General features: G+C 40.7%; 7 protein-coding genes and 1 pseudogene across 10 annotated transcripts; 5 read left to right on the top strand and 3 right to left on the bottom strand.

Annotated features, from left to right (window-relative positions):
• Positions 1-1,578: 1,578 nt before the first annotated feature.
• LOC144053402 (D(2) dopamine receptor A-like) lies at positions 1,579-15,153 on the bottom strand. The gene is made up of 5 exons (XM_077567817.1): positions 15,046-15,153; positions 10,442-10,854; positions 8,354-8,841; positions 7,132-7,660; positions 1,579-4,123 (listed from the first exon to the last, which is right to left on the bottom strand). The coding sequence occupies exons 2-5, from the start codon at positions 10,817-10,819 to the stop codon at positions 3,968-3,970; spliced, it is 1,551 nt and encodes a 516-aa protein (XP_077423943.1). The 5' UTR covers positions 10,820-10,854; positions 15,046-15,153; the 3' UTR covers positions 1,579-3,967.
• parietopsin lies at positions 13,980-20,372 on the bottom strand. The gene is made up of 4 exons (XM_077567827.1): positions 20,051-20,372; positions 17,243-17,571; positions 16,918-17,163; positions 13,980-15,372 (listed from the first exon to the last, which is right to left on the bottom strand). Exons 1-4 carry the CDS (start codon positions 20,370-20,372, stop codon positions 15,217-15,219), a joined length of 1,053 nt encoding a protein of 350 aa, XP_077423953.1. The 3' UTR covers positions 13,980-15,216.
• Positions 20,373-21,791: 1,419 nt separating this feature from the next.
• Positions 21,792-39,095, bottom strand: nt5dc3 (5'-nucleotidase domain containing 3). Of its 3 annotated transcripts, XM_077567815.1 has the most exons (15): positions 37,733-38,051; positions 37,188-37,372; positions 36,473-36,547; positions 36,330-36,385; positions 34,729-34,819; positions 34,508-34,645; positions 30,484-30,544; positions 30,283-30,385; positions 27,870-27,971; positions 27,687-27,768; positions 27,529-27,615; positions 24,875-25,015; positions 24,723-24,787; positions 23,687-23,970; positions 21,792-23,610 (listed from the first exon to the last, which is right to left on the bottom strand). In XM_077567815.1, exons 1-14 carry the CDS (start codon positions 37,962-37,964, stop codon positions 23,733-23,735), a joined length of 1,656 nt encoding a protein of 551 aa, XP_077423941.1. In that variant the 5' UTR covers positions 37,965-38,051; the 3' UTR covers positions 21,792-23,610; positions 23,687-23,732. The 3 variants fall into 3 exon arrangements, with proteins under 3 accessions (XP_077423941.1, XP_077423942.1, XP_077423940.1); XM_077567816.1 differs by lacking the exon at positions 37,733-38,051 and adding an exon at positions 38,909-39,095 and having other exon boundaries at positions 21,792-23,970; XM_077567814.1 differs by having other exon boundaries at positions 21,792-23,970.
• On the top strand, positions 38,328-39,135 carry LOC144053407 (signal peptidase complex subunit 3 pseudogene; annotated as a pseudogene).
• Positions 39,136-39,960: 825 nt separating this feature from the next.
• On the top strand, positions 39,961-51,105 carry hsp90b1 (heat shock protein 90, beta (grp94), member 1). Its single transcript, XM_077567809.1, has 18 exons — positions 39,961-40,129; positions 40,602-40,704; positions 41,211-41,352; positions 41,429-41,545; positions 42,695-43,026; positions 43,094-43,205; positions 44,231-44,362; positions 44,445-44,561; positions 44,714-44,851; positions 45,019-45,096; positions 45,184-45,249; positions 46,478-46,747; positions 48,624-48,869; positions 49,339-49,475; positions 49,548-49,626; positions 50,426-50,581; positions 50,670-50,783; positions 50,856-51,105. The coding sequence occupies exons 1-18, from the start codon at positions 40,081-40,083 to the stop codon at positions 50,880-50,882; spliced, it is 2,415 nt and encodes an 804-aa protein (XP_077423935.1). The 5' UTR covers positions 39,961-40,080; the 3' UTR covers positions 50,883-51,105.
• Positions 51,106-52,833: 1,728 nt separating this feature from the next.
• Positions 52,834-61,670, top strand: prkar2b (protein kinase cAMP-dependent type II regulatory subunit beta). Its single transcript, XM_077567826.1, has 11 exons — positions 52,834-53,340; positions 54,724-54,759; positions 55,371-55,423; positions 56,093-56,176; positions 56,290-56,396; positions 56,476-56,629; positions 57,708-57,809; positions 57,920-57,994; positions 58,451-58,519; positions 59,234-59,369; positions 60,748-61,670. Exons 1-11 carry the CDS (start codon positions 53,016-53,018, stop codon positions 60,879-60,881), a joined length of 1,275 nt encoding a protein of 424 aa, XP_077423952.1. The 5' UTR covers positions 52,834-53,015; the 3' UTR covers positions 60,882-61,670.
• A 1,104-nt stretch (positions 61,671-62,774) lies between these two features.
• On the top strand, positions 62,775-71,722 carry hbp1 (HMG-box transcription factor 1). Of its 2 annotated transcripts, none has more exons than XM_077569311.1 (11): positions 62,775-62,826; positions 63,925-64,088; positions 65,227-65,407; positions 66,083-66,203; positions 66,278-66,392; positions 67,496-67,617; positions 68,326-68,482; positions 68,566-68,710; positions 69,212-69,508; positions 70,285-70,426; positions 70,970-71,722. In XM_077569311.1, the coding sequence occupies exons 2-11, from the start codon at positions 64,016-64,018 to the stop codon at positions 70,985-70,987; spliced, it is 1,371 nt and encodes a 456-aa protein (XP_077425437.1). In that variant the 5' UTR covers positions 62,775-62,826; positions 63,925-64,015; the 3' UTR covers positions 70,988-71,722. The 2 variants fall into 2 exon arrangements, with proteins under 2 accessions (XP_077425437.1, XP_077425438.1); XM_077569312.1 differs by having other exon boundaries at positions 62,782-62,826; positions 63,928-64,088.
• A 2,011-nt stretch (positions 71,723-73,733) lies between these two features.
• On the top strand, positions 73,734-102,327 carry LOC144053206 (uncharacterized). The gene is made up of 5 exons (XM_077567367.1): positions 73,734-73,932; positions 82,007-82,084; positions 97,434-97,540; positions 101,337-101,488; positions 101,944-102,327. Exons 1-5 carry the CDS (start codon positions 73,734-73,736, stop codon positions 102,056-102,058), a joined length of 651 nt encoding a protein of 216 aa, XP_077423493.1. The 3' UTR covers positions 102,059-102,327.
• Positions 102,328-112,876: the final 10,549 nt, after the last annotated feature.

Here is a 112,876-nt window from a genome sequence, read left to right as displayed (position 1 = left end):
CAGCGGTTTTTGAAGATTTTTTTTCCTCCCATGCATTTCAATTAACGTCAATTATATGTGGGCCAGTCCTTATGCCTCGCAAATGGCAGCAGTCGACTGTCGAGTAAATATAAAACTTTTTAAATAGATATATTGCTCCATCATTATTATTATTATTTTTTCAAATTCATTGATCGCTGATCGGCTGAAAAATCCAGATTGTGCAAACCCTATTAATAATAATATTTATAAAAACAACAATAACAATAAGAAGAAGAAGAAGAATTTGTTAGCCTAATGTCATAATTGCCAAAGTCACTTTTGAATGTTTTTGGGGGGGAAGCAAAAATGAAACAACCAATAGAGTCAAGCTGCCTGTATTCAACCTTTTGTGGACAACTAACATCTACATAAAACGAAAACAAAATCTTACGCAACTACATTAGTTTATTGAAATTGTAAGGTTAAAAATGGCCACGTCAATTTTGCTTTTGCGCCAACACGAACTGAAGAACCTTTAGCATCAAGTTGGTCCAATTTTCACTAACATACTCCACTTGGCATCCTCAGGAAAATGAAACTTCCATGAATTTCAACTAATATCAATTCATTCTGGAGCAATCGCTTAATAGCTGGAACGCCCATTTTTCATCACCAACACAAAGACACCGCCAGGTCTTGGTGTGCGCCAGAACTGGACAACAAAATATCTTAGCATAGCATAGCATAGCATAGCATAGCATAGCATAGCATAGCATAGCATAGCATAGCATAGCATGTCCGGTGTGATTCAAATTACTATACTTGAGTATTTACTCATTATTTCTATCCTGTATTGCAACTGTTCAGAGAGAGAAAAAAAAAAACGTTTTGATCAAGTTGGTGTTATGAAGCTAATCCGAGTTAGCCACGAGTGATACTGATACAATATTCACAACTGACAACTCTGCATACAAACGGAAATGAATCTGCAGCAGGCACTCACCTGGCTCATGATGTCTGAGAAGCTTTTCTTCCTGCATCAGAGATCGATTTGAACAAAGCAGTACCGCCATTTTCACTCAATATTGCCTAATAAAAACACACACACACACACGTAAATCCAGGTAGGACAACCAATACTCCCCACGTAAAATGAGGAAGTAGGCGGAGCTTCTCACTCGTCAGACATTTTAAGCATTCAAGAGCATTTGTGGATTTCAGCACTTGAAATTGTTTGATGTTGAGTACATTAGTACAGTTAACTAAGTGGGGACCGAAAAACTTAATATAATGTGGAAATAAGCTCGTCTATATGTTGAAGTCAAACATTAAACTTGGCTTGTTCATACACCTTGACAAAATATGAGTGAAAATTGGATATTCGATTGTTTATTTAAAAAAAAAAAAAAAAAAAAGTTCATGAATTAGGCACAGTTACAATCATTCATTGATTATTGAATAAAATAATACAAAGTACATCAACTGACTGTGTCTAACTAATGAGAATGTAACTTATTCTGATTCTGACATTTACCAGACTATTCCAAAATGATTCCAGTCAGACTGGGAAAAAAAAGAAGCCTAAATGCATTTACGTATAATTCCATTTATTTCACCAGGAGTACAACATCATAGATGCCATCTTGCCACATTATTATTATTATTTTTTTTTTTTTGTGGGGACACCTTGTACAAAGGGAGGTGAGGAGAGGGAGAGGCGGAGAATCACATATTGTGCATTTAGTTTGCTAAGGCGGCAAGAATAAATACTGCTGCTCTACCGAAGCATCCACCAAATGAGCCATGTTTTTCTTCGTTGAGGGTTTAAAAAAAGGCTTTTGGTCTGAAATGTATGCTGACCATTATTTATTATATTGATTTATCGTAACCATTTTAGCTGTGTTCATGCAAATGTAATGAATCTTCCCAAAGGTGTGTTTTTTTTGTCTGATTTTGTCATTTAATATAAATATGCCACTTTTAATCCCTTTTTATTTACTGCATTGAATTTGAGTGCAACGGGTTTCATACACGCTCAGGTCTTGAGAATTTGGGAGGTTTTTTTTGTTTTGTTTTCTACCAGATTGCATCATTTATGAATTTTTGAACAAGTGAGCAATTCCATGTAATGATCTTATTTTTCCAAGAGAGTGTTTAATGGCTTACGGCACTTCAGTGAAGCAAATGAGTCACGCAATTTCGATTTTAAGTAGTGATCGCCTCTGCTGAATTACGTTATAATTTAAGACGTGGAAGCTCCCTCTGCTGGCTGACTGTACAACTAGCAGTACTGTAAAATAAATGAGAACATAGAATATTCATTTGAGGCTGTTCCACATTGTGCAAACAAAAATAGAATCGTAAGGGTTCAAAAGTTCCACCAATGACAAGAACTGAGTAAGTAAAAACATTTTATGCAGTAAAAGTGACGCCAGTGTAGCACAGTGAGGATTTTTGAAATGCCAGAAACAAAAATTGTCACAAAAAATTATTTATTCAGCAATGCAATTTTGGAACTTGAGAATGACCTGACTGGGAGCAGAGGTGGCAAATCCAGGTCCAGAAAGTAAAAACCCTGCCACAGTTTGGCTTTAGCCTCAGGTGCTAGTTAGCAAGCTCCTATGATGCTCATTTACCGACCAGTGAGCTAGCAAGCTAGCTAGCACTAAGGGCTAAAGCCAAGCTAGATAGTGTTGTCAGAAGGATTCTTTGTTTTCTCGTGTTCATGATGTTGATTATCAAAACATGCAATGAGATCTGTGAAATCAGATATTTCCTCAAGGATTTATTATCACAAATTTGTACAGAGAGAAAATGCAGTTGAACCCACGCCATGCTCTTCTCATCTGTGTCGCCCCTTCCTCTGCTCGTCACTGATATCCTTTGTCCTTGAAAATCCCTCCCAGATAGTCACATGGTACACAGAAAGTCAGATAAGAGAGCTGAGTTGTTTTTCAGAAGAGACAGACCTAGTGGGGCCGGTAGTAAAAACAAAGGGATCTAATTAACACATTCGCATGCCCCCACCAAATGGTTTCAGAAATGTGTGAAAAGAGAAAATCACCCCCTGACATCATTTGAATTCTCACACAGAACTATACTAAGTAAATCAAAGCAATTATGTCCAATTCTAAATAGTTACAACTAAATCAAAACAGAAGATGGACTTCAGTAGCTAGCTAGCACCCGTGGTTTTTACCTGCTAGCTAGCAAGCTAGCACTAGGGGCTAAAGCTAACTGTGGCATGGTTTTTACGTTTTGGACCTGGATTTGACGCCTCTGACTGGGAGCCAGTCACAAGAAGGAGTCATGCCATATCACCTACATATAAACAATAAATAAAAATAAACTTCTTCCAACTGCCTTTCTGCACATGTCAATTTCAGCACACGGTGACAGTTTTATGGGCAAAAATTTGAAAACCATGTTCCACAGGATGAGCGCTAATATATCCAATTGCGGCACACTTGGGACAAGCTGAATCAAACAAAACAATGATTTGATGAACTTGATTTTGTGCTTTTAGCTCTCTCCCAAGTTGTGAAAGCCATAAGAGCTACCTCAAGTGCAAAACTCTCTTTTTATGATGGTCTCTCCCACTTTTACAACATTTTCCAACAGTCCATGCAATCGGCAAGAGCGAGCGAACATGCAATTTAGGATTGCATTAAATCAGGGCCGTTATCAATACATGGCCAAAAACGGGCACTAACGAGCTGAAAGGTTGCTCAAATCGAACAAGGCCTGAGGGTTAAATACACGAGAGCAGGTTATGTTCTAAAAATAATGACGAGGTGCTGCTGGAGAACATGTTTGGACCCGAGCAGCCCAGCGGGTGGTTCGGGCCACCGGGTCTCCGGAGGCGCGCTCCTGCAGAGCTGCTTACGTCCATCTCGGCTCCTTTTTTTTTCCGAGCGCCGAGTAAGAAATCATATTCGATAGGCCTCCCGCTCCGGGATGCTGCGGGACTAATTGAGCCGGCGCTTGACGGACGGAAAGACAAACGTCAGCGGCGGAGCACGGAGGACGCCAGCTTGCTTTTCAGCCGACAAAACTCGGCGCGGAAGTGCGGGTTGACTGCGGCGTACGTTATCGGGTTACTCAGTGATGTGATGCAGGCGATGGACACCGACAGGATCTCCACTTCCTGCGCGGTCGCGTTCTGGAACGCAGAAGAAGAACAACGTGGCTTCAAAGTCGTTTGTGGGATATGCGTTTTGATTTCAAATGTGTCTCAAGCGGACGTTTGATGATGGATCGTCAAGGGACGGCGCAAGAACAAAACTGCACACGCGCAAGCGGGAGATCAAATAAATGACATTACATTCGTTTTGCTGCGAGCGTATTTTATCGGAAATGATGTGAAAATACACCATTTAAATGAAGTCCTATAAGCTTCTGCAGGTGTTCCTAATGAAGTGTCTTGGATGTGCAAATGTACAAAAGCCAATTCCACAAAAGTTGGGACACGATACAAATTGTGAATAAAAACTGAATGCAATTATGCGGAAGTGCCAAATTTCAATATTTTGACAGGTGAGAACTGAGAAATGGTATCATCGGAAGAGAAAAATATGTTGAATGTAAATTTCATGCTGCCAACAAATCTCCAAAAAGTTGCGACAGACAGCAATAAGAGGCTGGAAAAATCAATTGTCACCACTAATGAATTGGCAACTTGATTGGCGTATAAAAAGAGCTTCTCGTAGTGGCCGTGTCTCCCAGAAGCCAAGATGGTTCGAGAATCACTCATTCCTCCAATGTTGCGCAGAAAGAAATATCAGAAAGGCGTTTAGCAGCCAAAAATCGCAAAAAGCTTGAAGTCATCATCCAAAGATTCTGAGAATCTGCAACCATCTGCGTGTGTCAGGGTCAAGGTGGACAAGTCCTACTGGATTGCATGGGCAGCTGCCACATCTGGAAAGGCCTGGTCAATGCACAAAGGTATATTCAGATTGGAGGGCAACATCTGCTCCCAACCAGGCGTCATCACTTTTAGAAAAGATCTTGCATTTCTCAACATGACCAGCGGCACCAATTGCATCATCACGGCTGCGTAGGAAAAAGGATATCGTCCGGGTATTGAAAATGCCAGCCTGCAAGTCCACTTCTTTCACTTCCAGAGCACATCTGGCGCATCATAAAGGCGAAGGTGCAACCAAGAAAGTTGAATGGTTGGAGAGACGCGTGTTGGACAAGAATGGGACAGCATTCCTATTTGCAAACGTGTCTCCTCCATCCCCAGACGTTTGCGGACTGTTGTAAGAAGAAGAGGGGATAATATATATATATATATATGTGTGTATATGTATATATATGTATATGTATTAAAAAAAAAAATACATTTATTTAAAAAAAATTTAACTCTTTGACTGCCAGACGTTTTCAGAAAAGGGATGCCGTGGGTGCCAGCCGATTTAAGCATTTTGACTGATCTTTCAAGGTCCATAGAAAATTATGTGTTTGGACTATGGAAACACACATCCTACCAAATGAAAGATTGGACTCTCATCTTTCATCAGAAAAAAAAGTTTGTTTCTACCTTATTCCGTTTTTCAGTCATCAACAATAGAAAATGGTTAGTTTCACCTCTGTTTTGAGACAAACGTCTTTTAACGTCTTTGGCACTCCTCCCTAGGATTTTACTAAACGTAATTTAACGTTTTTGGCAGTCAAAGAGTTAATTGATTTGTTGTTGTTGTTTTTAAAAAAAAAAAAAAAAAGGAGAGCAATGATGATGTCAAATCGAATGAACAATACTGAGCTCTCCTGTAAGAAAAAAAAAAAAAGAAGAAGAGGGGATGCCTCACATTGCTGAAAATGGCCTTGTCACAACTTTTTGCAGATTTGTTGACACCATGGAATTTAAAATCAACATCGTTTCCCCTTCAAATCATGCATTTTCTCACTTTAAACTTTTCGACCTGTTCTCTATGTTCTATTCTGAATGAAATATGAAAATTTGGCACTTCCGCATCATTGCATTTGTTTTTTTTATTCAACAATTTGTATCGTGTCCCAACTTTTTGGGAATTGGCTTTGTGCATTTGCACATCCAAGACACTTCATTAGGAACACCTGCAGAAGCTTATAATACTTCATTGAAATGGATGGATGGATGGATAAACAGAAAGATGGATGGATGGAGTAACAGAATGATGATAGATGGACGGATGGAAGAAGAAACAGAAGGATGATGGATGGATAAACAGAAAGATGGATGGACGGATGGAAGAAGAAGCAGAAAGATGATGAATGGATGGATGATGAAGTAACAGAAGGATGGATGAACAGAAAGATGGATGGATGCAGTAAGAGAATGATGATAGATGGACGGATGGAAGAAGAAACAGAAGGATGATGGATGGATAAACAGAAAGATGGATGGATGGATGGATGGATGAAGAAGCAGAAAGATGATGAATGGATGGATGATGAAGTAACAGAAGGATGGATAATGGATGGATGGATGGATGAAGTAACAGAAGGATGGATAATGGATGGATGAATGGATGAAGTAACAGAAAGATGGATGGATGGATGGATGAATGGATGAACAGAAAGATGGATGGATGGATGAAGAAGCAGAAAGATGATGAATGGATGGATGATGAAGTAACAGAAGGATGGATAATGGATGGATGAATGGATGAACAGAAAGATGGATGGATGAAGTAACAGAATGATGATAGATGGACGGATGGAAGAAGAAACAGAAGGATGATGGATGGATAAACAGAAAGATGGATGGATGGATGGATGAAGAAGCAGAAAGATGATGAATGGATGGATGATGAAGTAACAGAAGGATGGATAATGGATGGATGAATGGATGAACAGAAAGATGGATGATGGATGGATGAAGGAACAGAAGGATGGATGAACAGAAAGATAGATGGCTGGATGAAGTAACAGAAAGATGGATGGATGGACGGAAGGATGGCTAGCTGGGTGGATGAACAAATGAGCGAAGAGAAGAACAAAATTATGCGTGACACATGAATGGGTGAAAGGCTGAACAGACGGATGGATGAATGGATGGATGGACAGATCGAAGGATGTACGATTGACGGACCGGTGCATAGATTGAATATACGGAAGGATAAAGACATCGACGGATGGCTGAACTAACAAAAGGACAGATGGATAGAAAAAACGAAGGCGGATGACCTGCGTGTTCCTGTTCCTGTGCACAATCCAGTTGACGAGCACGGTGATGACGAGCGGCGTCCAGAAGACGAGGAAGGTGAGGATGATGTAACCCGCCCGTTTGGCCGTCCTGCTCTCCTTACTCTTGCTGCATCGCTCCCGGCTGGCGGCGGCCGGCATCATGCAAACGGCGCCTTGGATGTCGGGCGCCTCCAGAGGGCCGCCGCCCGACGCCGGCAGCGCCACTGCCACCGGCGAGGCGGCGGCGCTCCCTGTCGACCCGGCGGGATCGGTCACAAAGGTGCAAACGTGAAGGCTTGTTGCTTTCACTTGGTCAAAGGTCAGCTGCCGGCCCGATCGCTTCTCTGCGCCGCGATCGCCCGGCGGCTGGCGCCCATTTGTGATGGCGCTCTTAACGGCGGAGACAGCAAGAGATGGTTGTGCGACGGTCCGCTCAAGGCGCTCGGATTGGACGGCTTCCTGGGCTGCCGGCAACTCGGTGAATCGAGCTTCTGCGCCGGGTTCGTTGCCGTTTGAACAAATCTCGTTTCTGGTGGAACATTTAGACCATCACAGATTAAATTCTGTACATTCTTAGAATACGGATCATGATTTCATCCATTTTGACTAGGGGTGTCAAAATGAGTGTGTTCATTTTGAGTTAAAGTTCCTTCAATACAACCTCATTTTTTAACGTGTGATTAATGACCGCCGCTTATTTGGAAAGTCGGTACTGGGGGAATTCCAGTCGCAACGCAGCAGACACGTCAAAATTTAGCAGTAATAAATGCCATAAAAATGCATGTATTTGTGGAGACGAAGGTCAAGTTGTATTTTGTACTTTTATTTACTTAGTATTTCGGTTAATATTGACATAAATATAATTAAAAGCACATTTAAATTCATCCCCAAAGGCTCATGTATTCAACTAATAAGAGGCCGGAAAAATCAATTGCTCATGTATTAAACAAATTCCCAAAGACTAAAGCAAAGGACATTTTCGCTATCGTTTTAGTTATTTTTGAAAACATAAAATGTAGTTTCAGTTAGTTTTTCGATTTTTTAAAAAGCATTTTCGTTTTCACTTTATTTTGTTAACGAAATTGTCTTTTGAATTTTCGTTGTTTTTTCGTTAACTAAACTAACCTAACAATCGCCTAAATGTCATACCCTGAATGTTGTTGGCTTTTCCTGAACTTTTTTGGAACAATGCTTGAAACGGTCAACAAATGCCAGGACGCACCTTTGTGTTTTTGTCGGCGCCAAATTGGAATCTTCCTCGGTTGAATCGGCCTCCGTTTGGTGTACCTGGACGACGCACGGGTCCTTGCGTCCGCCCTCCATTTTGTCATTGTTGGACACGGGGAAGATTCCTTTGTCAAATATCTTCCGATTGTGCGCACGGACAAGGACGAAGATCCGAGCGTAGAAGCCGACGGTGACGCCGAAGCAAGCCGCCCACAGCGGGAACAGGACGTAAATCCCAAACGTGTCGTAGGAGGACGACTGCGGCGAACCCGTGCACCTGGCGTGCACGGGCGAGTCCTTGGCGTAGGTCAGGCACAAGAAAGCCACCAGGACGGCCCACAGCCACGTGAGCGGGATGGACGCTAGGATTCGCCGCCGTCTCTCGCCGCTTTCGAAGGGCCGCGCGACGGCCCGGTACCGCTCGGCGCCGATGCAGGCCAGCGTGGAGAGCTGCGAGCAGCAGACGAAGGAGAAGGAGGCCACCTGGGCTCGGCCCAAAAAAAGGACGGATCATGGGCGGATGGGCAGAAAGATGAATATGCGCATGGAGGCTGATGAACGAATGAATGGATGAAAGGACAAAAGGAAAGAGATAGACAGACATGGGAGGAAGGATTTATGTGTGTAAACTAAAAATAGTTGGGGGTAAAAAAATTTAAATAGGGCGAAAAATGGACCAACACACCACTTGGGTCAATTTGACCCAAAGAACGGGTTGGTCCATTTTTTTTTGAATGGGTGAATGTATGAACAGAAGGAATGACATATGAATGGATGATGGATGGAAGGATGAATAATTGGATAATGGCAAGAAAAACAAAGACAGATGGATGGATGGATGACAGTAATGACAAAGTATGGATGAATGAATAAATGAATGAATGAATGCATGAACGAACAAAGGAATTAATTAAAGTATGTCAACACTAATGAGTGGATTATGAGCAGAAGGGTAGATGGAGTGATGCATGGATGAATGGAAAGAGGAATGGAGAAAAGCAAGATGAGTTGATAGATGAATGAGTGGATGTACGGACAGGAATGTCATATGAATGATGGATGGATAAATGGATGGGTGGATAGATGGATGGATGGATAATGGACAGAACAAATAAATAGATGGATAACATAAGTATTGACAAATAAATTATGAATGAATGGGGCATGTGAAGACTAATGAATGATGGATGAAGAGAAGCATAGAGGAGGGATGGATGGATGTATAGAGGAATGGAGAACAACAAGAGTGCTGGATGAATGGGTGAATGTATTGGCAGAAGGAATGGCATAATGAATGGATGATGGATAGAAAGGTGAATGGATGATGGCCAGAAGAGCACATAATAGATGGATGGATGACATAAGCATTGACAAATAAATTATGAATGAATGAATGGGGCATGTGAAGACTAATGAATGATGGATGAAGAGAAGCATAGAGGAGGGATGGATGGATGTATAGAGGAATGGAGAAAAACAAGAGTGCTGGATGAATGGGTGAATGTATTGGCAGAAGGAATGGCATAATGAATGGATGATGGATAGAAAGGTGAATGGATGATGGCCAGAAGAGCACATAATAGATGGATGGATGACATAAGCATTGACAAATAAATTATGAATGAATGAATGAATGGCGCATGTAGAGACCAATGAATGAATGGATTAACTGGATAGCTGGATGGAAGAATGGATGGATTCATCGATAGAGGATTGGAGGAAAAACATGAAGGGTTGATGAATGGGTGGAAGTATGGACAGAAGGAATGGGATAATGAAAGGATGATGGATAGAAGGATAAATGGAAAATGGACAGAAGAACAAATGAATAGATAGATGGATGGATGACATAAATATTGACAAATAAATTGTGAATTAATTCATTAAGATACCAATGAAAGGATGGATTAACAGAAGGATAACTGGAGGGATTGATGGACGGATGAATGGATGGATAATGGCCAGAAGAACAAATGGATGACAGAAGTACTGATGACTAAAGTATGGATGAACAGATAGACATGCTAGGAAGCTCGGTAAAGTGGACAGACGGACAACCACAAGGAGAACAAAAGTATTCCACCTGGACGTCGCACAAGACCCGGCGAGCGTCGCGACCTCGCCCGTCACGCAGCAGCAGGACGGCAAGAAGCACGGGACAGTCGCCGACGCAGCGCAGGATGTCGACGGCCGCCAGGTTGACCAGCAGCCCGTTGGTCCACGTGCGCAGGCTCCTCTGCCGGCACACGGCCAGGATGACGAAGGCGTTGGCCGCCAGCCCCGCCACGGACGTGGAGGTCAGGATGAAGCAGTTGGCCGCCAGGAAGGCGGCTCGGACGCGCTCGCCGCTCGCCGTGCCGTTTCCGTCGGGGGTTGGCATGGCTCCAACATGTTGAGTTGCCGTGCACGGCGTCCTCTCTTGACAGGCAGGATGCTTGCGAACGCATCCGCCCCTTTTCATCAGCACTCCCGACAGCGCCGCCAGGCCACGCGGGACTTCTCGCCGTTCACATCAATTAAATTCACGGCAGGGGGGGGGGAAACAAAAATGGCTGCTAATTGAAGGGCAGTTGCGTTGCTTTTTAATCTTCTCGCCTTTTTTCCTACTACCTCCATAAAAAGAGGATTACAACACAATAAAATAATGTAGTGGTGCAGGGGGATGTATACTGTACATATAAATCAAGTATATGGCCTCTACTTTAACACAAGCGCACTGTACTTAACCCACGCTGAGAGCAATCTGGGCGGATATTTGGCTTCTCGATGATTTGCAGTAGCCAATTCAATTTTATACATATTGCCACTAAAGCTTTTACGTGCAATCTTATTGACTAATAATTCCAGCTTTAAGTAGTAATATGTGGAAAAAGCAGTACTGTGCTTTATACCACAGATGCCAAATTGAGGTCCAGAAAGTAGAAACCCTGCCAGTTTGGCTTTAGCCTCGGGTGCTCGTTAGCTAGCTAGCTCCCATGGTGCTCGTTTACCTGCTAGGGAGCTAGGTAGCACTAGGGGCTAAAGCCAAACTAGCCAAGCTAGCTAGCTAGCACCGATGGCGCTCGTTTACCTGCCATAGAGCTAGTTAACTAGCTAGCACTAGGGGCTAAAGCCAAACGAGCCAAGCCAGAACCGTATATAGAGTTTGGCCAACTCGGTTTCAGCGGGGTAACAAGATGGTGTCCAATCACCAATCACAGGATGATTGGTCAACTGCTGGACAAATGACATATGGACGCCATCTTATTACCCTGCTGAAACCGAGTTGGCCAAACTCTATATACAGCTCTGAGCCACGCTAGCTAGCTAGCTAGCACCGATGGCGCTCGTTTACCTGCCATAGAGCTAGTTAACTAGCTAGCACTAGGGGCTAAAGCCAAACTAGCCAAGCCAGAACCGTATATAGAGTTTGGCCAACTCGGTTTCAGCGGGGTAACAAGATGGTGTCCAATCACCAATCACAGGATGATTGGTCAACTGCTGGACAAATGACATATGGACGCCATCTTATTACCCTGCTGAAACCGAGTTGGCCAAACTCTATATACAGCTCTGAGCCACGCTAGCTAGCTAGCTAGCACCGATGGCGCTCGTTTACCTGCCATAGAGCTAGTTAACTAGCTAGCACTAGGGGCTAAAGCCAAACTAGCCAAGCCAGAACCGTATATAGAGTTTGGCCAACTCGGTTTCAGCGGGGTAACAAGATGGTGTCCAATCACCAATCACAGGATGATTGGTCAACTGCTGGACAAATGACATATGGACGCCATCTTATTACCCTGCTGAAACCGAGTTGGCCAAACTCTATATACAGCTCTTAGCCAAGCTAGCTAGCTAGCTAGCACCGATGGCGCTCGTTTACCTGCCATAGAGCTAGTTAACTAGCTAGCACTAGGGGCTAAAGCCAAACTAGCCAAGCCAGAACCGTATATAGAGTTTGGCCAACTCGGTTTCAGCGGGGTAACAAGATGGTGTCCAATCACCAATCACAGGATGATTGGTCAACTGCTGGACAAATGACATATGGACGCCATCTTATTACCCTGCTGAAACCGAGTTGGCCAAACTCTATATACAGCTCTTAGCCAAGCTAGCTAGCTAGCTAGCACCGATGGCGCTCGTTTACCTGCCATAGAGCTAGTTAACTAGCTAGCACTAGGGGCTAAAGCCAAACTAGCCAAGCCAGAACCGTATATAGAGTTTGGCCAACTCGGTTTCAGCGGGGTAACAAGATGGTGTCCAATCACCAATCACAGGATGATTGGTCAACTGCTGGACAAATGACATATGGACGCCATCTTATTACCCTGCTGAAACCGAGTTGGCCAAACTCTATATACAGCTCTTAGCCAAGCTAGCTAGCTAGCTAGCACCGATGGCGCTCGTTTACCTGCCATAGAGCTAGTTAACTAGCTAGCACTAGGGGCTAAAGCCAAACTAGCCAAGCCAGAACCGTATATAGAGTTTGGCCAACTCGGTTTCAGCGGGGTAACAAGATGGTGTCCAATCACCAATCACAGGATGATTGGTCAACTGCTGGACAAATGACATATGGACGCCATCTTATTACCCTGCTGAAACCGAGTTGGCCAAACTCTATATACAGCTCTGAGCCACGCTAGCTAGCTAGCTAGCACCCATGGCGCTCGTTTACCTGCTAGGGAGCTAGCTCGCTAGCACTAGGGGCTAAAACCAAATTGTGGCAGGGTTCTTACTTTCTGGACCCGGATTTTCTCCCTCTGCTTTATACAATATGTATGAATCAGGAAGTCGAATCAAAAGTTTTGGGACAATTTCGGTTTCCTGTTAGTATTTCAGATAAAAAAATAACATATCTTCTCAAAAAAACCAGAACCTTCAAATAAATAAAGGCACTTTTACAGTTCATCTCGCTTTCTTCCAATGTTTTTGTGCAATTTTAATCGCGTGGCCGGCGACCAGCTGCCCATCCCATTTGGCCATCCAAAGGTGAGAAGCTGGGCCAGATGGGACTTGTTGAGCGGTCCGAGGTAATGAAGGCGAGCCGGGCCGGAGGATTACCGCCTGACATTGCATAATCCTGTTTGCCGATAAAGTGTGAAATGCTCTTTGCTTCCGATGCGAAGCTTACCGACTCGACGGAAAATCTGGGATTAGATCAACACAATGTATTATTTCCTTTCGCCCCCGTCTGGAATATTACGCGTTTGTCGCAAAAGTCAGCTCGTGTGACATTCGCACAATCGGAACTCAAAGACGGGTACTTGTTAGTTTTGAATAATATGACAAATTAAAATACGTGTAACACGTTATGCAGGCTCAATCAACGCATGCTTAATTCAACTGTTAATATTCCCCTTTTTTAATTATTATTATTAATAAATAATCACCCGTTGTCTGGGTTTGGTCATGTGACGTTAGCAAACGGAGCCATGATTGTCCGTTTCCCGTTTCCTGAGCGTGCGTAATGCCATCTTCGAGAGTGGCAAAATGTGTTTTTAAATATATCAAATTGTACATAAAAAAATAATGACGCTATCACTTTAATTATATACAAAATATTATTTTCTTACTGCTGAAAATGGTTAAATGAGTCAAGCATCTGTTTTAAGTACCGTAATGCCACTTTGAAGAGGGCAAGGTGAGGCAAAAGCAATTTATTTAATGGGACAAGCGGTCAAACAACAAATACAAAATGAGAGCACTTGTAAACGGAGCCGCTGCATGCCACATTGCAAAGCCAGATGCTCGCATCAGCGAGATAGCGCGACGATACTCACTAGGCCACGCCCCTTAAAGGCAGGCAAGCAACATGATTATTACAGTATTTAAAAAATTCATTACAGTGTCTTGTTATGATATACTATGAATATAGGGCTATTTTTCTTTCTTTCTTTTACAAATTCTTTATCACAAGAGATTGTTGTGATTTTTTATTTTTTTTTGGGGGGGGGGGGGGGACTCATTTAACTCATTCACTGCCATAAATTAATTAAAATATATAAAAAATTAGGAGCGACAGGCAATTAAATGTTTTATTGTAATTAATTGTATGGCTTCACTAGTTAACTCACGATTAATCGCAAATTTTATATCTGTTCTAAATGTACCATAAAAAAATCCTAGGTTTTCATACTCTACTATAAAGTGGAAAAAATGTTAAACTAATAGAAATAGTTCAAATTAATTTTCGACGTTTTTAGCCGTCAATGGCAGTGAATTAATTTTTTTTTTAAAAGAAGGAAAGATAAAAAAAATTGGGCGTCAGGTGATTAAAATGTTAATCGTAATTAATTGCATGACTTTACTAGTTAATTCACGATTAATCACAAATTGTATATCTGTTCTAAATGTACAGTAACAAAATTCTAGCTTTTCATGTTCTTGTTAATAAAAGAGGGAAAAAAATGTTCAACTAATAGAAATAGTTCAAATGAATTTTTGACGTTTTTTAGCCGTCAATGGCAGTGAATGAGTTAATTTCAACGGCAAAATAATTGATTTGAGTCAATTTTGTTACGAGCTAGGTAACAGAACAAATACAACGTGATCAAGGTAACACTGTATCATTATTATACTTTACCGACCATTATTACCGTAGTCAAATTTGGTGTCAGTGTACCTAATGAAATGGCCGACGAGAGCCTTGCGGTGTCTATAGCGACGGTCACGGACAAGACAAAGTGAGAAGAACAACACTACGCCTGCCTTGGATTGCTTGAGTGTGCAGCAGAAGGAGTCCTCTTGCTTCCTTTGTCCTCCTTCTGCTCCTCAGCTGTCAATCCCCCTGTCCAGACCGCCGCGGCGTTGATGGCGTCCGTCGCGGACTCTCTGTGAGTTTGTCGTGGGGGGGATGGGGATGGGGGGGGGGTCTGGTTTTCACAAAGGTAGCACCTTGCTGTGCCTGTTGATCCTGCTGGAGCAGCTGGGCTGGCACTTCCTGCTCATGGGCCGCATGCCGACGCTAACCACGGTGGCGGTCCCGCGGGGGATGTAGCGGCCGCAGGAGAGGATCTCCAGGGCGGCGTCTCGAAACTGACGGGACAAAAACAATGTTATGTGCATGCCGGGCCAGTTGGTGGCGCTGTGACATGGTGAAGAAACAGCACGCAGGTGAAAACACAAACTGCTTCTCCGCCAAAAGGGAATTTTGACATTGATAAACATTACTTGCAAAGAGTAGAAGACTTTGGGCTAAAATGCACTTTAACCTTTACAGGTGAACTTAATTTGACCTGCTGGATACTTTTGACTATCCAACTGTTTCAATAGTTTTTCTCTACGGCAAAATTCACTTTCACATTGACTTCAATTTTCTCCAGTCTCAGCTCAGTGGCCACTTCCTGTTTGATGGCGATGTACTGTTAGTTTGTCTTGACCTTTTCATGTCAAAATATAAACAAGATGACTTTTTGAAAAGCATTTTTTTTAATTGAACCAATACATTTATAGGTACATCCATGGATCAAATAGCTGTTGTGAATTCTGCCATATTTGTATGAAAACATTGTTAGGCCAGACGGATTTAGGTGAGGTGCGGTGGCTTGAGAAAAATAAAGAATTGATGAAAGCAGTTGAATCGTAATTACTGTAATGCAATTTCTTCCATTACACAAAATGTCACTTTCTACCATCAGAAAATTGTCTTTTAGGGGAAAAGTGGTGGCAGAGTTTCTTTAAAATATCATTTTGCATGATCAAAATAGTCAAATCCTAATTTTATTTATTGAGAAAAAACATTTGCATTTGGCTGAAATGGTGCCCCGTGTGGGGCCAGATTTTGAAGCAACACTTCCAAGAACGTATAGCGCCATTTTGTAAAGTCTCGTTAGAAATCATGTGCTTATTGTTAACTTTGTTGTTGTTTTTCTCCATAGATGTCGTTCTGTGTCTTGTACATACTTGTTATGTGTCATACTATGATTTTGTTGGTCTCATGATGATCAGAGTTGCCCTGCACGGCCGCCGCACATGCTGCTCATACCAACCAGAATCCAGAATAATTTTTTTATTAACTCTTTGACTGCCAGACGTTTTCAGAAAAAAGATGCCGTGGGTGCCAGCCGATTTTAAGCATTTTGACTGATCTTTCAAGGTCCATAGAAAATTATGTGTTTGGACTATGGAAACACACATACTACCAAAAAAAGATTGGACTCTCATCTTTCATCAGAAAAAAAAAGTTTGTTTCTACCTTATTCCGTTTTTCAGTAATCCACAATAGAAAATGGTTAGTTTCACCTCTGTTTTGAAACAAACGTCTTCTAACGTCTTTGGCACTCCTCCATAGGATTTTACTAAACGTTATTTAACGTTTTTGGCAGTCAAAGAGTTAACAAAAGTGGAAAAAATGTTCAACTAATAGAAATACTTAAAATTAATTTTTGACGTCTATAGCCGTCAATGGCAGTGAATGAGTTAATGTTGTGTAAATCATTAATTTTTTTTTTCTTCTTTTTTTTCTGTTGTGTAAATTCTTACAGTGGGAATAATAATTCCGTTTCATACGAGCTAACTTCTGCTATGGCAAAGGAGGACTCGGATTGAATTTTAGATCCTTTTGGGAGTCTGGACTTTTACCTGCTTGTTGGAGAGGAAGTAGATGACGGGGTTGTACACGGGGCTGGTTTTGGCAAAGTACATGGGCATGGTGGCCAGCAACGGGGGGATGTGGAGCTGCGGGTGCAGGACCACCACCACAGACAGAGCCGTGTAGGGCAGCCAGCACACAAAAAATGCTACGATCATAGCCAGGACCATCTTGACGGCGTGGTCCGTCTCCTTCTGCAAAGAACGCCCGACCTGCTGCTCCACACTCTTGTTCAACTGAAAAGAAAAAAAACTCCGGTCCATCATTTAGGTTAGGCATTTTTTTGTTGTGGAGCGTGCCGTCGTGCCGTCGTACCTTCCGCATGGACGCCAGCACTTTGGAGTAGCAGTAGATGATGACGACCACGGGGAAGAGGAAGCACATGAGCGTGTATAGGATGAGGTAGCTGTAGTTGCTCCACGAGCGCTCCTCCCAGGACAGCGAGCAGGACGTCTGCACGCCCTCGGGGCTGTACCCGCTCCATCCCAACAGCGGCGCCACGGCCCAGAACAGGCAGAAGAGCCAGACGGCCAGGAGTCCCGTCACGCTGCGTCTCATGCTCAGCTCGCGGCTGGCGCAGGGTTCGCACACCACCTTGTAGCGCTCGTACGACAGCAGGGTCAGCGTGCACAGCGACACCAGGCCTGTGGGGGGGAGACACATGCTGGCTCTTGTAATGTAATAGAGTACAAATACTTTTGTTTGATTACAATATAAAATGTCAAGAAAATGTTTGTTGACGTAAGCCTGAATAGCGCATCACAACAAGGGAAACATTTCTTTTGCTTTAAAGGTCCTATTAACCCTGGAGAACCCACGGGGTCAAATTTGGCCCCTATAAATTCTCCTACTCAAATAACAAAGACCTTTTTTTTTTTCCCCCAGCAGTGATTTTGTCCCTGTGTTCTTCTTTCCATTGGCCAAAGTGTGCTTGTGCATTCAAAATCCAGTTCTAAAATGCAACAAATAAAACAAAAAAATATATATTGTTCAATGTAGCGGTGTATTTGATTGATTATTTTCTTAAATTCTAAATACAGGAATGTGATTTGACCAAAGTGAAATGATCTGAAAATTTAGCCGGGGGTCTGGGGGCCGCTGGCACCCAGCTAGGTCCAGGGCAGTGCCCTGGTGGGGGGACAAGGGGGCCCCGGAGCTCATGGGTTTTCCGTGTTTTTAAGTACTTTCAATGCACTCACATGACAAAGAAATAGACAAAACAACAGCATCAATTTTCAATGTATATTGAACTATCCCATATAAAATGGCAGTTTTAGTCAACTCAAAATCAGTCACATTCAAAAACATTGGACTGCCTTTGCTTTTAAAAACTATCACTGAGAATATCATCATATCTAACTAATGTGATTACTAAGTTAACACATAAATAATGTTGAAGAGTTCAAATTTCATGAACAAATAATTGTAATCATGACCAAATGAAAAGTAACTCATATTAGAGCATACCACAAATGTCTTTGTTATAGCAGAAGATGTTATCTGTCGGAGTCATGTGCATACACAATGAACTACTAAAAAAAAAAAAAAAAAAAAAAAAAAATCGGAATTTTTTTTTTTTGAGGGGGGGAGATAAAAAAAAGCGGAATTCCGCGAATTAGCGGAAAAATCACATCCCTGTAAATAGTTTACTGACAGTTTTTGTTATTCTGATTTTTCGAAATGATACCCCTAAATCTCAAAGGGTCAAATTTCGCCCTAATCCTAAATTAGGGAATAAAGGGTTAAAATTGAAAAAACATATATTTTGGTGTTCAGTGAACTTATAGCAGTCATTTAATGTATAATTCATAATTTTCCAAAGAAGAAAAGGGTTCTTGGGTTCTCCAGGGTTAAGCACAATGTGCCCCATCAACCATGACTGGAAAAACTCGGCAACCGCCAGGACCGTTCGTAGGTTGGCCAATCAAGAACTCTTGTCAGAGCTCCAATGTTTCTCTGAAGAAAGACGAGAACCTACCAGAAGGACAACCAACTCTTCAGAAGTCTACCGATCAGGCCTGCATGCTAATGTGGCCAGATGGAAAGCCAGACCTTCCAAAAAGATACATGACAGTCTATCTAGAGTTGGCTCAAAAGGCGCCTGTAGGATGGTAGGAACTAGGACACGGTTCGGGATTGAGGTGGGAATGTACAGAGACATTGTGGGTGAAAAAAACTTCTCCAGAGATGGCGCAATGGTTGTTGCCCCTCTATTTATCATCATAAGTCAATTTGGATCATTCAGAAATCATTAGGGAACTTCTAGATTCAGGTGGCGACAAGGAATTTTATTCGAGCATTTATGGCTTAAGCAGATTGGCGTTATAAAATAAATGTTAGAAAATATTTGACGAGTTACAAAATAAATGATGAGATTGACGGCGGCGCGGGACGATTTCAAATCAGTGAAACCAGTCGACAGTGGCTATTGTTAAGAAATGTGTTTGTAGACAATTAGGATGCGGAAAAATTTCAACGGCTTCGTAACGGAATGGACGACGAATTATCCATTAATCCAAGTATGCGCGTAAACATACCCGAAGATACGATATTTATTTGTTGATTTAAAAAAACAAAAAAACGTTTGTGTGAACGCCACAGGTGTAAGCTCTGAAATGTTTTGGGAATTATGTTTCTATCTGCTTCAGGAGCTGAGATATCTTTTATTTTTTTTAAATCGTTGGAATTTCCAGGAAAACTTCCGGTTTTTGGGGTGGACTCTAAAGTCACCCATTGCTTTAAGACGGTGGTCCTCAACCCTGATCCTCAGGGACCGGCATCCAGCCTGTTTTCCATGTCTCCCACAGCCAACACAGGTGGAGATCGTTATCAGCCTTCTCCAGAGATTGCTGATTAGCTGATGATATGAATCACCTGTGTTGGCTGTGGGAGGCATGGAAAACAGGCTGGATACCGGTCCCTGAGGACCAGGGTTGGGGACCTCTGCTTTAAGAGACATGTTTTGCCAGGCCTTAATGGGTTAATGGAGCATATATCCACATCACATTTCATGTTCTATACACTTCAAATGTACAAAATGTTCATGTTCAATGGCTATACAATGACGATCCACATATTTCGAGGCATATTTGCAAGCCGGTGCCGATATCGGCACACGCTTACCAAAGTAGTTGACGGCAAAGCCCTGGAAGACGCAGGCGGCGCGTCCCATGAAGAAGGAGCCGTGGTAGTTTGTGACGGTGACCACCAGGGAGCCGCACAGGCCGATCATGAGGTCCGACACGGCCAGGCTGAGGATGAACACGTTCATGGGGTGCAGCAGGCCGGTGTTCCTCAGGGACACGGTGATCACCAGGCCGTTGTTGAAGACGGTCAGCGCCGTGTTGATGAACATGAGGAAGGCCAGGATGCTGTAGCCCACGCGGGGGAAGACGGTGGGCGCCTCGGCGGCTTCTGAGCTCCACGCCGTGCTGTTGCCGTCCATGGTGGGAGCGGCAAACGCCCGATGAGTGCGCTCAGCTCCTCGGCCTGCTTGATTTTATCGTTTCTGATCAGTCGTGCATCTGCCTGCTCTGCGCAATATAGCAAATTGGATCCTAACAGGATTTGGAGGGAGATCCATTCCCATGAAATCTGTAGCTATAATGCTAATTGGAAAGTTGAGTCATTACAGCAATAGGGTCCCTAAAACTGATTTTTGCTGACGTGATATGCATTGTGGGAATATCGGGCAGAAAATGTTTCACTACCTGGGAAGTACATTGGAAGAAGCTGCAGGCTTCAAACGGGCCCCGTGCCAGACCTGAATAAACCCAAAATGCGCCACAACCTTTACAGTTGAAATGAATGCAGTCCTTCTCAAATGGCGGGACGCGCTGCGTTGCCAGGAGGACCTCAGAGAACATGATTAGGTTTCGCCCTACTAAAATTTGACCAATTAGTTTACTGATGACATCACTTTGACTTTTGTACTTCAAAGGGAAGTCAAGTCAAAATTTGTCTTTACAATATGTTCTATGCGCAGCCACTAGACTACACTCGGTATTCTGATTAATATTACGCCTGGGGATTCTGTATTATGAAGAAAAATCCAGCCGTTTTTATTCCTCTGTGGGCAGCCATCTTGCCTTGTACTGCCACTTGCTATCAACTGAAAATGACATCACAGTGCCTAAGGGCTCAGGTGCTAGGTTTAGTCATGTGACATTTGCAAGCTAAGCCCGCTCGGTACTTTGATGTCCTTTTCAGTCGACAGCCAGGAGACAAAATGGCCGCGACCTAAGATGGATAAAAACGTGTGGACTTTTCTGCTTAATTTATACTCCACAAATGCAACAATAATCAGAATATTTAGACAAGTGGGGGTGCATAGGACATATCGTGAAGAAAATGTTTGACTTGACTTTCCATTTAAAGTCCCTCTAAAGTGAAAGGAAATGCCTTGCAAATTTGAAATACCACACAGACGTTAACAATGTGCTAAATTTGAATAATTGAAAGCAAAAAAAAAAAAAAAGCTAAGTGTCCAAAACTATACTTCAAAATCCTGAAAATTGAAACGCGACCTCAGCTATCAGACACTGCAGGCTCTCATGGCCAACAATGAGGCGCTCTAAAGCAGCCCCGCCAGATGTATGCTCAGTGCACACGCAAGCAGTCACGTCTGACGTCATTTCTTATCCTAATTTTATTCACTTTGTTATTCCGCATTTTCTCTGTGACATGCGCACACTCACGGTAGACAGCGAGGCACTCTAAAGCTGCCACGACGACCTTCTCTTAACTTTAGATGCCCCACTGTTCAGTTTGCTAGTTAAACAACTTGTTGTTGTCAAACGATTCTCGCGGAAGCCCAGACCGATTCTCGATTTTTCAGAAATACTGTAAGGCAGCAAACAAAACATTTCCTTGCTTGTTTAATTTCACACTCGATGGGAAGGCAGCCACGGCAGCCACCCGACAATATGTATACAAAGAATTACAATTTCCTTAATGTGTCCCTTTTAAATATTCAAATTATTGAAATAACTGCTAACAACTAAAATCTACAGCAGACAAATAAAATAAAAAGAGGTCTCAACAAATAGTGAAAAATTCAAGCATCTTTCTAAAGTAATCAATGATGCCCTTTCTGCAAAAGTAAACAAGAGGACAAACCTCAGTGCTGCCTTCACAGCTGCCTGTTTAAATACAGCAAAGCCACACGCAAAAAAAACTAAACAAGCTAAAATGTGAGAAAGCAGCCAGTAAGCCAGTACAGTATATTCATGTGCATCACTTTACAATCAAAATAGGACAAAAATCATCATTACAAGTCAGACATCATTTGTGATCACGCTATTACAAGTGGTCATTAAGGCAGCTTGTAATGTAAAATGATGCGTATGAATATTACAGCAGTAATGTGAGGTGAGAAAAAACAACAAAAAAAAACGTTACCACCAAGAGCGAATGTGACGCTGCCTGATGTTAAGATATTGTGATTGCATCGATTATTTCTAAATAAAAGTCGCTTGAAAAATATGCGCACATTTTCATGGGTGGGCAAACTTTTGCACTCAAGGGTCACATTGAATTTTCAAAATAGAAAAGATGGGCATAGATGGGGTTTAAAAAAAAAAAGGCAAATACTTTATTTTAATCATTTATATTCATTATCAATGTATTTTTAAATCTATAATTAATTTCATTCTATTTCATTTTTTATTAAAAAATAAAAATGTAAATGTGTTTACACTTTGTGTTCAATTACTTCCAAAGCATAACAAAATCAAAACAATTTAACAATGAGATCAAAAAAAAAATTTAATTCATAAAAATGAAAGAATACATTTTAACAAACCAATTTTGGAAATAAAAATGTTGATTTTAATTGCAACTACAATTGAGGGACTCTTAGCTCTTTGACTGCCAAAAACGTTAAATAACGTTTAGTAAAATCCTATGGAGGAGTGCCAAAGACGTTAAAAGACGTTTGTTTCAAAACAGAGGTGAAACTAACCATTTTCTATTGTGGATTACTGAAAAACGGAATAAGGTAGAAACAACCTTTTTTTTTCTGATGAAAGATGAGAGTCCAATCTTTTTTTGGTAGTATGTGTGTTTCCATAGTCCAAACACATAATTTTCTATGGACCTTGAAAGATCAGTCAAAATGCTTAAAATCGGCTGGCACCCACGGCATCCCTTTTCTGAAAACGTCTGGCAGTCAAAGAGTTAATTATTGCATTTCATTTGAATAAATACATTTGGTAAAATTAAGGGCTTTTTTTAAATTAATGTAAAAATTAAGAGTACTCTGGATTTTTTTTTTTTATAAATCTAAACAAAAATCTAGTCTTGTAATATTTGTTGCACTAATTTTAAAATGTGCTAATGAATTAACAGTCTTTTCTTTTATTTAAATTTATTGATAATGTAAATGCTCAGTGGGCCAGATTACATCTAATTTTTCAAATTATTTTATTTTGTATTTTTCAAACAAATGTAAGCAGCGCTGACTTGAATAATTGTTATATTTTTTAAATACATTTAAAGATCAAGAGTCCTGTTACATTTGTTGAGTTACATTAGCCTTTTCAAAAAAGAAATCATTGAAATGTACTCTTGTCATTTTTTTAAAAATACATTTAATAATAGAACTGCTCGGTGTGCCAAACTAAAGAACGGAGCAGGCCGCATATGCCCCATGAGCCATACTTTGCCCACCCCTGCCCAGGAATCTAAAAGCAACAGATGGATTACAGTGCTTGTTTCAAGTTTAACGGAAAGTAAGAAAGATTTTCGTCTTGTTCGTACCTCACAACTCGGCATTGGAGACGGAGGGACACACGTTTGTCTGACTTTAGCAGGGACTCCGGTCCGGTCCGACGGGTGTCTGCCCTTGGCCGAAGGGGGACTCGTGCTGCAGGGGGGTCCGTCGCGGGAAGAAGGTGTGCTGGAAATCGTAGTTGAGCAGGCAGCTGATGGACGCCATGTAGATGTCGGCGAAGCGCGAGAGCCGGCGCGAGAAGTACGTGGGGTTGTGGTACGTGCGGAACAGACTCCCGAACTGAGGGTTGAACATCTCCTTGGTGTGCGGCCTGCCGGAACAAAAAGAGGAATTCTTGACATTTTCAGAACTCAATTTACACATCGGACGTCAACTCGAACAAGGCAATATTGAGTTTTTTATTTTAATTTTTTTGAACAACTTGTACCAAAATGAACATCAACGGGAATACTGACGAGGAGCGCCGTTGACGTCAAATGCCGTCAACTACATTTTTTTTATGGGAATGGGCGGAAAAAAGGCCAGAAAATGACAGCAATGGGTAGGGCTGCTCGATTATGAAAATAATAATAATAATAATAATAATATAATAATGCAGCAGATTTATATAGCGCTTTTCTAGACAGTCAAAGACGCTTTACAATGGAATGGTACATTATTCATGCACTCACACATGTGTGTATATATATATATATATATATATATATATATATATATATATATATATATATATAATAAAATTAAATATATTTTTTTCATTTTTCCATTGGATATCATTAGTTTCAGTTTTCCATCTAAATGAACGGCGCGTACTGCATGCCTCGGTGGCGCTATTTACTTCTTTTTTTTTTGCATTTTCAATTGGATATCATTAGTTCCAGTTTTCCATCTAAATGAATGGGGGGGGGGGGTACTGCATGCCTAAGTGGCGCTATTGAGTGATTTTTTTTTTTTGCATTTATCCATTGTATATCATTATTTCTACTTTTCCATCTAAATAAATGGAGGATCATTTCAGATAACACTTTCCCATATAAATTTCAACTTGCAATGTTATTTTACCTCATGGCTTCTCGTTCTCGTATCCACTCCTCCACCACAGCCTGAGAGCCGGGATCTCTGTGAACCTGCGTGTGAGCAGCGTGGCGTGAGGTCATGAACCTTTACAGGCACATCATGTCAAGTGTGAAGTCGCAAACGTGATGGCCTATGACCTGCATCTGCTCGATGAGGCCGGTCAGCGCCTGCATCCAGCTCACGGTGTGCACGTACTCCTCCGTGTTCATGATCTTGATTTCTTTCCTCAGCTCGGGGATGATAGCGCCTGTCCTCCAGCCGTGCTTTAGGGTTAAATCCTGAACAGGGAAGGACCAGCTGTACGGCAATTCTCTTGGTTGCAGTGCTTTCAAGCGAGGATGCGGACTGCCCAATCACATTTCAGGCTCAATGTGTTGCCATGCCAATCTAATCTGCCCAGGGCCTTCACAATCAACAGTACTGATTCATGTATGAAAGATAAAATTAGCAATAGGACTTTTTTTTTTTTTTTTTACCTGTACACCTTGGTTATGGCGTCAGCATTTTCTGTCCTCTGACAGAAACTTGATATAGCCAACTTCAACTAGCAAAAGGTCTATAGTGGTCCACGCACATGATATTATATTAAACTCATTCGATGACCTTTCCAAAGCAGAGTGGAAGCCATTTCACAGCATTATGATTGCTCTTTCTTGGCTTCTACCTTTTCCCGTTCTTTAGTAATCAGCAAACCCAAACACACAATTTTCTGACCAAAAAGCGGAGGAAAAAAAATGTTTTTTTGTGAAGTAGAACAGTAACTAGACGTAATGAGAATGAATGATTAAATTAAAAATGAATAATTAAATATTCAAAAAATGTCAGAGTCCAGATTTTGAAATTGGAAAACATGTCAGAATGCAAAAAGGCACAAAAGAAAACAACCACAAAATGTCCAAAACAGAAAAAATCCCGAAAATTACCCTAAAATGTCTATAAATTTGCCATAAATGTAAGAAAATTGATAGCAAAAAAAATAAAAGGTTAAAAATAGCCATAAAATGTCCACACACAAAAAATGTAAGAAAATTGATAGCAAAAAAAAAAAGACAACAAAAAAGGTTAAAAATAGCCATAAAATGTCCACAAAAAAGGAAGAAGAGAGGCAGAAAATTGCCACGTGTCCATAAAATGTCAAAAAAATTGACAGGAAGGTAGAAAAGTTGGAAAAATGTATGAAAAATAAAGTATCAACGCACACAAATCCAAAAATGGAAGATAGAAGAACAGATTTGGGGTTATTTATTTGGCCTAAAGTGGCTCTTTTGACAGTCAAGGTTGCTGACCCCTGGTCTATCCCTTGTGGATCACAACACAATTCTTGTATAAATTGTGAGCTGCTCTAATGCAATGAATGGCACAGTTCTGAGCTGTTATGTTCCATTTTTTGTATCATCAGTGTTTCCATAATTACAACATTATTAAGCAGTGGATTAAGTCGCCACTTGAGGCCCAGGCTACCAAAGGCACAGCCCGCCATTATGCAATATACATTGCTTAACAAAAGTATATGAGAAGGGACTATCCGTCTTTATAAAGTGAATTAATTCAGACCATTTCCATTTTTGTGAGTTTTCCCGCACGTAACGGGGGAACTTGCACTAATGATCCCCGCTGCTGTACAATCCACACACCGGGGACGCCTGCAAACTGCAGCAGGTGTGTACTCGCACGCACACTGATGATGCTCCATCTTCCTAAATAAGCCAGGCGACGTATTTGACAGCTGGCCGCCAGCCACCGGCGGCGAGGCATTGTGCCAGAGATGTTAACTCTGCCTTTCATTAACATCACTTAGAGCTGATCACACGCTCGTTCACGTATTAATAATGCTGTTGCGGCTGCAAAACTAATGATGGCCACTTTAGGCTCAAAGACGGCTGCTGGCAATCTGCCAGGAGGCAGGTTGAAATAAGCCGCAGTGGCAATAATGGCTGGAGAGATGGCGGGTATTTATTTAGATGCCAGGAGCGGAGGTTGCAAATCCAGATCCAGAGAGTAGAAACCCTGCCACAGTTTGGCTTTAGCCCCTGATGCTAGCTACCTAGCTAGCTCCCTAGCAGGTAAACAAGCACCAAATGGAGCTAGCTAGCTAGCTAGCGCCTGGGGATAAAAAGCCAAACTGTGGCAGAGTTTCTACTTTTTGAACTTGGATTTGCCAGGTACTGCATATAAGTTACATATATAGCTGCCCATGTGAGTATATAGCATTAAAATGGCTGGCATACAACACAGTGCAGCACTAATGAAATGGTGCTCTCATTCCCTCTCTCAAAACACTCCATAAGGTCGTGTAAATGCTGAGAGATGCTGTCATTTAGCCAAAATGCCAAATAAAAAAATGAATTAAAAAAAACCTACTGTCCGGTTAACCGTTGTGCAAAGCTGCCCCCTGGTGGCTGTTTGCAGCACGAGGATGGCCTCTCAGCAATCTGATTGAACTCAAGAGTCAGTCTATTGGGCTGTCTTGACATCATTATTGCTACTATCACTATGACATCACCCTCTTGTGGCGAAAAGGCCAATAATTCTTCACTGATGATTGACTGGAATGTGAAAAAAAAAAAAGGTCTTCCGTCTTCTTGCTTTGAGTGAATTAGTAAACAGGGAGTGTTGAAAACGTTCACACAATGTCCATTGAATTGAAGCCAAAAATGCGGCTAATTGTTTACATTCGATTTAATGATGTGATTACTCTGTTTTTATGAAGTAAAATATTCTACACTGCACTGTGCTCACACTTTGTTACATTCAAGTAAACTTTGTTGCAATGAGCTCAGGTGTTTCTTACTGCCAAGTCGCTGTAGATGTGATCGCCAAAGTAGAGCACTTTGGATCCTCTCCAGCCAGTCAGTCTCAGGAACTCATAAAGGTTTCCCTTGAGGAAATCCGAAACAAGATTTATTTTTAAAAAGGCGCTCCATGCAGGTGTCATATGTTTCTTTTCACCTGTTTGTATATCTGCCCTTTCTCCAACTTGTGAATTCTGTCCCACAGTAGGGCACCTTTGTCGGTAACGCGCCTGAAAGGCCTGCAACCACAAATAGTTCTCACTTTTAATAATGAAGCAATCCACATTTGGGGCACAGCTTGTGCTGAGAGGATAAAAAAACGAGACGCAGACGCACTTACTTTCTCCTGTCGTTGAAGAAACTGGGTTTGTCAGCCTGAACTATAACTACATCAAACAGGTCCCTCCAGTCCCTCCCGACGATGTAGTTCATGCCTCGATCCCTAAGGAGGGCACAAAAAATGGCGCGGTTACTTTTTATGGAGGGCGACGGCTCATCACGCGGACATATAGTCGTGAATTTCATTGGACATTTTGACCTGATAAAATCGCCACTGGATAATTGATATGGAGCGACCTGTAATATTCAAACACTTGCCTTATACAGTAGTAAATTGAGTTGAAAAATTCAGCTGTCAGAATGTGTGACTTTGGCTTTTAAAGCAGTCAGGTTTTCAAAGTAAAGTTACAAAGGAGGGTTTGGCTTCCATGCGGCTTCACAATTTTTTTTCAAAGTTGTCACAAAATTGCATTGAAAAATTCAGCTGTCGGAATGTGTGACTTTGGCTTTTAAAGCAGTCAGGTTTTCAAAGTAAAGTTACAAAGGAGGGTTTGGCTTCCATGCGGCTTCACAATTTTTTTTCAAAGTTGTCACAAAATTGCATTGAAAAATTCAGCTGTCGGAATGTGTGACTTTGGCTTTTAAAGCAGTCAGGTTTTCAAAGTAAAGTTACAAAGGAGGGTTTGGCTTCCATGCGGCTTCACAATTTTTTTTCAAAGTTGTCACAAAATTGCATTGAAAAATTCAGCTGTCGGAATGTGTGACTTTGGCTTTTAAAGCAGTCAGGTTTTCAAAGTAAAGTTACAAAGGAGGGTTTGGCTTCCATGCGGCTTCACAATTTTTTTTCAAAGTTGTCACAAAATTGCATTGAAAAATTCAGCTGTCGGAATGTGTGACTTTGGCTTTTAAAGCAGTCAGGTTTTCAAAGTAAAGTTACAAAGGAGGGTTTGGCTTCCATGCGGCTTCACAATTTTTTTTCAAAGTTGTCACAAAATTGCATTGAAAAATTCAGCTGTCGGAATGTGTGACTTTGGCTTTTAAAGCAGTCAGGTTTTCAAAGTAAAGTTACAAAGGAGGGTTTGGCTTCCATGCGGCTTCACAATTTTTTTTCAAAGTTGTCACAAAATTGCATTGAAAAATTCAGCTGTCGGAATGTGTGACTTTGGCTTTTAAAGCAGTCAGGTTTTCAAAGTAAAGTTACAAAGGAGGGTTTGGCTTCCATGCGGCTTCACAATTTTTTTTCAAAGTTGTCACAAAATTGCATTGAAAAATTCAGCTGTCGGAATGTGTGACTTTGGCTTTTAAAGCAGTCAGGTTTTCAAAGTAAAGTTACAAAGGAGGGTTTGGCTTCCATGCGGCTTCACAATTTTTTTTCAAAGTTGTCACAAAATTGCATTGAAAAATTCAGCTGTCGGAATGTGTGACTTTGGCTTTTAAAGCAGTCAGGTTTTCAAAGTAAAGTTACAAAGGAGGGTTTGGCTTCCATGCGGCTTCACAATTTTTTTTCAAAGTTGTCACAAAATTGCATTGAAAAATTCAGCTGTCAGAATGTGTGACTTTGGCTTTTAAAGCAGTCAGGTTTTCAAAGTAAAGTTACAAAGGAGGGTTTGGCTTCCATGCGGCTTCACAATTTTTTTTCAAAGTTGTCACAAAATTGCATTGAAAAATTCAGCTGTCAGAATGTGTGACTTTGGGTTTTAAAGAGGCTTCCATGCAGCGTCATGATTTTTTTTTTACAGTTGTCGCAAATTTTCATTGAAATGTTATTTGGGCATTGAAAGCATTCAGGGTTTCCAAAAAAGCGTTCAATGGAGGGTTTGGAGTCTTTGCACAGTCACTATTTTTTAGTTGTCATAAAATTGAGTTGAAAAATTCAGCTGGCAGAATTTGTGAGTGTGGATTTTAAAGGAATGTTTGGCTTTAACGCAGTGTCATGATTTTTTTTTTTTTTTTTTTTACAGTTTTCACAACATTGCATTGAAAAATTCAGCTGTCAGGGTTTCAAGGTAAGGTTTCAAAGGAGGGTTTGGCTTCCATGAATGTTCATGATTTTTTACAGTTGTGACAAAATTGAGTTGACAAATTCAGCTGTCAAAATGTGTGACTTTGGGTTTTAAGGGAGTCAGTGTTTCAAGGTAAGGTATCAAAGGAGGGTTTGGCTTCCATGAATGTTCATGATTTTTTACAGTTGTGACAAAATTGAGTTGACAAATTCAGCTGTCAAAATGTGTGACTTTGGGTTTTAAGGGAGTCAGTGTTTCAAGGTAAGGTTTCAAAGGAGGGTTTGGCTTTCATGTGCTTTCATGATTTTTTATTTTTTTTTTACAGCTGTCACAAAATTGAGTTCAAAATTTTGGACACATAATTATATTATACCACATGAAAATATTGGCTTATGGTCATTTCGGTTAGCAATTACACCCGAAGGTGCGATACCCCTAGATGTGATATGTGTAATATGACAAAGCACTCACACAAAGTCAAAGGGGCTGTTTGTGATAAGGAACATCTTCTTCCCGTGCTCGTGCAACTTCTTCAGCACAGCATGGCTCTGCTCACCATAGCAAATGTATTTCTCTGCAAACACAGACAATGGATATAAAAAATTGCGACTTTATTAACATTGTCTGGGCTCTCTTTGACATGCACTTTTCTGTTCAAAAAGGCTCATTTACCAATATCGGCCTCCACCGCTCGATACATAATGCCCTTCACGTGAACATCTCTGATGGCTTCCTGTGAGGAGGAAAGAAAACTGTCAACATTATGACTCCTGTGATGTTGCGTTAGCATTCAGCTGCAAGAGCAACACACTTTGGCTGAGAAGCGCAAAGAAAGCGCTTCTGTGAATACTAACGAGAAAGAAGATGAAGAACGCGAGCTACTTCAAAGCTATCACTGCATCCGCCAAAGTGCTTTTTGAACGGTGACGCTTTTGAAAAGGGCTGCACAACATTGCTCATTTGGGACATGAAAATGGATGGAAATATGGAGCAGCTGGAACACCTTCCACTTTTCTACAAACGATTTTCATTGGCGAGGGGTCACTAAGACTGAGAGAGTTGTTTAGGTCAGGACTCTTAAGTGGTTCCACACCAAACCAATTCAAATATGCCATAATGGGATTTGCTTTTTCTGTTAATACCTCTGTCCATACTGTGTAAACAGACATACTAACAATAAGAATAAACGTCAGCTTTTTTCCTTCCTTCCGAGTGGTGTACGGGGTTGGTAACGGAAGAGTGATATTTCCTCTCTGATCTACTCAGAAGTCAGAAATAAAAAATGTTAAGCCTCTCCAATATTCACGATCTTCACCCAAAGCTTCCACTATTGTTCTTTCTTCCTATTTCATAACCATGCTGCCTCTCACAGGTCCATATTGGTACGACAAGACACATCTACTTTGGGGGAGGAGCCTAACGAGTGGCACACTTTATTCATTCATTCACTCTCAGCCATTTTCACTAAAGCAACATCCTTCGCTCCCGGCTTTTTCACTGGATTTTGAAATGATTTTGCAAGGCCCACTGAATATTGTGCTCTATTGCTATAAAAACATGGAACCTACAAAATGAAAGATTAGAGTCTCTTCTTTCGTCAGGAAAAAAAGTATATTTGTATCTGTTTCTGTTTTGCAGCAATTAGCTTTAGAATATAGCTAAGTTTCATCATTATTCACAAATCTGCTTAAAACACTTGGGAAAGGAGCTTTTTGCAACATGGCCCTGGTTGATCTCTTATACTCTGCTGCCACCTGCTGGCCGTTTTCATAATAACTGCCATTGCTTCAACCATTCTCTTGAGTTCATAGGCTGCATCAAAGCCTTCTGTATGCTCTAAGATTATTTAAAAAACATAACAAAAACGTATAAATACATCTTTGGGAGCATTGTAATATTTAAAATAGAACATAATTATATGTTTTTGGGAGCAAATGAGTTCAGACCGATACTGGTATTAGTCACCGATAGCAATTGCCGATACCACTACTACATAAAATTCACCCAAAAAAATGACATGATATTTTAAAGGAAGACCAATATATTCCAATATTGTATTTTTCCTTAAAAATAAGAATTGACATTAATGGCAACGTTCTATTCCTCAAATTTCTAGTTTCTGATCGTAAAACGGCCGCCCGATACCTTAAAATAAGATTGGTAGCGGCACCAATACCGTACTGGCCCATCCCTAATTCATTCCATTTGCTTTGACTATTTGTTTGCACCAGTTCTTAAGTATCTTTAAGTAGGCAAGCTCGCCTGTGGTTTGAAATGAGGAACTGTCAAAACGGTGACCTTGAAATGTTCTGAACATTGAAACTGTGCGTGTGTGTGCGTGTGTGTGTGTGTGTGTGTGTGTGTGTGTGTGTGTGCATGTGTGTGTGTGAAAGCTTTTAATGACAGCAATCCATCAAAGATGATTGAACGTCACACAGAATAAAGGGATGACGAATGGTGTTGGGATGTGATTGCCGTTCTCTTTTTGGAGCCAGCAGCACAGATGTCCAAAGGAATGATTGCGCGTTTATAATTAGACGCTGGTCGCGGCAGCTAAAATTAGGACGCCATTGGATGCTCGGCGAATCACACGCTTGTCGCTAAACAACGGTTGCGTGAATGGCTCCGTTTGGAATGTGCGTACACACGCGGGATGAATCACGGCGGTGCAACTTTAGCCAAAACTGAGCTAAGCACCTGTTGGGGCCCTGTTATCAGAATGGGGCCCCCAAAAGCAATTAACACGCATCAGAATCTGGTGTCGTAATTTTTTAATGACATTTTTGGGGGTTTGAGGACTACAGTGAACACTTGCAGTGAAAATCTAAGCGTACTTAACGCCCATCTATTCTAAAAGGTTTGTAATTGCCTATAGATGCCACAAGACGGCGGCAAAGCAATCTTTTGTCCATTAGCGAAGGCTACGGCCTGATTAAATGAAGCTCCGCCCCGCAGTTCAACATAGCCGTTTGGCACCAGAGTAGTATTTTTAATTTAGACATGGCTTTCACATTAAAATGTTTTTGTATTAATGTAATTTGTTTTGATGTAAATCTTACTAAAGATATTAAACAACTTATTTGCTTTATAAATATTTTTTTGAAATATTACCATGCTCCCAAAGACATTTAAAGGTGTTTTTGTTTTGTTTTTTTAATCTTAGAGCATACAGAAGGCTTTGATGCAGCCTCTGAACTCAAGAGAATGGTTGAAGCAATGGCAGTTATTATAAAAAACGGCCAGCAGGTGGCAGCAGAGTATAAGAGATCAACTGCCAATGGCCAGTTGCAAAAAGCTATTTCCCCACTGTTTTAAACAGATTTGTGGATAATGATGAAACTTAGCTACATTCTAATGCTAATTGCTTTTAAATGGAAACAGATAGAAATACACTTTTTTTTATGAGAGACTCTAATCTTTCTTTTGGTAGGTTCCATATTTTATAGCAATAGAACACAATATTCAGTGGGTTTTGCAAAATAAGTCAAAATCCAGTAAAACAGCCAGGGGCGAAGGGGGTTGCTTCATTGCAAATGGCTGTGAGTGAATGAGTAAATAATTGTTTTAAAAACATTTTGTTTGGCCTTGTTTTAGGCATATGAGTATTTGCTCAATAGTTTGTTTATTTTACATAGCGGTGTCAAAATTAGTGTGTTAATTTTTAGTTAATTTAAAGTTCCTTTAACACGACAAATTTTTTTAACGAGCGATTACTTGGAAAACCTGTACTGAGGGAATTTCAGTCGCAAGGTAGCAATGTATAGCAGTAATAAGTTTGATAAGAATGCATACATTTGAGGAGACTGGGGTCAAGTTGTATTTTACCATTTCAAAAATGTGCAGAATTTCACAAGTGACTTCATGTTAAAGATTCAATGGCGCTTAATATGAAAAGAAAAATGCACTGAGCTGTCACCAATGTCTTACAAATGCAATTATGCCATCTAGTGGCAGAAAATGACCTCAACACAAATCAATATCACACTCGTTTTTTACAGTATAGTACAATTTTAATTTTAACTCAATTTTATGAATTATTATGAAATTACTGTACCAGTGACTAAAAGATGCAGCCATATTTATATTAGTTTTTTCCACTTTCATGTTAACAAGAGTATGTAGTATGTAAGTTTTCATTTAAAACAGATATAAATTTGTGATTAATCATGAGTTAACTATTGATGTCATGCGATTAATTACGGTTACAAAAATGTAATCGCCTGACACCCCTAATTTTATATAACACTCTGTTGTTGTACATTTAAAATAATTTTTCTATAGTGTATAAGGGACTTTCTTTATGGTTACATGTTACCATTCTTGCAAAATAAATATTGTTTGCAGTAAATCAAATAAATCAGATGACACGTTCATAGTATATTGTTTTACAGTGGGCAGCTGGTCAGTAGAGGGCGCTAGGGTGCAGCCCTAAAATCACCATATTACTTTCCTTGAAGACATAAATAAATAACAACTGTTGGCACAAGACACATATTTCAAAATCTCTATTTTTAGACGAGCAGGACCCGTTTTTATACATACATTTTGACCAACTGACTCTCGTTATGTGTAGTAGTCGATAGAGATTCAACAATGACTGATCAGTAATTGATACTAGCGGCCAGAATATAGGGCCCCAAACTCAATTTTGACTTCGGCATGGGCCAGCTCTGTCCAAGTGTGCAAGATATTTCACCTTGACGTCTTTGTAAAGGTGCACGGGCTCGTAGTCGATGTTGTGCTTCATAAAGAAGTCGTTGACGCACGACAAGAGGCTCATCTCAGGCAGCGAGAAGATATCCATGAACTGTTTCATGGAGTGACCGTGAGAACTCTGCGGGAGAAAGAAAAAACTGGCGTCCCATTCTTACCGTGTGAGCACGGCGTTCGGCGCGTCAGGGTGGGATCGGGTTTTACCTTGCCGTAGAAGTCGCTCATAATCTCAAGAGGGACGTGGCAGCCGTCGTACATAGCGATGACTTCCTCGTCAGGGACTGGATGAAGACCCCTGGAGAAGGACAAAACCGGCAATTTGGTTTTTTACTGCAACTAAGTAAATACAATTTTATTAAAATAATACAATAAAGTATATAAAAAAAACAGTCCAATATATTTTGTAAATGAACTAGTGCTGTCAAAGGTAAAGCGTCAACTAATTAATTAATCACAAAAAAATTATCGCATTAATCGTGTATTAACACAGATTAATCGCACTATTAAATCTGGCCACAGATTATCCTATATTTTGATAGCAGATGGTTACGTTAAAGGTAGCACAGGTTGTGTTTGAGCAATAAACATAACGACAAGCATTTAAGAAATCTTTGTGTATGACATTCAGCATATGTGTTCATGTCAAACTATCCGGGTCTCTTTTTTGTCCATTTCAAATTGTGCAAGTAATTAACTGATTAGAAAAAGAGGAGGATGAGCATGTGCAGTGGATCAGAAAATGTTGAAGACATCCTCATAACATTAAATGTCGAAAGAATTAACACATAACAGGTGCTCTTTAAATTTGGCAGGCAATTTTTTTTAATGAAAAGCCTTTTTAATTAAGTGATTAATTATGATTAATCAAAATTCAAAGATGTGATTAATCAGATTTAAAAAAATTATCGTTTGACAGCAATAAAATAAACCCTCAATAAAAATAAAAATAAAATGCACAAAAAATAAACAAATACAGAGTGGGCCAAAAGTAAGTAAGAAAAATAAAAATGTAATGTTAATATTATAGCAAAAATATATTTTGTAAATTAAAAATATAATAAACAAATACATTTAAGAAAATGAAAAAAACAAATACAATTTCCAATCATCCAAATATGTCTACAAAACTAGACTAAGTGCAATTTCTGCAGAAATTGTGTGGGAATGCTGAAAGCTGAATGTTAATAGCTGAATGCTAAGATGAATGCTTAAGAAGATAATGGAAAGATAAATTATGTGAAAATTACAAAGTATTAATTGTAGTTAAAAGAATAATGAGTAAAAAGAACACTTGAACATGGGAGGCATGAATTTTTGAAGCAAGTTGAAATTTATATGGAAAAGTGTTATCTGAAAGTACCCTCTATTCATTTAGTGGAATTAATGATATCCAATGGAAAATGCATTCCCACAATAAAAAGTAAGTACATGATTTTTAAATGTAAAAAAAAAAATCATTATGCTGTGAATAAAGGCCTATGAAAATAAAGAAAAAGATGTGCAGGTTTATAATGTATTGTCGCTCTTCAATTAAAAAAAACAACAACCTGTAACTAGATATGCTATTTTTCTTTATCTGAAAAAGTGTGCCTTGGACAGAAAGAATTTAAAAAAAATCCATGCTTTTTAATGATCTGTGGTGATATGATGTCGAAAGTCTACTCTAATAATAATTTGTTATGGGAAAATAGCTACCTTTAGCCCTTCATACATAAACCTTGAAAATGACTATTGAAATGTCCTTAGCAACAAAAATGGGTCTACAGTGTTGACAGACCCCAAATGAACTCGCGTATGGTTTCTACCTGTATACAGTCCCGAGCTGGATGTAGTGGAAGGCGTCAATCTTCATCAGCAGTGCCTATCACAACAACAGCGTCAGCGTTCACTAGACAATATGTAGTCGTTATTCATTTTGATGGGACGAAATCAAGTGAAGAGTTCTTACTTTCTGAACATCAAAGTGAAGGCCCCTCACGGCAAAATTGGGAATGTACTCATAATCCCGAAGGCCCTCTGGATACTGAAAGTGAATCAGATTTTAACCACATAAAAAAAAGCAGTGATAAATAACATGGCCAAAATTGCAAGTAGTACCACTTGGTATCCTAAATACTAAATTAATATACAGTATTCGCTTGCTATATAGCAGCTTATGCTCACACCCACACTACAGCACATATTTTTAGGAAGTCTTTTTATGGGCTTATACAGGCAAGTCCCAAATTAGAGTTGCGAGCCTTCAGTGTACGACCACAGTTTCCCACAACACGCTGAGCACACAAAGAGTTCTAATAACAGTAACATTTATGTTCTTGAAGTGTTGTACAACATGTTAGCAATAAAAAAAAAAAGCTATTTTTCCTTAGACGAAATTACGACGTTTGATTGAATATTCTGATGTTCATAAATCTGTTTTGTTGTGTGCTGATTTTGCTACCACAATGTTAGTCTTTTGCATTTTGAATTATACATTAGCATTAAACTGGTTAACTTTCATTAGACATGGTTTGGTTGAACATTTTGGTGTTGAAATGCTGTTTAATTCCGTTTTGTTTATGTGACTCTCTCACACACACACACACACACACACACACACACACACACACACACACACACACACACACACACACACACACACACTCACACACGCGCGCACACACCCTGTGCTTGCTGATGAGAATGTCCCGTGCTATGTTGAAGATGAGCGTGTGCAGGTGACTGGAGTAGAAGGCCAGCGTGTAGTCATAGTCGAAGCCGTAGACCTCGATGTCCCGCAAGCTCATCTCGTTGTTGGCGAAGATAGTGTCGGGGTCCACGGAGGCGCTGGAGACGGACGGCATGGCATCTGACCCGAGAGACATAACGAAGACGTTAACGTTGGGGGGAAATGACTGTAAAAGTTGGCTAAATCAAGTAGCATCATTTATTTGACCAGGATGCCACAAGACTACTTCTGTCTAAATAAATCCCTCAATCCATTCCAAATTTTCACACCAAGAAGGTGGCAAAGCACTACGTTTGTCTATATGAAGCACCTCAACTCAACTTCAACATAGTTCTTATGCACCAAGATGCCACAACATGGCGCCAAAGCAATACTTTTATTGCTTGGTGACTGATCCGGTATTTTCACCACATTGTGGCATTCAATCATGACGCACGGCAGAGAAACGGTAAGAGTCAACTGTTATCCATTGTTCCCTACCTTGAGTGTGTCTTTTAGTGTGGTTGTAAACCGACCACAAGCTCTCTGCCGAGCTGCCGCACACAGACGATGCGCAGTCGGTCCGAGGCGAGAGAGACCGACGGAAAAGCAGTTCCCTCCGCCCGCGGGACACCGCGCCGAAATGGTGGGAAGCCTTTAAAACGTGGCGACAGAGAAGGGTGGCCTTCCCCTGCGTCAGGAGACACGACAGAGGCGCTGACAAGGGCGCCATTGTGGTTGGTTTCAAGGCAGCTAAATTGCTCAGCTAGAGCAGCACGAGCGCGGATGACAGTCGAGACTCAATTGTCAATAACCTTAAACTGCGTTGACGTCACTTCCGTGTTTGGCGAATCCGCAGCCAATCAGCGACTCGCTTCCGAGCACGAGCACAAATAAAAGTATGAAAAATAAAATTATCATTTTATGGGAAAATTAGGTGTCAAATTAGTAGAGGGTAAAGAAAAAATGGATACAATATATTGATAAAATGTCTCCAGTCGAACCCTTAAAACGTCACTTCCGCGGTTGACGAGCCTCCAACAGCCAATCAACAACGCTTCGCTTCCGCGGTCACGTGATTTACCACCGAACGACGCACGCGACACTTGCTGAGCGTCTGCTTCGAGCGTGACGTCACTAGATGCTCTGTGATACTTCTGCCGCGAGCGTTTGCTTCGAGCGTATCATCACTAGCATCCGGTCTGTTTCATGTTTACAGTTGCCGTTGTTCACCTTTTACAAAATGACCAGTTTGCTCAAAAGAATCGGAAGGCATATCAACTTCTTCATGAACTTAATGACGGCCATAACTTTTGGCTGTTTCATCACAACATTTTTCAACGACAGAAGAGTTCCCGTGGACATCCGCGTCACCAAACTCGGACTGAGGAACGTGGCGAACGTTAATGAACCCGGAGAGCTCAGTGATCTGGTTTACATCGAATTTGACCTCTCAGTTGATTTGCAGCCAATATTTGACTTGAACGTCAAACACCTCTTTCTCTATTTGTCTGCTGAGTACGCGACAGAAAAGAATGCTTTAACCAGGTGATGATCTGGGATAAGGCTGTCTATCGAGGCGCTGACAACAAACTGAACCTCAGAGACATAATATCAAAATACTTCTTCTGTGATGATGAAAACTGTCTCAGGGACAACAAGAACGTCACTATGTACCTGACATGGAATGTCGTTCCCTTCGCTGGAGAGCTGTCGCTTGTAGTTGGGAATAGATACGCCAGTGTTCCCTTTCCTGAGAAATATGCGACTTCAAAGAACTTTTAAGTGGAACTGAATTTCTTGTTTATAATTTGCACCACTTTTCTTTTCTTTTTTTACTCACATGCGTTGTGCAAGTGTTAATTTATCACTTTCGGTGTGGAATAAAGAAGACTGCAAAAACAACAAAAGTCCACTTTCATGTCTTGTGTGTTGTTGAGTAGATGAGTAGTTTCCAACATGAAGGTTATTCCTTTGAAAAGCTATTCTTTGTAGTGGTAGTCCCAGTAACAGATTATTTGTATTTGTTTGGCTAGACCACATCCAATCCGTTATTTGCGTGCAAGCAAATGTGATGATTAAAAAAAAAAGAAGAAAAAAGTAACCTTTGGCAAGTGGGAACAGATTGTTTTGCAATGCTGACCTGTAGCTGCAAATAATTATAAAGGCAGTGTCAATTTGAAGTCAACCTGCACTGCACCTCTTTACATAAAACAAGTTACAATTCTAATTGGTTTACATTAAATAAATATAAAAAAAATATTTCATCTGTTTTTTCAAAAACTGGACATTATTTCAAATTGAAACATCATTTAATTTGTTTTATTTATTACAATTATAGTATGTATTCTAAATTCTTTAAATTAATCCCATTATATGTTTATTATTAAATAATGCTTATGTTTAAATACATATTTCGGGCTCCCTTACACGCCTAGTGGTAGTATCAGTTTTTTAGTATTAAATTGCTTTAATACGTTTTGATCACATTAACTAATCATATAATATTATGCGATGAAACACTTGTTGCGTGATAAAAAAATAAATAAATAATCAAAGTTACCACGTATATTAAGGATGGATTCTTTTGGCCAATGATGGCCAGCCACGATTTGAGGGTATCGACTTATGTTGAGGACGCCGATTGGCCAAAGTTGCAGCATCTGCTCCACCGTGATTGGTCTACAATGGTGCGTGGTGCGCTACCATTGGTCGACAGCGACAGATTTAAGCGTGCTGTGTTTCCGAGGGCGGTCCATTGTCAATCTCTCGTGGAACGGCAGTAAAACGGCCGTTGTCTTCACCTTTTGTCTGAGGTGCAACATCCACAATCAACCTCCAATCCCAAAATGAAGCGGACGTGGGTTATAGGGCTTCTACTCGGGGTGTTAGCCTTCGGTGAGTAAGCTCGATCGGTTTCTATGTCAAGGGAAATTTTCATCTACCGGGAACTTGCTAATACTGCTAAGCTAGCATTCATTGGCACTGATGTTTCGCACTACTCGAGTCTCATTCATAACTTGCTTGAATTAACTTAAAGATGCGTTTTATTATTATCATTCAGTCACTGTGCATATCGGTGCAACATTAAGATTGCCTTTGAATGTATTGAGCCAGCTTTCCGGAAGTTTCTACCGTGATACATTGCTATTATCCGCATCCATCATCAATTTTAAAGTCTTTTTTTTTTCTGAAAGGCATTGAAACTGTTTTTCCAAAAGGAATATCATTTGTGACTTCTATTATTCCAAATTATAACCGTTGTTTGTCACCTACATGCTCGAATTTAGATGCTGTTTTTATACAACTGCATGCTTGTCAACGAGGTAGGATTTGTACACTTCATTTGACTTCTCTCCATCAATTTTAGCTGCTGTGAGGGCTGAAGATGAACTGGACGTGGACGGCACAGTGGATGAGGATCTGGGCAAAAGCAGGGATGGCTCAAAAACTGATGACGAGGTGGTTCAGAGGTTTGTGTTGGGTGGGAAATAAACATATATTTATAATACTGTACATGAATTTGTAACTCAACCAGATTGCGAAAGCTGGCGAATAATAGTTCATACCAGTGTTTGCTAGTCTGCTGTGAAAAATTACCAACTTGGACTTAATATGTCTGAAAATTGTTTTGTTAATATCAATCTATGTTAGCAACGTATAGTGACAGCCAACACAAATTAAAGGCTCATCCACTAGATGGCAGAAGGTACATGATTAACTGGTGTATTCAGTTTTTGTGATATGGCTTGTGAAACTATATGGTTTGGATTCATTTGTCTACAGCCAAATTTGTGATGGGCATGAGTTTACAGATCAAGGTCAACATGACCACGCCTGTGCACACAAACTGTCATAGAAGCCTTTTGAATAATTGTGCCGGAGAGAAGAGCATATTTGCATGTTATTTGCAGCCAAATGTTTCATTGCTAGTGAGATGTCTCACCTGTGTTTTCTTTTGTTGTTTCCTCCCCCGCAGGGAGGAGGAAGCCATCCAGCTAGACGGATTGAACGCAGCCCAGATTAAGGAACTGCGGGAGAAGTCTGAGAAGCACGTCTTTCAGGCTGAGGTCAACCGCATGATGAAGCTGATCATCAACTCTCTGTACAAGAATAAGGAGGTGAGCAGCACTTGCTTTCAGATTGGCGTGTGTGAGGTTCAGGTTTGTGGCTAAAGATAGGAATTTTGCATTTCAGATCTTCCTCAGGGAGCTGATCTCCAACGCTTCCGATGCCCTGGACAAGATCCGCTTGTTGTCGCTCACCAATGACGACGCGCTGGCCTCCAACGAAGAGCTGACCATCAAAATCAAAGTGCGTAGCAGCGCCCATTGCGACAATCGCCCAACTAGGGTTTTTATCCGCCATTTTTAAATTTAGTCTGTTTTAGTCAGTTAGTTAACCTCATCCACTTTTTATTTAGTCTACTTTTAGTCAAAAATGCTAAATCTAGCATTTTAGTCTTTATGTTAGTCCAAGAAAACAATTGTATTCGTTTTAGTCAACAAAAACTGTCAACGTTTTAGTCAGGACAATAATTTTACCACTTTATTTTTTTTTTTGTCAGCAGATTATGTTGAACATTTTGGATCTAAAACTACTTCACATAAAATGTTCTCATCTTTTTGATGAAAAACAACTTGACACAATTACAGTATATCAACAAGTGGCTGCTCTGGCTCCTACTACTACGAGCTAGTACGTTAGCCAGCATTAGTTAGCGGTCAGATTAACATTATTGTTGGAACATGCGAATGTTACGTTAGGGCTGCTTGGTTATGAAGAAAATATTAATCTTGATTTATTTTGCTAATGATTTAATCATAATTTTTGGGGTACAAAACAAGAAAAATAAAATCTAAAATTATGAAGACAAATACAATTCTTTAAAACATTCTAATTATGAAAGTTCCTTTTGTATAAAACAAAATGTATTAAATGAGTTATTTAAAATAAAATAAAATAAGGTGCAAATGTATACATTTAAACTGCTCAAAATTAGTTTTCTTTTTTTTTTGCGACTATGCTGATTTTGAATTGATAGTGTAATAATTTAAATTGTAATTGAATTTCTCTATTGCGTTATAACTATAATTAACTTTTTGTTTTAATAAACTTTTCACCGTGAATCCACCTCAAGTCTGTCCCATGTATTTGTGCATGCTGCACTTGCTAGCTGCAGATTTGAAAGCAGATGTGTAGCGTCACATTAACAGAGACAAGATTTGACAAAATCATATCATTTTCATCTCGTTTTTTGTTCATGAACTAAAATGTCCATAGATTTTAGTCAAGTTTTTATTAACTGAAGTACACTTTTGTCCTATCTTAATTGCTCGACAAAAATGCATACTGATTTATTGTTAATGAAGATTTTTGTCCGGTGAAAATTGCGCATTGACGAAATTATTTTTGTTCAGTTTTCGTTGATGAAATAAACACTAAGCTGTCCGTTTCCTCCAGTCTGACAAGGAGAAGAACATGCTCCACATCACCGACACGGGCATCGGCATGACCAAAGAGGAGCTGGTGAAGAACCTGGGCACCATCGCCAAATCGGGCACCAGCGAGTTCCTCAACAAGATGACGGAGATGCAGTCGGAGGACCAGTCCACCTCGGAGCTGATCGGCCAGTTCGGCGTGGGCTTCTACTCGGCCTTCCTGGTGGCCGACAAGGTCATCGTCACCTCCAAGCACAACAACGGCACGCAGCACATCTGGGAGTCGGACTCCAACCAGTTCTCTGTCATCGAGGACCCCCGCGGGGACACGTTGGGCCGCGGGTCCACCATCACGTACGTGCAAATGCCGAATGGCGCCGATCGTGCCCGCGGAGAAGCTCATTTGAAATCCTTTTCACAGATTGGTGATGAAAGAGGAGGCCTCGGACTACTTGGAGCTGGAGACCATCAAGAACCTTGTCAGGAAATACTCGCAGTTCATCAACTTCCCCATTTATGTTTGGGCCAGCAAGGTGATTACCCACGGTTCTTTTGGGCACATGAAAAAAATGCTGCAAATCAATACGACTTGTCTTAAAGGGGAAGTTAACCTTAAACATTTCATTACAATAATACGTTATGTGACCTCACTAGTCCAAACATGACATTCTGGTTTTAATATTACATTTGTGGAATATGAGTCGTCGCAGCTTGAGAAAACAGGTGAGCTGTGATTGGTCGTTGGCCGACCCCTGAGCAACATTGATGTCATCATCAGTCAGTGGCAAAATGGCCGCCCCCTGAGATGGATATAAACGGCTGGATTTTACTTCATAACTCGTATTCCACAAATGTAATATTCATCAGAATGTCATGTTGCGACTAGTGAGGTCATATAATACATTATTATCAAGAAAAGCTTATGGTTGACTTCTACTTTTAATGTTTAATTTATGTGAACACACTTGTGACTCTAAACACTCAACTCATACGTCCCCTTTGAAATGAATGGAAATGCCAATAATACAATTTTTAGCCTGTTTTTGATCAGAAAATAGCGCTCAGTGTTCTGCTTGATAAAACCATACAGTAAATAAACACAATATAAAAGATGTTAAAATGTTCTATGCAGCCCCACCAATCTAAATAAGGTATTCTGGTTAATCTTGCGTTTAGTGGAATATGAGTTAAGCAATCAAATCCAGCCATTTTGTCACTTGCTGTCGTCTGAAGATGACATCACAGTTGCTCAGGCAACAACCAATCACAGATCACCTGTTTTCTGAAGCTGAGCTGTGATTGGTTGTTACCGGAGATCTAAGCAACTGTGATGTCATCTTCAGTCGAAAGCAAGTGGCAAAAATGGCCGCCCCATGAGATGGACAAAATCTGCTGGATTTTGCTGCTTACACAATATCAACCAGAAAACCATTTTTAGACTAGTGCGGCTGCATAGAACACATTGTCCCAAAAAAAAAAGGCAATGCATTGCCTAACCCTTAAATCACTATAGATATACCTGAGTTTATTTTAATTTCACGTGTGTTTTACGCGTTAGACTGAGACTGTGGAGGAGCCGATTGATGACGATGCCGAGGCAACTGAGGAACCAGAGAAAGAAGCCGCTGAAGACGAGGCTGAGGTGGAAGAGGAGGAGGAAGAGGACAAGGACAAGCCCAAGACCAAAAAGGTGCAACAGTGGACTTAATGGCTCAGTGAGAAAATCTCTTGAAAAACATTTCACCATTTTTTTGTATTTTCTTTTTGTTTAGGTTGAGAAGACTGTGTGGGACTGGGAGCTGATGAACGACATCAAGCCCATCTGGCAGAGACCTGCTAAGGAGGTTGAGGACGACGAGTACAACGCCTTCTACAAGACTTTCTCCAAGGTCAGACGCCTAATACAGTCCAGACCCAACTCTTAATTTGCGCTAGCCCATAAAAATTAACATGAGAAACGCAATACCTAATTCAGATTTTGGATTTTTTTGTGTGTGAATGAAAGTGTGCTCGCATAGTTAACGAGTTGCTGTCCCAACAGGACAGCGAGAACCCTCTGGCTCACATCCACTTCATGGCCGAGGGCGAGGTCACCTTCAAGTCCATCCTGTTCGTGCCCACCGCGGCCCCTCGCGGCCTCTTTGACGAGTACGGGTCCAAGAAAAATGACTACATCAAAGTAAGAAATACTTTCTGATTTAGATTTTTTTTTTTTTTTTTTTTTTTTTTTTTGAAAATGGAATCAGCAGAGGCTGAATGCAGTAATGAACACTTAAAACCATTGTAACCAGATAATGGATTTTTTTTCGTACTATTAACTTTGTCTAAAATGTTGTCTTGTCACAGCTTTTCGTAAGGAGGGTTTTCATCACGGATGACTTCAACGATATGATGCCCAAATATCTCAACTTTGTCAAGGGAGTGGTGAGCATTATTTTGTTCATGTTACATTGGTCTTAAATTGTATCCACACTGTAATTGGACCACTCTTTGCTTTTGTTTTGTTTTTAGGTCGACTCGGATGACCTTCCTCTGAACGTGTCCCGAGAGACTCTACAGCAGCACAAACTCCTCAAGGTGAATGCATCTCAAAATTCAGGCATTTACAAATGACACACTCTGAATACACTTTTTTAAAAATAAGTGTACTACGTTTAAAAAAAATAAAATAAAATAAAAATACAGGTGCACCTCAAATTAGAATATCATGGAAAAATTATTTCTATTCATTTTAAGTAAACTCAAATTGACTACACAGTAAAATATTTCATGAGTTTCTTAAATTTTAAGATTAACTTCCGAACACTAAATTCACCATTAAAAATAAAATAAAAATGATACATTATAAAAAAATTTAATTAGATAGCAATTTGACCATCTTAAAAGAAATTATACTTTCCTGTTGAATAGACTTTTTAGTTTCACTTTTGAAATTAACCAACTTATTTTCCTATGCACTCAGTCATTGCAATGCACTTGTAAAAAAGTGTTCCTTTAAAATAATGACGTATCTTGTTAAACAGTGATTTTGAATCTGAAATAATTGTGTGGCTCCAGAAAAAAGTAGACCGATGTTTGTTTTTTCAGGACAGATTATTAGTAGTCAAGGACGCCGATAATTTATATATCAGTATACAAACTCCAACACTTAATTTTCTTTAATTGAAGTGTTAAAAAAAAAAAAAGTCTTAGTCAGATTTGACATCTTTGTTTTAAAAATCTAACAAAGTTCTGGGATCTCCCAGGGCCAGTAGTATGTTTTCAAAAGGTAAATAAAAGCTTAAACAATTGTTTTCTACAGTAAATAAAGTATTCCAAAATATCTGAAGAATTAAATTTGGACTTATCTTAGTTTTAATTTCAAACAAAAAAATGCTGCAGAAAGTTCCCAGGGTCAGCAGCATCTCAGAAAATTAAAAAATAATAATTAGTTCCCTGAAATTAACACTATCTTTTTAATGGATCTATTATCGGCCATATGATTCTTCAAAATGGCTGGTGCCGATATTCATCAAAATGCTGAATATCTTTGCCGATAATCGGTGTATCCCTAGAAATAAGTGCTGATTTTACTCCTACTTAAGTAGGCATATAAATGTGGAATGGAGGCATCAAAATGTTCCATAAAGCCAGTTATTGATCAAGCCTTCAGATTGTCTAAATAGCAATTGAAATGTATGTGCACTTGTAACTTTAAGTAAATAGTCCAAAATGTCCATAAAATTACCTAATTTAAATGTCTGCTCAGATTTTAAGACTCATCGAAAGACTGGAAGCTCATTTCCATTTTCTCCCCACCAATCAGGTGATCCGTAAGAAGCTGGTGCGCAAAACTCTGGACATGATCAAGAAGATCTCGGAGGAGGTGTACGACGACAAGTTCTGGAAGGAGTTCGGCACCAACATAAAGCTGGGCGTCATCGAGGACCACTCCAACCGCACCCGCCTGGCCAAGCTGCTGCGCTTCAACACGTCCCACAGCGACACGGATGTGGCCAGCCTCGAGCAGTACGTCGAGCGCATGAAGGAAAAGCAGGACAAGATCTACTTCATGGCCGGCACCAACAGGAAGGAGGTACACAAACTCGCACGCACTTATTGAAACGCTTTGTTTTCCACTTTCTGTAGCTTTGTGCTAGTATACAATGGGGAAAGGCCATAGATGGGCTAACAAAAACTAGCATCTGTCTCAAATGTGCCATATGCCGCTTTCTGTAGTTTGATGCCAACATACAATAGAAAAGACCACAGACGGGCTAGCAAAAATTGGCATCTATGTCCCACAGTTTGTTGGCCACTTTCTACAGCTTAATGCTAACATACAATTGGAAAGACCTTAGATGGGCTAACAAAAAATTAGCATCTGTGTCCCAAATTCGCCATATTCCAATTTCTGTAGCTTAATGCTAACATACAATAGGAAAGACCACAGACGGGCTAACAAAAATTAGCATCTATGTCCCACAGTTTGTTGGCTACTTTCTACAGCTTAATGCTAACATACAATTGGAAAGACCTTAGATGGGCTAACAAAAAATTAGCATCTGTGTCCCAAATTCGCCATATTCCAATTTCTGTAGCTTAATGCTAACATACAATAGGAAAGACCACAGACGGGCTAACAAAAATTAGCATCTATGTCCCACGGTTTGTTGGCCACTTTCTGTAGCTTAATGCTAGCATACAATGGGAAAGACCACAGACGGGCTAGCAAAAACTAGCATCTGTGTCTCAAATGTGCCGTATGCCGCTTTCTGTAGTTTAATGCCAACATACAATAGAAAAGACCACAGACGGGCTAGCAAAAATTGGCATCTATGTCCCACAGTTTGTTGGCCACTTTCTACAGCTTAATGCTAACATACAATTGGAAAGACCTGAGATGGGCTAACAAAAATTAGCATCTGTGTCCCAAATTCGCCATATTCCAATTTCTGTAGCTTAATGCTAACATACAATAGGAAAGACCTCAGACGGGCTAGCAAAAATTAGCATCTATGTCCCACGGTTTGTTGACCACTTTCTGTAGCTTAATGCTAGCATACAATGGGAAAGACCACAGACGGGCTAACAAAAACTAGCATCTGTGTCTCAAATGTGCCATATGCCGCTTTCTGTAGTTTAATGCCAACATACAATAGAAAAGACCACAGACGGGCTAGCAAAAATTGGCATCTATGTCCCGCAGTTTGTTGGCCACTTTCTACAGCTTAATGCTAACATACAATTGGAAAGACCTTAGATGGGCTAACAAAAATTAGCATCTGTGTCCCAAATTCGCCATATTCCAATTTCTGTAGCTTAATGCTAACATACAATAGGAAAGACCACAGACGGGCTAGCAAAAATTGGCATCTATGTCCCACAGTTTGTTGGCCACTTTCTACAGCTTAATGCTAACATACAATTGGAAAGACCTTAGATGGGCTAACAAAAATTAGCATCTGTGTCCCAAATTCGCCATATTCCAATTTCTGTAGCTTAATGCTAACATACAATAGGAAAGACCACAGACGGGCTAACAAAAATTAGCATCTATGTCCCACGGTTTGTTGGCCACTTTCTGTAGCTTAATGCTAGCATACAATGGGAAAGACCACAGACGGGCTAACAAAAATTAGCATCTATGTCCCACGGTTTGTTGGCCACTTTCTGTAGCTTAATGCTAGCATACAATGGGAAAGACCACAGACGGGCTAACAAAAATTAGCATCTATGTCCCACGGTTTGTTGGCCACTTTCTGTAGCTTAATGCTAGCATACAATGGGAAAGACCACAGACGGGCTAACAAAAATTAGCATCTATGTCCCACGGTTTGTTGGCCACTTTCTGTAGCTTAATGCTAGCATACAATGGGAAAGACCACAGACGGGCTAACAAAAATTAGCATCTCTGTCCCAAACGTGGCATTTACGAATACTTGAGCATGGGAGCGAATTTGTCCATCCAGGCGGAGGCGTCTCCCTTCGTGGAGAGGCTGCTGAAGAAGGGCTACGAGGTGATCTATCTGACTGAGCCCGTGGACGAGTACTGCATCCAGGCGCTGCCCGAGTTTGACGGCAAGCGCTTCCAGAACGTGGCCAAGGAGGGTGTCAAGTTCGACGAGAGCGACAAAGCCAAGGATAAGCGTGAGGCGCAGGAGAAGGAGTACGAGCCGCTCACCACCTGGCTCAAGGACAGTGCCCTCAAGGACAAGGTCAAATGCTGCCCTTTTTTTCTTTTTTCTTTTTTTTTACACATCTACACCTCTGTTTATAAAATGTGACCATACACATGACAAGGGAAAATGTAGCAAAGCAATTTCAAAGGGTTGATTGCACCAATACAAAAAGTGTTGTTGTACCAAGATTGACCTGTGAGGGGCAGTGTGCTCCCACAGTGCATTCAGACTGATTGCCCATGTCATTAATTTAGATTATTCTCATTGATTAAGCAATTACATAAAATACTACATATTTAAAAAAAAAAAAAAAGTTAGATGCACAGTTTAGCAAAATTGTTTTACCATTTTTAAAATGTGTATACAGATTAAAACGCCACATGATAATTTGGTAAAAAATATATATATTTTTGAGAGATCCAACAATCGTGCATTTGCTGACTTTGAACACAAGGAAGGGAAAATGTAAAAAAAAATATATTTTTTTTTTAAATAAATTGTGCAGATTGAGAAAGCGGTCCTGTCCCAGAGGCTGACCAACTCTCCATGCGCGCTGGTGGCGAGCCAGTACGGTTGGTCGGGCAACATGGAGAGGATCATGAAGGCGCAGGCTTACCAGACGGGAAAAGATATTTCCACAAAGTCAGTTTGAAATCCACAAACGTCAAATATGGAGAAGCATTGTTGCCAACGCTAACGTTCCCGATGTTGCAGTTACTACGCCAGCCAGAAGAAGACGTTAGAAATCAACCCCAAGCATCCCCTCATCAAGCAGATGCTCAAACGGGTCAACGTAAGTGCAATTGAGAAGGCAAATTGGGCTTGGGGTAACCCCAAGAAAGACAAAACAGAGATTGCAACATAAGTTTCAATTATATTTGTAATTGTCAATTGTATAGTTTAATTCTTGTTATATTCTGAATTTAGGTTTACTTGTGCTAATCTGTGTTCTGATCCCAATATCTACGTGACTTTTTCACAGAGGTGGCGAATCCAGGTCCAGAAAGTAAATACCCTGCCACAGTTTGGTTTTAACCATTGATGGTAGCTAGCTAGCTCCCTAGCATGTAAACAAGCACATTGGGAGCTAGCTAACAGCTGGGGCTAAAGCCAAACTTGACAGGGTTTGGCTGTTAGCTAGCTAGCTCCTTAGCATGTAAATGACCAACGTGAGAACTAGCTAGCTAAAAGCTGGGGCTAAAGCCAAACTGTGACGGGGTTTTTACTTTCTGGAGCAGTATTTGCCACCTCTGCTATTTCAAATATCCAACTTGTCATACTTTTCATCACAAATATTCAACATTTTACTCTTAATTACAATGGCAAATGTGAGACTTCAGAAATGTTTTAACTCAAATATTCCACCAATGAACTCATCTTGAATATTAGAAATGATCTCAAATATGAATTTGTTCATATTTGAGTAACTTGAAGCGCTTTAATGCAAATTTATTCTCTTCAATCTGAGCGCAGTTTTTAAAAATTTTTTTTTTTTTATGTTTTATGGATACTAGAAATGCTTTCCATCTCTAGTAACTTATTAGCTGGAGAGAAATGTGAACTAGCCTGAACGTGCCTTTCCGCGTGCTTAGGACGACGCCGAGGACCAGACTGCGTCCGACCTGGCCACCGTCCTCTTCGAGACGGCCACCCTGCGCTCGGGCTATCAGCTGGCCGACACCAAAGCGTACGGCGACAGGATAGAACGCATGCTGAGGCTCAGCATGAACGTCCCGCTGGAGGAACAGGTCGGTCCAAAAGAAAACGCCGGCAAATCGGGAGGCGGAGCCACCGAACGGGCTTTCTCATTGCAAGTGTTGACTTTTGTGACTCGAGGTGGAAGAGGAGCCGGAGGAAGAACCTGAGGAAGAGCCGGCCGAGGACGCCGACGATAACGAAGACGAGGAGGAGGAGGATGACGAGGTCGTGGATGATGGCAAAGATGAAAAAGTAAGAACGCGTCACATTGAGCAACAAATCGCACGTTTTGTGCTCTACTAAATATTCATTGTTTCCTCGTAGGACATACCAAACAAAATTGAACTGTGAGGAGCCATGTGAAGAGCATTTGGAACAACAAAGTTGGGGAACTGATTACAGCGCCCCCTGTGGTTGGTCGGACGGGGTATTTTTAAGGAGCGCTTGGTTTGTGTGTTGTGTTTTTGTTTTGTTTTTTTTACATTCCTCACACCTGTAAATTTGTTAATATTTAACTGACCTGTTGATGGAAAGATCTTGTCTTGATTGAATAAATGTTTCCTGGGAGAAGGAAGGATGATGTCTGTCTTTTACTTTGAAATGATTTTATATAATGAATGTTCTTAAAAGTTTTTGAACTAAGTTATTTTTTGTATAAACTTATGTGCAGCATATTGCTGCTGTCAGGTTTGAAACCTGTCACATGTGGACTGACCAATAGATTTGACAACATTAACATGTACCCAATTAAGTTTTCAAATGATGGCTAATATAGGGGTCTCAAAAGCCCCGAGCCAATCTGTTTTCCAAGTCTCCCTCCTGACACACCTGAATCATACAGGATCATTCTAAGCCTTCTGCAAAGGTTGCTGATCATTTGATTCAGGTGTGATGGAGAAGGGGAAACTGAAGACTAATCTAGTGATGGGCAAATGAAGCTTTTGCGAAGCACTGAACCACTTAAGCCAAGTGTTTTGAAAATAGGTTCATTACTCCCAAGCTTCAGTTACAGTGACCTCTACTGGTAAACTGCAAGGCTGCAGTGGATTTAAAGCCTCTTTGCTTTGAAAATTCTTTGGACTCACACTAAGATCGAATAGCATGTTCTATTGACAAATAAAGACTGATGAGTCATTGAGAAAGTGCTGGTAAAATATGGCATAGGTTGGGTGTGCTTGTGTAACTGACCGGGGGACACTCAGGTTTCTCTTTTTGCTCACAACTTCTCCACATTTAGAGAAAACTCACTCGCACGGGACCGACGATGCTGGCGTGCATCATATTACATATACTGTTTCTACACATGCGCCTGACTGCGGTCAAATCAATTGAAGAAAGTAAAAAAGGTAAAGCCTATTTACATAAGCTTTACAACTAAACATTGGTTGTTCAGTGGTAAAATTATCACCTGCCACTCGGGTTCCATTCCCGTCCCAAGTCAAAACGTTTATTTAATTTGCGCCTCGAAAAAAAAATGCCCTTTGAATAATTGTCCCCCGGGGATAATTAAAGTTTTTTTTCTGATTCTGATCTACATACATAACTTTAAACAGCCAGCCACACCTACCTTATCAGGAGTGATCAGATTGAAGTGTTCCCGCATTTCAGAACGACCTCTCTTCCTGGCTGGCTCCATGAATGACCAAATGTAACAACGCAAGGCAATGACAATTCAACAGCACCAACAACACACCGACAACCCACGAATGGTACATTGTTTAGAGCGGTCATGAAGGGTTGACGCTCAAATTCAAAACTGTTTCAACCTGTCACCTGTCAGAATCGAGAATCACGTGATTCATTCGGGCAACGAATCAGTCGCTGCTTCGGACGTCATATGTCACGTGATTTTTTTCCGCACCAAAAGAAGCTTTGAAGCAGTGGTTCTATGGAATTGTAGTTCAGGGTTTGAAGCTTGTATCGAAGCTTCAGTGTCGCACTGCCATCACTACTGTAATCCAACCCATCTTCTCGAAGCAAAAAAAAGACTACTAGAACATCAAATTTTATTTGCTGTCAATCAGGCATTGTAATTGCCACATCCCCAGTTACAAGGGTGTGCAATTACAGTATCTCACATTTTTGCTGTCCCCCCCAAAAAAAATTGAGCCGGAAAGGTTCTAGATCAAAATGATTTGTCGTGGTCTCAGCCACAGAAGCATTCATTCCTATTTCAATTTTCTTGCCTGTCTCTGAATTTTGTGTCATGAGAAGCAGCAGTGTGCTTCATCTGCTATTAGTCCGCAATCATTGGATGAGGCGTTGCCATGGAAACCCGGGTCACATGCGTGGGTTTCCTGTACAGCCATCATCATCATCGGAAGGAGACGAGGATGGTGATGACGATGCTCGGTCCAAAGAGGCATTTTGTCGAGCAAGAAGCGCGTCTTTGACACCACTTCAAGTCTTTTCTTTACTTTTTTTTTCTCTCCATCTTCTCGCTCCTTTCTTGCCGCCCCCCCACCCCCTCGTCACACCCCAGGAATGAGTATAGAAATCCCCGCGGGCCTGACGGAGCTGTTGCAGAGCTTTACCGTGGAAGTGCTGAGGAACCAGCCGGTGGACCTGCTCGACTTCGCCCTGCAGTACTTCACGCGCCTCAAGGACCGCGAGAGCAGCAGCCGCCGCCGGGCGCCCTTCGGCCGAGACGGCGACGAAGATGGCGGGGAGCCGCCGACGCAGCCGCACGGAGCGCGGAGAGCCGCCGCAGGCGTCGGGAAGGCGGTCAATTTCGTCGACGAGGCCATGCAGATCGACTCTGAGAACGGGCTGGGAGACGACGACGACAAAGACGATGACGATTTTCAAGGTACGGCTTTCATTGCGGATGTTACCGCAGTGCAGAGAAGGAACGCGCCATCAAGAAATGTTGCATCCATTTGATGAAAGGGCTGAAAACGTGTTCCAAAGGTTGCATTTGTTGTTGCTCTGTGAGCGAGCAGGCCTCGAGTGGGCCTGCCTGGCTGGCTGGCTGGCTGCGTGCATGATGCTGCAGCCGACATGCTCATCATGTGCTGTTGCAAAAAAAAAAAAAAAAAAAAAAGGCTCGTAGATGTGCAAAAGTTGCTGTTAAGTTTAACATTTGTTGTTTTTTTAACAGCTCCATGTGATTGCTATGAGTTGGGGGATGTAGCGTAGCAACGTTAGCTTAATGGACAATGCATCATAATGGCGTTTGCACACACAAAAAAACAAACATTTTAGAGGCACTGTTTGTTTTTGTTTTTTTTAACTCGGTTTGGCTACTTTTTAACCACATATATGTGGTCTCTTTCTCCTTTTTGCCTGATTAATTCATTCAATTCAAGAAGAAGAAGAAGACACGTTCTAATTTATTTTATTTTGGGAGCTGTCAGGTTCAGATTTTTTTTGTTGGTTTACTACACTATATATTTTAGTTTTGGAGGAATTCTTAGTGTTTAGGAAAGTGGGTGGTTGGATATTTTTATTTAATCACAACCTTTTTAATTTTTTTTTTTTTGTGGCGCTGAGTGGCATTTTGATTTGTTTATTTAGTGTTTTATATTCATTTATGTCTCTATTACATATTTTTATTTATATATATCTTTGGGCATTTCATTCATATTTTTTAACACATCAATCTTTTTTCAGCCTGTAAATGTAATATTAATTTTGGGTGAAAGAGTTTTACTTGTATTTTTTTCCATATTTTATTCTTATTATTTTTATTTATTTATTTTATTTTGGCAGCTGGGAGGTATTGTGATTTTTTTGGGGGGGTTGGGGATATTTTGAGTTGTATTATCACATTAGTCTTTTTATGTTGCTGCTCACATTTTAACTGTATGTTGTTATTGTTATTTTATTTTTTATTTTTTTACTGAATCTGTATGAGAGGGTCCAAATATGACAAGCAGGTGTTAATATGATGCAGTGCTCAATATAAACATATTGTGAGAATAATCCCTCATTGTTGATCTGTGCAAAGACATATTGTTATTGTTGTCTAGTTATCCCGATCATTGTGTTTCGTGTCATTCAAATTGGAGTGAAGGAGGCGCACACTCGAAAGCACATCGTCCCCCATTGAGGTCTCTTTACCCGGCTGAATATTCCAAAAGAGGTCAAGCTTAAAAAAAGCACACGCCGCTCGCTGCGTGCGGATGTCATCACGCGACCAGAAAAGCTCTCCCATTAACTTTAATGTGCTTTTTTTCTTGTCTTTTGCCAGCGCCGATAATAAACAGATTCATCAGGAGAGCATCAGGTGAGTTATGGCGGCAAATGTCTGGACCGTGTGGCCACTTCAAACACTGTACGCGATTCCGCTCATGACATCATCACATCGCCATTTTTTCCCCCATCTGTCTTCCATCTAAAGTCCCTGACAGATAGATAGATAGATGGATTCCGTGGCGCCTTGGGATAAGAGAAGAATTTATTCTGTGACCACACTTGTATTTCAAATATTCTTTTCCCATTGAAATGAATGCGTTAATGGTGTACTTTATAAAAACGCACAGTAATGACATCGTCAAATAGTCATTCTTCACAAAGAGTTACGAATATAGGACTGTGATCGCTATTATGTTGTCAGTCTACGTGTTACTGCACCGTTTGTCTTCAGCCTGTTCCACAGCAACATAGATGCTAGTTAGTGTTAGCATTAAGCTAGTGGACTGAAAGGTTAGCTGTGGCTGTTCAGCTAAATGAATAATGTATGAATTGGTGTAGTTTCTTTGACTAAAAGTTGTAAGTTATTGTTTGCCAAAAAAGAAATGTTCATTGTTCTCGTGGACAAAAAGGACGGTGCAGTTGTAAGCCGGTTCACACTCAAGCTTGTGCACTTGACTGACATGCTGTCCTTTTGTCATATAGTGTGTGCCGAAGCCTTTAATCCTGAAGAAGACGATGACGATAAAGAGCCAAGGGTAATCAGATTACTTATTTTTGTTTTTTTTCTTCTCCTTTGTGCAATGTAGCAAAATTGGACGGTGCAGGTCATCTAATCCAATGCTACAAGTTGTGGCAGAGATTTTTAGCCTTACAGTATTATTCTGGTGTTTTGCTTTGAAGTTTTACATTCTCTTTTAATTTTTTTAAATTATTTTATTTCATTTTTTTTTTATTGTTATATTTATTTGTGTATTAATTTGAATTAATGTATGTGTTAATTAATAGTTATTTCATTCATTATTTAAATTTGTATAATATTCATTTATTTTTGTGTTAATTTTAATTAATTTGTGTTAATTAATAGTTATTTTAATATTTAATAATTGATGAAAATAAAATAACACAATAATAATGCAATGATAATAAATTAAAAATAATTAATAATAATAATTCTTTATTTTATTTTATAAAAAAATATATATTTATATTTATTGGTTACATTATTTATACTTTTATTTGAATATTTTTTCCTTTTTCTTGTTTTCCTTTTTTTAATCCCATCAGTATCTCAAATTGTTTATTTTTTACAAAAAAATATGAATATGTTGCTGTTACCCTTAAACAACTACGAAGAGGCAAATAGTTATTTGATTTCATGTTGCTGCTGATGGTCCATCTTATCGTTGTCCAATTCCAACGTCCAGGTCGCCCACCCCAAAACAGACGAGCAGCGACAGAGACTGCAGGAAGCGTGTCGGGACATTCTTCTATTCAAGAATTTGGATCCTGTGAGTATATTATTTGTTCGACCCTTTAAGAGAGTGCAGAGAATAAATGAAAACAATTTGATGCAACAAATATTGCAATGGAGTTCAGTAAATGCTATTCTCACCGCGTACAGGAAGATATGTCTCAAGTGTTGGACGCCATGTTTGAGAAGTTGTGCACAGAAGGCGAACACGTGATTGACCAGGATGATGACGGGGACAGCTTCTATGTGATTGAAAGGTAATAATGTCACCTCAGCAACTTTTCTAAACCTTCAGACAACATTCTGATCTTTCCTCTCGTCTTTTTCCCTCTTTAGGGGGACCTTCAGCATTTTTGTCAACGTGGACGGCGCCGAGAAGCTGGTGGGTTGCTACGACAACCGCGGCAGCTTCGGAGAACTGGCGCTGATGTACAACACGCCAAGGGCCGCCACCATCATCGCCACCTTGCCTGGAGCCCTCTGGTGCCTCGTGAGTTGACACGCAAACAAGATTTCACTCCCATCGTAGTTGTCATATTCCGTTGCTGCTTATCCTCCTAATGCACTCGCAACTCACAAGTTGAATTTTTGATCCGCAATCAAGCTGAAAGCTCAATTTGAAGTGTACTACCGCGATTCAAATAGGTTGGCTCAGGAATACCGAAAATGTGTAAATAGGGGTGCGCCAAAAAAAACTATTCTCATAAGAATCGCGATTCTCACTTCCTACGATTCAGAATCGATTTTAAATGTCCCAAAATCAATTTTATTTCAATTATTTTATACTGTCTTGCCTTTGTCTGTGTGTGCCTTTATTTGGAGCGCTGTTCATGTTGTACCCGGTTTGGCCACTGAGGGGCAGTGTGGTTCCACGCGCTCTGATACACTGTTAAATTGTAGCCACATTAGAGAGTAGAAGGAAAAAGTCACAATCAAATTATTCCAATAAAAGTTGTTGTTTTTTTGCAGTGTGAAGCCGTTCTTTTAAGTGATGAGAGTGCCGCGAGTAGCGCGCTAATTAGCATTAGCGAGTCAGACTGGAGTAGATCATTACAATTCCTTGCACATCTATAAATTGAAGCAAAAATCATTGTCAATCAAATCATTTTGAAACAAAAATATTTCTTAATCGAAAATCGTTTATGAATCGAATCGCAGACCCAAAAATCGGAATCGAATCGAAACGTGAGACATTCAAAGATTCCCCCCCTTGTAAATAATTGAGATTTAATTTTGAATGCATTCAATAAAATAAAAAAATAAAAGATGTTTAATTTTTTTTAGATTATTATTATTTGTGTTTTTATTATTATTGTTTATTTATTCATGTGTATTTTACTTTTATTATTTTTAATTATGTTTTTTAATTTACAATTTTATTTGTATTATTATTATTTTGGATGTTATTATTATTATTGTTTATTTATTTATGTGTAGTTTATTTTTGATGATGATTATTTTTTTATGTATTAATATTTCCATTATAATCTCATCGCATGCCCTCGCACAAGCAAACCTGAGCCCAGAATTTGCACATAAATAAGCAAACTTTGTTGTTGCTTTGCCAGGATCGTCTGACGTTCCGAGCGATCATCGTGAAGAACAACGCCAAGAAGAGGAAGTTGTACGAGGCCTTTATTGAAACGCTTCCGCTGCTCACGTCACTGGAGGTCACCACTTTTTTCTTTTTTTTGGGGGGGGCTCTTCAGGATGTCATGACACCGACAAACCATGTCAAGTATTTATTTATGTATTTTTTATTTTTTTTATCTCTCCACAGCTTTACGAGAGGATGAAGGTGGTGGATGTGATATCGACGAAAGTGTACTGTGACTCGCAGCAGATCATTGCACAGGTGACGTATATACATTGAATTGTAACTATTTGTTGCATTAATTGTGAATATACTTTAATTGCTCAATTAAAAGTTATCTGTTACTATCTGTGGTGTGTTTAAAAATCATTTACCTTATTAGAAAAAATGTAAACTTGTAATTGATTTTAAAAAAATACAGAAAATATGTATTTGTAAAATGGACAATTTGTTATTTTGTTAAGTAAATATTTTGTTATAATTGCTTAAATTAACAGTTTGAAGCGCAACCATGTATTTTTAAATATATATTTTGCATTTAAAGTTTTTTTCTTTTTTTACTTAACCTACAAATGACCCGGCCCTTCTGTACATTTTGTATGTATGTATTGTATTTCTGTATGTTTTTATGTTGTTTGACCATGTTATGATGAAAAAAAAAAATCTATATAAAAAAAAAAAAAAAAGTAATATCCAATGTCATTGTTTTGTTGACAGGGCGAATTGGCCGATTGTTTCTACATTGTGGAGTCGGGCCAAGTTCGCATCACCATCAAGAAGAGCAGGGTGAGTTTTACGCTGAAGAAAAAAAAAATATATATATATATATATATATATATACATAATGTGTATATTTTTGTTTTTATAATATATACGTAGGTTCTCAAACCGGGTGCCCACAAAATAATTTGCAATAAATTGCTATTCTAAAGGCTTTTTTTTTTTTTTTACATTTTTTTTTTTTGTGTGTGGGAATGCTGAATGTGATTTTTATTCTCCACACTTTTTTGCCGTGTAACAACTCCCACAAAATAGCTCCGATTTACGCCGCTCAAATTTCGATTTGCTTGAAAAATTCACGCCTCCCAGGGTATATACGTCGTCTGATTCCACGTTACTTACCGTATTGGCACAATTTAACGTTCAATTCCACACACATTCAAATCCTAGCATTCAGCTGTTAGCATTCGGCATTCCCAGTCTAGTTACAAGAATAATGTCATATTTTATGTATTTATTTATTTTTTAACAAGAGACATTTTAGTACTGGAATTATTTCTGAATAAATGAAAAATTTTAAATAAACGTTTGTTGAGTTTATTAGATTCAAATCGATTCAAATTGTAATCATCCTGAGATTTTATTTTTGGGCCATATCGCCCAGCCCTATCTTCAATATTTGATAACCCCCAAAAAAAAGGTCTCCCCTGTAAGCGTTAGCTGGCCATCAAATGTTTGAGAAAGTTTTTGATCATGTGTTGTGCACTTCCTTATTCCCAGACGAAAAAGGAGCAGGACGAAGAGGAAGTGGAAATCGCCACGTGCTCCCGGGGCCAGTACTTTGGGGAGTTGGCGCTGGTCACGAACAAGGCGTGCGCCGCTTCCGCCTACGCTGTGGGGAGCGTCAAATGTTTGGGTAAATGTCAGGCGGCCATTTTGAGCCCGGGACTGTGCTTGCCTGTGTGGGTTTCGCAAAATACCAGTAAGGACACAAACGTCACACGTAATCAAATACGGCGGCATGCAGCGCTGACTTAAGAGTTGAATTTGTTTTATGCTCACACTTTTAGCTCAAAACACTCAAATCATCTTTCCCCTTTGAAATCAATGGAAATGCCATTAATCCATTCCAGCCCCCAAAATGCAAAGATTTTATTGTATTGTATTTGATAAAAAAAAAAGAATATATAGTAATGACATACTGTAAATAAATAGAATATAAAGAAGTAATAAATGTGTGCATTATTATTTAATGTATTAATGTAAGGGGACTTGTGTGTCTGTTGTGCCTGTTGTGTCCACCAGGGGGCAGTATAATAAATGTAACCCGACTACACGTACATTTAAATGATGAAACGCACACCGTCGCAACTAAGGTGCGGTAATATTAGTTTTTGCTTCGGATAAAACGAATATGCTTGTGAATCTTGTTATTTACTCAGTTTGTGTTCATGTTAGTGGTGTCAGGCGATTACATTTTTGAATCATAATTAATCGCATGACTTCAACAGTTAACACAGGATTAATCGCACAGATGATATCTGTTCTAAATGTAAAATAAAATGTACAATTCATTTTTTTCTCTTAAGTTTTCATACTCTTGCTAACATAAAAGTGGGGATTTTTTTTAACTAATAGCAATGTGGCTGCATCTTTTAGTCATTGATCAGTCATTTCATAATAATTCATAACATTGAGCTAAAATTAAAAAGATGTACTCTACTTAAAAAAAAAAAAACGAGTGTGATATTGATTTGTGTTCAGGTCATATTTCTGCCACTAGATGGCATAATTGCATTTGATAGACGTTGGTGACAGCTCAGTGCATTTTTCTTTTCATATTAAGAGCTATGTAATTTTTTAAGTAAAGTAACTTGTGATATTCTGGCCATTTTTAAAATGATAAATACAACTTGACCGCAGTGTTCACAAATATATGCATTATTATTACATTTATTATTTGCTAAATGTTGACACGTCGCGACTGGAATTCCCCCCAGCAAGGCTTTTCCAAGTCAGGGGCGGTCATTAATCGCGCGTTAGAAAAAATTAAGGAACTTAAAATTAATTCTAAATTAACGCACTCATTTAGTTAAAGTACACGTTTAAAGGTTAACTCATTCACTGCCAGCTCAGTTTAAAATGGATCATTAAAACGTCTATTGCCGTCACTGGCAGCGAATGATTGAATGAGACAAACACATTTCCAGACGGTTTCTTTAGTGCAGAATGTGTGGATGGTGACCCCAAGTCTGTCCCGTAAACGTGTTTTTCCTCCTCTTGTGTTTTGTCAGTGATTGACGTGAAAGCCTTTGAGCGTCTTCTGGGCCCGTGCATGGACATCATGAAAAGAAACATTGCCAACTACGAGGAGCAGCTCCTGACGCTGTTCGGGAGTCGCACCGAGATCCAGCAGCAGTGCGCCTGAGACGGCTCGTGGGACGGGCGGCTTCTCGGCGACCCATCCCGTATTCCGCTTCAAAAAAAAAAAAAAAAAGGGAAAAAAAGCTTTTCTTACAAGACGATCACGATGAGACTTTCATGTTCTGCAGTAAAGTAACGTACGCCAAAGCAGAGTCGCTTGACGCTCCTTTTCCATCCAATCGCCCTTTGACCTGTGTCGGTGTCCCATTTTCCTTTGAGTATTGGCTAAAAAGAAGTTTTTTGGCTCGGACAGAATGTCGACACGCTGGTACCTCAACATTTTTACAGAGTATTTCTGTGTTAATGTGCGGGCCTGGTGGCCTACTACTATTCTTTTGCAAAAAACAAACAAAAAAAAAACCTTCAGAGAGAGAGCGGATAGTTTTTTAAGACTTACCAACACAGTGTTGTACAATTTAATAGCAAGTACATTTAATTGGTTAAATTGCCCCCTATAGTTTAAATCACGTGTGGCAATATTTAATTCATTTTTTGTTTTTCTGTAAAATATAAGTAATTATTTTGTGTGTATGTGTGTGTCAGTAAAGCATATTTTAAGATTATGCTTCTGTCTACCTCCATTTTAGGTATCGTTTTCAAAAGGAGAGCCACTAAATTTAAAGTGAATAAGTGAAGTTTTCTGGATGTTGTAAGATCCGAATCAAACAAATCTAATTTAAAAATAATCTCTCTTTTCGTCCCTTGTGCAGGTACTTCTGTTTTCTTCAACGCTAACCCATAATGATGACTGTATGTTTCACTTTTCATGTCAATAAAAACACTTTTGTATTCATTTGTTTAGTGTGTCATCCCAGCTCATCCATTCTTTCAATATTGAATGACATGATTTTATGAAAACATATCATCTACATGAACCAAAGACACAATTTTCCCCCAAGTTGAGCTCCCAGAATATGGCAAAAAAAAAAAAGACACCTGACCAAACATCAATTATAAAGAACTAACAAATATCTGACACAAAAATGATTTCAAAGGTCACAAAATCACAAATATTTTGCAAAAAAAAATAACAAAACACCTGACAAATACTCTTAAAAATCTGACAAAAAATGGAGAAAACAAACATACTGACTAAAAAATCAATAAAGTTTGGACAAAAATGTGACTGAAAAAAAAAACACCTAACAAAAGAAAACAATTGGGCAACAAGAACTTAAACAAAGTGACAAATACATGGCCAATAAAAACGATTACAAAAAACGAAATCTGACCTAACTTGGACAAAAACTAAAATTAACAAAAAACGGAAACACACAAAATTTTGAAAAAACTTGGACAAAAAAAAGCATCCGAAAAAACAGTTGACAAAATGTCAAATCCTGTCAAAAACCAGGCAAAACTACAACAGCAACTATCGAAAAGCTGACCAACGCTGACCAAAAACAACAACAAAACATAAAAATGGACACGGTCACGTGGCACAAAAATGCATGCTCAGCTCAGAGTTACCGCCGTACTTTCTGCAACCTTTTTCTCTTCTTTTTTAATTCTGGTCTCATGTGATTTTCATATTGTACAATCCCAATTGATTGATTGATTCATATTTTTCTCGATACGCCATTACTCGTTACGAGTATGTATTTGTATCCCGTAAGAAAAGTGAGCGAGTATGCAGTACTGGCATGTAGCGTAACTTCAGTACTTGCTACATTGCTGATGAAAAAAGAGAGAAAGAACATCTCGGTATTGTTCATGTTGTTGCCAATCAGCTGTTTGTGGGCGGTTCCAGGCGTGGACTTTTGTCCAATCACACGACGATCAACAAACTCCACCCCGCCCTCCATGTTTTTTCCCAACCACAACGTCCAATAGAATCACGACGTTCAAATTATTGACACACCATTTATCCAATAGGACGTCTTGGTTTGAGAACCTCCCCGAGCCCTCGAGTGAATACCTCACAGAGTTTCTTGATGGCGACAGGTCTGGTAAGTGAGTGTTTGGCTACTTTTTTTGTGTCTTCCCTCGATGAAATAAAGCTCAAAAGTGATTTTAAACGGGAGATAATCTTACAAGGCGTGTTTGTGTCACAGTCGGGGGACGTTAGCGAGGTTGTCAAACGGTTCTTGAGCGTCGAACGGCAGGTTGACCGTCGTTTTTTTTCACTCTCCCACTGCCTCGCTTGGCTTGTTTTATCGCTGACAGCGATCTAAATGTGGCGACGAAAGTCATTCAATCGGTTCGATCCGCTTGACATCTTGTGTCCCGACGGTCCCGATGTCATTCATTATCAAGAGGGCCAGCGAGCGAGGTTGCGTCATGCCCCAACTTGTTGACATTCTTTTGTTTACAGTGAAAAGACAGCAAAAAATAAAGAGCGACCACCGCACTTTTCTTTTTTATCTCGCGATATCAAAATAGTCGTTTGAAAACGTATTTTAGCAGCATTGACGGTTAGGTTGTGATAACTGTCGTTTGGCGAGTGTTTAAGTGTCACTTTGGCAGCTGTTTGTCGACAAGGCTGCGCAGTTGGGAATGAATGAGCTCTGGTGCGCATGCGTAAGAAAGCTCGCAAGTTTATAAACAAGGCCTGCGCGCAGAGGGTCACGTGACCGCCCCTATACGTTCACCACGGGGTTCGAGAGACAAAGGAATCCACCCGCCCCCGCATCATATTAAATTTTTATTCATGAAGGCTGCAACTCTATTCCATTCAATCCGTTTTTACGCTTATGTTGTATTCAGAAGATGTTTGAGTAGAATGACAACAAAAACATCACTTCTCATAACATTATGACTTTAATCTTGAAAATATAAAACTTTTTATCTAGAAAATGATTCTCACAAAGTAATTTTGAAAATACAAAACTTTTTATTCTAAATATTCAACCTCACAAGAGTAGTATTACATACAGCCTTACTCCTGTAGGTATTTATTTTTTAAAAATCTTTTTAAAAAATGCAGTTATTAAAATGATAGCAACACACGGCAACTGACATAAATAGAAACAAAAGCAGCATGATGCGGAACATGAAGTATTGTAACTCTACATTTAGTCATTTCACATTTCTTTTTTGCCCAAAAGCAGGTCATGTGATGAAGATTATAAGGACGGAATCCGAGTGAGTTCACAAGCATCCCGTTAGTTGAAGAAGAATCAACACGTCATTGCCAGAATGGACGAGATGTACGATCCGCTCAAGTGCAACGAGGACCTGCCGTCCTCGCCCGGCTGCAACATGGACTTCGGTAACGGAGATGTCAAATCACCTTTGCGTGAAGGTTACACATGCCAAATGAATTTTTGTTATCGTTTTACCCGTCCCACACACTTTACGCGCTAGTTCTCGCGCTCATACTCTCAAGAAATGGCAAACTATCATATAATATCACTTTTATAAAAGGAAAGGATGACTTCTTCACATAGTTCTCCAAGTAAGAAGCAAAGCATGCTGACACATAAAACAAAAGAGAATTAAACATTGTGTATTTGAATACGAACGTACGAAGGCTAACCAGTCGGTTTGCTTAATGTTAGCATATCATTCAAAACATCATAGACTGGCTAACATTAGCATGGATGTCACCGTAATTATAAACCTCCATACAGCTGCTACTTTAACACGCACGGAGCGCCAACACATACAAATAGCTTACAATAGACAATTAAGTGTTTTCAACCAAGCTATATCATTTTGGCTAACAAATGCAGACTAATGCTAACATAAGGTGAAATGCCATTGACTAGGAAATGAAAATTAGCATAGATGTCACAGTTAATATAAAAATGTAAGCATTTTCAACCAAACAACGAAAGATTGCTAGCTTAATGCTAGCATATAATGTGAAATGCCATTGACTAGGAAACGAAAATTAGCATAGATGTCACAGTTAATATAAAAATGTAAGCATTTTCAACCAAACAACGAAAGATTGCTAGCTTAATGCTAGCATATAATGTGAAATGCCATTGACTAGGAAACGAAAATTAGCATAGATGTCACAGTTAATATAAAAATGTAACCATTTCAACCAAACAACGAAAGTTTGCTAGCTTAATGCTAGCATATAATGTCAAATGCCATTGACTAGAAAACGCAAATTAGCATAGATATCACAGTTAATGTACAGATTATGCATTTTCAACCAAACAACGAAAGTTTGCAATCTTAATGCTAACGTATAATTGGAAACCCTATACACGTGCTAACAGAAATTCCGGTAATTCCAACCCTTCAAACAAGTCTACTTTAACACAGACAACCAGAGCATACATCTAAATATGAAAGTGTACTACTCACAATTCAGAATTTAAAGTGTTATCTTGCAAATGTGCGCTATTGTGCGGTTTTACTGTATACTAATGTACTTGCTGCCAAACGTGCAGACGACATGCCGGAGTTGCAGGCGGTGGAAGAGGACCAGAGGTCCCCCGGCTTGTTCCAGGTGGGCGCCGGAGTGTCGCACCAGGAGACGAGCGGCTGGGCCAGCACCAACTGGCTGGCCGAGCTGGCCAACATCGCCACCAGTCCTCAGAGCCCGCTGCTCAAAGACGCCCCCTATAAAAGGTTCGCAACATCACCGAACTTAATTTTTGGGGCTTTTTGGTCAAGACAAAATTTGGGCTGAGTGAAAATTGGGACGTTTTTGGGAGGTCAGTTGTTGTCAGGATTTGGTCAAATTCCCTTATTTTTTGCCAGACAATTGTAATTTTCGGGCAGTTATTATTTTGCAATTTTTTGTCAGATTTCAGTCCCTTTCTGGCATATTTTTTGCCAGTTTTTTTTTTGTTTAAAAAAAAGAAGATTTTTCTTTATCAGGTTCTGTACAGTACCTCATATATTGTCCTTTCTTGTTCTTCTTCTGTGGGGACTTTTGGCAAAGTATTTTACTGATTGGTACATTAGCACCACCAACTGATATTGTCCTACTATAAGGAAACCAATGTGAATTGATGTTGGACAAAGGTGATGTTAGATGGCGACATCTAGTGGTGGTGGTCTGGACTGCACTCAAATTTTTGCTAGTATCTCAAGACAAAAAATTATCCACCACAGGAGTAATTAGTATTTTTTTGGGATACTTTTGCTTTTACGGTTAGCCCTTGTACGATAATGCACGTGTACCTAATGAAGTGTCTGGTGGTGACAACACGTAAAGAGCACGCGGGAAAGTTTTTGAAGTGTGACAGAGGAAATGGTTTCAACTTCTTGTCTTTGTTGTGGTCTTTCCTCCAACGGCAGATCATCTCCAGTCCACATCTTTGGCAACAGCAAGAGTTTACATTCCTACGCCCGTCCTCCGCTGGCCAGCAGCGCGCCCAACCCCTCCAGAGGTCACCTCAGGGAGCGCAGGCGTGTCCGGGTAACTCGCGCGCTGTCTAGATCCCATCACATGCTGGCGTTTCTCTGACGCTCGTTCCTCGTCACGTACGACAGGCCAGCAGCGAGTCCGAGTCGGGAGTTTTCTCCATGTCGTCGTCCTTTTCTGATGACGAAGACATGGCCTGGTCTCATTCATGGCCCTCCACCGCCTGGCACTGCTTCCTGAAAGGTTGGTGGCACGCCATCAAAACACGCACACACGGGGTGGTCGGAGTTCCGCCGATATGGCGGCGACAAAGTTGGAAGATGTTGTAGTCTGTCACTACGCCATGTCGAAGTCGAAGAAATTGTAGAAATGTGTTTAAAGAGCAACAATCTTAGTTTATTCACAGTATTTTTATTTATTTATTTTTTAAGTTTTTGCTTTGCCCATTTTTTGTCAGATTTCTTTAAAAAAAAATTGTATTTAAAATAAAATAAAATAATACGTTTTGTAAATTTTATCAGTAGTTTTCGTCCCTAATTTTATCATGTTTTTGTCAATTGCTTTTGAATTATTTCTATTTTTTTAAATAATTTTTGTCAAGACTTTATTTTTCTATTATTGTGTTATTATGTCACACTTATTAGTATATCTTTGCCAGATTTTTATCTGAGGCTTGCTAAATTTTTATTAAATCCCCCCCAACCCAGATTTTTTTTACTCCATTTTTGTCATATTTGTGATTTTTCCTAAATTTTTTCTCTCCCTAATTTTTGTCTGATTTCCTTTTACAATTTTTTTGTATTAAAAAAAATAAAAAGTTTTGTCAAATTTTGTCAGTAGTTTTCGTCCCCACTTTTATCACGACTTTTGGAATTTTGTCAGAAATATTTTTGTTTATTTTTAAAATCATTTTATAATCATTTTTGTCAAGAGTTTTATCTTATTTTTATATTTTTTCAGACTTGAAATATCTTTGCAAGATTTGTATCTGAGCTCACCAGATTTAAATTCAACACCCCTCCACACCATTTTTACCAAATTTTGGCCAGATGTATTATCTTGATGTTTATTTCCCTTTTTTTTTGTCATATTTGTAAGATTTTTTATGCCCAATTTTTGTCGGCTTTGTTGCAATCTTTCTATATTTTGGCAGCTATGCCTCATTTTTTTCTGTAATGTCAAAATGTTGCCTGACTTTCATTCAAGGTGTTCCTCTTTTGCAGAAAATAGTTCATTGCGCATTTCGAAAGTACGTTCTGTATGTGGAGAATGTTGTAAACGGAAAACCCCCTTCATATGACTAGAAGTATACGAGATGCATACTGAGAAGAATTTGGGTTTTGCAGGAACCCGCCTTCGCTTCCATCGCGGCCTAAACGTGGAGTGGCAGGAGGCAGACGAGCTCGGGGATTCTGATGACGATTCCGACGACGACAGCATGATGCAGTCTTCTGCCTCCTCACTTAAGGTTCGTGGGCCCCCCAACCTTCACCGACTGCATCAAAGCCTTTGTTGCAGTGTACTCAAGATGACCACAAGGTGGCAGCAGTCTGTGTTCTCATAAAGATACGACTACAGTGAATAACAGATTTTTTTTTGTATGCCACGTGAACACATATTTTTAAACCAGCCAGCAAACTACTTCATTCATCTGTTACTTATTTGTATTTTGTCATTTTTTTCCTATCAAACTTGATTCTGTTTTTGTCATTTCTTCCCTCTTCTTTTTCATATTTTTTTTGAAGATGAGTGAATCAGATTTTTTTTATATATAAAAAAAATAATGACAAGTATCGAGAATTTTTTTTAATTTTTTTTGGAAAGACCCCCCGCCCCCAAGTTTTTGTAAACTTTTGTCAGATTTTTATGCAGATTTGTGAGATTTTTGTCCATTTCTTTTGTAATATTTTTGCTCTGTTTTTTTTTTTGCTGTCTGATTTGTTTTCATTTTTGTGTGTCAGATTCTTAAGACCATATTTTTAGCCTTTCTTTTTCCTTTTATTTGTAAATTGTTTTGGGCCTTAGTTTGCCCGTCGTAAAAGTTTTGTTTGATTTTTGTCAAATTTTTATCATTCAACTTGCCAAATCTTTTGTCACTTGTTTTTGTGTAGTTATTCATTTATTTTTCGAGTAGTTGTGTTTTTGAAGCATGATCCGTCCTTTTCCACATTTTTAGAGATTTGGCTCCAAGGGCTTGAAGCTGATAAGCCACGAAGAGACGTTGTCTTACGGCCAGGCAATTCTAAAGCTGACTTTTGACCCCGGCTCCCCCGAAGATGGCCTTTTAACAGCCGAATGCCGACTGGACCACCCCTTTTTCGTCAGGAGTAAAGGTACAGGAATGGATGGCTAGTTTGCAGTTTGAGCAAGAATCTTGAAGATGTGTTTTTAATCTGTTGTCCATCTGCGTCGTCAGGGTGGGCCTCCTTTTATCCGAGCCTTACCGTGGTGCATCATGGGATTCCTTGCTACGAGATGCAGCTTGGCGACACGTGCCTGCCGCCAAACCACCCTGATGCCATTAAATGTGACGATTCGGTGGTTTTTGATACTTTTAGAAGGTACGTGTATGTCTGTGTTGTTTGGACGTTCTCAACACATCCATTTTTGCAATTGAGTGAATGTATCCTGGTAAAAATGTATTATGGCTTTAATGACTCGAAAGTTCAAAAAAATAAATAAATCTACGTTTAGTTGCTGCCCTAGTGAAGGGATAAATTGTGTAATCGCGGGAAATGCACTATAACACATCAGGTGTACAGTGTGTATAAAAAAACTGAAAAATTCTGTTTTATAATGGGCCAAAATGTGGACATGTTTACTCATGTGTACTATATATTTCCCACATAATAATGACAATAATAAATTAGAAATTTTGGATGGTGTCATTTTGAACATCAATGTTTTGGACAATTAGGTGCAATTTAAGCTCAGTCAGTGATTTATTCATATGCCTCATATTTGATATTATTATTAATAAAAAGCCAAAAATTGAAACTTTCTTTACGAGGGTTTTAAGAATCTCTGCGACAGCTTAAGGTGAATGTGTGTGCGTGTCGCAGTTACGACTTCACCCCGCTGGACTCGTCCGCCGTGTACGTCCTGAGCAGCATGGCCCGCCAGCGCCGGGCCTCCCTGTCCAGCTGCGGCGGCGCCAGCCCGGACAGCGACAAACTGGAGCGCTCTACCTCGCCGCAGTCGGCCGGCGGCAAGTCGGGTAGGGGCCAGGCCTCGGGGGGCGGCGGGGGCGGCGGGGGCGCCACGCCCACCAAATGCAAGCGGCCTATGAACGCCTTCATGCTTTTCGCCAAGAAGTACCGAGTGGAGTACACGCAGATGTACCCGGGCAAAGACAACAGGTGTGCGCTCTTATTCCTACTCTCAGGTTTGCATTGGGACTTTTTTAGGACTGTCATTATCGAATCGTTTTATAATCAATTATCCTTCCATCGAATAATCGCCACAACCCCGTAACATTTTAATTTTTATTATTATTATTTTTTGATAATCCACTATGGTTGAACCTGAGTTGAATTAAAACTACTAATTATTTATTATCTTTTGTGCATGAGCATTATTAAGCACCATCAAAATTAGCCTATGCTAAACGGTTAGCAATCTCGATTACCATTAGCACGCCAGTGATTACCATTTAAGGTAAACAAACACTAACTATAATTTAGTTCACATATACATCATTACATCTACATGAGTCGAATTGAGTGGCTATAACTACTAATTATTTATTGTCTCCTGTGCATTATTAAACATCAATAGAATTAGCCTATGCTAAATGTTAGCAATCGCGATTAGCATTAGCACGCTAGTGATTACCATTTAAGGTAAACAAACTATTATTTAGTTCACACACATCATTATATCTACATTACACATGTAAGTGTCTTAAAAGTCAATTACTGATTATGTTTCAGTATACGACTGGAGCCGCTTGTGTTAGCCACAACGCGTTAAATAATTTTCGGCAGCGCAGACAAGGTTCCAGCGGAGCTTCGAGGCAGCCATTTTCAGTCGACTTCTTTTTTTAAAGTTGACATATTCGACTTTATTTTTCCTTTTTTAATTTTTTTTTTTTTACCAGCCAGTAAGAAGTGTGACTCTGACTTCTCCCTTCCAGAGCCATTAGCGTCATCCTGGGCGACAAGTGGAAGAAGATGAAGAACGAGGAGCGGCGCTTGTACACCATGGAGGCCAAGGCTCTGGCCGAGGAGCAGAAGCGCCTCAATCCCGATTGCTGGAAGCGGAAAAGAACCAACTCTGTAAGCCCGCCGCTTCATATTTAGTCGTACTGCAGCGCTGCCCTGACTTATGAGTGCCCCAACTTACAAGCTCTTTGAGTTACAAGTGTTGCACGGTGGAGTGAAAAAAGGAGAGCAATCAAGATACTAGCTAGCTCCCCGGGTGCTTGTTTATCTGCTAGAGAGCTAGTTAGCCTGCCACAGTTTGGCCCCAGGTGCTAGCTAGCTACCTCCTTAGCTAGCTCCCCGGGTGCTTGTTTACCTGCTAGGGAGCTAGTTAGCCTGCCACAGTTTGGCCCCAAGTGCTAGCTAGCTACCTCCTTAGCTAGCTCCCAGGGTGCTTGTTTACTAGCTAGTATGAGGGCTAAAGCCAAACTGTGGCAGGGTTTTTACTTTCTGGACCTGGATTTGCCATCTCTGTACTACAGTGTATATAGGGTAAATAATACACTTTATAAGATTTTTTTTTTTAATGAAAAGAAAATATGTTCTTTGGGGCCTGGAATGGGTTTTTGAGTACAATTAGTTGTTCCCAGTCCAAATTGAACCTGTGTCTTGTGACAGGGTTCCCAGCAGACTTAAGAAGAATCCCTGCACGCTTGACGTCCGGCTCTTTGGCTCGCCTCTCTTCTTGACGGCCGACCGCGAGGATGCCGACTCCGCCTACTTTCGTAAACCTTTCAACGAAGGCAGGACGAACGTTCGAAAGCCGGCATGCCGCCTGGCCACTAACTAAGTGCGTATATTTTCTTACTCTATCGCTAATGCAAAAGGACCTTGTATTCCTCTTTTGGTAGGAATGAACCTCCTGGTTTTATTTCATACGGAAAATTAGCCTGCGGTGCTATGTATGCTTCACTATAGCAAAAGTCAACACGTCTAGTTATAATTGTATAAAAGGGGGATTTTACGGCAACGTTTCTCACTCACTTCCTTGTGATATTTTTCAGGATATTGCACATAAACGGCAAACCTGTCATGCCTTTTGATAATGTTGTAGAAATCTGTTCAATCTCCCTGGGATCTGTAGCCAACTTAAGTCTTCATAGACTTTTGCCATACGTTGATCAGTGATCAGTTTACACTCAAGTCACCGAGCACTTCAGGCCTTTTCGCTGTCAGTGTTCATTCCTATTGCACTTTATATCATGTTATGAATAAATATGTAAACTTCAACTATACAGCCTTTGTATTCTAGAGGAAATGTGTTTGTGCTCGCTTTCAGGTCGCAATAATGTTCATAATGTACAGGTTTCACAGCCCGGAATTGCACAGAATATCCTTGTATCATATTATAAATAATTTTTGTAAAACTTGCATCGTCTCTCTTGTGTGCTTTGTGCTTTCCCCCCACCAGTTCCTCTCATTTGCTTTTCGTTAGTCACCATTTGGCCCATTAGACACGCCGCAGCGGGCAAACTGTTTGGAAGGAGCAAATCCGGGAACGCTTGATGCTTCGAAGCCAATTACACTTGGAAAGTGTCTTTTATTGAATTCTCCGCTATCTGCGGCAACATTAAAAACAAAAGTGCAAGCAGCAACTGCACTTAAGCTTTCATTTAAGACCACCCGTTCAAATGGTGATGAACACAATGTATTATCATTACAATTTATATTACACAAATTGTCCACATAAGCAATTATTTTAAATTGCACATGCTCATTTTTTGGTTTTCTTTTTATTATATATACGCTAATTACATTCTAGAAATACTGTATTGATACAACTGATATCAATATCAATACTGTATTGATACATCATCTAGAGCACTTCACATTATTCAACTAATAATAAGCCAGACCAATTAATCGTCCGGTGATTATAACCGGACGATTATTGCCCTTCAAACACCAACCAAAACAATCGGCCAATTATTTTATCCTTAAAACGTTAACATTGAAGAAAACCGAAGTTTCCGACGCTGTGAAAGTACCCTGAATGCACTATTTTGCTTGTGTAGCATTAGCAACTAGCAAGTGTGCATAGTGTGTTATTCTGTTGTCCCTAAGCGTCCTTTAATGTAATAACACCCCAGTTTGGGTAAAACTGTAAAATTAAACAGACGAAGATAATAATAACATCCACTGTATATTTAAATACAAAACATGCTTCGTTTTTAATCGCTAGCCTAGTGCTAATGATAAAAGTGAAGGGAGGATCCCATTTAAATGCTAAGTTAGCATCGACCTTGGGAGTGTTTTTTCTTCAAATAACGAATATTCACACATAAATGCTGTGGGAACACATACCCACAGGTAAGATAACACTACGCAAAGGCACAAATTCTTCTTAATGTGTGAAAAAATATTATTTTTAATAGAATTCAATCGTGAGTCCAGTTCAGTAACTTCCTTCTGTACTCAATTCAACCGTGTACACACCATGGATGCAGGGCACCACACTGCTCCCAAGAGGCTAAAACGCGCAGAACAATCAGTTTTTGGTCTTACTGTTTTTTTCAGGTGCTACTATTTTAGTTTATTTATTTTAGTTATTATTAGTTTTTTATATTTATAAAATAGCTGAAGTTGTATAAGCCTGAACTAGTATAATTGAAGGTAGATTTGATTGACATGGCAACAGATTGTGGCTGAACTCTGATTGGATAAAAAACAAAACAAAAAAGCCGCTGGAACCAGACTGCAGTGCAGCAAAGAGAAATATTACCATATGGCATATGCGGAGAATAGGCTGTTGGGAATAAATGAATAATAATTATTAAATAGCATCAATTTATTTAAATTCTAATAGTTGATCCATCAAATTGTGTTTTATGGATCAACTATTAGAATTTATCAATATTCAACCTCGCACCCAACTGCCATTCCCATTGCTACAGACAGAGGGCGCAAATGCTCAGTAAAAGTACAGCACTGTATACTTGTATATTTGAAGTCAAAACGACTGTACTTGATTGAGTAGTGTGGCTCGCGAAATGACGAGATCAATGCCATCAATCACTAACTTTGCACCCGATCAAAACAAGTTTCAAAGTTGTCGGCTTCCATGGCCGCTGCTCTGAAAATAGCAACACGCTCGTCGTCATTCTGCGAGGGTGACTCCCTAGTCATGGCCGCTCGCTCTGCACGCCTCAAGACATAACAATGATCAACACCCCGCAAGCCTTTCAAGCGCAGGAATCTAATTATAGCCCACATCGGAAACACTAGCGCTCCCAAATGAGCCCGCTTGAATACTTTATGGAGTATTTCAGGCAGCGCCTCTCAACGGCGTTCCATTTTGGAAAAGGGCAACCGAGAACTGGCTCATGACTCACTAATCCAGATCCATTTCCCTTGTCCTGTCACGTGGTAATTTACTCACAGAATGGGATGCTTGTCATCCAATCGCAAGCGGGGCGCACCTAGAAAAACGAGCATCACGCTCGAGTTCACACCTGAAGACAATTTTGGAACGCCAGAGGAAGCTGGAGTACTTGGAGAAAACACAGAACATAAACACATTGAAGCAGGAGGGACTCAAACCCAGAACTTCACCACTGTGCTAACCAGTAATGCCCATCCTTGTAAGTAAATGGCTTTATTTTTGTGGCACCTTTACATTAAAGTTAGATTCAAACAAAAACCAAAGCAGTAAAATATCAGTGGCTAACACTGAACACCATTTTAGCCTTTAGCTCGGCAACACTCAGACTGACAAGTTGAGGAAACGTCGGCGTGGCATCCTGTCAAAAGTCAGGCCTTCGAAAGAAAAGCACCCTAGTACAAAAGCAGTTTCACTACACTTTCTTTGGGCATTTGGTGGCTTATTTGTAAGTCACATTCAAATCATTTGTTGTGCTTGTTTATTGAGTGTGATTGCAAAAAAGCCACCGTGTGGACCACAGAAATATTGTGTGCTTTTGTATTGAAAGTCTCACCTTGGACAGGATATTACGATAATGTTGCCCTATTTGTCAGTACACCTTGCCATGTCTTAAAAATAAAAATAATAATAAAAAAAAACCTTGCCATGTCTTAAACCTTTTTTTAATTTGCACTTAAAAAAAAACTTTTGTATGAAAACCATGCTGAAGTGTAAAAACTGGGACAGAATACAGAGAAAAACCAAATTGTAAGAAAATAGAGCATATTCATCCGAAAACTGATGTTCCACTGTACAGTGGAAAACAGCACTTAAGGGACACAAGAAGAAAATAATGCTAATAATTAGACTACTAAAATAATGAAAATGATGATTTGATGATTGATTTGCTTAACTGTATCTAATATTGTAGCAGGCACGAGTGCAGTTTCCAACATTTAGCTCACAGTGGTCTCTTCTCTTGTGACAGAACAGACTGGATGGCAACAGATTTCCGTCGTAATAATTCATGAATCAGACAGTGCAGACACTCTCAGCTTTCATTTGACTTCCATGGTCAAAAATGTTTTTAAATGTTACATTGAACTCTCTTCTAAAGACTTTGCACTGATTTATCTTTTTTTCTGAATTCTATTGCGGAGTTTGTGGTTCTGGAACGTAACCTCGCGGCAAACGTTGACTTTAATGCGCAGGCAGTGTGAGGTTAACTAGGCCGCATTTCCCCATTGGGGTTGTGTGTAAATATGCTGCAAATTATATTTAGCTTGTGCACTGGCCTTCTCATTAGCGATGCAGTAATGAGACCATTTCGGCCTCCCCGACGGCAATAAATGACGTTGGCATTTTGCAAATTCGTTTATTGAAGCGTGCGCCGACGCCGTGTGTAAACCGACGACCTTTGCGTTTGTTAAAATATTTCTCTGACGTGATGGCTGGAGGGGGGGAAAAGTGCATCAGATGATTGGTTAATCTTGCTTCGACATGGAAAATAAGTCATTGCCTCACATTCCCACCTATGGACAATTTAGAGTTTTCCCTCAAGCTAACATGCGTGCTTTACAGAGATGCCAAATCCAGGTCCAAAAAGTAAAAACCCTGCCACAGTTTGGCTTTATCTACAGGTGCTAGTTAGCTAGCTCGCAAGCTAGCTCCCACGGTGCTCATTTACCTGCTAGGCAGCTATCTAGCTAGCACCTTAGGTGCTCGTTTACCTTCTAGGGACCTAGCTAGCTAGCTAGCTAGCTAGCTAGCACCCATATTGCTCATTTATCTGCTAGGGAAGCTATCTAGCGAGCTAGCACTAGGGACTAAAGCCAAACTGTGGCAGGGTTTTTACTTTCTGGACCTGGATTTGCCACCTCTGGTGTTTTAGAATGTGGAAGGGAGCCGTAAAACATCCAAACTTCACAGAGTCAGGCCTGAGCTGAGATTCGAACACAGAACCTCTCAACTGCAAGGCAGACCTGTTGATTGACTACCACTCACCAGGATGCCAGTCGAACAGTGTAAAAGTAATTCTGTATTGGAAGATAAAATATCATATAATGGAGCTGCACGGTGAGGCTAGTGGTTATCCGGTCTGCCTTGCATTTCGGAGGTTCTGGGTTCAAATCCGGGCTCTGGATTAATGAATGAATGAATGAATGGCAGGCTCGATCAGAGCAACAACGAAAGTTAGGCACAACTGACATGTTGTTGGTCTTCCCAACCACTAGAGGGCGTATGTTCATGATCTCAACCATTAGCTTCAAACAGGAAGTGCCACACTAGGCGGTTTCTCTGAAAAACTGTCGCACAGATGTTGGAGATGTATTTGCTGTAGCTGCTTTGTATTTCTCTGCTTTTTTTTTTAAATGTCTTCAATTCTTCTGTTTTTGTTCTGAAGACACCAACCAAGAAGAAAACAAAATATTAGCAAGTTCATGCTCAAACCATCATGTCATTAACCTGTGGGTTAAGATCGTTAGCATAGCATAGCGCAACATTCAACAAACATTCAGTCGTACAATCTGAAGCATACATTTGAAAAAGGAATTATTTCAATTTATATTTTATATATTTTTAAATTTTCTTTGTGTTTATTTGTAATGTTTGTTATGTTGTATCTTTGAAATATACGAGGTCATCACATGAGCACTCACAAATGGCGCCGTCCTGGTGAGTCAGCGTCACTCAGTGCTTGTATTTCACTAAGTAGATTATTGTCGATTTTATAGAATGAAACCACAAGGCAGCATTAAATGAGTTCGAAAACATAGCAAGGCTCTTGTTTTCACACAGCAAAACGTTTCCCTGCATGTTTTAAGAAGACTATTTGAACGAGTCCAAAATGTACAAGAGGCATTTGGCCGTGTCATGGTTGTTGACTTCTGTCGCGCTGCCATAGGATTAAAATCCCTAATCAACTTTTGCTCCCCGGGTAGAAGATGGATGGATGCACGGATGGACAGAAAGAGGGATGAGTGAAAGGAACAATACGATCGGAAAGAGGGAACGTGCGCCCGCTAGATGATAGCTGCCGGCTGCCACCGAAATCACAAGCTGCACCTCAATCAACACTTCCTTAATTAGGGGCAATTAGGCAGTAATTGAGCGAGTGAGACAGCAGCCGGCTCTCCCGCTCCATCTCTCAATCTCTCAATCTCTCCGTCTGTGTGTGTGTTTTGGTCACAGTACAATGTTCATGGCAGCCTGGAGGCCAAATGACATTTTGTTAAGAAGGCATTCATTAAAAAACAAAACGACTGAGGCCATAACATTAGGTACTCCGGCACTTGTAACCAAAATCAATAATATAAATGGAATTTCTCCTTGAGAGAATACAATAACAAATGTAAATGAAACATACATAATTATCTTTATATTATTGTAACATGAAAAAATTGAAGTTCCCTTGGGGGGGGGGGGATTAGAGTTTGTAGTAAAAAAAATAAAAATAAAAAAAAATAACCAAACGTGATGCGTTTTTCAAATTTGTGTATTGAATCCACAGCTGTCTTAATTTTTTCGGAATTGTTGAAAATGAGTTCAACTGTAGTTTTAGATTAATTGATTTTGACTGTGTTAACCAGAGCAACAAACGAGAGAGGCGGTTCATGCATTTCTATCTGTTAAAGATGTTCGTGATTATTTTTTTTCCCCCTTTCTTTTTCCCTAAGACGACATTTTCATCCGTTGCTGTGATTGGTCAAAAACAAATGCGCACAAGATGCCGCATCGTCCAATCAGCTGGAAGTGTTGTACAGCAAGTCCCTCCTTTTCCGAAAGGATCTGCCGAGCGAAGGTCCGGATTGACGATGTGAAGAACTCCCTTGAGTGAATCACAATTATCAATCTGTCTTGTGAGGTTAGCTTTGAGGTCCCAATTGGAAAATTCGGGTTCCGTCAACCGAGAACATTGACTGAACAACAGACAAGGAAGGAAGACGAGAGACTTGGATTCTTTTTTGATTGTTACAATCTCCTGCCGCTCTGAAGCACAATTTGCCGAGCCCTCTCTCTTTTATTTCCTTAGGGTGGTCCCTAGTTACACAGCCGTTGCTGCTCTAAAGGTTTGGGGGGCACACAGCAGGAAGGTGAAAACCATCACGGATACGAGTCGTTGCGCAGACGTGTTTTTCTTCGGCGCTGAAAGTTTCAACAAACAAAGGTTATAATGCTGAATAAATGCTTTGCAATACTATAAGAGCAAATATGGGATAACTTGAAATTAGCATCGGGACCATGAAGCAATGTTGCGATGGGCGGTCTGCAAGTAGGCATGGCTCAATTTTTGCCCAAATTTCATTTGCCGGCTCTGGAATTAGAACGCTTCACATAAAAATATGTGGCAATTGAAAGATATTATAACATTTTTAATACCTAATTTTATATATCAACTATTGTTACACATTATGAACATTTTAATTCGTCATATTAACCTATAAGAAATATTTTGTGTCCTGTGCAGAGCAGATGGTGTTGATTTCGGTATAATCTGACCTAAACTGGGTCATACTATTTAGTCTAAAAAAGTTCCTTTGCAGCGCTTTGTACACGCACATTTCGGTCTTGAAAACAAAATTTGCTTTGAAATAACACACACACACACACTCTTTACTTTCTTCATCAGTCACGGCCACCGTAAATTTGGTTCAACTTGTTTGTGAGATTTTGCTATGGGAAAATCCTTCAACTATATAACACATTCTGTCTCAAAAACATCCACCTGACCTTGTTTACGCCATCTGCTCACGGAAAAGTACCAGAGAGTATGTTTAGTCTACAAATGAAAAGGAGGAGGTCTTTTTAACTATAAGAAGCTATTTTACGCGTAGAAGAGCACGTTTGACGCTCTGAAATCCCACGTTTTTTTAAGTGATGAAATCGGAAGCTGTTATATGTCCAGAGATCTCTGAAAGATATAAAAATCATTTTTGCAAAGGTGTATTTTTCTTGCATTAAACCCATCTTCAATTTTGGAACACGCAAAGAGGACAAAATTCTTTTATTCCTCTTCACAATAAAAGCTGAACTGTTGATGTCGAAGGTTTTCAGACGAATACGCGAAAACGTTACGCTGTGTCGACGCTCCCGATTAATGATGAAGCGTTGACTACGCCATTACGTCGCGTTGTGCTGCTGCCAGCGTTGCATCCCTCGGCCTTAATTGGATGGTGTGTGACCATGACCAGAAAGGGGAAGAATCACTCAAATGCCCCATTTCTCTCTCTCTCTCTCTCTCTCAGGTTTGAGCAGACAGCAAAAACAATGGAACCCCCCCCCCACCCCCCGCTGATACAATTTGCACTTTGCCGTGACAGCTCGATAACACGGAACCGAGAGCAGAATGAAAGCTTTGCTGCGAGCGTCTGGCCTCGCGTTGCGTTGCGTGGCGTCGCATATTGGATGCGGGCAGAAAGCAGAAAACTCACTTCCCAGGTGGCTGATTTGATATCAAAGCGCGAGACCTTTTTAATCAACTGCATACGGAGGCGCTTGATTAAGAAGTTGAACACTAAATGAAGGCGTTTTTATTCATCATTCAGAGTCATTTGGCAACACGCAGCGACTCTTGGTGGAATTGGAGCGATGGCAACGGAAGACGAGCCTTTTGGGGTTTGGAAATGCCGGAAGGACAGAAATAACCCCGCGAGGAGGCCGATCTTATTCAGGGTATCGTTTATCAGCAAGGATCTTTTCCACTCATGCCAACGTTAAATGTGCTGTACAACAACGTACGTGTATTTACACCATTTTTTTATTTTTTTTTTATAACACGAGCTTGGTCAAAAATGGCCTCATTGTAAAGACGAGACGACACATGACGTGACAACATTTTATTGTGGTGTGTAGTAATTGCCGTTTCTAAAACTGTTACAATGACGTCAAGTTTACATTCATTCATCAGCATCCTGAAAAAATCTTGTAAAAAGCACTTTATATAGCACTCAACACAAAAAACCCCGTACAGTAATAATTAAATATAAAAAGCAACAAATTAAACAATTAGCTCATCATGATAATTAAATGGTGCATTGTGCAGTTCCTTATGATACCACCAGGTGGCAGAATGATGCATGAAGACAGATTGGATGATGAAACCCAAAAGAAGAACATCACTAAGATGTAGTTTTTGCCAGAAGATAAAAAATATATATATACCGTGAGTTGTTTTTTTTTGTGTTTCTACCACATGTATTCAAATATAAACTGTTCAAAGATTTGTAAATACCGTGCCATCAATGCAGAATTTCCCAATGTATGTTAGCATTAAGCTAACAGTCTTTTGTATGGCAAAGCTGATGTGGTTTGGGTAAATATACAATAATAATACTAATTAATATTTATTAAAATCCAGACATTAATGGCATTTAACACCCTGGAGCAAACGTTTGCCCTTTTTTGTGTGTCCCCCCCCCCCCCCCCCCCAAGAATTGTTGTGGGCCACATATGTTATTGTGTTTTTTACTCCCCACACTTTTTTGCCGCGCAACAACTCCCACATCATACTTCCGATTTCCACCGTACAAATTTCAACTTGCTTCAAAAATTCACGCCTCCCGGCTTATATATTGTCTGATTTCACATTACTTGCGGTAGTTGCGCAATTTAAAGTTAAATATCAACTTCCCCCCATTCATTTTCAATGGGACAGACATTGAAAATGTTCCACTTTTCACGCCCACTTCCGTACCTACGACTTATCATCGTTACAATCTGTCTGATGCGCATTGTCTAATAACCGGGTGGTCACAGGTTTGAAAGCCATGTATCCATGGCCGTTATGCTAAGTGATATACATGTATACCGACTACCATGTCAAGAAATGCATTCAAATGATTAAATGCATGTTAGCGTTCAGCAATCGGATGACACTTTTCAATATAATGACACCATTAGGCATGAATTTGAACAAGTCGTTAGCTCAGTGGTTAGAGCAATTACTCACCCCACCCACGGCGTGCCTTGGTTCAAACCCCGCTTGGACCACAATTTAGTATATTTGATGGTTGGATACTGTTAACATTTTTAATTCTTTATTTCATATTCTAACCATGTTGAAACGTTTTATAGATGCGTAGAGCAGGTGAAATAATGTTGAAGTCAATATAATTCGACCTTAACCTATCTGGTGCCTTGTTTTGTCTAAAATCCCTTCTCAGTGTCCTGCGTGAAAACATATTCTGTTCGTGAGAGAGAACGCACACACGCAGTTCCCACAACTATACTACATGAGGAGATGTCAAGTTCAATCTGTTTGTGAGATTTTGTTTTGGGGGAAAAAAGTACGAACTGGTACACTGAAGAATATGTTGTGTCTAAAAGATGAACACAGGTGCGAACTGTGTACTGAGATTCTGTTTTCTTCTCTGTTTTTCTTCTGTTACGTAACATTGTGAGAACCAATCTGTTTTTCCTTATTCATGGGAGGAGAAAAAGGCGTTTTGCTTTCAAACTCGGATTGTATAAAGAGCTCTCTCTCGCAAGGGGAGGGGGCACGCACTCTTGGATTGACACACTCTTTACGTGATATTCAATTTGTGTGACCGGAGATCTCTGTAATCAATCATCCTTCGAAGGAGCCTTTTTCACAAAGAAGTCTCATCTCCAATTTTTGGAACACGCAAAAGATGACAAATTATATCATCATTTAACAATACCAACCGACTATCATATCAGGAAATGGATTATAATTTCACTGAAATGACTTAAGCACATGCATTCAGCTTTTCAGCATTCCCACGCAATTTATGCAGAGATTGCACATTGTCTCGTTGACTATCCTATCAAACTGCCGCTTGCTGTGAAGTTCACCTCAATTTCACATTCTTTGCTTGCAATTTCCATGATCGAAAAGCTCATAAATGAAAACGGAGCATTCCAGAAAATCTCTGCAGAATCAGCACGGCAAACGAGCGCAAACGGACTTCATTTCCTGTGTTTGTGCTATCACACGCTTTGATCACACAATTAGCAATCGACGAGCCCAAAGCCGGCGCTTAATGAGGCATCGAGACGGACGGCGGCGGACACGCGACTCCACTCATTTTCATATCTTACCCTCTCCATGCGGCCTCGTAAAACGCGGCCACGCTTTGTGTGCCCTCAACATGAAACGAGGAGCTGTTGCAGCGCGGGTGAAAAGAAAATGAGGTCCTTGTCACTTTCCCCTCCAAGGTTATTGCCTGGTTTTGTGCCGGCAGCCGGCAGAGCGCACACGCGGCGGCGCTTGTTTGGTAGAGTGAGCCGCCTCCAAGCAGACGTAATGCAGCTGCTGTCTTGTCTTGCGGCAGGTCCGGAGCCGTGCGCTGCTGGGATCAACACTCCAAAGCGGCTTTGCCGGAACTCGCCTTTTTGGATCCGACTGGCCTGTGAGTGCATTTTTACACAAGTGTACAACTTCCAATTCCAATGTGGAGTCAACATTTTTCACTGGCAGTCGTATTTGTGAATGTTCAAACCAGGGGTGCGTCGGGCAATTAACATTTTTTATCGTAATTAACTCTTTGACTGCCAGACGTTTTCAGAAAAGGGACGCCGTGGGTGCCAGCCGATTTTAAGCATTTTGTCTGATCTTTCAAGGTCCATAGAAAATTATGTGTTTGGACTATGGAAACGCACATACTGCCAAAAAAAGATTGGACTCTCATCTTCCATCAGAAAAAAAAGTTTGTTTCTACCTTATTCCGTTTTTGAGTAATGAACAATAGAAAATGGTTAGTTTCACCTGTTTTGAAAAAAACGTCTTTTAACGCCTTTGGCACTCCTCCATAGGATTTTACTAAACGTTATTTAACGTTTTTGGCAGTCAAAGAGTTAATCGCATGACTTCAGTAGTTAACTCATTTTATTTCTGTTCTAAATATACAATAAAAACATCTTTTTCCCTTGGTTTTCATACTTAACAAAAAAAGTGGATTTTTTTTTAAACTAATAGAAATATGGCTGCATCTTTTAGTCATTTCATAATAATTCATGAAATTGAGTTAACATTAAAAAGATGTACTATAAAAAGCCAGTGTGATATTGATTTGTGTTGAGGTCATTTATCTGCCACTAGATGGCATAATTGCATTTGCAATACATTGGTGACAGCTCAGGGCATTTTTCCTTTTCATATTAAGAGCTATCTAATCTTGAACATGAAGGAACTTGTACAATTCTGCACATTTTCAAAATTGTAAAATACAACTTGACCCCAGTCGCTACAAATATATGCATTTGTATTGCATTTATTACTGCTAGGTTTTGTCGTGGACGCGTCTGCTGCGTTGCAACTGGAATTCCTGCAGTTTTGACTTTCAAAGCGGCGGTCATTAATCGGGTGTTAAAAAAATGAGTGGTGTTAAAGGAACTTTAAATTAACTCTAAATGAATGCCCTAATTTTGACACCCCTAGTTGGAACATACTTGTAGGCTAACTACTAAACAAACGTAGCAATTTTTTCCCATAATGCCACGGGGCATTAGCAAGTCAATAACCCCCCAAAAATGTTGAACGCAAATCATGCAGCGCAAGCATAACAATAAAATCATAAAAATGAGTAAATGCAAAAAAAAAAAATAAATACTTTTTTGTACTTGCCCTGATAGGAAAAAATGCTATGTTTTTAGCATTTAGTTTTCAAGTACGTTCAAATGTATTAGCAAACAGGTTTGAACGTAATTGCAAATACATTCCAACATATTTAAATACATCAATGGAGAAAATGTAAATATATATTTATGTAAAAAAAAAAAAACATATTTGCAAATACGTTCAAACCTAAAAATGGTGGCAAGATGGGAGTGTCATGGACGGCGGGACGTGACCTGCAATCTTTCAGTTTGACACACGCACACGCGATGTCTCCTTTCAGACGCCGAAACTACTTTTAATCTGGTCCGCTCATATCGTTTTGATCTCAAGGACGTAGCATGAGGGGAAGCAAGCGCAGATTAGCATCTGAGCTGCTCATCTTGTCATAAATCAATGAGACGTTCCTGAAAAGCTGCTCCTCGTCCGCCCGCCCGCGTACACCGAACACATCGCCTGCCAATCGCAGCAGGCAACGATCGCTCACCGTTCCCACCCGAAGCCTGCAGGCCGCATAACAGGCGTGGTCGTCATAATCAAGTCATTTGTATGAATAGACTCCAATGTGTGTGGACAAGTCAATCAAACAGCCGTCATTTGTCCACATCACTAACTATGCTAGATTACTATTAATATTTTGTTGTTAGTTAAAAAAAATATATGACAAATTCAAATACTGAGAAAAAATATTTTCAAACCCCAAAAATTCTACAAAAAAAACAGATACAAATTCAATAGAGGTTTTCCAAGAAAAAAAAAAACATATGAATATTGAATAAAAAAATAAAAAAAAAATCTGAGAATATGCAAATATGTGTGTACCGAACAGTGAGTACATGCGGGTCGACTCCATTACAAATACAGTGGCGCCTATTAAATAGAATGTCAAGAATTGAACACGTTGTGCCTCATGATGAACTCGTTGCGACTTCTTCTGGTCACCAGGGGGCAGCAATAAACAGTCGCCAAAACACAAATCAATAGAGATGTAATGATAAACAGCAAAATTGCAATATGGAGATGCTAAAATTGCCACAATATCGTTGTTGTCATGTCACAATATTAAAAGCAACAAATATGTTCAAAAGTCCAGGTTGTATTCCGTTTTTTGACGTTCCGGCACCTTCTGGTGGTTAATTCTTTTGTGCGGTTTCATTTTAATCAGGCATGTTTTGGTCACCTGTGTTTGAGAGCCACGCTAACGGGGAACGTAACACGCTAATTAACTTGATTGACAATAATGTTAGCTGCACTATTTGAACTTTATTTGGGGTGGTTTCGCTAGCTAGAAACATTTTGTTGTTGTATTTTGTGCCACATAAAAATAGGAAGTGCAAAACTGAACAAGTCCGTATCCACCATCATGTTTTTGTGGAAGCTGAGTTTATTGTGGGCAGCCTAAGGCACACCTGTGCAATACATTTCTTTCATTGTGGGAGGGAAATGCTACACAGGACAGTTACTGATTTTCTGATTCACACCCTGGACCCCCTCCCGGACAGTCCAACTGCACATTTCAAGGTCTTTTATTATGGGCAGCCTAAGGCACACCTGTGCAATAACTTTAAAACTAACTTTAAAAGCAGGATTATGCACTGCACTTATTGTACTTCCAAGTCGCTTGACTTATTATACACTGCCTGTATTTGATTTGTGGATGGTTGTTTTTAAAATGTTTTAAAATATACTTTTTAACAGTTTTTACGACACAATACTCTTACACAGAAAACTAAAAACTAAAACAAAGCATTAAAAAAAAAACTAAAAGTAATAAAAATGCCCTGTAAACGAATTAAAATAAATTTTAAAAACTACAACAACAACAAAAAATCCAAATTATATAAAAAAAACTAATTATAATAGAAATTCCAAAATTATTAGGAAAGAAAAATATGTAAAATGGGAGCAAGAAGTGGACCAGCTCTACACCCTCAGCAGAGTCCTCGAGGGTGCGTGGGAATTTGCCCAACCAGTCCACATGTGCGTTGTGGACTTGGAGAAGGCGTTTGACCGTGTCCCTCGGGGAGTTCCGTGGGGGGGGTTCTTCGGGAGTATGGGTCACCGAGCCCCCTGATACGGGCTATTCGGTCCCTGTACGACCGATGTCAGAGTCTGGTCCGCATTGCCGGCAGTAAGTCGAATTTGTTTCCTGTGAGGGTTGGACTCCGCCAAGGTTGCCCTTTGTCACCGATTCTGTTCGTAACTTTTATGGACAGAATTTCTAGGCGTAGCCGAGGCGTTGAGGGGGGTCCGGTTTGGTGGCCTCAGCATTGCATCTCTGCTTTTTGCAGATGATGTGGTGCCGTTGGCTTCTTCAAGCCGTGACCTCCAGCTCTCACTGGAGCGGTTCGCGGTTGGGACGAGGATCAGCACCTCCAAATCCGAGACCGTGCTCCTCAGTCGGAAAAGGGTGGAGTGCCCTCTCCGGGTCGGGGAGGAGGTCCTGCCCCAAGTGGAGGAGTTCAAGTATCTTGGGGTCTTGTTCACGAGTGAGGGTAGGTTAGAGCGGGAGATCGACGGGCGGATTCGGTGCAGCGTCTGCAGTGATGCGGACGCTGTATCGGTCCGTTGTGGTGAAGAAGGAAAGGCAAAGCTCTCGATTTACCGGTCGATCTACGTTCCTGCCCTCACCTCTGGTCACGAGCTTTGGGTCGTGACCGAAAGAACAAGATCCCGGATACAAGCGGCCGAAATGAGTTTCCTCCGCAGGGTAGCCGGGCTCTCCCTTAGAGATCGGGTGAGAAGCTCGGTCATCCGAGAGGGACTCAGCGTCGAGTCGCTGCTCCTCCACGTTGAGAGGAACCAGTTGAGGTGGCTCGGGCATCTGGTTCAGATGCCTCCTGGACGCCTCCCTGGGGAGGTGTTCCGGGCATGTCCTACCGGCAGGAGGCCCCGGGGACCACCCAGGACACGCTGGAGAGAAACCAGTTGAGGTGGCTCGGGCATCTGGTTCGGATGCCTCCTGGACGCCTCCCTGGGGAGGTGTTCCGGGCATGTCCTACCGGCAGGAGGCCCCGGGGACCACCCAGGACACGCTGGAGAGACTGTCTCTCGGCTGTCCTGGGGGGGACGCCTTGGGGTCCCGTCGGAGGAGCTGGCTGAAGTGGCTGGGGAGAGGGAAGTCTGGGCTTCCCTGCTAAAGCTGCTGCCCCCGCGACCCGACCCCGGATAAGCGGAAGAAGACGGACGGGAGCAAGAACCAAAGTGGTGCGTTTGATATTGTTTTGACATTTTCTTGCTATACTGATGACAGCGAAAAATAAATGAACTTATTACAACAAAATGGGACTCGAATGATTGATAAATTGGAGTGCGTCACGTCTTTTCTCTCCAAGAACTCTCACAGATTTCATCGCTCAAGCGTTGGCCTCCGCTTAAATGATTGCTCAACATTTCGATGCTATCGCGCTTCTCCTCCTGTCAAGCGCCAATATTTTCGCTCGTGGTTATTAAATATCTCCCCGCCGGCAGTGATTTAATTTTACGGCTTCATTTGTCAAGGAAACGCCGCAGCGTGGACTGAAGTGAGGAATGAGCGTCCATTGTGACAAACGCTTCCTTTCCAAATCCGGGACAGGCCGCCGTCCAGGACAAGGATGTCCTTAATTGTCACGTCGTACGCATTGTTGCGATTCAAGAATGGCTGAAAAATACCGCATCATTTGTAAAATAATAATAAAGAACAAAGCCTCGGTACAACTGACAAAGCAATTTCTAACATGTTTATTCACGAGTCAGTTTTAGCCAATCGAAAAGTCATTCGGGCATTGGAAGAAGTTATCCTAAACTTAAATATATGTGAAAACAAACAAACCAAAAAAACAATGTAAAAAAAAATTGATCACCTGAGGAGACAACTCAAACCAATATGGTTTACTGCGGCAATTATGATTCATAACCAAATGCAGCAGGTCAAAATCTGCAAAATTGAGAAGAAAAACAAAGCGTTGTAAATACATTTAAAACACCCCTAAACAGTTATGCAAATTAGGCCCCCCTGTGCTTTCAACCTTCAAATGTGACGTACAGGGTCCATTTAGGTTCCGGTGTAATGGGGCTGTGCAATGAATCCAAATTCAATTACAATTTCAATGGTTACACTCAATCGTAAAAAAAAAAGATTATTAATACTCATTTTTGAGTTGTTTAAATAAATACATTTGCACCTTTTTTTACATTTTGAAATCACAAATTTCATACATTTTATTTCATCCAAAAGGAACTTGCATGTTTCAAAGAATTTTATTTGTCTTCAATTTTTCAGTTTTTTTACGTTTAAACATTTTCTTGTTTTGTACCAAAAAATAAATGATCCGCACAGTATGTATATATGTATACTGTATCCATAAATAAAAAAATAAATAAAAAAAAATACAGATTATTTGCTTTCTTAATGTGCTCTACTGATTTGATTGCTTGCAGTTAGTTAAAGGGCGCACAAAAAAAAAAGCCGTCAACGCAATAATGAAAATGGATTTTCCAAGCAAGTGAATTTTCATTTCCAAAAGTGGAGCTTTCGTGAGGATCAAGATAGCCAAGTTTGAGTGGATTTGGCCTAAAAATATCCCGGAAAAGCCGAGCGAACCAGAGAGAGAAGATGACACAAATCCAAAGGGAAGCACGTGACAAAAACACTCTCAGTTGGCTCCAGGCGGAAAATAAAAGCGAGAAAAGCGAGAGCAACCACGAGCAGGCTCTAAATATGGCAGAACAGCTGCTCATTAGCACCTCCCACCCACAGGTATGACGCTCAAGGTGAGAGGACGGCTTGTTGTCGCCCGCGGGTATTTGCGGAGCGCCGCGTGCCGGCGGGGCGAGACTCGCCCGAGTGCGTGTGAGAAAAATACAGATCCAAGCCAAGTACTTGTCAAAAAAACGATGATTTTCACAGTGTTTTCAACAGAATTTGTAAATAATGATTCTAATGCTAATTTCTGTAAAACGGAAACAGATGCAAGTATACTTTTTTTTTTTTTTTTTACCGGATGAAAGAAGAGACTCTAATCTTTCGTTTGGTAGGATTCATGTTTTGATAGCAATAGAAAACAATATTCTGTGGACTTTCCGTCAAAAGCCAGTAAAACAGTCGGGAGCGAAGGGGGCTGCTTCAGTGAAAATGGCTGCTGTAAATTGCGCAGGTCATAGGTCACAATAACTGGATTTCTTCCATGTGTTGTTTCTTGTTCAACCTTGTTCTTAACACTGGTCTCATCAGACCACAACCCATTTTCATGTGTTTTTTTGTCTTTAGATTTTGTCTTTAGACGTGTGTGTTTTTCTTTGGAAAATAAGACAAATTGTTAGATTAGGACATCATTAGCATGTGTGCTTATCACGGTGTTATTTTTGCTCCTCTGCAATGTCATTGTTGTGACAAACTTAGGATTTGTGTCACGTGCAAGACTTGAATTGTTTGGAGCATAAACTTGTCAGTCTGACACTAAAGCAGAAGAAAAAGAAGAAGTCGTTAAACATTGAGAAGCGAGCGAGCGAGCGAGCAACGGGAGGGAAGATGAAGCAGCAGATGTGCTCATGAAAGAAGATCTTCCCAGCAGACCAGTTGCGCCCAGGCCAAACATAAAAGCCCAGCATCCTCTGGGGACGGGAAAACTTAGAGGGGTGCGGGACGGACGAGGAGACGGGACGGACGAGGAGACGGCACGGGCGCCCGTTATTGATTCGCCATCCAACACTCACATACGCATGCATTTTTGTTTTATTTCGTTAACTAAATTATTTTTTGAATTTTAGTTTTGTTTTTTTGGTTGACTAAAATATCCTTGGTCAGTCCTCCAAATCTGAGGCCATGTCCCTTGAATGCGCTGAAACCACGCCCCTCTCCACCCTCAACTGTCAATCAAATACTAATAAATAATAATAGTCCTGATAAAATGTCTACTATTCCGTCCAGCATCTTTCTTATACATGACTTTTAACGTTTGAGCCTTGAAAATATATCATCCATTGCCGTACTTTCTCGTGCCACAACAACGAGGCACTCTAAAGGAGCTATGGGAACGTGTCCGTGTCCACACACTGGCTATCATTTTGAACACCCCCCCCCCCCTCAATCTTCCACTCGCTCTCTCTGTGATGTACATTACATACACTCAGGGTGGACAACGATGCACTCTAAACACACTAGAATGGCCACGCCAACTGAGGAAGAAATGCAAATCCAAACAAATGTCAATTAACCCATATTTTAAATGTTTCAAGTGTCATAAAGACGTATTTATGTTTTTTTTTTTTTTATGCTAGAGCATACGACGACTTTGATGCAGCCTCTCAACTGTAAAGAATAGTTGAAGAAATGGTAGTTATTACACAAACGGCCAGCAACTGGCAGCAGAGCAAAAGTGATCAACCAGGGCTATGTAGAAAAAAGTTTCTTTTACTCACATTTCTAAATAAATTTGTGAATAATGATGACATTTCGTTATATTATAATGCTAATTGCTGCAAAACAGAAACTGATAGAAGTATAAATAATTTTAAATTATTTAATAATTTTGAAGTGTTCGGTTTAGGTGAACGGTATGGGAATTCTTATTATTTTTTTCTTTCTCACGCACGCACACACACGCACGCACAAACACGCATACAAAAAAAAAAAAAAAAAAGGGAGAACAATGATGATGACATGTCAAATGATCAATACTGAGATCTCCCAGAAAAAAAAAAAAAAAAAGAAATATAAATAATTTTTCTGATGAAAGATGAGACTCTAATCTTGCTTTTGGTAGGTTCCATGTTTTTATCGCATTAGAACACAATATTCTGTGAGCCGTGCAAACTCGGTCAAAATCCAGTAAAACAGCCGGGAGCGAAGGGGCTTGCTTCAGTGAAAATGGCTGGGAGTGAATGAGTAAAAAAAAAAAAAAAAAAAAAAAATCTAAACTAAATCTACTTCATATTTTGACACTTTTAAAGTCTTGATTCCGAATAAAAACAAATCGCAATCCTGCCAAATAAAGGAAAACAAATATTCATCCATCCATTTATTTATCACAAATAAAGTACAACCAATAACAGTCTGCTTTTTTAGAGTACATAATATACAAAATAATGTATTCATATAGTATTTTTTTTTTTTTTTATCAAAATAGTAATGTCCGTGGAGTTCCCGCCCACCCATCAAGTCAAAAGTCAATCTTTTGTGATCGTAACGTTGTTGCTGAAAATGTAGTTTACATACGACATCCACAACATGTCTTTCTCCGTTTGACAAAGAACTTGAACTGTGAGTGACGATAAACAGCTTGAAGAATTGAACTGCTGCATATTATGCAAAAACGATGCGTTGGCCTCCGGGCGGTCACGTCGTCCTCATTAACATAAAGCAAACGCTTACGTTTAGCGCGCAGGCCGGCGCAGGATCGAAGACAAACCGGGGAACAAACGGCAGCCGTTCCCAGCGATCCGGGCGGAAATGAAGATCGTTTGAAAAGACAAAATGAAGGCCGGCCAGAGTCCCGCCTTCTTTTTCCGTTTGGAACATTTTGTAAACATGAGCGAGAACAGACCTCCGCTCTCCGCCACAAAGCTTTTCTTCTTACTCTGTCAGCCGTTCGTTGCCACGTCGGCCGGCCGTGATCGCCACGATTGATTTATGCGGCGCAAATTGAAACAGTGGCTCAAGGTCTGTCATTTCTCCAAGAAAAGTTCTCCTCAAAAAGCAAAATACGAGTAAGACGCTTTCAACTCGCTCTTTTCATTTTGCAGATCAAAACCGCTAAATACTCTTTACGCCTCACCTCAAATGCACCTCAAATACAAGTTGGAATAGTTTTGCTATGAGATCAGATGAGGAAAAAAAAAAAAAAAAGATGCTTAGTACAGTACTCTTATCGCACATGTTTAATTGTAATTAGAATATTTATGACGAATATTCGTTAAATCGCAAAACAAACATTGACCATTTAAACAAATGCCTCACCTCAAATAGAAATTCCAAAGTTCAAACGATTTGGTCTTTAAAATTCAGATGAGGACAAAAACAAAACGGCTAGTGCGCTTTTAGGACATTTTACTTCATTAAATATTGTGATTTTATTTGTGGAAATGTCACAACAAATATAAACTGTATAGTATTTATTGGGATGCACATTTTACTGTAATTTATTGTAAAGGTTCTTTTAATTGAGTGCCATTTTTCAGTAAATGCTCCGAAGACAGCCATGAACAAATGAACGCCTTACCCCAAATATAAAAATTTACAAGTCGAACTGTAGTTTTGCTACACAATCAGATATGTGCCAAATATTTATCGTAAAGCAGGCGGAAAGAAAGAAACCGCAGAATTGCCAAAATGACTTCATGCCACAGACAGATCATTTAAAAAAAAAATATATATATATTTGTAATAAAAAGAATGAATGCAATGTGTGCCAAAAAACAATTTGAACCAGAAATCGCTTTTGATTCAAAAGATGTGAGTGTATCGAATCAAACGAATCAAATCCTTTAAAATATAGTGATATGCATCGAATTGTCTCTTATCTCACTTCCCTAGCGTGCCGGCGTGCGTCTCCCACGGCGGCGAGCTGCTGTGCGGTCGGTCGCACGTGTGCTGAAAGATTGCCATTAACAAGCGCGCGGGGGTGACACTTACGCGGCAGTGGCCCACCACGTTGCGCAATGACGCTGATTTCATAATGGCGCCGGCGCAGTGCGGCCTCGCTCCGCCGAAAGCACGCTAATAAACATATTGATCATTCGACGGCTCCCTGGCGGTGTCCGACACAAGCGGTTGCGGGCCGAGCATGTTGTCGGTTCTGTGGGGGTTGGCTTTTTTGTTTATGTGTTCTTGTTTTTTTTTCTTCTTCTGTGGTTGGTGTTTTTTTGTCTTGTTTTTCTGGTTCATTTCTTGCCAAAATGTTGTGTTGTGACCTCCATTAGTCTTAACCTGACATTTTGATTGATATTACATTTGTGGAATATGAGTTATAAAGCCAAATGCCGTCGTTTTTATCCATCTCAGGGGGCGGCCATTTTGCCACTTTGCTGTGGACTGAAGATGACATCACAGTTGCTCAGGCAACGACCAATCGACCAGAATACCAAATTCAGACGAGTGTGGCTGCACAGAGCATATTATTGTCGTTTTTTTTTGAAGAGGGTTGACTTCCCCTTTAAAAACAGACTGTTGGGAATAAATGAATCCAACATGGACCCAATATTGGAATTGTGGTTGTAAATGTTGCTCGGTGTTTCAGCTAAATTTAATGTCAGTGTCTGACGAGTGCATTCCACAAAATCGAAGCAAGTTTCTGCTCCATTAGACAAATCAACACAATTGAAGTTTTACGGCCTGCGCACACGCCAACGTGCGTGCGTTCACCTTTTTCTCCTCTCCGCCTTTATTTCTATTTCCAGTGGTTGCAATTACAATCAAGACAAGTCATTATCACGTCCTCTTCAAGTTCTCACTTTAAATATCATTTGTTTGAGGGATTGCAGTCAGTCTGAAAATAAAGCAGATTAGCGAGAAATGAAAGAAAAATAACACGCACGCTTTTAGCCTGATGTTAATTACATCTTGGATCCACAACACTGTAATTGCAGGCTCGCTTCATTTAGATATTTTTTTTGGGGATGATCATTTGATTAGCGTGATTATTCATTTTATAACTAAAACGGGGTGGTGGGGGGGGGGGGGCTGCAATCATTTTGCATACGTAATCCCTCTGCAGGTCAGCCAGTATCCAATCTAAATATGAGTTTAGATGGGATCGGATGAATTTAGGTCAAAGCCGGCATGTGTGCAAACAAAAGGGAGCCAGTTTGAATTCGGATCTGGAAAAACATGCCCTTAATCTCCTGTCATGACGTTTTTCTACAAAAAGAAATGACTTCATTAGCCGGGTTTACATGGAAACTTTGTAGTCATTCCGATTGAAATCATTCCGAATGAAGATCTCTGGTCGCCGGTTTACATGCGACGCGATCCATTCCGATCTGCCGTTAGCGTGCGCCACTTCTTGAATCGGTCACGTGATTTATAAAGATATGGAGTTCATTCGTCATTTGTCGTTGTGACAGTGATAACACAAAAAAAAAAAAAAAAGTTTCAAGTACTTAAAAAACAATGTGCATTTCTGGGCTTAAAACCATTTTTTTATTTTTTATTTTTTTTTATTTATTTATTTATTTTTTTAGAAAGGCCATCTGTACTGATGCGGATCGATGGACGTAAACCTGCTTCTGTTGATACTCAACGAGAGATGGAAGTGCCCGCCTCAGGCCAATACAGGAAATGAATGCTTTGGAGCACATACTGTACATTTCCTGGGGCCCCAAACAACTTAATACAATCCTTTTTTTTAATTTACAGCTCGTTTTAGTCTTAATTCACACTTAACTAATTTTCTCCCAAAAACGTATAAATACATTCTATTTTAAATATTACCATGCTCCCAAAGACGTATCTATACGGGTTTTTTTTTGTTTTTTTTTTGTTAGGCTAGAGCACACGGAAGGCTTTGATGCAGCCTCGGAACTGAAGAGAATGCTTGAGGCAATGGTAGTTATTTCAAAAAAACGGCCAGCAGGTGGCAGCAGAGTATAAGAGATCAACCAGGGCCACGTTGCAAACAAGCTGATTTACCCACAGTTCTAAACAGATCTGTGAATAATGATGAAACTGAGCTATATTCTAAAGCTAATTGCTGCAAAACGGAAACAGATAAAAATATACTTTTTTTTCCTGATGAAAGAAGAGACTTGAATCTTTCTTTTTTTTGTTTTTATAGCAATAGAACACAATATTCTGTGGCAGCCGGGAGCGAATGGGGGTTGCTTCAGTGAAAATAGCTGGGAGTGAATGAGTAAAAATATATATATATATCATAAATTAATTTAAAAAAAGCTATGTAAAAAAAACAAAAAAAACTTGAATTTTAGTTTTTTTTTTTACTTTTTTGAAGCAGTACGTCAGGGTTTGTGTGTGTGTGTGTGTGTGTGTGTGTCTGTGTGCGTGCGTGTTTGCGTGTGAACAGTTCAGTAATGTGAAAGGCAGCGGAGCATCTGCAGCAGGGCCTCGCCGACTGGTTCAGGAGCACAGGCAGAATTTTAATGCCGCCGGGCTCACCTTCGTCCTTTCTCCTCTCTCAAAGATACAAGGGCAACGCTGCATTAATCCCCCAACACACACACACATACAAACACGCACACACCAGCAGCGCCCCCCCCCCCCCCTACCTCCCGTGTCTCTCGGTCGCCATTTGCCGCCAAACCTTTCCCTTTCATCACGCGCTACGTCATTCCAAAAGCCTGTTTTAGCTCAGGTGGCAACATTCTAGAGACACCTCATCTGAAAAAACATGCTGCTTTTAAGTTAAGTTGCGCTCGAATTGGATCTGGACATCGACACCAGACTCAACGCACATTTCATCGTGCACGGCGCCACACGAGACGCACATTGATTGAATTACAGTCATTTGTCGAATGTGAAAAGATTACAAGGAATGATTGATATCATATGCAACGCAAGGAGGGGGATGCGTGAAAATTGATTGAGGCCATATTAAAAACTTGATTGTTTTAATATTGAAATGTATTAAATAGAGGTGTCAGACAATTAATTTTTCTGCGTAATTAACCGCATGACTTCAATAGTTAACTCATGATTAATCGCAAGTTTTTATCTGTTGGAAATGTACAATGAAATATATATATATATATATTTTTTTTTTTAAAGTAATATAAATATGGCCGCATCTCTTAGTCATTGATACAGTAATTTGATAATAATTCATAAAATTAAGTTAAAATTAAAAAGATGTACTGTACTGTAAAAAATGAGTGTGATATTGATTTGTGTTGAGGTCATTTTTCTGCCACTAGATGGCATCATTACATTTGTAAGACGCTGGCAACAGCTCAGTGCATTTTTCTTTTCATATTAAGAGCTATCGAATCTTTAACATGAAGTCACTTGTGAAATTCTGCACATTTTTTAAAATTGTATAATACAACTTGACTCCAGTCTCCACAAATATATGCATTATTTTTTTTAAACTTTATTCCTGCTAAGTTTTGATGTAAACGTGTTTACTGTGTTGCGACCGGAATTAATTAAGCCAGTGCAGGCTTTCCAAGTACAGTAAGTGTTAAAATGTGTGGCATTAAAGAAACATTAAATTCACTCAAAATGAATGCACTAATTTTGACACCCCTGGTATTAAAAGTATTCTTCCACATTCTTTCTTGGAAAAAAATGGGACATTTTGACAAAATCAAGAGACTCCCTTGCTCACACTAACATGTCAAAACAAGACAATGAAACTTTATATATACTTTGTGTACTTTATGTGCAGGTGCTATGGTAGTTGTAACGTTTCAAAACGATTGCTTAACTCTTTGACTGCCAGACGTTTTCAGAAAAGGGATGCCGTGGGTGCCAGCCGATTTTAAGCATTTTGACTGATCTTTCAAGGTCCACAGAAAATGATGTGTTTGGACTATAGAAACACACATACTACCAAATGAAAGATTGGACTGTCATCTTTCATCAGAAAAAAAAAAGTTTGTTTTTACCTTATTCCGTTTTTGAGTAATCAACAATAGAAAATGGTTAGTTTCACCTCTGTTTTGAAAAAAAAAAAAAACGTCTTTTAACGTCGTTGGCACTCCTCCATAGGATTTTACTAAACGTTATTGAACGTTTTTGGCAGTCAAAGAGTTAAGAAGGAATCTGCACTTTTGCAAGGACTCAAACGAGGACCCAAACTATGACCACCTTTGTCAGTTGAAATTGAGTGTTTTCCTTTTTCATAGTTGTGACGCACATTCGAAGGAAAATAAGTGAAAATGAGATTCAATCGCACAAAGTCGCAAATCACGAGCGGGAAGAAGCATGCTTGAAAACCAGACAAGGACAGGATGGTCCGAATGTGAAACGCTGTCCTTGCCAAGGATTATTTCTTTCATCTTACAAGATGCTGTTAGCGACATGAAGTGATGTGACACCCTGAGGACGTTTCGTACCAAACGGGATCCCAGTTAACTGTCTGTGCCTCACAAAATTTTTTTATTTCACAGTTATTTCTATTAATTGGAGGAGCAAAGAGGGACATTAATTGACAGTGCTGGCAAGGAACCAAGTAGGAATATTTTGTTACTGTTCTAAAGTAAACCGAACCATGGAATGTACTCAAGTGTGGTCCAAGCGGGGTTCGAACCCGGGTTCCCCGTGGCGGGAGGCAATTGCTCTAAACGCTGAACGAACTTGACTTTCGTGGCTAATGGCGTATTTATTTTTGAAAAGTGTGATCTGACTGCTGAAAGCTAACATGCATTTAATCCCATCAGTGAAATTATAATCCAACTTTCAGCACTAGTTGTCAACGGTTTGTTTTTTTTGCTCATAATTGAAGGTTATTGTTCCTGGCTTGCTTTGGTGTGGGAAATCCTTGACCAATCGTCAACAAAATTCATATGCGCAGCCCTAGGCAGGTCCACTTCAACCTGTGAAAAAATAAAAGCGGTTGGCACAATATTTCGGATTTTATTGATATTAAATGTGAGCTCTTAACTCTTTGACTGCCAAAAACGTTAAATAACGTTTAGTAAAATCCTATGGAGGAGTGCCAACGACGTTAAAAGACGTTTTTTTTTTTTTTTTTTCAAAACAGAGGTGAAACTAACCATTTTCTATTGTTGATTACTCAAAAACGGAATAAGGTAGAAACAAACTTTTTTTTTCTGATGAAAGATGACAGTCCAATCTTTCATTTGGTAGTATGTGTGTTTCTATAGTCCAAACACATAATTTTCTGTGGACCTTGAAAGATCAGTCAAAATGCTTAAAATCGGCTGGCACCCACGGCGTCCCTTTTCTGAAAACGTCTGGCAGTCAAAGAGTTAAGAGGACATGCCAGGCCCCACAGCGTCTCCTTGACTGGGGCCAGCCAAGAATCAGTGTATAGTGTGGCTAAAGTCTTTTTTTCCCCCTTTATTTTTTTTTTTTTTTTAAATACAAGTCCCAGTACTTCTACCTCAGTATTAGAGTGCGAGTACTTCAGCACCTCTGTTAATTGATCATTTGATGTGCTGTGCCATGTTGTACCCAAACTGGCTCCAAAGGCAACTTATTGATCCATTCATTGCTAAAGAGGCGTTTCCCTGCCCTGTTTCCGCAGGTTGCCATGGGGAGGCCGATATTGAGCCCACTAATGGTCGCCGGAGGTGTCGTAAAAGGGCCTCGTGTCAAATCACGCAAGACGTGCAGAAAGCAGGCAGGTGTCAGGTGAGCAGCGTGATCGATACGCTTTTATTGTTTGTTCAGGCTGGGAGCGCCAGCGAGTCCATGTTGTGGAACTAATGGATGCCAAACGCCAATCAATACGCACATCAGCTGCTCTGGATACAAAGCAGCGGGAAACTCAGCATTTGGTTGACATCCTTGCTCTCAAATGACCTTCTTTCTTCTGTTGCGGACAGAAATACCGAAATCAATTCATTTAATATGAACTCCAAAAGCTCATGTATGATAATAATTGGCAAAAATGATCATTTTAGATTTTATTTTGTTTTGTTCTGTTAGGTTTCCGGTATGACCGGAGAGTGGATCACAGAACACAAAAACACCCGAACTGCAAACACAAGAAATCAACACAAGTACTTATTGCTATGAAAACACACCATACAAGTAAGAAACTTGTGAGGGTACCTTGAAACTGGCTTTCATGTGGGCGGGGCTTTAGTCCTAATGGCTGATGGGAAACAGGTGCAGTGCAGGTGGACACGCCCCCCTCGTTAACCAGGCACTGTGAGACAGAAAAAACACGCCAAGAGCCCAGCAATATAACATGTTCATTGAAATATTTTGTCAATTTTAATTTTTAATTATTTTGTTAGTTTTCATGAACTAAAATAAGCTTGATGGGCGAAGAATGCGCTTAAGACCTCACATGGGGCACCAAAGATGTTCATTTCCTTATAGTTGGTTTTCATTAGTTTTATAAACATTAGTTTTCACTTACAGCTTGTTTTAATTAAAAACTATATATTTTTCTTCCCAGTTATTTCATTAGTTTTCATTAACTATAATAACCTTGGTGCTAAGTTGTCATACTCTTGCGGACAAAGAGTTGACTTGTGCATGCTAGACATCAAGAATATAGAATAAATGCGGCTTAAAACGGCTTTCCGTTGGCTCCGGACTGACACCTTAAGTCGAGCAATGTAAACACTAAAAGGAGTCATTAGGAGAGAAAAAAGCGATCATTGTGAATGTGAGACTTTCCAAAGGCCACGGCAGATAAGAGGTGGAGGTGGCGAGTGGGCTCGGAAGAAAAAGAGCGAGTACGGCGAGGGAATGTTAATGGAAAGTAGGAGATGGACCTCGGAGGAGGGATATTGGAAAGAAGATTGAAGCTGGCCAAGAGAATTGTGGGCTGAGCGCTGCGGAGGATTGAGAGGCTTGGAACGAAACAAGAGAAAAATACAAAGAGGATGTGTCGGGCAGAAAAGTCAAGACTGTTTTTCATGCCATTTTTTTTTTTGGGGTGTCCAGAAAACAAAAGGATTGTATTTGATCAAGGATCCTTTTGTCTTAATATCATGTTCATTAAGTTTGGAATCAAAATGGCCTCAATTGTTCACAACAGGCACTCACTCAACCTGTCATCATCAATGGAAACTGGAACAAGCAATGAGCTTATTTTGACATGTACAGATATTATAACGTAATTATTCTAATAACATTAGCAGAGGTGGCAAATCCAGGTCCAGAAAGTAAAAGCCCTGCCACAGTTTGGCTTTAGCCCCTGATGCTAGCTAGCTAGCTCCCTAAAAAGGTAAGCAAGCATCAAGGGAGCTAGCTAGCTCCCTAAAAAGGTAAGCAAGCATCAAGGGAGCTAGCTAGCTAGCTCCCTAAAAAGGTAAGCAAGCATCAAGGGAGCTAGCTAGCTAGCACCTGGGGTTAAAGCCAAATTGTAGCAGGGTTTTTACTTTCTGGGCCTGGATTTGCCACCTCTGAATATTAGCAGCTCTTTGCTCCGCGGTGTGTTCAAATATCTGTTGCTTAAAGGATTGATCGCAACGCTAATACTATTCGTTAGCCAGTCTATAGCGTTTTACATTGTTGGTTAGCATTACGCTAAGCAAGCTTTTTCTGAGGCAAAGCTACATGGTTCTTTTGTCATTTTATTTTATTTTATTTTTATTTAGAGATGTAGAATACCAGTACAAGTGACAATTCACAGCTTGAAGCGTCTTTTTTTGTAGAATTGTTGACTTTCTGCTAAACTGCTGCTCGTCACGAGCCGAGTCGAGTTGACTGCCGCCGTGCAGGGCTCGTATCGTCAACATCTCGTACGTGGACTCGCTTGCATCTCAAGGCACCGTCACATTGCCCTACAAACGGCTCTCACCAGCCGTGAAAGTAAACAACGGAGATGAGCGAGCAGCAGGACACGCCAGCGTGGACGGCGACGAACAATGGGGCTTAAATTCAAAGACACGTCACTGATTGAAGACAATGTCACCTGCTGCTCAAAAGAAGCGCACAATGAAAGGCATTGTTCCCGCGAAACCCCCTCAAAGCAGGTACACTACCTGTGGAGACTCAATTAGAAAGCCATTAGTCACCGGCAGACAAGAGGCCTAATTGCCGCCTCGGGGGGATTCACACGCTTTCTGTGCGAGGACGACATCCATCATGCTCGTGTTTCTCTACTGTGTCGCTCGTGTTATTGTCAAGCAAGGCGTGCGTGCGTGCGTGCGTGCGTGCGTGCGTGTTTTCACACTCAGGGATGAATGATAACAAAAGATTGGAGTATTTATTTTTGCTGTAGGTTTTGATAGCAGGCTGATATACTTATTATCCACACGTGGGCAAAAATATACTTATTCTTTGCATTAAAAAAAAAAAGGTTGTCATGTGACTGCTTACTCACAAAATTTAACAGCCAAGTTGTATTCGATAACTTCAAAGACGAAATGTACTATTTTGCTCTTACATACCTAGTGGCTACTTTACATGATAACCACCCCCCCCCCCCCCATACCGAGTTACTTCGCTCATGACTAGAAGGCTTGGACGGGCGAAGATCTAGAGCAACTGTCAAAATACACTGTTTGAAAGTAGGGGCGGCGAGTACCGATACCAGGCCACATTTCATGGTATCGGTACACGCGACGGGTATCGATACTGGTATTGGCCCCCCGCCATTTTCGGTCAGGAACTGACTGGGGGGGAATGAAGGTTTAGTTCCGTCTCGTTCGTTTCCTGTGTGTTTCCTTATAAGGGAACACTTGTTCATTTCATTACTTCAATTTCGGTGTGCGTTACTGAGAGTAAATAAGTACTCTGAGTAATGTCACCATCTGTGGTTCAAGGTGTGTCATATATGTTTGTAACTTACGTATATTTGCCGTGTTTAATTGCGTGTTTACGTTTGCCACGTGCTTAATTGCCTGTTATCGTTGTGGAGCTGCGGTGCTAAAAATAGAACGGTACCGTTTACGGCCCTCGCAGACGCTAATTATAGCGCCTATACATAGCACATCGAATTTGTGAATGTGAAACAGGAAACGGAAAGCCTTCCAAATTAAAAGCTTGGATTTCAAAACAAGATGTCATTAAACATCACACACTAAAGAGCTTGAGGAATTCTTATCATGGGAGATATTAAATGACTTGAAGCAAAAAGAAGTTGTACAACCACATATTTTGATTGGGACTTTTTTTTCTGGCCACTGAGTTATTTATTTGTTTCGTCTTCATTATCGATAAAAAAAAAAAAATCATTTTATTGTGTGCTCGATGCAAAATGACTTTTATGAGCAAATTGAAACAATATGATTGCCATTAATTTCATTCAATTTTAAGAACATTTGCTGTAGTTTTGATATATATGTCATTTAAAAAAAAAAGATCTATTTGTGTTTTTTGGGGGAAATTCTATGTATCATAAGTACTGATGGTATCGGCACTTAGTATCGGTAAAAGTGGTTTCAACATCCCTATTTGAAAGACTATCATGCAGACGCATCATTTCTACACTTCGCATTTACATACAAATTTTCCTCCCGCACAGTTTCTTAACATGGCAGCTCGGCTGGGGGAAGATCCAGAGCCACTTTCAAGTGACACCTTGAGTCAGAAACACTATCAAGGAGAGACACTCATTCAGAAGCATCCACATCAACTACCGGTGCGATTCCCGTACTATCCCGTCCAAGCCAAAAGGTAAGCAGAGCTGCAATGAGTGACAAACAGATTAGAGTTACTTTCTGATGAGCAGCGCTTACTTGATTGCTTGGTGAAGTTATTGACGCAGTGGGATGTTGAGGGATATTGTGTTTGGTGATGTGTCCAAGTGCGAAAGTGAAGTCTACGAAGTGCTGCCTCCATGAGTGAAAATTGTCTTTACGGGCAAAAGCATGCCAAAGACCTGCTCGGAAAACCAAACAAAATACAGATTTTGTTTTTCCCTTTTAAAGTAATTTATGTAGAGTACCAATTTGTAGGTATAGACCGACAATGGATATAAAAAGTCTACACACCCCTGTCAAAATGCAATTTTTTGTGATATGAAAACATCAGACCACGATGAATCATTTCAAAACTTTTTACTGAAAGAAAATATAGTAGTGAGAGGAAGTAAAAAATAAATAACTGCGATACTGTGGTTACGGGTGCAGGACCTTGAACGCGCAAGCAGCGGCCTTCAAAACTGTGCCGAGGATGAGAAGGCTTGACAACATCAAACGTGGTCGCCCCTCAATTCTCCACGCTCGTTGGTGGAGTCTGGTCTAGACGCAAGCTGTCAGGCCTGCAGCCTTCGAGACGATGACGTCAGCAAAAGCAGCCTAAGCTGCTCAAAGTGGGTCATATTCACATCTCGCTGCACAGCACACAAGCAATGCGCCTGCACCAACTAATACAAGGATTTCAATTCTCTTGGATGATAAACTTTGCGCTGTTCTGTTTAAAAAAAACGACACACACTTGCCGCAGGATAATAAAATTCATTCATTCAAAGGTAAATTTGAAAATAATTCTATTACTAATTTTCTTTAACTGCAGTTCAAGTATACAAGGGAGGGAACCTGAATAAAATGTCACGGGTGTGCTATAAATATATTTGACTTACTTACCCTGCTGCTCTTCAAATATAACCGCTTACAAAGATATAGGTCACCTTGACAAATCTTTTCCTCACTTGTCTTAGGGGGAAAGAAATGACTGCTTGCTATTAAAGCATCCCGCCAAAACGACTCCAGCCCCGCCCAGTTTCACTTCTTCAGCCAATCGTGTGTCCAGCCAGACACAGCTGCTCCTTGATTGGCTGATTAACTTCCTTACCGGTCACTTGTTAGCTTGTTCTTCCTGTTCAAACTCTGTACAGAGCACGGACTTGTATATTATTTTGTTGGCCGAAAACTGTTCTCAGTGCGTGTTCTACGCTAAGATCCCTGTACGGAGTAGTGAGAGCCTCTCAAAGAACGAACTTCACTGTTTGCACCGACCATTCCGAGTATTGTGAATTGTGACTCACAGAGGTTAGAGTTACATTTCACAGTGAATTATTTCCTGATAGGCTCGACTTCCACTTGATTGTTAGTGGCTCTGACGGCATGATGCATACGAATCTTTCAGTAGCATCTTAGAAGAGCAAATTAAAAATCTTTTTCTTCACCATGAAACTTCTCCCAAACTTATTGGTACATGTATGTCATACACAGACGATTTTTCACCGTAGAGAGTAATCAATGTAGTCAAGTTGGCCTTTGCAAGTGGAAATGTAAGATGGCCGCCAGTGGCTTCACTTCCAGAGGTAGCAAATCCAGGTCAAGAAAGTAAAAAACCTGCCACAGTTTGTCTTTAGCCCCTGATGCTAGCTAGCTAGCTCCCATGGTGCTCGTTTACCTGCTAGCATCACGGGCTAAAGCCAAACTGTGGCAGGGTTTTTAGTTTCTGGAATTGGATTTGCCACCGCTGCTTAGTGAAGCCACTGGCGGCCATCTTACGTTGCCACTTTCTAGCTATCTCCTTAGCAGGTAAACGAGCACCCTGGGAGCAAGCTAGGGAGCCAGCTAGCTAGCACCTGGGGCTAATGCCAAACTGTGGCAAGGTTTTTACTTTCTGGAATTGGATTTGCCACCTCTGCTTAGTGAAGCCACTGGCGGCCATCTTGCGTTGCCACTTTCTAGCTAGCTCCTTAGCAGGTAAACGAGCACCCTGGGAGCAAGCTAGGGAGCCAGCTAGCTAGCACCTGGCGCTAATGCCAAACTGTGGCAGGGTTTTTACTTTCTGGACTTGGATTTGCCACCTCTGCTTAGTGAAGCCACTGGCGGCCATCTTACGTTGCCACTTTCTTGCTAGCTCCTTAGCAGGTAAACGAGCACCCTGGGAGCAAGCTGGGGAGCCAGCTAGCTAGCACCTGGGGCTAATGCCAAACTGTGGCAGGGTTTTTACTTTCTGGAATTGGATTTGCCACCTCTGCTTAGTGAAGCCACTGGCGGCCATCTTGCGTTGCCACTTTCTAGCTAGCTCCTTAGCAGGTAAACGAGCACCCTGGGAGCAAGCTAGGGAGCCAGCTAGCTAGCAACCTGGGGCTAATGCCAAACTGTGGCAGGGTTTTTACTTTCTGGACTTGGATTAGCTATCTTAAATATTTCTGTTCTCAGAGTTGTGTGGACTAAGCTTTAAGGAATAAACTAGAAGTAAGATTTTTTTTTGTTGACTGTAGTCTCCAAGACAATTCTATCTACTTCTCTGATGTTGAAAAGGCACTGACGCTGATGTGAGTTGCTGTGAATAACTTTCAGATTGTGCATAATAACGTCGTTTGCTATTTTTTGATGGATTCAAAGTCAATCAAAACAAGAACAAAACGCATCTCTTTTGTTGAAGTGACAACTATTACTGTTTTACTCCCATCTTGGCTCGGTAAGAGTCTATTTAACGCAGTTACAATTTTTGCTTTCAAGTGGCACAATTGCGATACGCGTCATTGGATGTCTCCATTTTCTTCTTCACGTCTTCAGCATTTTAGCTCGTCGATTACATTTCTTGGGTTTATGCTCGCAATTTCCGAGGCATTTGTGATATCGTCATGCATTGCATTGCTCCCTCACTGGCATCGAATACAAAGACAAAAAGATGACAAGACGGATGGCAAGATTGGTCGCTTCTCTCTTCTCCCCCCCCCCCCCGGCTCACGTGACAGCAGCGCTGCTTTATGTTTGCGGTCAAAAATAACAGTATGACGGGCGTCATCTGACCGTTGCAGTGCTGGTTGAGACACGAAGTTGTTTCCCCAAAAAATGGAGCGAAAGAGCTACCGATACAAATTCAATAGCATGGCCTTAGACCTTTGATCAATTCCTGGCTATTTGCCACCCTCCACAAATGACTTTTCTTCTACTCCCGCTCGATCTTTCCGGGGCTTATTTTTCTAAGAGTTAATTCAGTTCTTTCATAAATGAATTTTGTTGACACTGGTGAACCATTTTTAAAGAACTTGAGTTCAGAACTAGCAAATGCAATATTCTGCGGGCCTTGCAAAAATCTGTCAAAATCCAGTCAAACAGTCGGGAGCGAAGGGGGTTGCTTCAGTGAAAATGGCTGCTGGCAGCGAATGAGTTAAACAGCTGTCGATTAATTTGATAATCGATTACTTGTTGATTAATCAATTCATTTTGACAGCTTTATTGTTGACGAAGCCAATTCTCCTTTACAGTAGTCACATTGCAACTTGATATCTTTATTTATAAGACCCACGTTTGAATTGCTTTAGAAATGTGAAAGGAGCAAAGTAGGGAAAATATCGTTTAATATAATATCGTAAGTCTTACTCTTTGACTGCCAGACGTTTTCAGAAAAGGGATGCCGTGGGTGCCAGCCGATTTAAGCATTTTGACTGATCTTTCAAGGTCCACAGAAAATTATGTGTTTGGACTATGGAAACACACATACTACCAAATGAAAGATTGGACTCTCATCTTTAATCAGGAAAAAAAAGTTTGTTTCTACCTTGTTCCGTTTTTGAGTAGTCAACAATAGAAAATGGTTAGTTTCACCTCTGTTTTGAAACAAACGTCTTTTAACGTCTTTGGCACTCCTCCATAGGATTTTACTAAACGCTATTTAACGTTTTTGGCAGTCAAAGAGTTAATGGTGGAGAATAACACGTGTGAACGAGGAAGGAAGCCTGCAAACGTTTTCTTGTGAAAATCTCAAGAGTGAGTGCTTTGATTGCACGCATTATGCCGGACATCTGATGTGCGAGCGAGCGCAGACTGGCCGCATTTGTGTTGATGTGCTTCCACTCTGTCCAAGCAAACGCTCTTCTTTTTCATCTTCCTCTCCTGCTTGTCCGCCCGCATTGTGCTCGCAAGATGGCTTGATAGAGACATGCATTATTCATGCACGTGTCCTTTCTGTCATTGTGGACGCGTGCGCGAGGCGCAGAGGGGCGCGAAGCCCGACTACAATCAATCAATCGGGGTCAGACGCGCGACACAATGGGAAATGTTAATTGAACGTCAGCGGATGCAAATGAAAAATGCGCTACGGTGCGCCGATACTTTACGTTCATGTGGATTCGTTTCCAGGAATTGCACAAAAGCTTTCCACCGTGATTTCGTGCTTCTACTGTATTCATGATGCGAGCTACCAAAGACCATCCCATTTGGCCGTCAGGACTTTTTGTGTTAGTCTTGGTCCCGTATGGTGTTCCACAGGGCTCAATTTTGGGGCCTCTACTGTTTTCAACGTATTTGTTGTCCCTGGGTTCCATCTTTAAAAAAAAAAACACATGATATTTCCTTTGACTGCTATGTGGATGACTACTGCATGTCCGGATGCTTTTGCATTAATGCATTCACTGACGTAACCCCCTTCGCTCCCGTGTGTTTTGCTGGATTTTGACTGATTTTGCTAGGCCCACAGAATTTTGTGTTCTATTGCTATAAAACATGCAACCTAATAAAAGATTTATTAGATTCTCCTTTCATCAGGGAAAAAAGTACATTTGTATTCGTTTTTGTTTTGCAGCAATTAGCTTTAGAAGATAGCTAAGTTTGATCATTGTTCACATTCTTGTTGAAAACACTGGCAATAAGAGCTTGTTTTTTTAAATTAAATTAAATTTTAACTTTATTAAATCAAGTACATCGAACAAGTACCTTTCAAACATGAACATCAAATCCCCCCCCCCCCAAAAAAAAACGCTAGGGGGTAACTAAAAATACATGTTAAATAAAATTATACAAATATGTTACACTCAACACAAGCAGAAATGATCGTCATTGCTTTTTTTCTTTTTGCAATATCTAATTGACACAACTAGTTGAAAGCCAAAAAAGATGGCTTAATTCCCATAAATTTATGCTTATGTAAGTGAAATTTTGCCAAAATAAAATAAATACATTTGCAAAAAGAGCTTGTTGCAACATGGCCCTCTTATACTCTGCTGCCGCCCGCTAGCCGTTTTTTTTTGAAGAGGTCTTCATGTCAAAAGCTGCATCAAAGTCTTCTGTATGTTCTTGTATAAAAAAAAAAAACGTATAAACATATTTTTGAGAGTGAAGGACAAAGTATTAAAAAAACTTATATATAGGTTTTGGGGTTTGAATGAGTTGTCCTGTCTGGAAGAAGTCAAGGTTGAATTTCAATGAAAAGACAACAGAAGTTAGGTCCCAGTGGCCCAAAAAAGAAAAATGGCCTCATCTAAAGGGGGACTGAGGGTGAGAATGCATCTACATTTGGTCAATTTCTTGTTCAATGCACTAGTGGGAATTGTGGAGCGTGTCTGGACCTGATTCCCATTTTAAGCTTTAAGAGCTTTTATGCACAAGAGTAAGAGATAGAAGCGTACTTGTAGAATATCGACCATGTGCTCTTTTTGGCAAGATTGCAGGAGGGTTGCGAGTCGATGGGTGTCGCAGATTCACAGACAACCTTGTTCTGCAGGTGATGTCGCACATCTGGAGCTGTCAAAGGCCTGCAAATGCACTCTGATGCTGTCAGCGAGTGTTTACCCCCTGAAGTTAGAGAGACGGACAAAATGCTGAAAACAATTCTCAGTGGGTTGCACTGCAAGTACAAAAATATACCGTCCGTCCATCTATGCTTTTCCTGTTCAGGATCACGGGAAGCTTCCCCTTGCTAACCTCAGCAAAAAGGGTCAACTACACCCTTGACTGGTCATCAGAACACCAAAAGGCCTGTAGAGACAGACAAATGTTTACATTCACGCCTATGGACAATTTAGAGCCTTTTTTTAAACCGTGGGTGTCACAGTGGACGTGGTTGCTTGAGGGATGGCGGACCCAAATGCAGGAGAATAAGGCAGCAAAACGGCAATTATGTGCAATGCGTGGCGCGTTAATGAACCAGAGGGAAAATGGTGAGAAGACAACCATGCCTTGATGGGACGTGACTTGACTGGTCAGCACGACTGGACAGGATGTGACTAGACTGGTCCCCATGACTAGACAGGACGTGACTAGACTGGTCGCCATGACTGGAACGAGCGTGACGTGACTGGACCTGATTTGCCTTGATTTGCTGTAGAGTGGCTATGACGAAGACGACTTGGCAGTGACAAGGACGAATGGCCATTGGCGAGCATGACTTGGCAGTGGTTGAGGACGACTTGGCAGTGGCGAGGACGAATTGACATTGGCGAAGATGACTTGGCTGTGGTCAAGGACGACTTGGCTGTGATCGAGGACGACTTGGCAGTGGCGAGGACGACGTGGCTGTGGTCGAGGATGACTTGCCAGTGTTGAGGACGACTTGCCAGTGTTGAGGACGACTTGGCTGTGATCGAGGACGACTTGGCAGTGGCGAGGACGAATAGCCATTGGCGAGCACGACGTGGCTGTGGTCGAGGATGACTTGCCAGTGTTGAGGACAACTTGGCTGTGGTTGAGGACGACTTGGCAGTGGCGAGGACGAATAGCCATTGGCGAGGACGACGTGGCTGTGGTTGAGGATGACTTGCCAGTGTTGAGGACGACTTGGCTGTGGTTGAGGACGACTTGCCAGTATTGAGGACGACTTGGCTGTGATCGAGGACGACTTGGCAGTGGCGAGGACGACGTGGCTGTGGTCGAGGATGACTTGCCAGTGTTGAGGACGACTTGCCAGTGTTGAGGACGACTTGGCTGTGATCGAGGACGACTTGGCAGTGGCGAGGACGAATAGCCATTGGCGAGGACGACGTGGCTGTGGTCGAGGATGACTTGCCAGTGTTGAGGACGACTTGGCTGTGGTTGAGGACGACTTGGCAGTGGCGAGGACGAATAGCCATTGGCGAGGACGACGTGGCTGTGGTTGAGGATGACTTGCCAGTGTTGAGGACGACTTGGCTGTGGTTGAGGACGACTTGCCAGTATTGAGGACGACTTGCCAGTGGTTGAGGACGACTTGGCTGTGGTTGAGGATGACTTGCCAGTGTTGAGGACGACTTGGCTGTGATCGAGGACGACTTGGCAGTGGCGAGGACGAATAGCCATTGGCGAGGACGACGTGGCTGTGGTCGAGGATGACTTGCCAGTGTTGAGGACGACTTGGCAGTGGCGAGGACGAATAGCCATTGGCGAGGACGACGTGGCTGTGGTCGAGGACGACTTGCCAGTGTTGAGGACGACTTGGCTGTGGTTGAGGACGACTTGCCAGTATTGAGGATGACTTGGCTGTGGTTGAGGACGACTTGCCAGTGGAGAGGACGACTTGGCTGTGGTCGAGGATGACTTGGCAGTGGTCAAGGGCCGTTAAACGTCCTCAGCGTCTTCTTTTGGACACACGCAAGTCTTGAAATGTTTCGGTGTGTATGAAATTTGTTTGAGGAACGAAGCCGGCTTTGCTTCCGTCTGGACGGGGCCTAAATACACCAACACTAAGGAGACACATCTGAGGAAACACAAGTGCACTGATTGGTCACACACACTGGGAAGGGAAGCCACACTCAGGTGGACGTGGTTCGACATAACGAGACAAGGGAAGAAGCCAGGAACACGTGACAAAAAACACCAACCACTGACAAAAACAACAAGAACACGCATAACAAACAAAAACCCAACCTCTACAAAACCAAAACATGACAGTGGAGAGGGAGGAAGCTAGTGTATGTGGAAGCAGCCAACAAAAGCACAGGAAGGCCCTTGCTGAGATTTCAACCTCAAATCTCTGAATGTCAAGGCAAGTTTATTTGCATAGCCTTTAATCATGAAAGAATCTCAAAGCACTTCACAGGCTGCTCACAGTTCACAAAGATCAATGACATCCTCTGGTCTAGACGCCACATCTGGGAAGAAAAAAAAAAAAAGAAACCTTGAGAAGGGGTCACAGATGGCGAGATCGCTCTTCCAAGAAGACCAACATTAATCATGATACACCACAATGTTAGTTCAAATTGTCCAATTAGTGAAATGATGCGTCACAGTGAGAATTTGTTCTCTTTGGAACCTGTCCTGGTTGGCTGATGCAGAATCCATACAGGAAGAGCTTCACTTTGATTTTTGCCACCTGGCCTCCTCTCTGGGCTGGAGAGGGGAAGCGGCAGTAAAACATGCCAAAATCCAGATCTCAGATAAATAGAGATTTAACATTTCTACAGAGAATTATCTGGAAACCGCTGACTCAGTATTATTTCTTCGGCAGCCTGCCTGAATCAATTTGTCACTCTCTTTCTCTCTCTTTTTTTTTTTTGCGCGCTTGCGTGCGTGCACGACAGTTTGTGCTCATTAATTCACCCGAAAGTTGTTAAAAATCCCGTACCCTTCACCTTAACCCGATACTTCAGAGTCCCGCCAGAGTCGCGAAGTTGTCAGCAGACCAGAGGAAGGATCAAAGAAAAACAAAAAGTGAAATCCAGCACCAACCAGACAGACAGAGGTGACAAAACCAGAATCTTTTACCAACCCCAGAAACATCTAACTTCCAACAAATTAGGGAGACCTCAAGAGACCAGAGGAAAGACTAAAGGAAGGATAGCTGAAGCAGAGTGAGATCCACATTCGCCAGCCTCCACTGATTCAGCGACTAGTGGGAGAAGCAAATTCTATTTGAATTTCAGTAGATGCCGACTAGTCGTTTTTAGCCTAAAATAAACTACTCACAAAATGGACTTAAAATTTCAGGATGAACCTAAAACACACTATAACCTTACAGCTGAACTTCTCTAAACTTTTGCTTGTAACTGTTTAAAATGTTTCAGTACTTTTTGCATAACCATCTGTTCAAGGTACAATTATGAATTTTTAGGAGTTATCTTGGTCTCATGATGCCAAAATGTGGTCAGCATAATGAAGAAGACTGTTTATAATTATTCTAATAGCGCCGCAAAATCTATTGGTCCATTCATTGATCAAATCCCTGCTGTGAATTCCGCCCGTTCATCTCCCTGTGCAAAAAGTAGTGAATCATTGAAAAGATTGACAAGCACATTGAAAAGTTTAGGAAGGTCAACTGAAGTTCACCTGTAAAGAAACTGCGCGTCTTGTTTGGTAATACGTTCCATCCGATTGCCGTACTTAATGAAGCGGCCGATGTAAATGTAAACAGGATGACTCATAAATTGTGAAGAGACGTCAGTGAGAAAAAGTCAGCCATCGCTGCACTATGAGGTCTTAACGTTGCTCTCACAACCGCTGATTAACACTACGAGTGCACTGCATTAAATATAAGCTTGCCATTATTTATTGAGCAGCCTCTAAAAGCTATTACGCTGCGCAAAAGTTTTCGCCCCCAAAATTGCTCCGCTTAATATTCTGCTGCATTCAGAAGACGGAACTTGATAGAAAACTCGCTGATTGGGGGGGGGGGGGGTTTAGGGATGCGTGCGCAAATGTAATTATGAATTTCAAACAAAAGGACGGCGGCTGCGAAATTGGGCCTTTTAAAGCCCTCATATGTTCCCTATTTATCCCAAAGTCAATTTTTGTGTCTAATGGCTTCATTACTGGCGTCATGCTTGAGGGCCCGTCGCTGATAAAAGTCAGGCGGGAGTTGAGCGCTTCAGCCGCTGAAGCCGCTTCAGCCGCTTCAGCCGCTTCAGCCGCTGAAGCCGCTTCAGCCGCTCACATCCCTCTGCTTCTGTTTCCGGCTTTTTGTCCCAAAGCGGCGAGTGTTAAGGTGACCCCACGTCAACCCACAAGTCCCGCTGTAGTCAAAGACGCGGCGTGGCGTTACCTCTGCTGCTCTTTTTGGGCTCTGCGGAAAAAAAATCCCTGCAAAAGGTCCAGCCTGGCACGAAGGCTTGCTGCTGCATACTAATGGCTGGCAGTTTCTTTTTTTTTTCTTTTTTTTTTGCTTCACAGTCTTGTCATTCTGCATTCCGGTTATGTTCTCATGCTGTCACCCCGCAAAAGAGATGAGCCGCTACGCGAGGCAGTGCAGCGGAGCGCCAGCAAAAGTCTTCACTTTGTTTTCATGCAGAGCAGTAAACATTTGTCACAAACCAAGTCACCAAATCAACAACTGCGCCAAACAAAAATATAAAGGCAGCACTTTTGTTTTTGCCCTCTGAACTCAGAGCTAAGACTTTTTGTGTGTATCAAAAGATCTACTTCTCTTAACTCTTTGATTGCCAAAAACGTTAAATAACGTTTAGTAAAATCCTATGGAGGAGTGCCAAAGACGTTAAAAGACGTTTGTTTCAAAACAGAGGTGAAACTAACCATTTTCTATTGTGGATTACTGAAAAACTGAATAAGGTAGAAACAAACTTTTTTTTTTCTGATGAAAGATGAGAGTCCAATCTTTTTTTGGTAGTATGTGTGTTTCCATAGTCCAAACACATCATTTTCTATGGACCTTGAAAGATCAGTCAAAATGCTTAAAATCGGCTGGCACCCACGGCATCCCTTTTCTGAAAACGTCTGGCAGTCAAAGAGTTGAATATTGTTTAAAATGATGTTTAAGTCGGTGTTACTGAGCACTTCTTCTTTGCCAGAAATCAGCCATATCAAGATGCTAATTGGAACAGGTGTACATTACGCTGCCCACAATCGAATATTTTTGTTGTGTATTTTTGTACGCTCAACGACACTGCGGACTCGACGCAGAACAAGCCAGAGAGTCAACTGGCCGACGTCGACCCGTCTCACTCCAGCTAACTTTTTTTACCGCCAAAAACGTCAATTGACGTTGAGGACATGCCCACTGTATACTGCCAATAACGTCAATTGACGTCAACTAGGTTTTTTTTTTTCTTCTCAATGGGCAGTGCAACGTCTTGTGCAGCGCTGGTTTGTGAATGGGCGGGAAAAATCCCAAAACACCCACCAACTATGGCCAGCAGATGGCAGCATTCTATCTCTTTTCAATGGGCTCCCTGAGGATCAAATTACATGAAAAACATGGCGGATCTTAGGAAATAGGACGTTTTCAAGGATGATGTGAACGATTGTCACATTAAATTGAATTCACAGAGCGTCACTAACAAAAAAATATTAGTGTCCAAGTCACTGTCACAGTTTTTCCCAATTTTCGCTTGATGTCATTCAAATGACCTATTTTCAAATGGTGATTACTAAAGAACGGAATAAGGTAGAAACATACTTTTAAAAAATGGAATCTAATCTTTGATATGGCATCCACCATGTTTATGTCGTCGTA

The sequence above is a fragment of the Vanacampus margaritifer genome, chromosome 6, assembly GCF_051991255.1.
Source record: "Vanacampus margaritifer isolate UIUO_Vmar chromosome 6, RoL_Vmar_1.0, whole genome shotgun sequence".
Lineage (NCBI taxonomy): Eukaryota > Metazoa > Chordata > Actinopteri > Syngnathiformes > Syngnathidae > Vanacampus > Vanacampus margaritifer.
This window is presented reverse-complemented; position numbering and strand designations above follow the sequence as displayed.

Excerpts from the sequence above, each read along its gene's own strand:
- LOC144053402 (XM_077567817.1), bottom strand. The coding sequence starts at position 10,819 with ATGAAAAGGGGCGGATGCGTTCGCAAGCATCCTGCCTGTCAAGAGAGG. Across the intron at positions 7,661-8,353 it reads GCGCCGACAAAAACACAAAG|AAACGAGATTTGTTCAAACG; the intron begins GTGCGTCCTGGC and ends ATGTTCCACCAG. Across the intron at positions 4,124-7,131 it reads ACAGGAACAGGAACACGCAG|AACGCGACCGCGCAGGAAGT; the intron begins GTCATCCGCCTT and ends TCTGCGTTCCAG.
- parietopsin (XM_077567827.1), bottom strand. The coding sequence starts at position 20,372 with ATGGACGGCAACAGCACGGCGTGGAGCTCAGAAGCCGCCGAGGCGCCC. Across the intron at positions 17,572-20,050 it reads CTTTGCCGTCAACTACTTTG|GCCTGGTGTCGCTGTGCACG; the intron begins GTAAGCGTGTGC and ends TCCCCCCCACAG. Across the intron at positions 15,373-16,917 it reads ACTTCCTCTCCAACAAGCAG|TTTCGAGACGCCGCCCTGGA; the intron begins GTAAAAGTCCAG and ends TTGTCCCGTCAG.
- nt5dc3 (XM_077567814.1), bottom strand. The coding sequence starts at position 37,964 with ATGGCGCCCTTGTCAGCGCCTCTGTCGTGTCTCCTGACGCAGGGGAAG. Across the intron at positions 34,646-34,728 it reads TGAGCGACTTCTACGGCAAG|AGTTCTCACGGTCACTCCAT; the intron begins GTAAAACCCGAT and ends TTTCTCCCGCAG. Across the intron at positions 24,788-24,874 it reads GCCTCATCGAGCAGATGCAG|GTTCACAGAGATCCCGGCTC; the intron begins GTCATAGGCCAT and ends GCTCACACGCAG.
- hsp90b1 (XM_077567809.1), top strand. The coding sequence starts at position 40,081 with ATGAAGCGGACGTGGGTTATAGGGCTTCTACTCGGGGTGTTAGCCTTC. Across the intron at positions 44,363-44,444 it reads ACAAGCCCAAGACCAAAAAG|GTTGAGAAGACTGTGTGGGA; the intron begins GTGCAACAGTGG and ends CTTTTTGTTTAG. Across the intron at positions 44,852-45,018 it reads AGAAAAATGACTACATCAAA|CTTTTCGTAAGGAGGGTTTT; the intron begins GTAAGAAATACT and ends GTCTTGTCACAG.
- prkar2b (XM_077567826.1), top strand. The coding sequence starts at position 53,016 with ATGAGTATAGAAATCCCCGCGGGCCTGACGGAGCTGTTGCAGAGCTTT. Across the intron at positions 55,424-56,092 it reads ATGACGATAAAGAGCCAAGG|GTCGCCCACCCCAAAACAGA; the intron begins GTAATCAGATTA and ends TCCAACGTCCAG. Across the intron at positions 59,370-60,747 it reads GGGGAGCGTCAAATGTTTGG|TGATTGACGTGAAAGCCTTT; the intron begins GTAAATGTCAGG and ends GTGTTTTGTCAG.
- hbp1 (XM_077569311.1), top strand. The coding sequence starts at position 64,016 with ATGGACGAGATGTACGATCCGCTCAAGTGCAACGAGGACCTGCCGTCC. Across the intron at positions 65,408-66,082 it reads AAAGACGCCCCCTATAAAAG|ATCATCTCCAGTCCACATCT; the intron begins GTTCGCAACATC and ends CTCCAACGGCAG. Across the intron at positions 66,204-66,277 it reads GGGAGCGCAGGCGTGTCCGG|GCCAGCAGCGAGTCCGAGTC; the intron begins GTAACTCGCGCG and ends CACGTACGACAG.
- LOC144053206 (XM_077567367.1), top strand. The coding sequence starts at position 73,734 with ATGGGATGCTTGTCATCCAATCGCAAGCGGGGCGCACCTAGAAAAACG. Across the intron at positions 82,085-97,433 it reads TTTTTGGATCCGACTGGCCT|GTTGCCATGGGGAGGCCGAT; the intron begins GTGAGTGCATTT and ends CTGTTTCCGCAG. Across the intron at positions 97,541-101,336 it reads AGAAAGCAGGCAGGTGTCAG|TTTCTTAACATGGCAGCTCG; the intron begins GTGAGCAGCGTG and ends CCTCCCGCACAG.